Source organism: Asterias rubens, chromosome 6 (assembly GCF_902459465.1).
Source record: "Asterias rubens chromosome 6, eAstRub1.3, whole genome shotgun sequence".
Classification (NCBI taxonomy): domain Eukaryota; kingdom Metazoa; phylum Echinodermata; class Asteroidea; order Forcipulatida; family Asteriidae; genus Asterias; species Asterias rubens.
In genome coordinates this window covers 11,727,907-11,872,085 of record NC_047067.1, presented here as the reverse complement: position 1 = coordinate 11,872,085, position 144,179 = coordinate 11,727,907, and the positions used below count along the sequence as shown (strand labels likewise).

Genomic DNA, 144,179 nt, shown 5'->3' with positions numbered 1-144,179 from the left:
TTCAAACACTTTTCTGCATTTTAGGTCTTTACTAGCCCTGGCTGGACAATAAATTTGGCGGTCTTTACTTAGTCTAAGAGTGTTGTTTTGGGGTTTTTACCCTTATACACCAATGTGTGTTAGCACTGTATACACGGTACTTTCCTGAGCTCTGTGAGTTAGTCTCAGGCATGAATACTCGGGTGGGATTCGAACCCACGACAGTTGCAATTCTAGAGCAGTGTCTTACCAACTACACCCCTGAGATTGCCCGGTAGCTAGCTCTAGGCTGTTCGAATCCAATACTGAACAAATTAAAGCTGTTGTTGTCGCTGTTGGAAAAACGACAAAATGGACGTTGCATTCCTTTGAAAATATTGTTGAATCTACACTGCACACTCTTTTATGGTTGCGAGGTTTATAGCCCTTGCTTGAGCACATTCAGCAACCTGAAACGGAGTACAGTACTGGGCTACACTGATGTAACAAAGGATGCTTGATTTTGTTGTCTTCTTTTTGTGTGGAGTAAACAGTGCTAACACACATCAGTGTATAAAGGTAGAAACACAAATTAATATTCTTTATTCATGATACAAATTTCATCTATTAAAACCTTAATTTACCTCCGCATTTCCCTTCAAGTCATTTTCAATCATGCTGACTGTTGAACCTATTCTCTCTGCATGAAAACAATGAAGAACAAGAAACAGAAAATCTTTAAGTTAATATAAACAGTATAGATATAATAATGTTGACTACAAGCTATTTTCACTTTTGAAATAAAATCTACAAACTGGGTCATTTAGGCAAAACATTTTCCCAGGCTGGTGCTTTTTTTTTTTTTTTTAACTTCACGAACGCAGTTTTCATCTCAGTGAAACAAAATTTGTTTTAGCATGCAACCGTTTTTACCATTATTGGTATTTTATACCAAAACTGGTTAATACGTGTAAATATGTACATTGTAAATATTATTTTACAAATTTTCTACAGCACCTCGGCCAGTAACATTTTAAGGGAAGCTTTCTTCTATCATTACCTTCGAACTGTGTAAATTTAAAGTAAATCTGTTGACATTGTGATTTGTGTTACATGTACAAAAAGTACCCAAACCCTTAAATGAAAGATAGCAGGGCCTTGACGGGACAGCATGGTAACAGCACATCTGAGCTCAGTAATAACAGACCTTGAAAATGTAAATATCACTGCAAGATTCTAACACTGACGGAATTCTCAAAATATGTAGACTGCATACTGTGTTACAGTTTGATTTAGTATTCATACATGTACCTAGTAACGGTTTGAGGTCTGAACTTGTTTGAACAAAAGCCAATGTTGGGATCTGCTTGTTTTTCCCGAGCTTTAGTCCGTCAAATCTGCATGAAACAGGAAGAAACAAATTTAAAGACCATTTTATAGCAATCAAATCCAATTGACATACTGGGTCAATTCTTGTTATCAAGAGAGTTGTTATAAGAGGTTCTGCTTATAACTAGTACATTCTGAAGTCCTGCCGTCGATTTCACAAAACTCTTCCTAACTTAAGACTAATCTTAGGACTTAGGACGAGTCCCAACCCTGCATTGTGGCATGCAGACCTTAAGATTAGTCCCAAGTTCGGATGAGTTACTTGTCCTAACTCGAGATAAGACAAGTCCTAACTCTTTGTGAAATCGACGGCTGAATCTTATCTGCTCTTATAACAACGTTCCTGTAATGTTTGAGTAATACAATTTTGGGGGATTTGTGCACTTTAGGACCTGTATGATTTTAAAAAATATTAATTCATCTTATCACAGCATAACATTTTCCTTTGTGCCGGTAACCACTCGAGTCGAGCTACAATGCATCCTGTAGCCTTAGATCTCAAGGGTTGCTCTCATCTTTGTTATAAAGATTATTGTAGTTTGTTATAAGGGAGTTGACAGTTTATAAAACAAATCACTCACTTACTTTGTATGTAAACACCATTTTAAAAGCGCCTGCCTCATTGTCAAGCAAACACCTGGGGCCAATTTCATAGAGCTGCTTAAGCAAATAATTTGCTCAAGCATGAAAATATCTCGCTTGTTTTACACATGTTACTTGCCAAAATTTCATGGCATATACATTGCTTGTGACTGGTATTTAGCTGTTGTTTACTGAGAATAATAATTGAGTAGAGTCTTGTTCGGTAATCTGATTTTAATAAGCAAGGATTTTGTTTGCTTAAGCACAATTTGTTGCTTAAGCAGCTCTATGAAATTTGGCCCTGGTAATGGTGGGTATTTGAAACATGAAAAAGCAACAATGCCAACTTTAAGAAAACATTGCAACCGACATTGAGCTGACTTGCTATCCACTATCTGGGTTTCGATTACAGGAAAAAGTCTCGGACTGTGTGATGGAGCAATTGAAATGCATACAACCTATTACACAGCAATTTGACCTCTGAAGTGGCAAGCAATGCATGTTTCAACAACATTGGGTGCCTTCACTTTCTATAATTGTGTGAATAACCACACTGAGCATGTTGTGAAATAGGTTGGTCCCTAATAATAACAATAATAACCCATTTTTATATAGCGCTTTTCATACCCGGAGGGCGTCCCTAAGTGCTTCACATTATTACCCCTGATCACTGGGCCTTTATTCACTCCTTAAACCATCTCAGCTCCCTGGTAGGGAGTATACAGCCTTGTGCAACATTAACATGCACTACTTGGCTAAATCAATCACAAGAACCATCTCTGCCCTCACAGGTACCCATTTACCCCTGGGTGGAGAGAAGCAATAATAGTTAAGCATCTTGCTCAGGGCCACAAGTGTCACGACCGGGATTCGAACCCACACTAAGATAAAAAACTGTATGCCTACTTTGTTTTAGATGATCTTCCTATGAGGGGAACTCAACAAACTACAAGGTTAAGGGGTATAAACACCAAGCTGGCAACAGCAAATCTCTCTCTCATCAAATAACATTTAACACCTATAGACCATGTGACCTTGTTAGTGTGACCTTGTACATTCTTTGAGTATTCTGGCAGGCAAAATATTACACTGGTCCTATGGGTAAGTTGACATTTTGAGTCGTAATTTCCACCTAAAACCAAGAGTTATGAAAGTAAAAGCTGGACAAGTTCTGAGATGTGCGCCCTTTCATCATATCAAAAGTTGATAAGAATTAAACAGTGCAATCTCCATAAATTATTATACACATAATGAATGTTTATGAGTGCAACGGTGCGAATAATGTTCATGAGTGGAAAGATGGAATGTTCTATTCAACGAGGCGGAGCCAGGTTGAATGGAACATTCCAGCTTTCAACGAATGAACATATTCGCACCATTGCACGAATGAAAAACATTCATTATTTGTTTTATATAACATCCAAGTAGATCTTTGTCATTTTGAATGAAAGATACAACTTTCAAAACAAACAAAGCGTAGGCCTACAATTTTTAATTGTAGAAGCCGAATGCTAGAAATTTTACTTATTTTTATGCCTTGCAGTAACACCTGCTGCGTTACCAAAGGCACGCGCACGCAGTGATGTTTTTACTCGGCTTTTTCGTTCCATCCGAAAAGTACCATTGCACGCTGCCAGCGTGCAATGGTACTTTTCGGATGGAACGAAAAAGCACGGTGAGTGACTCAGCGTGCAATGGTACATTTATTTGCTATCACGTGACGGAAAATCCTCCAATCAAATGGCAAGGATCTGCTTGGGTGTTATATAAAAGATTTTATGTTTTCTTCCATTGAGCTGTGTACAAATTGTGCCTGCAGGAACTCCGGGTGCTGTGGCTCTTTTTTAAACATGTGATGTCACAGGTCACATCGTCTATTTTACGTGTACATACCAAGAAATTGTGATTCAGTAACTAGGCAACAATACGTGTACTAAAGTCATTGTGAAATCAGTAGTTAGCTTGGTAGGATTTGAACCCACAACCCTGTGATTGCAAGTCTTATATTCATAACCACTGGCAAGCTGGCTACAGCCAATCTCTGTCAAACATTGGTTTAAAACGTCTATGATTACGAATTGCACAAACCTAGAAAATGGTGATTCAGTAACTAGATGACAATACTTATCATAGTCATTGTGAAATACAGGGAACCAAACCAACATGGCCACTTACGTTGAGTGGAGGCTTGTAAATAGCGTTTTGATGGGTTGTTGTTTCTGGGGTACCCTACTCCCTTGACTTTCAACTGCCACTACAGGACCCGTTTGTGGCTTATCCTTGGCATCCTTTGCTGCGTTTCCCTGAGAAGTGACGGTACTGTTTTCTTCAAGTTGCTCTTGTTGTCTTTGGGCGCTGAAGATTATTTCCGTCTCTAGATGATGTTCATAACTGGCGAAAGAAAAAGGTTAAAGAGCAAAGATCATATTTAAAAAGAAAAAAACATCTTTACGGTGCAAAGAATTTTTCTGGTTTATGACAGCATTTTAAAAAAATTCAAAAAGGTTATATTAATTTTATTTATTTTATTAGACTTTCCACAGGCATAAAAATATACAAGACGATACATAAATAAACAATGGTTAGATAGTTTTATAATTTACTTTTTCTTTGTGAATTGTTAGGGTGGCCTGTCCATTATTTTTGTGCTTTCAAGTATTTTTATACATACTTTTCACACCAGGAAAAGGAATGTCATGTACTTTTTAATATGACTAATAAATTATGGAAATGAATTCATTGCACAGAGAACATACTTAAAGGCAGTGGACACTATTGGTAATTACTCATAATAATTATTTATACAACTTTACTTGGTAACGAGTAATGGGGAGAGGTTGATAGTATAAAACATTGTGAGAAACAGCTCCCTCTGTAGTGACGTAGTTTTCGAGAAAGAGGTAATTTTCCACAAATTTCCACAGGTTTGTTATTTCATGCATATGTTGAGATACACCAAGTGAGAAGACTGGTGTATGACGATTACCAATAGTGTCCACTGTCTTTAAGCTATAATGTGCATGACCATTGCTTGAAGTAGAGACTATAATGCATGAATACATCTCTACTTTGAGCAATGGCCTTTGACCTCAACATATCTCACCTGAAAGAATGAATGCCCGCTTGTGCTTTCGAACTTTCAGGCTTTTTAAATGCCCACGTTGTACATGTGAACAGGACTATTACCACAGCAAGTATTGCCACAAACTTAATACTCTTTCCGAAACCACTGCTGTTGTTCCCGGCATCGGGCTGTTGGCCATTTTCCAATCTGCTATATTTCACATCTGATTTGAAAAGGAGAGAACCGAAAAACAAAATATCTGTCATATCAATTTTGGTTATTACACTAACATGTGTTACCACTGTAAACTCAGTACATGTACTTTATACTGAGTCCTGTGAAAACAAATCACTTGAGGCATATTACTCAGTTAAATATTTGAGAAGGAAGTTCCGGTAGCAATACATTGATAAGTGAACCTATTAGGAAATTCAACAACCTGATAATTTAAGTCATGGGCTCAAATTTTACAAAGCTTGTACGCAAACAAAATGCATATTCTGTTGACAATTACCAATAGTGTCCACTGTCTTTAAGTGAAAATGTTGAGCTACAAGTTGAGCCTTGCGATCTTGTGGGTTTTCCTCCCAAACCTTCCTCCCTTCTTGTATCAAATCGATACTTTAAAAAATAAAAATAAATTCTGACAGTAGAAATTGTGCATTCTCTCATAAAGGTGTCCTATAGGAAAAGTGCCTTGACCTCACTATCTGTCATGTATAATAACATGCCTACCCAATGTGTGCAGTGTAAAGCTGCAGCTTAATGTAAGATTAGATAATTATTACCATACCCAATAGATTAAACTGGTAATCCTAAATGGTATAGAGCTGTCCCACATCTATGCAAGAGAGATAATCCAGAAACTTAATGTAAAATAATGGGGTCAGATTTGGGTTGGAATGATTGGGCACTGATATTGCTCCATGCTCAAATTAATACACTGTCATACATTGTGTGTTGTGTCATTGGAGGGCATTTATTCAAGTCTCATATTGATACCTCGTTCTTGTAAAGCTGTACAGGCAAATTAGCACCACTAAAGTTTTCCCCAGGTTTTTTTTCTAAACTGTGAGGCATTCTGGAATTAAATTTGTTGATGTTTGGCTGTCACCCATATTTGAAACAAGGTCTTTGGAATGATTTCTCCTTGGTGTTTATGACAATGGTTTTAAAAGACCTATTGTGCAATCTGGCAAATTGTTTTGGTTTCTCTTCATGTTTTTGTGAAATTATACAAAAACATTTTTTTTTACTTTCATGTTGATAAGAAAAGACAATAGGCCATTTCTTTGTTAGACTCTTAAAGAAAAGACAATGGCTCGTTTCTTCATCGACTCTTACAGAGAAGACAATGACTCCTTTCTTTGTCTGACTCTGACAATTTAAAGGAGCTTTTTTACAGAAAAGAAAATCGGTTATTTCTTTGTCCGACTCTTACAGAGAAGACAATGGATCCTGTCTTTGTCTGACTCTGACATTTAGCTTTTTTACAGAAAAGACAACGGATCATTCATTTGTCTGACTCTGAAATTTTTAGAGGAGCTTTTTTACAAAAAAATAACAATGGATAACTTTTTTGGCTGACTTTGACATTTTAAAAGGAGCTTTTTTATAGAAAAGACAATGGTTCATTCCTTTGTTGGAGTTGGAGGTTTTTGGAAGCCAACTTGGAACCCAATAGAAGGGTCCCAAAACCAGTAAAGAGGGCCAAAACCATCTCCAACAACAAAAGGAAAATAGACTACCATTTGACCCTTTTACACATACACATCCATTTAACTTCAATAACTTAAGTTGCCCTCAATTCATCATGCAAATTGCCCAAGTTCAAAGTTTAGTTTTAAATACAACAGAAGGTCAATTGTTTCAAAATACACAAAGGACCAAGTTTGAAAAAAAAAACATCAGGAGGAAAACATTACAAGTCAAGTTTGTGGTTATCGGAGACCTTGCCTCAACCAATTGTTGCTTTCCACAGGTCAAGGTTTTTTACAATTGCCGGGTTAGAGAAACACAACTTGGTTACCAAAGCTGTATATGCATGGGAGGTACACTCAATTTCTACCTCCATGGTACATGTACGCACTTTCCCTTTGCAGTTTTTCCCACTAATGTGTTTTTCACATTGTGCAAACAGGGAAGGTACACGTTTGGTAATTATTCAAAACAAATATTAACTTAAAAACTGACTTGGTAACAAGCATTGGAGAGCTGTTGATAGTATAAAACATTGTGAGAAACGGCTCCTTCTGAAGTAGCATAGATTTTGAGAAAGAGGTAATTTCTCACTAAAATAATAAAAGACTTCTAGCCGGAAGTCTTTTATTCCTATCTGAAAGCACACAAATTCGTCCAACAAGGGTGTTTTTCTCTCATAATTTTCTCGCAACTTCGATGACCAATTTAGCTCAAATTTTCACAGGCTTGTTATTTTATGCTTATGTTGGGACACACCAAGTCAGAAGACTGTCGTTGACAATTACCAAACGTGTACCTTCCCTTAAATGCCCTTTGTCAAAAGGTACAATATCCTATTTGATAAAGGTACAATATCCTAGATATTGCATGGGTTATTTGTTATCAATTTAATTTAAACCTTGCACTGTGCTGCTCTAAGATCGAACCTAAATTATTGTGTGCAAATGACATAAGAAAAAATTCACACTTGTCTTGATACCAATTTTTTTTAAGAATGACAAGTTATTGGTAACTCGAAAAAGGGCCAATACATCATTGGCAATTCAATTATCAATTGTTAGGCTTTATTTACTGTTCAGTACACATTCACCCCCCAAAAAAACTTTGGCTAACAAATTTGCAGCCATTAGTCTAGAAATAGTAAAGCCACAGTAAAGCAGGTTTATATGACATACTAAAACTTCCTGCGAATGCGATACAATTTGACGTCACAAATTCACAACAAAACATTTTCTCGACTGCTGTGAATATTTGCAGTGGAAACAAAGTTGACGTCACAAATTCACAACAAATAATTTTCTCGACTGCTGTGAATATTTGCAGTGGAAACAAAGTTGTAACGTCATATTCACTTCGCATTTGCAGGAATTATGAACCGGGCTGAAGTAATCCTGTGATAATACAGTAAGAATAATTAGAACTTGGGCCTGAATAAAACTTATAGGCCTATTATAAAACTTTACAAATCAAGATTTAAGATACACAGTCTACATGTGCGTTTCAATTGGGTTTACAATGAACCATGGATAACAAAGGTCGAAGGCCCTCTATCTTGGTTAGGGGAGTTATTTTATAGAACTAGTTGCGATAATCGTAACCCCCATCTCACCGTCGGGAGGGTTAAGAATAGGGACTTTTCGTTTTCGGCGACGGATAGTTCTGCGACGGTTGTTCAGCTAAACGTTGTCGTTTTCAGCACAACGAAGATTCATCCCAAGTACTGTCGTAGAAATTGAGGGACGACCGTCCTCAAAGCCGACGCATGCGCAGATGATGCCAAATGTCATCTTTACAGTCGCAGAACCATCCGTCATTGAAAACGAAAAGTCCCTAATATCTTGACTTACAGAACATGAGAGCACGCAAGGTAAGATATGGTTTAGATTAACGTAATCATAGATAATGGAAATAATGAATACTGCAGGCTATGGTTAGGAGGGGTTAAAGACATGGGATCATTGAGACGGGTCATTGAGATGACCTCCAAACAAAAGAGCAAGGTTAGATATGGTTTAGATTCACATATGGATGGAAAAAATAAAATACTGCAAGCTGTATAAACATACCTCTGTGGTTGTTGTTGGCCATTTCTGCAATACAGTCCAACAGGTCATGGAATTCTCAAACAACACACTGTTCTTTGTATTTGTTGACTTGAGGTCAGCACAGGCAGTCAGTCGTCCTTTAATACTCAATGACTTTGTCTTTGGTCGGTGCAACAGGACAGGCAACGAACATGAACTTCAATTCAACTTCATCTACAACATGTACGATGATGAGCTCATTCTTCAGAAGCATTCATCATAATTTAATATGATCATATAGTCACAGGCCCTGCAGTTACTGAAGTGTCATGTTCTCTTTGAAACCGGTACCTGTCAATGCCTGTCTCTGTAGAATAGAATAGAATTGTACTCAGCTAGCTCAGCTACATTGTACCTCGTAGATTGCACCGAATCCGATTGCATTGCAAAACACCGAAGCACACACGTTTACTGGTTTAAAACCAGCATGCACTGACGATGACCTGTCTGCTGATGATAGTGAGATAGTGATTACTGGAACTTGTGATTCTGTCGCCAGGGCCTACGTGTACTTTATCATTACCCGTTGACGGTTGTGTCAATATTCCGATCTCAGTGTATGTTTAATTATTGTGATGTCGCAATCATCCGGTTATGCTGTTTAAGATTGTTGCAGTCGATCGTACACCAAGCGGCCACAACTTCCCCCTGCGAGCTGGATACACGTAAACAAAAGCACAAGGATTTCTTCTGACGGGTGGTGACCTCTTGAACGTCAGCTAGTTCTCTTGCATTGTCTACTCTTACTCTGAACTCAGCATCTCTGCGATTGTTTATTCCAGGTGTTTGACATTAAAAACTATTGATCTAGAAATGTGAAAGGTCGGCATTATATTCAGATCTGCGGTATTTCAATGCGTCAAACCTCATCAGACTTTACACGTAATCATTGATGGTTGGCAAGTTAGGTAGCGACGACTTCGAACATCCGTCCCGTGTGGTGTGTGGTGATGGTGTGGGGGAATTCAAGCGTGAACACGGCATAGATTTCTTGCTGCTGTAATGTCTGCTGCCACCCCGACACTGGAGCGCAGTGGTGGTCCTTTTTAATGCACCAATCAATATTTCTCTGATGTCATGATCATGTGTTTGCTTGTCTGACTTCAGTAACTATTATGCTAATAATTGCTCTTTTCTTACAATACATTAATTTGGCTTTAGTGTTTACTTACTAATGTGTGATTGACAACTTGGTTTTAGATGTTTTTTAGGAGGCCTCCGAAACTACCGGCTGCCTGTGCTTCCTTTGGCTATGTTTGGGTTGACGCGGGTTTGTGTCCGGTCGGTGGAGGGGGGGGGGGGGGGGGTGACATGGGTCATCAAACGAAGTCTCAACACACGGAGAATTAGAAACGGTCTGCCTGCTGAAATATTTTTGGACCACAAAATAATTATTTTTAATAGCGAAAAATAATAACATGCAAGCATGTACACAAAAGTAATCCAAACTTTTACGAAAGCGATTTCCTGAGTTTTATACATGCCTATAGAACCACTGCACTAGGGATATAGGACGGACCAAAAAAAACCCCAGTTTTACTTTGGATATAAACAAATCTCGGGCATGCACGCGATCTCGATGGGACGTCTAGGTTGGTATTAGCTGCTGTAGAACTGGTCGTGTGTTCGAATCCCACCCGAGCAGTATGCCTGTCATATTTTTTTCACGGGACTCAGGAAAGTAGTATTATGTTCCTTGCTCTATCTATGATATGATCACACGGTGTTTAACCGCAAACCTTTCCATATAATAGTATACAGTGCTAAGAACGTCCACACATCGGTGTTGGGTAAAAAAAAAACTGATAAAAGTCAAATCCAGTCTCAAGTGCCGGGAAGTATAATTTTGACCAGCAAGGGATGGTGCAATGAACCAGCCTTTAGACATGAGCAATTTCCCTCCAAAGTGACAAAGGCCGGTAAAATTTTGATGCAAGTCACGGTGGATCCCCGGAGCAGGTTTTGCCGAAAATGATCAATCGTCAGCACTCTAGCTTTCGATTGTCTCGACGATCACCACCCCCTAAGTTTTTTTTTGTTTTTTTTAAACAAACATTTATTTTGTTAACTGTCATTGTAACAAATTATTGTTTAGTTGTTAGGTTCCTTCGTTTGGGGTCGTTTGAATGGACAGACAACTATACCCTGCAGAACCATTCAAAGTTACACCAGTGTGCTCTCACGAGGAGATCAATGCCGCAAACATGCAATATCGCCCTCTTGTGGTTGAAATTGATGTAGATTCGGATGCATTCACCAAAATAAAAGGAAACTCTGATTCTCAAATTTTTTCAGCAAATCGGATAGATCATGGTTTTCATGGATTTGTTTTCAATAGGGGCGCGGTTGCCTTTTAACCTGAAGTAGTAATCAGGGGTGTCAATCTGTCTTGAGAGGTGTGTGGGGGGGGGGGGGAGTTGGGGGGGGGGTATTGTAAGTCATAACACTTTACGGCCTGGGGCCAGGGCTCGCTAGGGCGCCTAAAAAAATTGGTCCGTAGATGCACTCTTTTTTTGGGGGGGGGGTGTGCAAATCTGTCAACGATGGAGCCTTCGCGTGAGAAGCCTTAACAATGAGTTCAGGGCCCACTTTTAAAGGGGCTAGCAACATTTTTGCATTTTAGATGCTCTGTGGTAAAATCTTGTGCCAATTTTGAGGTGTGGTGGGGGGGGGGGCGGCATTTGATATAGTGTCCCCCACCCTTCAAAAAGTTGTGTCATCCTTTGCCCATGGCGGGACACAGGGTTTGGTCTTACGCAGTGCAATACTTGGTCTTCATGATAAAGGTGGTCAAAAGGATGGGACATTTGATATTTTGTCCCCCTAGCTGCCTCCAAAAAGATGGGGAGGGGGACATGTCCCCCCCTGTCCCTCCCCTGATTGACACCCATGTTTATTTCAATAAATACATACCCATATTGCGGAAAGTTGCACCGTCAAGATTGGGGTCTGCTAGCGCAGGCCATTTTTATTGGCTATTGGTATTTTTGTCAATGGATGGGCCTAGCCAGCTCTCATCATTTTATTATTAATTAGTTGATAATTAATTTGAAGCGTGCGCCAACAGCGTTTAAGACAACCAGACCTTCCCCACCCTTTTCATTATTCAACAAAAGTTTACATAAAGCATAGGCCCTTTTCGAAACCAAGCCTTTGGATTCGGCTCAGGCTAGCTTGCTCGGCCCCGCGGTGTTTTTGACAACTGTGCTTGCTTTGTGTATTGTACACGCTCAGCCTTCAGGGCTTCTCACAGCATACAAGAGAACGGAGCCTGAAGCCGAATCCAAACTTTGGACCAAAGTCATGGTTTCGAAAATGGCCATAGCCTGAACATCTGACGTCACACAAACTTTACGTCCTAGCTAGAAAGGGACAGAGAGGGCGCTCTATTACTTAGCCGTTATTTTTTGTTCCTACTACATGTACACAAGTCTCGTTTCTTCGAGAACTACTCAGCCTTTTGCTGGCAGAATTTCAAAATTGTTGTCCAAGAAAAGGTGAGCTATCAATAATTATATAACATGTGAAGAGCAAATAATATGTAGCAAGATAATAATCTCCAAGTTGTATCCTTCGTTTTTCATGAAAGAAGTCCTGAATTCAATAAGTTGTGAAAAGCTGACCCCGGTGACACTGACTCTGCCACATGGTCAGCTACACGCGCAGTCAGTTTCATTGATATTGCACGGGCGAGGCAGTTTCTCTTTTTCTTTGGTAGACCAGACCAGACCTATAATTCACATTGCAAGGGCACCAAGGCAGTGACAGGGGTCATGGTGGCAATTTCATCCAATCCCATCAATCCATCATGGCATTTAAATGCATCTGGCTATTTGAATGTTATTGTTTTAATGTTAGTGCACACAATCTAATCTAATGACATCACGACATAAGGTTAATCGCGATTCAGAAACGCAATGCATTGTGGGAAGGAATATGGGGCGGTTTCTATGCAGTTTCTACGAATCGAGCACGCAACGTCTATACCTTTGTGTGGGTTCAACAGCGCCCTCTCTTGATATTTTGCTATTTGCGATAAACCTTATGGAAAACAATTTCACCTTTTACTTGTTTAAAATTAATTCAATTAATTTAAAGCATTCAAAATAATAATTAGCATTTGATTAAACCTTACTTGGTAACGTGTAATGAGGAGAGGTTGATAGTATTAAACAATGTGAGAAACGGCTCCCTCTGAAGTAACGTAGTTTTTGAGAAAGAAGGCTAACGTTACTTTTCACAAAAATTTTCCACTAATTTGATTTTGAGACCTCATAATTAGATTTTGACGCCTCGAACTCAAGCATCTGCTGAAAGCACACAACTTGGTGTGACAACTTGGGTGTTTTTTCTTTCATTTATATCTCGCAACTTCAAAGACCAATTGAGCTTGAATTTTCACAGGTTTGTTTTTTTATGCATGTTGAGATACCCCAAGCCAAGTGAGAAGACTAGTCTTTGACAATTACCAAATAGTTTCCAGTGTCTTTAACTGTGATGAGAATAAATAAATTGAATTGAATTGAATCAGGCTCGACATGCTCGATGGGGGGTCAAATCCAAGCTAAGCCTTCGTGAATTTGAACGGTGATTTTGCCAGACTGAACAAACAGAAAGCATGGAATGGAGGTAGTCTAATTCTACTCCAAACAAGCTGTGTGTTAGTTTTACTTTAATTGTAGCGACATTAAAATTAATTTTGGTTGGGTTTGAATTTAGTTGTTTGTTGAAATTTCTTAAAGTCACCCGGAAGTGGTATTTTGTCAAAGCTGTTGTCATTAAAATATGTGTTTTGATGAGTGGAATATGAATAAACAAGGTTTGAAAAAAACTAGTTTCCATGTTACCCGAGAGGGCGCTGTTTGTGGCGTCAATCGAGGAGCGATGAATCACATGCAGTGCCAACACAAGATAGTGACACTTGGCACAAGCTAAAAACATGCCCTCAAAGTTGAAACATTACCTGATTTTTTTCCTGTTGGGCAAGTGCTCCTTTAGGTTCATTACGTCTTTCAGGACCTTCTTCGACTTCCCCACTAGCTGGAAAAAATTGCTGGGATGGCGTAATGTTTTAGAAAAGAACTTTTCTCTTAATTTCAAAATGTGTAGTGTATTCAGGATTCTCGAAGCATGACGGCTCGAAGTTTTAGCTGCACAGCACTTGAAAAGATGTCGGACCGGACCACTTTGCAAACTGACCCCATCTTTAGTTGTTTTGCTGCATCCAGCTGCAATACACCTGGTCAAAATTGCCGGGAAAATGCAAGAAAAAAACTTTTTCGAAATGAAAAACTCACAACTAGGACTTGAATGTACTTGCATGTACATGTGTTCGATGCTCGATCGAGGCAAAGTCTGCCTCAATTGACGTCACAAAAGGGGTAGGCGGAGTCACCCCCACACAATTTTATTTATTTTTTTAAACATTGTTATATCTTTAAAAACAATTACTCAAAAATTATTTTATTGTTCAGAAACATAGACTCTACTGTTTGAAGAAAAATAAATCTATTTCTAGGTGACTTTAAACTTGTTATTTTTATCAACTGTTGTCACAACTTTTAAGTTCTACTCCAATTTTTAGTTCAAACAACATACCCAGGTCCAGTAGGTTTGTTTCTGGAACTGATTTGAGTTGACCCTTTGTAAAATATGTAATACAAAAATCTTTGGTGAAGGTAGCTTGGTCTAAAAACCTACACTGTTGTCCAGCAGACTGTAACAATTTGAAAACTATTTTTGTATCCAAAGCCAAAAGTTATAAAGTTCAGCCAGGTATGAATTGAACTGTAGCAACAATAGATCCATTATTCATTAAGCCGACAACAATTGACAGGACCCTAATAGAATTGGGGCCGACATGTATGGACAATTGGACATCTCTTTTTTTAAAAAGAATTTGTTTGTGTGTGATTGATTCATCACATTTTCTAATGCATGAGAGCAGTTGTCTATTTCACAAAGAGTTAGGACTCGTCTTATCTCGAGTTAGGGCGAGCTTGTCCTAACTTAGGATTAGTCTTAAGGTCTGCATGCTACTGTGTGGGGTTGGGACTTGTCCGAAGTCCTAAGATTAGTCTTAAGTTAGGAAGAGTTTTGTGAAATCGACCCCCTCCCCCTCCCCTATCAATTATACTTCTAGTGTCAAGAAGATACAGGGCTTGAAATAAATACTAGGTTGCAGGACTGAGCTGAGACCAATGATTTTATTTAGCATTGGGCCAGTTGACTTGCGATTGTAAAAGTCCGGTAGTCTTGTGTTTTTGAATTTATAACAACACCTCACTAGTCACTGCATTTTTTATTAAACTTGATCTATAACATTAAGTAGTGAATTTCGTTGAGTGACAAATTATGAGATAAATCTTCTCCTTGTGCTTATTCCAAACACAGCTCATTTTTTTAAATGTGAAATTGTTATTTTATTTTGGTCATGCAACCAATTCTATGGTTCAGTTGAAGTTTTGAGCTATACAAGCCCTGCAGTCCTAGTTTTTGTTTCCCCAAATTCGAGCCATGTGATACTTTGGGGAAAAAACAAAGATTGCTGCTGGTTTATGAAAAACTTATAATGTGGAAAGAAAAGCTGTGACGTTCGTGTTACAATACATGTTTTGGCATTATACATGTTTTGGCATTATACATGTTTTGGCATAATTTACTCTCACCTACATTTTGTACATTATGAGGCGGTAATGTCTCCACTGTACAACACAACCTCACTGGGCATTAGTCTTTTGACCAAAACTAGTCTGAGGGTTTTGTTTTCCAAGCTACTGAACGGCGTGATATTTTGACCCTATCGGAGTCTTTCTCAAAGGCTAGAATGTCAACACAACACAACATCAGGGGATGAGATGGAATCACTCTGTGGTTTCTTTCTCTGCCTTTCACCTATGTGTACCTAGTGCGAATCCTACCTTATGGTTGATTTTTTTTTTACCAAAAATCCAACCTCACAAAACAAGGGAATCAATGTGTGGTGAAGAGGTTTTCAACTAGTGGTTTAATCCCAACGAGGCCTGGTTCTTGATAATTTTACCGAGACGAATAAAATGTCTTCAGTAGTCCGTTCTGTATCATTTGGAACCATAAAATCATCGGAAATTGTGTGACCCCAAATCTGAAAATGTTTACCATACCGGTATGGTCGCTTTTTTTCATTTCTGACCAAAAATCCAAACTCTCAAAATTCTCTATAAATCTAATAATTTTGTCTATTTACCTAGTCTCAACTGATAACATGTTTTCAATAGTTCGTTCTGTATCAATTGGAATCATAAAATTATCGGAAATGTTTTGACCCCAAATCTGAAGTTTTTGACCTTACCTGTATGATCAATTATTTTTTCATTTCAGACCAAAAATCCAAACTCACAAAATTCTCTATAAATCCTATAATTTTGTCTGTTTACCTAGTCTCAACTGATTAAACGTCTTTAGTAGTCCGTTCTGTACCAATTGGAACCATAAAATCATCAGAAATGTTTTGACCCCAAATCTGAAGATTTTGACCTTACCGGTATGATCGATTTTTTTTCATTTGGGACCCAAAAATCCAAACTCACAAAATTCTATATAAATCTTAAATTTGTTGTTGTTTACCCAGTCTCAACTGATAAAATGTCTTCAGTAGTCCGTTCTGTATCATTTAGAACCACAAAATCATCGGAAATGTTTTGACCCCAAATCTGAAAATTTTGACCATACCGGTATGGTCGCTTGTTTTCATTTCTGACCAAAAATCCAAACTCTCAAATTTCTCCATAAACCTGAATTTTGTTGTTGTTAACCCAGTCTCAACTGATAAAATGTCTTCAGTAGTCCTTTCTGAATCATTTGGAACCACAAAATTATCGGAAATGTTTTGACCCCAGATCTGAAAAGTTTGACCATATGAAGCCTTGCATTTGGATTGGGTTTTCAGGCCCTACCTAATTGAATGGGTTTTTACCGAGTGCGGTTTTCCTTTTAATCTGAGCATTTCTTCTCATTTCCTATCCGGTTATTGGTGCAATTAATTGTACTGTTGGATGTGTAATCAAATAAATAAATCCATTAAATAAACCTGCACTAAGTGTACTGGTGTTTATCAGTGAACAGAAGTGAAAAGAGAGACAATGTAGTCAGGAGAAAGAAGGGATGAACACACTCTCTTAACTTGTTCTTCTATAGATGATGTGACCTGTGACATCACATGTTTGCAAAAGAGCCACAGAGCCTGGACTTCCTGCTGGCGTGATTTGTACACAGCTCAGTGGAAGAAAACATAAAATCTTATAATTTATGGAGATTGCACTGTTTAATTCTTATCAACTTTTGATATAATGAAAGGGGCACATCTCAAAACTTGACCAGCTTTTATTTCATAACTCTTGGTTTTATGTGGAAATTATGACGCAAAATGTCAATTTTTCTCTTAGGACTAGGGTAGTATATTTGCCTGCCAGAATACTGAAAGAATGTACAAGGGCACACTAATTGTAAGCAAGGTTCACATCACATGGTCTATACCATACAGTGTTTTAGATCCATCAACTAGACTAAGTCAGGGTCTGAAACTGTACCAACAGTGTTTTGTTCAAAACTTATACATTCCATATTAGAGGTTAAATTCTAAAAGTACCCTTTGTGACATTTTCCCCCTCACTATTTCCCTAGGATTTGAATAGAATTTCTAGTCTAAGAGATCCATTTGAAAAGGTCAACTTTGACCCCATATTAGTAGCTTCACTATCCTTCCAAATTTACACAAATCATATTTCGTTTGGCGCACATGTTCTATCAATCACTGTCTGAGAGCAACTTTTTGAACTCTATTCAGCAGCTTTAAGCTCTTTGTTGCTTAGTGTAAATCCGCAACTATTGTCCACACATTTTGATAAAAGCCTACACTATTCAATGGCACGCAAGCATTGTCACCAAACGAGACAAAAAGGGGATGCTGTTATTGGTCCACTGAGTTTGCTCGCTCTCAACCAATCATAATGAACCACTGATGAGGTGTGGCCTATCACTATCAGTTAAAGCTTGGGGACAAAAACTGAACACCAAGTCTGACTTCAGCCCAGGTGTCTGGAGGTGTGAGAGACCTCTTTTTATTCGGCTAGCTATCAAGGTGTCACATTTCACATGCAAAGATGCCAGTTTCCATGGTGAGTTTTTGTCTTCTATACACATGCAAATTTACTTACTACCTCCATGGTTTGGCTGTACTCTGTACATTTTAACATTGAGTAGGAGGAGTCTTTGATCATACTATCACTGGGCCTTTATGCTTCGTTTTTGCAAGGGAAAGGCGAATCTCCTGTTAAGGGCACCCTATGAGGAAATTGTTAATTTCTGCTGGAGCATTTCAAGGGCACCAAGGCAATGGCCAGGGGGCAAGGAGGCAATTGCCTTTGTTGCCTCCGTGAAGTATAGCAAGCCTGCTGTACATCTGTGTAAAAGAATTTATCTTGTTAGCAGAGATGTAGACTACCGTGTAATACATTAAGCTTATGACTTCTCAGGATTTTTTCTGATTTCAGAATTTTCTGAAAAAAAAACTTGTTGAGTCTTCATGTTTTCTTGAAAGAGGTGAAGAAGTGTCCAAAGTTGGAAAGAAATAGCCCACATTGTCTCTAAACCTGTATTTTTGTGTATTCCTTGGGATGCATGGAGTCTGTAAACCTCCAAAATGTTCTGGATTTAGAATAAGGGGGCGGACACAAGTCGTAGTGTTTGGGAGCGTAGTGTTTTGAACTGACTATAAAATATCGTAATGTAATGCATTGGTTTGTTCAGAGTGCTTTGCTGGCAAAACTACTTATTTCATTTTTATGAAGTTTTAGGCTTGCTTAAGAGTTATTTACAAAATTGCAGAATGTAACATATTGACAGTTGTATACAGTTGTATATTTATGTAGAGGTGGGCTTTATTTAAAAATAGATTACAGACTCTGAAACAGCAGTTTGAAAAATATTGACAATTCAATAAGTGATTTTCTCCAAATAAGATATTTAATAATAATAATAATAATAGTGTCAATTTATAATGCGCCATGTCTGTCTAAAAGACACTCCTGGCGCAGGAGAGATGCCGAAGCCAGAATGCAAAGAGTTATAGTTCAGCACACAAATAAGTTTTCAAATGGGTTTTGAAGCTGGAATATTGTCAGAGTTTAGGGGGGAGTTCGTTCCATAGTGATGGGCCAGAGTGTGAGAAGGAGCGGGCTCCCCAGTGGACCATCCCTCTGAGGGCCCAGTGTATGTTACAGACCTTAGTCAATTATTGTACAGTTAGCTGAAAACAAAATTGATTAGTTTGGCTTTAGATTAAATTACAAAACATTGTTACAATTACTGCAACAAGTAATACATGTAATTCATTCTTGCACACTGCCTTGTAAAAGCCAATGGGACATTGATAGACAAGAAAGAAAAAAAAAGTAAAGGGGAAGTCAAACAAAATACAGTAACTAAAGTTAAGTGTTCACAATAAACTGTAGGAAATATTTGGGGTAAAACTTTAAAATTAAACCAACCATTATTCACGAGTTGGCAAGAAATGCAAACTTGTACTGTAGGCATATGATTGAAAGTAACCTCTTTTATTGCATTTCTACCCCAAAATTTATGTCATAACATCATACACAAAGTACAATGAAGACCCCCTTAGTTATTGTACAAAAGTAGTTTATAACATGTATTAAAGCCAGTGGACACTTTCGGTAAACAGTATTGCCCAAGGCCCACACTGCGTGTATCACAATTTATAATTATAAAATAACAAACCTGTGAAAATTTAGGCTCAATCGGTCATCGGAGTCGGGAGAAAATAACGAGAAAACCCACCCTTGTTTCCGCACGTTTCGCCAGGTCATGACATGTGTTACTATAAATCCGTAATTATCGATGTCGAGAATTGATAATTTTTTAAATGTTTTCTCAAAAAGTAAAGCATTTCATGGAATAATATTTCAAGAGAAGTCTTTTACCATTACCTTCTGTAAACCCTGTAAGTTATTTGTAAATCTGTGAACTTTTTTTTGTCTGTTCCGAAAGTGTATAATGGCTTTAATATGTGTGAAAGCCAACCCTCATTAAAAAAAAAAATTCATGAGGATAAGAAATATACGTGTCACAAGCTCGATGGTCTAGTGGTAAGACAAAGGTCTTGGGTTCCAATCCCACCCAAGTGAATTGCCTGTGGACTTTTTATACATAGAACTAAACAAAAAAATACTGAAATCTTGATACACATTGGTGTATCTATAATAGGTAAAAAATCTTAAACCAGACAACAAAAATAACAATAAAGACACAGGTGTTCAGTTGCATTGTCACATCAGGTGACATACTTTCACAACTAATTACAATGCCTGTCTGACCCCCTTCTATATATCCCACTTTCCCCTTTCACCAGCTCACTTTTTCACCCCTTTTGTGCGTTTTTATATTGTATAGCTTTGGGCACAAGTGACAGTGACAGATTGATGAATTGCAATGTAGTTTGTATTTTTTGGGACATTTAAGGAGGAGTTTGAACAGTTTTCTGTTGGTTGAACCAGGTTTGTCTGGGCATTTTAACTTTTGTTTGCAGTCAACTTAAGCCATGTCTAGGAAAGCCCAAGGTTACATACCTTGACCTGGTTTTATAGAGCTGCTTAAAAGCACAACAAGCTGTTAAGCAGAACAAAACTAAGCGTATAACAGAATTATAAGGTTACCATCAAAAATACAATGTTACATCTGTAACTGTTATTCTGCTAAATTTTGCTGAGCAGAATTTTATTTAAAAGCAATATCCTCTGTTAAAGCAGCTCCCTACAAGGCCTATAACACAACTTTAATTTTAATTGGGCAATAAAAGCACCAAGGCACTGATCAGAGGCTTTCCAACAATTGAAATGCAGCTCCTTAATATTTCTTTAACCTCTGTGGAACCTGGTTCGATTCCCGGTCAGGAGCCTTGCATCCTTGTGTATTGGGTTTCAGTCCCTTTTTTCTTGAGATTTCTTCTTCGCAACAAAAAGTTGGTGTGATGTTTCCATAACTTGGATGGTTTCATGCCAACTATAATTCAGTTTCAGATTATGCTTAAGATTTTCTGCAAATCAAAAATAGCAGGATACCAGTCACATTTTGCACATGTCAATTGGTGTTACAGCTAGTAACCTTATTCCAGTAACCATAATTTTGTTGTGCTTCGCAATTTTGTATACTTTAAAAGCAGGTCTATGAAATCGGACCCAGGTCAGAACATGATTCTGGGTGATCATAATTTTTTTTTTAATGCATGGACGCGCCTAAGGGCCTTGTCTAACAGTCTTGTAACCATAGAGCCGTGGAGGCCATTGTCAATGAAGTTCACGTCCCCAACACACCCACAGAGAACTTTGTGAACTTTTCAACTCTTTTCTAGACTGACACACTTCGCGTTTGTTTTTTTTACTACAAGCGACAGTTTTATGAAAAAGAAAGAAATTGACTCGGAGCAGATTTTGAATTAAGCACAAACCTTGAGAATAAACTAAAAAACACAGTTGAATAAAGGGGGAGGAAAACAAAACATACTAACAGTGCAAAATGCCACTCATAAATTGTTTAGGATTTTAGGTTTAACTCTGGGGTTTTTTCTGTCGTAGTCCTTGAGATAATAAATTTGTTTGGAGTCAGCTGTGACAGTTTCATAAAAGGTCTTTTGAACTTTTGCATCAAAAAGGAGTCTGAAATTAAAATTATATTTGGAAGCTGAGGTGATTGGTTGGGAAAAGTCTCAACAGCTGATGGGTAAACAGGCCTGTATTTGTTTTTTGAAAGGGCACCAAGGCATTGAGGACATTGCATATTTCTAATAGAGGGCATGGGTCCGAGGCAATCGCCTTTGTTGCCTATGTGAAGGGTAAAGAGCAGCCTATGATGAACTTGTAAATTTCTACTGGAGCATTTCAAGGGCACCAAGGCAATGACCAGGGGGGCGGGGCATGGAGGCAATTGCCTTCATTGCCTCCTTAAAGTATCAGGCCCTGGTAAATATCCTGCTAGAAAATTTAACCATTATAAAAGTTAACATTCAAAATGGAAACCTATTATTGGGCCTAATGATTATGTGGGCATCCTGTCAGGAGAGTCACTTTTTTGAACAGTTTTGTCCGCAAAATCAAGCCACATCCATGCAATCGGAGGTATTGAAAATTCCTTGAAAGTAACTTTGGAAAATTACTTGAAGTGCAAACCTGATACATCACAGAGGCATAGCCACTGGTCATTGCCTTGTGCCTCTTGAAATGTACCAATAGAGATTCACAATTTCCTCAAAGACGTGCTCTTTAAGGAGAAAATGCCTAGGTGCCATTGCCCTTTCAAAACAAAGCATTAGGCTAGGAAGTGGGAAACAATTTTTTTTTTTGAGAAAGGAATAATATGCAGAGAGCAAAGAGGATCCCAACAGTTTAGGATTGAATTATTGCCTGATGTTGCACTCCTCCATCGTCGGTTGGGCACTCTACCCTGAGCAACCTTGTTGCCCCAACTCCTGGTACTTGCATTTCAACCCACTTCCCAAAGGAAACAAATAATTATTGGTGTAATACGTAACTGTCACTTCCAGTCACTTGTGACCTACCACTTGATACCATAAATACCATAAATTCATAGTTCATCCAAGCCACATAAGTTCATAATTTAAGACTTCCAATATCAGCAGATTTGAAACTTAAACCTTCCCCAACAAGTGGTTAGGGAGCCTTGAAAATAATATGTTCTGTTTCCCCAAGAAGGAAATCTTGAAGTTGTGAATTTTGTTTTTGTGAGCTAAAATGAAGCAAATGGTACATGGGGTTATTTAAGTTAAACATTAATAAATCTCCTTTTAACTTAATTTTGATAGCATTCCGCACTTATGCTAAAAAACAGAAGCTGAGTACCTGGACCACACGGGTATACGTGTCTTGATGCCTACTTGTATGCACTGACTGAACAACTAGTAGGGTTTGGCGCGCCAATGATGCGTTGAGTGCACGACTGTTACAATGTTTTTCACCAACAGCAAGGCTTTTTTTTTTTGCAAAAAGGATGTCATTAGTGAAGGTGAATTTTCAGTTATATTTTGACAAATCGATTCAGAGAAACTTCTTTTAATTTCTTATTCCCCATGATGTCAAGTTTTGGCTGTAGTCTAGACACAACTTAGGACAATAATCTGCTCTTTTCACTTTGGAAGCTAAGTTGAGATCTGGCAGTCTGTAATGGTGTATCTATGTATCACAGCAATCTGCAAGTTAAGTAATTTATGCATTTATTATGTTGAGGGTATTAGTCTAGAGCTTAGTTGCAACCTTTTGCTTTTTCCTAGCTTAATTTGATAACTTCATATTAAGTTTGTGTTGGAGGCTGCACAGCATGCTGCAAGTTTGCTTGAATGGGCTAGTTTTTGTGTTGGAAGTTTGAGCTAGTCTTTGCAGCAAATTGTGTGTAATAAGGCTAGTTGTGTCACTGAGCAGTTCTTGATTATGTGTTTGAGATGGCTGGGTGGAGTTGCTTGTTTGACAGACTTACTTGAAGTCATCTTTGCTCTTCTGCGCCTACTTGCGTCTTTGCTATAAAGGCACTGGACACTATTGGTAATTACTCAAACTAATTGTTAGCATAAAAACTTACTTGGTAGCAATCAAAGGAGAGCTGTTGATAGTATACAGAAATGTTAGTAGTTTTTGAGAAAGAGGTAGTTTTTCAGCTAAATATTGAATAAGGCTTTTTTAGGCATCTGAAATCGCACAATTTTTTTCAATAAGGGTGTTTATTCTTTCATTATTCTCTTGCAACTTCGATGACCAGTTGAGTCCAAGTTTGTACAGATTTGTTATTTTATGCAATGAATACACCAAGTGAGAATTCTGGTCTTCGACAATTACCAAACTTGTCCAATGCCTTTAAAGTCTCATTGATCCACAAATTGTCTTGTAGTTTACCGGTAATCTACCTCTGAACTGTTTTTCTTCTCAATAATTTGTTTCGATCAGAAAATAGAATCAACGTTTGCAAGCTGCTTTCCGACCAAAAGTAGCTATGGCATATAAATGCAAACAAAATAGATAATGGCATGATGTTTTTACCTGAACAGAGTCTATCTCGGAGGCTATATGAAACAGTTTTACCTGTTTATGTGTGTTGTGTTGTGTCTTGCTTTCAAAAGAATCTGCCAGGGTCGAAAACGAAATGTCAATGAATCTTATTTAATTTTTTGTGTGTGTGTGTGGGGGGGGGGCGGTTGATTGTATACTAATCATGGGTATAGATGCTTAGAAAAATTTGATTTGTGCTATGATTGTGTAAATGACGGTAACTCTTGTTTTTGCTGTGTTTTGAAATTCCTGAAGTCTTTCAATTACTAACTATCATTAAATTCCTTAAGTAATTGTAACATTACCTAATTATTAATTGGTGTTTTTAAAACTGCATTGGATTCATTCAGAAACTGCAGCTTCTTTTACAAGATTTACAAATTCCAAAGAGGTCGTCAAATTCAAACTGAGAGAAATGGTTTGACTGTAGGTTTTTGCTCCTTCTTTTTCAAATAGGATTTCAATGCCAACGCAGAGCCGGAAATTGCTGGCATGATGGAGGCCATCTCCTCGATAGGAAGCCCAGACGGGGATCGGAAGAAGAAGATCATCACAAGACGTTCTAATACGATGGACAACTTGTTGAACAACTGGAGCGATAAGGTCAAGAAAGCGGAGGAGGAATGGGAGCAGGAAGGTTTGACCAACGGTGTCGATCAAAAGAAAGTGAGTAGTAAATGTTTTTTGTTTAAATCCTTTAAAGGCAGTGGACACTGCAGTAGTTACTCAAAATAATTATTAGCATAAAACCGTATTTGGTAATGAGTAATGGGGAGACGTTGATAGTATAAAACATTGTGAGAAACGGTTACCTCTGAAGTGATGTAGTTTTCGAGAAAGAAGTAATTTTCCATGAATAATTTTTTGAGACCTCAAGTTTAGAACTTGAGGTCTTGAAATGAAACATCTGAAAGCACCACACTTCGTACGACAAGGGTGTTTTTTTCTTTCATTGTTATCTTATGCATGTTGAGATACACCAAAAGAGAAGACACGTACCGCACCCCAAACAAACACTACGGGTGGAGCCTCCGTGGTGACAACGTCTAAGCAGATTGTGTTTTATTATTGCTCTCGTGTATAAATAATAATTATTGTGGTGTAAATAGGGAGATTTGTAAATAAATGTAAATAGTTTATTCGTAAATGAATTTGTGGATATTGCGTGTGATTGACCCTCTCCTGTGTGTGTATCAAACAAAACTACCGAAGGTTATGTCTCGTTTTTCGGGATGTGACACTTTGACAATTACCAATAGTGTCCAGTGTCTTTAATTAATGAACTGTTTATGTGATGAAATGATTGCATTATGGATAGAGAATACTGTAGTAGTGTCACACTTTCCTTACTCCTCCAGTGCTTAGCAGCCATGCTGGAGTTTGGTGCTTTTAATAAAAGTTCACAGATTTACAAATAACTTAGAGGGTTTACAGAAGGTAATGGTGAAAGACTTCACTTGAAATATTATTCCATGGAATGCTTTACTTTTTGAGAAAACATTAAAACAATTATCAATTCTCGACAACGAGAATTACGGATTTATAGTAAACAACACGGCGAAACGTGCAGAAACAAGGGAGGGTTTTCCCGTTATTTTCTCCCGACTCCGATGACCGATTGAGCCTAAATTTTCACAGGTTTGTTATTTTATATATAAGTTGTGATACACGAAGTGTGGGCCTTGGACAACACTGTTTACCGAAAGCTTTAAGATGTGTTTTTACTATTGTGTCAATTAATGGAAACCCATTTTTTAGTCACATGCAGGCAAGACTGCCTACTTGCATCTTTTTTTCCCACAAATTTTGGGAAATTGTTAATTTCTGCTGGAGCATTTCAAGGGCACCAAGGCAATGGCCAGGGGGCAAGGAGGCAATTGCCTTTGTTGCCTCCGTGAAGTATAGCAAGCCTGCTGTACATCTGTGTAAAAGAATTTATCTTGTTAGCAGAGATGTAGACTACCGTGTAATACATTAAGCTTATGACTTCTCAGGATTTTTTCTGATTTCAGAATTTTCTGAAAAAAAACTTGTTGAGTCTTCATGTTTTCTTGAAAGAGGTGAAGAAGTGTCCAAAGTTGGAAAGAAATAGCCCACATTGTCTCTAAACCTGTATTTTTGTGTATTCCTTGGGATGCATGGAGTCTGTAAACCTCCAAAATGTTCTGGATTTAGAATAAGGGGGCGGACACAAGTCGTAGTGTTTGGGAGCGTAGTGTTTTGAACTGACTATAAAATATCGTAATGTAATGCATTGGTTTGTTCAGAGTGCTTTGCTGGCAAAACTACTTATTTCATTTTTATGAAGTTTTAGGCTTGCTTAAGAGTTATTTACAAAATTGCAGAATGTAACATATTGACAGTTGTATACAGTTGTATATTTATGTAGAGGTGGGCTTTATTTAAAAATAGATTACAGACTCTGAAACAGCAGTTTGAAAAATATTGACAATTCAATAAGTGATTTTCTCCAAATAAGATATTTAATAATAATAATAATAATAGTGTCAATTTATAATGCGCCATGTCTGTCTAAAAGACACTCCTGGCGCAGGAGAGATGCCGAAGCCAGAATGCAAAGAGTTATAGTTCAGCACACAAATAAGTTTTCAAATGGGTTTTGAAGCTGGAATATTGTCAGAGTTTAGGGGGGAGTTCGTTCCATAGTGATGGGCCAGAGTGTGAGAAGGAGCGGGCTCCCCAGTGGACCATCCCTCTGAGGGCCCAGTGTATGTTACAGACCTTAGTCAATTATTGTACAGTTAGCTGAAAACAAAATTGATTAGTTTGGCTTTAGATTAAATTACAAAACATTGTTACAATTACTGCAACAAGTAATACATGTAATTCATTCTTGCACACTGCCTTGTAAAAGCCAATGGGACATTGATAGACAAGAAAGAAAAAAAAAGTAAAGGGGAAGTCAAACAAAATACAGTAACTAAAGTTAAGTGTTCACAATAAACTGTAGGAAATATTTGGGGTAAAACTTTAAACTAGGAAGTGGGAAATAATTTTTTTTTTGAAAAAGGAATAATATGCAGAGAGCAAAGAGGATCCCAACAGTTTAGGATTGAATTATTGCCTGATGTTGCACTCCTCCATCGTCGGTTGGGCACTCTACCCTGAGCAACCTTGTTGCCCCAACTTCTGGTACTTGCATTTCAACCCACTTCCCAAAGGAAACAAATAATTATTGGTGTAATACGTAACTGTCACTTCCAGTCACTCGTGACCTACCACTTGATACCATAAATACCATAAATTCATAGTTCATCCAAGCCACATAAGTTCATAATTTAAGACTTCCAATATCAGCAGATTTGAAACTTAAACCTTCCCCAACAAGTGGTTAGGGAGCCTTGAAAATAATATGTTCTGTTTCCCCAAGAAGGAAATCTTGAAGTTGTGAATTTTGTTTTTGTGAGCTAAAATGAAGCAAATGGTACATGGGGTTATTTAAGTTAAACATTAATAAATCTCCTTTTAACTTAATTTTGATAGCATTCCGCACTTATGCTAAAAAACAGAAGCTGAGTACCTGGACCACACGGGTATACGTGTCTTGATGCCTACTTGTATGCACTGACTGAACAACTAGTAGGGTTTGGCGCGCCAATGATGCGTTGAGTGCACGACTGTTACAATGTTTTTCACCAACAGCAAGGCTTTTTTTTTTTGCAAAAAGGATGTCATTAGTGAAGGTGAATTTTCAGTTATATTTTGACAAATCGATTCAGAGAAACTTGTTTTTATTTCTTATTCCCCATGATGTCAAGTTTTGGCTGTAGTCTAGACACAACTTAGGACAATAATCTGCTCTTTTCACTTTGGAAGCTAAGTTGAGATCTGGCAGTCTGTAATGGTGTATCTATGTATCACAGCAATCTGCAAGTTAAGTAATTTATGCATTTATTTTGTTGAGGGTATTAGTCTAGAGCTTAGTTGCAACCTTTTGCTTTTTCCTAGCTTAATTTGATAACTTCATATTAAGTTTGTGTTGGAGGCTGCACAGCATGCTGCAAGTTTGCTTGAATCGGCTAGTTTTTGTGTTGGAAGTTTGAGCTAGTCTTTGCAGCAAATTGTGTGTAATAAGGCTAGCTTGTGTCACTGAGCAGTTCTTGATTATGTGTTTGAGATGGCTGGGTGGAGTTGCTCGTTTGACAGACTTACTTGAAGTCATCTTTGCTCTTCTGCGCCTACTTGCGTCTTTGCTATAAAGGCACTGGACACTATTGGTAATTACTCAAACTAATTGTTAGCATAAAAACTTACTTGGTAGCAATCAAAGGAGAGCTGTTGATAGTATACAGAAATGTTAGTAGTTTTTGAGAAAGAGGTAGTTTTTCAGCTAAATATTGAATAAGGCTTTTTTAGGCATCTGAAATCGCACAATTTTTTTCAATAAGGGTGTTTATTCTTTCATTATTCTCTTGCAACTTCGATGACCAGTTGAGTCCAAATTTGTGCAGATTTGTTATTTTATGCAATGAATACACCAAGTGAGAATTCTGGTCTTCGACAATTACCAAACTTGTCCAATGCCTTTAATATCTCATTGATCCACAAATTGTCTTCAAGTTTACCGGTAATCTACTTCTGAACTGTTTTTCTTCTCAATAATTTGTTTCGATCAGAAAATAGAATCAACGTTTGCAAGCTGCTTTCCGACCAAAAGTAGCTATGGCATATAAATGCAAACAAAATAGATAATGGCATGATGGAGGCTATATGAAACAGTTTTACCTGTTTATGTGTGTTGTGTTGTGTCTTGCTTCCAAAAGAATCTGCCAGGGTCGAAAACGAAATGTCAATGAATCTTATATAATTTTGTGTGTGTGTTGTGTGTGTGTGGGGGGGGGGGGGGGGCGGTTGATGGTATACTAATCATGGGTATAGATGCTTAGACAAATTAGATTTGTGCTATGATTGTGTAAATGATGGTAACTCTTGTTTTTGCTGTGTTTTGAAATTCCTGAAGTCTTTCAATTACTAACCATCATTTAATTCCTTAAGTAATTGTAACATTACCTAATTATTAATTGGTGTTTTTAAAACTGCATTGGATTCATTCAGAAACTGCGGCTTCTTTTACAAGATTTACAAATTCCAAAGAGGTCGTCAAATTCAAACTGAGAGAAATGGTTTGACTGTAGGTTTTTGCTCCTTCTTTTTCAAATAGGATTTCAATGCCAACGCAGAGCCGGAGATTGCTGGCATGATGGAGGCCATCTCCTCGATAGGAAGCCCAGACGGGGATCGGAAGAAGAAGATCATCACAAGACGTTCTAATACGATGGACAACTTGTTGAACAACTGGAGCGATAAGGTCAAGAAAGCGGAGGAGGAATGGGAGCAGGAAGGTTTGACCAACGGTGTCGATCAAAAGAAAGTGAGTAGTAAATGTTTTTTGTTTAAATCCTTTAAAGGCAGTGGACACTGCAGTAGTTACTCAAAATAATTATTAGCATAAAACCGTATTTGGTAATGAGTAATGGGGAGACGTTGATAGTATAAAACATTGTGAGAAACGGTTACCTCTGAAGTGATGTAGTTTTCGAGAAAGAAGTAATTTTCCATGAATAAGTTTTTGAGACCTCAAGTTTAGAACTTGAGGTCTTGAAATGAAACATCTGAAAGCACCACACTTCGTATGACAAGGGTGTTATTTTCTTTCATTGTTATCGTATGCATGTTGAGATACACCAAAAGAGAAGACACGTACCGCACCCCAAACAAACACTACGGGTGGAGCCTCCGTGGTGACAACGTCTAAGCAGATTGTGTTTTATTATTGCTCTCGTGTATAAATAATAATTATTGTGGTGTAAATAGGGAGATTTGTAAATAAATGTAAATAGTTTCATTCGTAAATGAATTTGTGGATATTGCGTGTGATTGACCCTCTCCTGTGTGTGTATCAAACAAAACTACCGAAGGTTATGTCTCCTTTTTGCTAAATTCCAATTCCGGGATGTGACACTTTGACAATTACCAATAGTGTCCAGTGTCTTTAATTAATGAACTGTTTATGTGATGAAATGATTGCATTATGGATAGAGAATACTGTAGTGGTGTCACACTTTCCTTACTCCTCCAGTGCTTAGCAGCCATGCTGGAGTTTGGTGCTTTTAATAAAAGTTCACAGATTTACAAATAACTTAGAGGGTTTACAGAAGGTAATGGTGAAAGACTTCACTTGAAATATTATTCCATGGAATGCTTTACTTTTTGAGAAAACATTAAAACAATTATCAATTCTCGACAACGAGAATTACGGATTTATAGTAAACAACACGGCGAAACGTGCAGAAACAAGGGAGGGTTTTCCCGTTATTTTCTCCCGACTCCGATGACCGATTGAGCCTAAATTTTCACAGGTTTGTTATTTTATATATAAGTTGTGATACACGAAGTGTGGGCCTTGGACAACACTGTTTACCGAAAGCTTTAAGATGTGTTTTTACTATTGTGTCAATTAATGGAAACCCATTTTTTAGTCACATGCAGGCAAGACTGCCTACTTGCATCTTTTTTTCCCACAAATTTTGGGGCCCTCAGAAAAATCAGTAAAAATCTTAGTAGAAGGCCTCTTTTACAAGCAAGCTCCAATAAATGTATGTAGGTCAGCTCTTGTGCTGGAAGTAAATTTTCCAACCTCGACTTTTCAGGGGCAAAATACCATGCTTTTGTCAGCTGTTTGCATTTCAGAACAATCTTTTGTCCCTTATTTGCCTCTTTTTAAATATTTTTTGATGGCGTTGTGTATTGTGTTCTTATATAAACCCCCTTTTTTATTACCATCAAACTGAAAAGAGAGCTGTTTGGATGTCTCATAAAATGAAAATGCTAATGGGCTTATTGAGGCTGTTGTAAACTCAGAAAATGCTTCAGCAGTTTGATACTATAACAATAGCCTAGTGTCGGTATTCTAATGTGGACATTTTGTTTCACGTGGCTGAAGTGTCTAAAATTTGCTTTTTTAACGACTGTTTTGGTGGGTTTTTTTCTGGCCAGCAAACACTTTAAACTTTCAGACTGTTTGAACCAGCTAGGGCTCTTGTTCCAACACCAGACTCCGCCGGTGATAAAAGCCCTTTAGTAGCGTGTTTTATTTGATTTTGGTGAACTTCCAGTTTTTAACTACGCCCCCCCCCCCCCCCCCACACACACACACTCAATGTCTATCCAAGGGCATATAGACAGATAGACAGACAGACAGACGAAAAAAGGAAAAAAAAAAAACTAGTATGTGAAATTTACTATACAGCAGCTGACTTCTTGTGATTATTGTAACGCGACACAACAATTGTTTTCCCAAGAAAGCCTTCCCTCTTGATCTCAGCGACTCTTGGATCAGCTTCAAACAATCCCTGTGTCGTCTACCTCTGAAAAATGGGTCATGCAGGAGGGAAAAAACCCAACCCAAAACCTTGTTCCAGGACCCAGGTGTGTGTCATAAACTATTCTCACACTGACACAAGTCTGTTTGTCTTTGCCAAATATTTCAACATTTCTTATCGATGAGAACAGAAAAAAGGCGAGATTCTGTCAGTGGATTCTGTCATGTCTCTGTGTCATGATGTTGTTGTTTATTAATCTCGCTATTTAACATCAAAACAATTCACACCGGTAAGAACAATCTGACAGGTTTCAAGCGGTATTTTTAGAGTGACACGCCCGTGGAATTCAGAAATTGACTTTGTGAACTCAGTAGGGACGTGGTAGGGTGTCATACTTCAAAGATTTCGTAAGCGATTTTTATTATTGTTTTGGCTGCCAAATTGGCATGAATGCATACAATACATTAGTATAATTCAAATGTCATAACACCCCTACTGGGAGAAACAGCGTGCTGTAATATAAAGTAAGAACTGGATGGAGGGCCTAGATATACTTTGTTCCTGTGAATACTTTTTTCTTGGACTTGGCTGCTAGGGATGACGAGACTAAAGTTCCAAGAAGGAGTTGTTTTCTTTCTGTAATGGGGCAGTGCTGTGGGAAATACAGAAAGATGTCTGGACGGCAGGTAAGTGTGCGGAAGTAAAAATTTAAGTTTTTTTCTCTCATGCAGAGTCAATGGTTTGTTTTACATTCAATCATGAGAAATTCCAGAGTTTAAAGAGGAAGGGAAATGTCAAATTCATTTTAATGATGTACTCCTCAATGAAAAATCCTCATGTGAATGGGGCAAGTCTCAAACATTGCATTAAATTGTGTGTCAACTGCCATTGTTTTCAATATTCCTTCTGGGACAACCTTTCTCAACTACCAATTTGACAAAGCATCTGATGACAGCATTCTGAAAATAAATGGGTGATGGGTCCCTACCCATTTGACATTTCCCTTCCTCTTTAATCTGAATTAATGTAAAAAAAAAATAGCTGTTATTTTCTTCTGATATAAAACAAGCATGCTCTTTGATCTACTTCTCTAGCACTGAGGACACTGTTCCCTATAATAAGCTCCTTGAAATGTACCCTATAGAGGTTACCAAAAGGTGGAATTGGCACTATTTCAACGCACCACTACTTGGTGAGAATGTAGCCCCGTGATGCGAATTCCTCAAACGTCTAGATGCATTCAAAGTAATTTGGCGTTCTCCCTAAACAGTGGTACGCTGGCCAAATGCCAGTTAAAACACCAGAGGACCACTCAAAACTTACTCCAGGTGTTGAGACTGGTTACTTCAGTGTTGAAAAGCATCCTTAAAATATGGACTAGTAAAACCGTTGATTGACCAGTGAAATGACAAGCTAACTGGTCCTGCTTGATAGTCACTGAAAAGTTGAGGGCCTATAAGGCCCGGTCACACAGGCCCCGATTATGAGAACGAAAACGAGAACGATAAAAATGCACGCTCGTGATTGGTTGAATTGCTCCGCGCAGCATACGCCCACGCTCATTCAACCAATCGAGGGCGTGGATTTTTATCGTTATCGTTTTCGTTCTCGTTATCGGGGGCCTGTGTGACCGGGCCTTTACCCTGTAAACTTGTTGAGATCTCGGGTACACATCGATGTACATTGGGTAAAACCAATGCACATTTCCGTGTATTAAAGCGTTGCGATATCGGTACCCACTGCTAAAATATAGGATTGAAACTGCCACTAGCTACTGGGTAGTCTTGGTAGTGTAGTTAAGTTGGTTAGCCACTGCTCTAGAATTGCAAAGGTTGTGGGTTCGAATCCCACCCGAGTAACATGCCTTGCTATTTTTTTTTCACAGAGCTCTGAAAAGTACTGAGTAAACTACAGTGCTATCACACATCAATGTACATGTAAAAGCTTGATCCCAACGCAAATTTCTATCTGTTAAATCTTGGGTATCATTAACCTCACTTGGGTGTTGTTGGTCGTTCCGTATAAGTTAAAAACATATGAGAAATTGTTTTTTTTCCCCTGACCAACAAAGTCTGGGACAAAAGGCAACCTTGTCAAATTTATCAGTTGCCTGAAGAAAAAAATAGTGTAAAACGAGCAAAGCAGTAAGAAGGGCAATGTCACCTTACACTGTCCCCTGTCCCTCTAACCCTCCCTCTACTGGTTGGGTATCGTGAAGAATATCAAAATGAAATGACAGGTGCAATATCTTTGCGGGATATTTTCTTAAAATGAAACATGAGAGTGCTCTCCAGTCTTACAATGTCATATCCATGAGCTGAATGCATCAAACCAGCTGGCTTTAAAGGGAGGGTACAAGGTTCACTGGCTGTTGGCTCATGTTATTTTAAAGGCACGTCAGCTGTCGTCTTCACCAAACTCTTCCTAACTTCGGATTAATCTTAGGATTAATCTTAGTTCCGTATCCATCTAGACATCAGGGGGCATTGAATGGATCCTAAGTTAGGACTAGTTACTCGTCCTAATTGGAGATTAGGATTAATCCTAGCGTTACGTGAAATCGGCTGCTGGACACTATTGTGATTACTCAATATAATTGTGAACATAAAAACATATTTGGTAACGAACAATGTAGAGCTGATGCTGATAGTATAAAACTTTGTGAGAAACGGCTCCCTCTACTGAAGCTTTAGTTTTTGAGAAAGAGGTAATTTCTCACCCAAATATTAAAAGACTTCAGGGCCCAATTTCATACATGTAGCACTGCTTAGTGGCCGATTTTGTGCTTAACTGTGCAATTTCTATTTCATAGCGCTGCTAACCGTAAGCACAGGAAAAGGCATGCTAACCTTTCGGTGCTTACAGCACGAAAATAAATGACGTCACACTGCAAATCCATGGTAAACACGCAATACGGCCGCCCAATTTTTCTGCTAACCTGTGAAATACGCTAAGGCTTAAGCAAATTTTTCTGCTACAGTAAGCACGCAAATTTGCTTACAGTTAAGCAGCGCTATGAAATCGGGCCCGGGCCTGAAGTTTTTTTTTCAGGCATCTGAAAGCCCACAATTGACGAGTGCAAAACTTTTACAGATTTGTTATTTTATGCAAAATGTTGGGATACAAAAAATGAGGAAAGTTGACAATTAACAAAGGTGTCCAGTGCCTTTTAAGAAACATTTCTTTTAAACCTATATATTAAGAAACATTTCTTTTAAACCTATATATTGGAGATTTTAAGAAATGTTTCTCAATGTTTTCAAAGTAGAACATATTAATTAAACAAGCTCTCGTTTGTTCGTTTAGTAATTTGCTTTTTTTAAATTATATTTTTGTAATCTTATTAAAACTATTGTATCTTGCTTGTTCTGGTACGTCCTTTGATTTACATTTTTTTTTAAAGACAGTGGACACTGTTGGTAATTGTCAAAGACCAGTCTTCTCACTTGGTGCATCTCAACATATGCATAAAATAACAAACCTGTGAACATTTTAGCTTGATTGGTCGTTGGAGTTGCGAGATAACTATGAAAGAAAAAACACCCTTGTCACACGTAGTTGTGTGCTTTCAGATGCTTGATTTCGAGACCTCAAATTGTAAATCTGAGGTCTCGAAATCAAATTCCTGGAAAATTACTTCTTTCTCGAAAACTACGTCACTTCAGAGGGAGCCGTTTCTCAGAATGTTTTATACTATCAACCTCTCCCCATTACTCGTTACCAAGTGAGGTTTTATTTATGCTAATAATTATTTGAGTAATTACCAATAGTGTCCACTGCCTTTAAAGGTGTTTGCTGGTGGGTCTCAGATGAAATGAAATGAAATTAATTATTTAACAAGCAGGGCTATATCAATCCAATAATAAGGAAGTCAATATTTGTTTAAGGAAAAATAAATTCACTTGTGGTCAGACTGATGATTGATTGATGGTTGACAGGTGAACACCTGACTGGGTAGTCATTAAGACCAAGAGGGAGTGCCTAGCCTGTAGGTACTCACCAGGAGAGAACATTTTAGTTTGATTATTTTTTGTTAATTTTTGTTTCAACACATCTTTTGGGAGTGCCTGTGTCTGGCCCCCAAGTGGTGCTCCCAGTTTGAATTCGTTCTCTCTTTCCAAACCTTCCCCTTAAAAACCACTTTTAGTATTTATTTTAGAAGGCCTAAGGCTTTGAAAAAAAGTTTACCTATACTGTTTTTTATTTTAACATCATTAACAAGACGTTTCGGTTGCAGAATGTGGGTTCAAATCCTGCTCGTGACATTTTTGCCCTTGAGCAATAATTGCTTTGTAAAAAGTTAGGAAGGTAGTGCATTCTGCCCTACCTGCTAGGCTCCTAGTGCATGATACTCATGCCTACATCCCAACCTACCCCTACAAAGGGGGGGGGGGGGGTAACCCTGTTACAGCCCAAGGAGTTGGTGGCAATTTGCCCCTGGTTACAGTTGATTCGGATCGAAAGCTCAAATCAGTTAAAGGATTTGGGTACTTTTTGTCAGACGAAACACAATGTCCACAGATTTACATTAAACCTACACCATTTGAAGATAATGATAATAGAAAGCTTATCTTAAAATATTAGATGCTGAGGTGCTGTAGTTTTTTAGAAATGAGTAAAACAATGTCATAAAAATGGTTGTGCAAAGCTTTGGTCTGTAGTTATTTTCCTCAAACAAATTCTGTGTATTTGTTTTAAGTGTTTTCTCACAAAAGTTTGTTTGGGGCAACTTTTTGCAGCCAGAAAGAGCTTGCAACATTTAAATTCAAGCCACTCGGCTAAAAGTGTGACATGTTTGTGCAAAGCTTTTCAAAATTTTGTTTGTTTTAGTAATTACCAAGGTGTCTTTCTGTGTATTTGTTTTTGATATTTCTTTCCAAACAAGTTTTTGGGGTTGAGTTTTTGCTTCCATATTGAGATTTCCAATATTCTAATACAAACCACCCAGCTCAAGGTGTGACATATCTCTGTATTACATCCAGCCTCGTTGAACCTCACTAGTAAGGTTCAAACACATGGCCATCAGAGTATTAAATGACAGCATTCTTTAGATCCCTCTCCATGTCCTCTATGATTTCAGAGACATTCACCCTAAACACGGCCATACCATGAAGGGGTCACTGCCCTTGTTGATTTCCCAGATGATTACGTGTGAAATGATCTGTCTAGACTGTTCGAAATCTAGATATTTCTTGTAAAAATTAGGTTTTTAGGTTGAGATTTTACACCATTGAACTTGTGGTACTGACATCACGCGCGGCTTCTTCGTCCAAAGTTTGCCGATCTGGGAGTCAAATCGTATGTAGGTATCGCGAGCAAGCATGCATGCGCGCGCCAACTAAAATGCGCACTTCACAGTAAAACCCACTACACAAACACAATTTGGATAAGAATGTGTATGCCACAATGGTACCATTGGCGTGATTCACGAACCACCAAGGCTCAGCTCAAGAAGAGTTGTCAGTATTAGGTCTATTGCCGTATTCGTGTTGTGATATTACACTTTAGCAACTACGATTGATTTGCAGTTAATCAATCTTAGCTCTTTGTGTAACTGGCCCCAGTTTTTCATCTTGAGGTCGCAAAATGGCCCAGATAGTGACGTAGCAACACTATCTGGGAACTTCAAATTTCAGCAGCCGTCACTTGTGACTTTGAAAGTCAGTTTACTAGAAATTGTTCAAATCTAACTTGTAATGGATTTAAACGCTTTTGTCCTCATCTCTTTGCCAGAATTTTAGGCAGAAAAATTTAACTGGCTCAATGAAAAGAATAACCTATTTTCTCAAACTGATACCCAGGTTTTCCCTTTAAGCACCAAGCATTTGTCATTATTTCTCATCGCGTTAATTGTTTGGCAACAGTTGACTCCATCCAAGGTCCTCCTCCACATACTCCGCATTGATTCCCAAAGTCAACTAGCGGTCGGCCATCAAAGTTCCCCAGATTCTATCATTTTAATCTACTTGTTGACGTACACCAACAAATCTAGGGATGATTCAATTAACTAAAAATAACTTTTCCTAAAGAGTAATGAGCTTCGGTCAAGCAGCAAACTTAAATCTGCTCACCATGTGTGCGCATTTTAAAGATAACGTATATTATCAAAAAGATTTGCCCCGTCAAGTTTCTCTTTTTTTCCACAGAGCTCAGGAAAGTACTGAGTATACAGTAACACAGATCGGTCTATAAAGGTGAAACCAAAATTAATGACCTTTATCCCTGATGCAAATTTCCATCTATTAAGTATCAGAGCTCACTGATAACAAGGTTTACTACAGGAGGCCAGACCAATCCTCCAGAGAAATATTTTAATTTCAATACTTTATTTAAATTTCAATGCTTTATTTCTTTCAAATGAAGCAGTAACACTTCAAAAGATGGCATCCCATAATGAACACAGATATTGATTGAAAAGGAAAAAAATAAGCCAGGTGTAGATACTAGGCCTATTATGAAAATTTACTTTTTGGAAATAATTATGATGAGCAACTTCAAAAACATTTTTGTTGTTGATAATCTGGGACAAATATTTCATAAGTTTAGTACCATTTGAGTTGAGATAAACAGGGTAAAAAGCAACTTGCAATAACAAATAAAAAAAAAGGAATTTACTCTTAACCTCTTTGGCGGTAACTACTACAAAAGGTCAATGACCAAGAAAAAAAATTCGATTGGAATGTCATGACCTTAAAACCTCCTTGTGCAGTCAAAAATAACCCTGAGACTTTACTTCCTGTTTGTTTACACATGTTGTCCAGCATTCCTCTGCACTTCTGCCATCCCAATGCCAATCCCAACAGGCAGTCCCTTCACATCCAGTTGAAAAAAAGTGGGTAATTAGCCTTCTAATTTGTGAGGGGCAAGTCCTTTGGAGCTTACAAAATTCAATTCAAGATGTCGGCTACTTATTCTTCAGTGACCAGGGCTCACCCAAGCATGAATTATTTTTGTACTTTTTGGTTCCATGTGAAAGTTGAGTCCATAAGCCCTCCATATATCTAAACCTTTTCCCACAGAATCGTATATTTTTTATTGGGCAGCCATTTCAAAAGTGTTAATTTTTTGTTGAGACACATAAATCTTGATAAGGCCCTTGATATCCAGTTGTTTTTGCGTTTTGTTAAGTTTGAAAAGTGTAACACTAGCTATATTGGACATACGTGCACCCACTACAACCTCTATTGGGAGATGGAGCAATTGGGACCAGCCCTCAATTTCACCCAACTCTTCCTAACTTAGGATTAAAGGAACGCGTTGCCTTGGATCGGTCGAGTTGGTCTTTGAAAAGCGTTTGTAACCGTTTGTTATAGAATGCATTGATTAGAAAGATATTTTAAAAGTAGAATATATTGAGCCACACAAGTATCACTCGAAATTGCGTGGTTTTCCTTTAACCTCGTCGACAAACACGGTCGGCCATTTATAGGAGTCCAATTTTTGACTCCCATAAATGGCCGACCGTGTTAGTTCGCAAAGTAAAAGGAAAACCACGCAATTTCGAGGCAAATGTGTGTGGATCATTGTATTCTACTATTAAAACATCTTTCTAACCATATGCATTTTATAACAAACGGTTACAAACGCTTTTCAAAGACCAACTCGACCGATCCAAGGCAACGTGTTCCTTTAATCTTAGGACTTGGGACAAGTTAATTTCCATAATTAGATGCTCTCATATTGTACTATTTTCCGACACAAGTATAGAATAAATGTCTTATTGAATTGAGCGTTAGAACGCATTGAGCCCATCCTAAGTTGAGAAAGGATTAATCCTAGCGTTTTGTGAAATTGGCTGCAACCCCCTTCCCTTACAGGGCTTCAGGCATAATATTGTTCCTATTTCGGTACATGTTTTCCCGATTTATTTCTGCCCCTGGAAATATCTGATTTTTGATTTTTTTATTAATCGGGCCTAAAAGATGTTTTAATGCATACACCATTTGTACTTGTAGGTCAGCCCTTGTAATGAAAAAATTGTACCTACTTTTTCTTTGAGTCTATTATCATGCCCACATTTCAAAACTGCCCTTTTTTCTCTTCAGCAGCCTCAAAGTGAGGGTATACCTAATGGTACAGTAATTACTCCAAAAATTAATGTTCCAATTAAAGATAGTTCTCCCTGCTTGGACAACCTTTGCCAGGTTTTTGACGGTATCACCACCGTTTAGAAAAATGAATTTTGTTGAGGTTATTGTTATATAGTTTTATAGTATACATCTGCATTAGATAGGATTAAAATGATTGAAATGTCACAAAAGTACTTTGCCTTTGTTCCCATATGATATTAATTCAGGGTATAGCTTGGCCCTTGGGCTTGACTGTTCACTTCATTTAAGAAGTCCATTCAAAGTTTGTAAAAAAATATCAAACTAGAGAAAGATGTTAGCCTACACAACAGGCTTGAGTTCAAGTCTACAGTGATTCCTCCTCTGTTAGCCTGGGTCAAGAGAAATCCTAAACCCACAGACCAGTTACAGTGTGATTGAAGGCAATTACTCTCTAGCCTGCTTGTAGCCTAACCAGCGGGGGAGCCCCTCCAACGTATCGTTACCTGTATCCACAAGAAGAAGATCAAGAGAAAACAAAATCTACCATCAGATACTCGCGGTCATGGCACTACATCTTGTTGTAACCGCTAATTTTTGTTTCTCTGAACTGCCGATGAGCATCCCGTGAGGTCAACATTCATAAAAACAAGAAGACGATAAAAAGAAACTGGTTGCGAGGCATTCGATGAGAATTGTCCATCTCACTTCAACCGTTTTTTCCCTGACTCGACTCTACAGCTTGATCATGGCTTGAAGCACTTTTTAAGAGAAAAAGAGTTGTTCGATGTCTAAAACCAACATGGGCTCCGGGTAAGATATTTTAAGCACATTTTTGATTGAATCTCTCCAGAGGTTTTTGACATGCTCTTCAGTTAGGTTGTGTTGATTTATAAACAGCCGCTGTGCTGATTATTATTACTGACTGGTCCCCGAAGAGGTGGGAAGAATTTATGTACAAGAATGGAGGGACAGACGTAATGTTTGAGAGTTCAATGCTTTGCTGCCTTTCGCAAGGTACAAATTGAACTTTTGTGTGTATCTTTCACCAACCTTTATTTTTCATTCTTTCTTTTTAATCTGTAAGTTAAAGGCAGTGGACACTATTGGTAATTACTCAAAACAATTATTAGCATAAAACCTTTCTTGGTGACGAGTAATGTGGTGAGGTTGATGGTATAAAACATTGGGAGAAACAGCTCCCTCTGAAGTGCCATAGTTTCCGAGAAAGAAGAAATTTTCCACGAATTTGATTTAGAGACCTCAGATTTAGAACTTGAGGTCTCGAAATCAACCATCTAAACGCACACAACGGTATTTTTTCCTCTCATTATTATCTCGCAAGTTCGATGACCGATTGAGCTCAAATTTTCACAGGCTTGTTATTTTATGCAAATGTTGAGACACACCAAGTGAGAAGATTGATCTTGGACAATTACACATAGTGTCCACTGTCTTTAATTTGTAAGTTATCTTAGACTGTAGGGCTTGCAATCTCAAAGTTGTGGGGTCGAACGATGATTTTTCAATGATGAGAAGTTGTTTAGTTACCGAATCACAGTTTGATAAGGTTCATTTCATAATTACTGTTTGTCAAATACATTGTATTTTTATTTTTTATTTTTTATTTTTTATTGGGTAGGAGCATATTTGCGTATTGTTGTGCTTATTTTTTTTAAGAAGAAATCAAATGCTCGTGAGACACCCAACCCCATCAGTACACTCGCTGAAGGCATGAATTATTCTCCCCCCCCCCCCCCCACCTTAGATACTGGGTGCACCTTTGTAAATATGGAAGTATTTCTGAGGACAATTTCGTAAAAGTAAGAATATTAACAAGGTGTCCTTATTTGTTAAAGAAGTGCTAATGATTACCATACACCATAAAGTTGTACAAGTATTTAAAGACTTGATGCTGGATCCTGTTAATACTTTTGTTTACTGACAGCTGTAAAGTAGATGATAATTGCGAGATGACTGTAGTAAGATTCAGTCCGGTAGAACCATCTGAAGTAGTTAGTAGTGCTGTGTTTCTGTCAGCTGATACTTAAGTGTTTGTTGCCAGGCGATGCATTCAAGCTTGACCTATCGTTAGGTCTAAGAGGGAGTAGAATTTCAGGGGCGCCAGGTTAGGTTGAATAATCCCTGGGGTTGCACCCCTTAAATAAACGTCTATAGCGTACAGTGCAAAACTGTTAAAAACATATATTTGGTTTGCGGTAACCATGTGTATATCTACTAGCCAGGTATAGTTTGTTCTTTAGAGAACTGTCTTGCTATATATTCTACTACCGCGAAGTAGATTATTCTGATTTTTCAGGAGACTTCTCAGTTCTGAAAAGAACTGTCCCATGTCCTTTTTGACTACTACCTGGGTGGAGGATATAGAAATTCAGCTGGGACTACTACTTCAGCTTAAAGGATCCTTATTAACTTCACTACCGCGGAGTCGGTTCTTACTTGGTCTCAATGTTTCGACTAGCTTGCTCTAGTCATCTTCAGGAGACTGTTAAAAAATACACGAAAAATACTTTAAAATCTCACAGCTTTTTACAGTTAAGGGAAAATTATTCATTGACTCTTGAACTACTTTCCTCTGCCCAAGTTGGCATGGGAAGCCCCAGAGCCTGTTGAGTTATTCAGCCTGCAAAAAAACCCACCCCCAACACTTGTGTTATTTTCTGAGCATCAATCTTGAAAAATTTCCCTACAACTCTTGCCAAATAGGTCATCCAGAGTACCTCTAAGTTGGAAGTCAACAACCCCCAGGTCACAATTGGGAAAAATGTGTACACCGTATCTGTATCCCTTTTCTTCGGCTCTCAAATCTGTCTTGAATAAAATATTTTGAGGGCCTACAAATGATTAATGAGGCCAATGCTCCGTTTCTCTTCCTATAGGAGCAGCTCTCATTATTAAAAGTACATTGTTTTGGGTTTTTGTTTTAGGAGTAAATCAAGTTCCACTCTCAAGTTTTTAAAAAGGGAACAGAAGAGTGGGCGACATATGTGGATTGGGTTTTCAGTCCTTACTTGACAGATTTGTTTTGCCTCAGTTAAATTCTCTGGTGTTTTCCTCCAACATCTAAAACTTAAATTTCTTCATTATCTTCTCTCATCTCGTTTGACTCATATAAGAGCATTAGAATACATATATCCAAATGCAAACAAATTCCTCTCTGGACACTTTTTTTGTTTTGGTAATTGAGAAAGGTGATGTTTCATATCAGTTGTACAAAGGTCATTGCCTTTGGCCCTGGCAAACCCTACAGGCTGAGAAGCTCAGCTAGCAGATGTATCCATCTTGCTCTCAGATGAAATGGATATGGGTTATCAAATGGAATGAAGGAATGGTGCAGTGGAGGGGGGGGGGTAGTTAGACAGCTCACTCAATAATGAAGTGTGATCGACTAGACTAGAGGCACCCCTTAGATTTCATGGCACCTGTTAATGTGTTGGAGGGCATAGTCCTTAGATATGTTGTTCCTTTTGGAGAAAGGGAGAAATGGGTGTTACTTTTTACCAACCTATAACTTATAAGCTACAGCCTAGAAAATTATTTGCAGTTTTCAGTCATTTGCTGCCTTGGGTGCCCTTTGCAGAGTTGCTGGGCACATTGAAATTTCCGTTATTGAAGTCTGAATTGGGGGCTCATGGGACGTTTCTGTAAGGGTACGGCTACAGCTATGGCTACGACTAGGATGCACTGCAGCAGCATGCATTGAAGTTTAAGATGACCTCAGTAACAACATCCTCAGCAAAAGTCACAGCCGTATGGCTGTAGGTAGCTGTAGCTGCCAATTTGGATACAGCCTTTACTAAGTAAAAACTGCCTTGCCCTTAAAAGACTCATCTAACAAGGCCCAATCCATTTTGTTCACACACAAAAATGGTTCGTCCAAACATAATCTATTTCTACTGCCTCACTAAACTGACAGCAGTCCCAGTTGCTTCTGGTCACTAGCCCAAGGTCAAACTTGACCATGTCATAAGCATGGAGGACCTCCATGTCAGAAGTATTGTAAATAAATAAATATGGCCTTGTGTACCAGTGTTCATGAGAAGTCATTGTCACAAAGGTGGCATTATCTTTCAAAGTGTGTGTGTTTGCCCATGCTGATATCGTCTGTATCAAAACAAACTACAGTAAATTTATAACTTAACGAGTACACCCCAAACCCCTAGACTCTGCTATGGTGCAGCCCCCCATAAAAAAGGGTCAAATGAGGGCTTAGTATAGAGGACTTAAGAGCTCCTCACCACAAGCTAAACCTTCTCCACTGGTCCTTGAGATTCCAAAGTAATGAGGAAGTTGACCCCAATGGTGCCCCCATCGTAGAAAACACCCCTCCATTGACAAAATGGTCAAACCCGAACAATCTCAGAGCCAATCTCATGCTGAGTTGAACTGGGCCTGATGCATTATCCAGGCAGGGTGGTTTCTGAAGTCATTGATGGTTTCTCTCAACCCTGTCATGAGTGGGCTTTGTGAGTCCAGCATTGTACCACACATGTCAAGTGGGCTTGCATGCTTTGTGTGTTTGCCACAGAGAAAGTTAAGTCGCTGTTACCACACCATGGGGCACCTTTCAAAACTTTCGCTTGTTTTCCTTTGATCGCGAAGAACGGGTTTACTCCACTGGAACGGATTATTACCTCAGAGAAAATCTCTGCCTTTCTCCTTGGGATTTATTCAGACGCTGCGGTAGTAGGAGGTGAACTGTTTTAGCACATTCCTGTGGTGGATTTACCAAACTCGGATAGTTAGTTACTCATTAAGGAATGCAGGTTTAACTGTAGTTTTCTTATCAGTGCACTGGGATTGAACCCCAATCTGGTGGAGGTTTACAATATCAAGGGATGAGCTGCTGTTGACATCATGTTGAAGTCATTTTCTAAGGTATGTTTAGCCATTTGCACATGACAAAGGCAAATTAGGGTCCTTGGTATTGTCTTTTACATGGGCACTGGACACTTTTGGTACATTTACATTACTCATAAATAGTTGTTAGTATAAAAACATACTTGGTAGTAAGCAATGGAGAGCTGTTGATGGTATAAAACATTGTGAGAAAGTCCCTCTGAAGTAACATAGTTTTTGAGTAAATTCTAACTTGAATAATAAAAGACTTTAGGGCTGAAGTATATTAGGCAACTGAAAGCACACAAACTTTGTGCAACAAGAACAGACTGGGTAAGGGTATTTTATCTTCCATTATTCTCTTGCAACTTCAATGACCAATTGAGTCCAAATTTTCACACATTTTTAATTTTAAGCGTTTGTTGGGATACACCAAGTGAGAATACTGATCTTAGACAATTACCAAAGGTGTCCAGTGCCTTTAATCTCCACATATATTTTTTTCAACTTTAAGGCAAAATTTGACCTTTTCATTGTTTTTCTTTCCTTCATTTCCTTAATTCTTTGCTTTAAAAGTTTTATAGCTGACTCTGCTGAGAGTCTGGTTTCTGTGTGATGAATTTGTTCAATTTTAAATCTAAGGAGTTTGCTGCTTTAATGGTAAAAGTTAGACTCTGTCAAAATTAGCCTGTGTCACACAATTGTTTGCTTTTACTGTTTTACAACTCTTGTTTTGTAGAACCTTTTGTTGTTGTTGCTTTTGGGGTTGTTTGGGGGGGGGGGAGGTTGTAGAAGAATGACTTTTACTTTGGTTGATTCTGTAGAAAAAATTCAGTATGGCAATCACAATGCATGCTTGAGGGAGTTTCAAATTCATGGACCATTGGATGCTCTGATTGATTTGTCTGCCTTTGAAAAGTATTAATGGTATAACTTAAAGGACAATATGCAGAGGTGGTTTTGCTAGCAAAAAAGTTGCTGGCAGTGTAAGCACGTTATGTTATCCAGAATCTACATAAACTGACAAACCTGTAGAAGTTTGGGATCGATCGGTCATCTGGGTCACGAGAGAATAGTGAAAAACTGATTACAAATTTTGTATTACATTGATGCCAAAACAAAATGAATAAAACGCTCACTGAGCGATAAACTCAAAGCCGAAATTAAATTATTTATTTCTCATCAAATATGATATTTCAGACTGAAATATTTCAAGGGATGTTTTCTACTATCATCATTAGACCGTGTAAGTTTTATGTAAATCTGTGATCTTCACGATTTTTGTTTCTTACCAATTCTGTAACGTTCCTTTAAAGTACATGACTGGTAAGGATTTGGGGGAAAGGAAACAAGAAACCAAGTCCACTTTGTGCAAATAAGGTTACCATTTTATAAACCATTAAATTGGTTCCAATTGGCCCAGTGGAAATTTCCATGAACAATAATTGTTAACCTGCACTGACTTTCCTAAAATAGGCCAAAAGGTTTTGAGCTCAAAATACAATCAGTTTTGTTTCGCATTGAGAAATATTAAGAAAAGTATACAGTGTTTGGGAGATTTGACTAAGTTATAATTAACAGTGTGAACAAATGATTTGAACATTCTGAGAAGTATTCATGTTTAATGGTCATCTTTATGCTCAATTATTTTCCTCTATCCCTGTTCCCATTTTTTCCGCGATTACCTGCAGTGGTCTGCTTTTACAACCTTGTGATTGCCAAGGTATCTGACCGTAATGCTTCTCAGATTCAAACTTTTTTGGGAGATACAGTTTAAAATTTTGTAGTGAAATGGTTATCAAATTGCTTAATACTATTGTAAGCTGCTGTACTTCTTGCCAAGTAACTTTTTGTTTCCATTAACATAACAAGTGATTACCAACTATAGGCCTATAGGCCTAAGCCTCCTTCAATTAAGTGTGAAGGACCAATTACATAAATGGAGTCAAATTTGACCAATAACACGAATTTAACCACAGCTCCCCACTCTGGTGAATTTTGAATTTTGGTTTATGCACTGACCAGAAATAACACAAACCTGTTTTATAAACAAGATTACGGCTCGAGAAAAAAAATGCAGGCTTTTACCCAATCGGATTCCTTGGAGCATACCAGGGGAGAGACGAGAGATTGTCCGTCAACTGCCAATATTGACTCAATTTCTTAAATTAAGACTGAAGTCAACTTCACCGGGAGGATAACGATATCTCACAGTGCCACCTCTGCGATAATTTATTGAAAAATTGCTATCTGTGTGTATTGAAGTACTTGTCCATGTATTTATCATTACACGTTTCACTCCATACCATTGGCACAATCTGTCAAACAGTTATAGGGATAGGCCCGCGGGGCTAAATATCTGTTAAGGATTTAGGGCTGAGTGATTTTCAATGTTGACAACATTCCAGAAATTTTGGCAGAGCTCTGGTTAGTCTACTTAGACCCAGGAGGATCTGTGTTTATAAATGCATGGATCGGAATGAAAAGTGAACCATATACACATGTATGCTGGATGTGTTTATGTGTTGGCCTCTGGCTGATAAAACCAGCCTTGGCCGAACTGGGGCCTAACTATTTGGGTCAGTTGGAGTTGTTGACCATCCGAACATTTCGAACACTTGAGGGGTGCTTGCAGTCAAGTATTTTTCTTTCCCGGTGCAGAATTGATACAAGTATTTAGCAGTAAAGATGAGTGTATTCGCAAGTATGTTTTGGAGTGCAGATAACATGACTTGAGAACTAGTATTAGTATTACAATACCATAGTAAACAAAGGGGGGCTTAGAAATAGAATGCGCCAAACAATACGATTCTGTGCAAAAGAATGTCACATTCACAGTGTAAAGAGGAGGGGGACACAACTTCATCCAGCAAAAGTAAACTCTAATCTAAACAACACACATTGAAACCTGTCCAACTAGATAGGGGAATCTGTATCCTGAAATAGAATACACTGCAAACCTGTGATCAGATTTCAAAATAAACAGAGCAATGTTTGTGAAGATTTCACTTTGGACCCAGGTTAGTCCAAACATTGTGCTCCTTCACACAAAATGGACTTTAATAACCATGCTAGAATAAAGCACAGGACCCCTGCTAAGTTACTCTTGTGAGAAAGGGGCTTTATTGTCATAGTTAAAAATGTAAACCACCAAACTGTGGTCTTGACTTGCTCTCAACATTTAGGAAGAGAAAGTTTTACTGAGCAATAAGCAACTCTTGTGTTTCAAATGAAATTGGAGTGAAAACTTCATTTAAAAGTTTTTATGACAAGTCATAATATGGAAATATTAAATATTTTGGAAATGATGGGCGAGATCCAATTTTGTGGATCTTGATTCAGTTCAGAAAAACATAAACCGCAAAACTGTGACCGCATTATTGTTATGGGGCCCAAAACGGGTTGTGATCTTGTTGTGGTGATGTTTAGTGTTTCTGACTCTGACTGGCTCTAGAAGTTTGTCAGCAGATAAATTTGCTAGACACAGGCATTGGTGTCTGACAATCAGCAGCTAGATGAGGGTTGTGTGTGAAAACTTAACCTGACAGTTTTTATGACTAGTCATGATGGATTCCATATTTTTTTAAACTGTTTGATGGGCTTGGCACATGACTTTGACAGCACAATGCACTGGGTGAAACCTGGGTCTATGTCTGTCCCGAAATCTGACGAACTTTGTGGACAGTGTAGTTTGGTTAAAATGTTATTCATAAATACCTCAGACAGTTTCGCTATTCCTATTGGTGGAGAGCGCGTCTCGTGGGTGTGTATAAACCTTTGTTTATGACCAGTAAAAAGTGTTGAAACATAGGCGTGACACGCGAGCTTGTACCTGTGCTTATAAGACAGTTTCTTCATTCCTATTGGTCGAGAGCAAGGGCTGAAACAGTTGTGCCACATCACGCGATACGCGCAACGCGCACAGTATTCCTATATAAGGAGTTGTTTACCCCAGGGTCTTACCATTTCATAGCTGCTGGAGGGTTGAACAATTATAATTTTGGCATTTATTTTTACTTTTTGACCTTTAGAAACAAGTTGATGTTTTTTTGACCAAACAGGTATTTATGAATGGGAATCAAAGGTTCTTGATAATTTACCTCCCTTCTTTTGAGGGTTGAGTTGTCCCTCCCCCCACTCCAACCTAGCCCCTATATAGGACTCTGCCTCTGTACTGTAGTATAATATGAAAGTGTAAGGCGACCAGGACTACACTCCAACCATCTCCAACCCATCTAAATGGCATGGAACATTTAGATGGGTTGGAGATGGTTGGAGTGTAGTCCAACGATTGTTTGGAAAATTGTTCACCCACAAATATTTCAGTCTCAGAGAATTGGTTTATTTATAAACCGTTTCTCAGAATGCTTTGGCCAGAGCAGAGAGGCGGTTGGATACCTGATGTCTCCCCCCCCCCCACTAAACACAGATGGATTTGATGTATTTTAGAAAATACAGTGACAAGTTTCTTGTGCACTGTTTTCTTAGCATATGTGGACATGGTATGCAATTGAAATTTTCACATGTGACTTTTATTAAATCGTTCAGTAGTACGTTGACAAAAACCAAATGATGATTACGCACATTTCAAGGGTTATGGGTACTTTTTGTATGACAGAAAATTGTCCACAGATTGGAATGTAATGATGGTAGAAAGCTTCCCTTAAAATATTACTTGCTGAGGTGCTGTAGTTTTTGGTCAAACAATGTCTCGAAAATAATTTGTTCGTCTCGGGAGACAAACATTATTTTTAGCATGTACAACGTAGTCATATCACGGCCAAAAATTTGATCTACCAAAGGTATCAAAACCCTTTAATGTACGTCAGTCCAGAGCAAAAGGTTGCATCACCTGGAGTTTAACGCGAAGCAGTTATATTGATTAGTGTACCTGTTGTAAAACCATGTTAATCTAATAACACAAAATGGAACAGGTAGAGAGAAAGTTGTCTACATACAAACAGGGCCATGTTTATTCGATACGCACAGAGCGTGCCCCAGAGAGCTAGACTGTGTAATGAGATCCATTGACTCCTCCAGCTCCAAGTTCATTAAGGCATAATACAGCTAGCTTGGTGGTGTATTTTAATCACTGATGAAGTGATAAGACTGTTAAAAGAAGACACTGACAGGGAGGAGGTTTGTCAGGGTTGGGTTTTTATCATCAGTGGATGCTTTTTTGACGGACTGGAACACTGATAATAGGAATCACTGCATGTAGGAAGCGATTTAGTTTGCAGTTTATATCACGTGCAGGGAAGATTTCATCTTGCAATTTTGAATAGCAAAAAAAATTTAGACTGAACTTTTTTCGTGCACACTGAATGCTAATATTGAGTAGCAAATGATGATTTTATTTACTAGCAACTGGTAATTTTTTTGTAGCAATTTGCTCTGCTACATGTATACAAGGGAAATCGTTCACTGTGTGTGTATCTACTTGCCAGGAATAAGATCATGCTCTTTTGAGAACTTGCTTTGTATTCTACTACCGCGGAGTAGATTTTCGGAATTCAGGAGACTTCTCAGCTGCTGAAGAATCACCTAAGGATGAAGGGCTTTGTGGTTCCGTGAATGAACTTTAAAACAAGATCTTGATGGATAGTGACAGGCGTGTTTGAGTTCTTACACCTCCTAGTGGAACTGTTTATAAGAGGATGAGTCGCCATGCTTATGCTGAGTTTGAGGTTTGGGTCGACCAGCTGATGGCTGGTGAGTTACAGGTGAGGTTTTCTTGATAGGTAAGCCTACAGTACATGAAGCTTATTAAATAGTATAGCAAGTCGGGGAAAGTTGGTGACCATTTTGGTTCCTCTGCTCTCAATTAAAACCACTGATTTTCTTGTTTGTATTGTCACTTCCTCAGCTTTACCCTGTATCATTTTACCATACATTGCTCTATGCATGTACCATGGAGCTACAGTCTCGGACAGTATTTGAAGTATAATATTTCTTGAACTAGTTTGAAGGATTCGGGTACTTTTTCAAAATGTCCACTGATTTACATTAAACTTACAGGGTTTGAAGATAATGATAGGGGAAAGCTTCCCTTCAAATTTTACTAACTGAGGTTCTGTAGTTTTTGAGAAATGAGTTAAACAAGTCACATTAAATTTTCGTCTCAGGAAGACAAAAATTCAAAGCATGTAAAATCCCATTAACCAGTTATGATATTAAACCAAAACCATAGCATAACTGGTTAATACGTTTTACATGCTAAAACTGAGATGAAAATTATTTGTTTTACTCATTTCTCAAAAACTACAGCAAAATTTCAAGGGAAGCTTTCTACTATCATAATCTTCAAACTGTGTACATAGACCCTTCAACACTTCCATGTTGATGCCTGTCTTCCATTTTATTTTTTTCTGAAATTATATTAACACCTTTTAAAGCAGGTTTAGATCAACACCCAATTGTTTAGCATATTGTTTCGATCCTGGGCGATGCTTGAAAATTGTCAATGATTTTAGTGCGTTTTCATACCATTATTTGATTGGACTGACAACACCTACCTAATTAGTACATTGATAACAGTTTTTATTTTCTAAGGTGCTTAGAAAATAGGCCTATTCAGTCTGCGCTTTTTGGAATGATAATGAAGCTTTAAAAAATCTACCTTTTCTAGAATATAATGTACAGAATGAATGTACACGTAGGTTAACTTGACAGTGGTAACTGTCACTCAACAATCAGGGCCTAGTTAGACTTGATGACAAGTCGTTAGGCGCTGCCTATTTGTCTGCTGTATGCAACAGTCACAGTGCGATTATACACTTAGTCAATAGTCGTAGCTAGCGTGTGGCACTGACTCACACACATATACTGGGATCGAGGGTGTGTGTATCGTCCCCGTAACAGCACCCGGCTCCAACTGCACTGCGCTTTTAACAATTACCTTCTTGACTTCAAGACTAGGGCCTAGTCAGCACAAACCACTGGGACCAGCCTGGTGGTGCTTGGACCAAACCAAGGGCCCCTTGACCTGCACAAGGGCCATAAAGACCCACCATGCCTGACCTACATTACACTGCACCACAGACTACCCCCCACTTAACAGTATTAAGGAAGATGGGTTAAAAGGGTAGTCTGTGTGCAACTGAAATTGGCGGATTTGTAAATTTAGAGGTCAACTTAGTATTGTTGAAAGAGGCTCCCCCTCTGCCTCAAAGGTAACCTGGTTGTGTCAGAGGCTGGCTGTAGCCATAAAGTGAAAGTTGTTGTAACAGCTTTTATAATGGAAGCGCAGTATGACATTTGTGTGGCTTATAAATCATCCAGTGGTATACATGTAGATGGCAAGTGATAAATTTGCTATTCTTTTGGAAATGGCCTTGTTTCTATCAATGTCTGGCATGCTGGGCTGAAAAGTGTTTGTTGTGAATACTAATAAGGTGTTTTTGTAGTCACACAACTTTTAATCTGGAGAATTTCTCTGTGGAAATTTTTTACAAAGAGATTCTCCTTGTTAAAGCCATTATACACTTTCGGAACAGAAAAAAAAAAAAAAGTTCACAGATTTACAAATAACTTACAGGGTTAACAGAAGGTAATGGTAAAAGACTTCTCTTGAAATGTTATTCCATGAAATGCTTTACTTTTTGAGATAATGTTAAAACAGTTATCACTTCTCGACATTGAGAATTACAGATTTATAGTAAACACATATGTCATGAAATGGCGAAACGTGCGGAAACAAGGGTGGGTTTTCCCGTTATTTTCTCCCAACTCCGATGACCGATTGAGCCTAAATTTTCACAGGTTTGTTATTTTATATATAAGTTGTGATACACGAAGTGTGGGACTTGGACAATACTGTTTACTGAAAGTGTCCATAGGCTTTAAGTGGAGTATTCACACAACACTTTTTAAATGGAGGCAATTGGTGCCCTTGAAATGCTCCAATAGAAATTTCTTCACAGGGTGCCCTTTACCAATGAGAAAATGTCTTGGTGCCTTTGCCCTTTCAAAAACAAAGCATTACGGGCCTTTGAGTTGCTCCCACAAAAAGAGGGTAAAGTCCGCATTATTCAAAAGTAAGGTTTTCCACTCAGTCTGGAGATGTTTTTCGAGCCGGCCTTGCACTTTCAATGTTTTTGTGAAGTAGCTCACTGGACTTGTAAACTATGGATTTACCTCTCGTTCTCCAGACTTTTAGTTGCCCACATTTTAAACCTGTTTCGTCAGGCGTAATACTGTCATATCTGTCTGATATGGTAGCGTTCACAACCAGTTGGTCAAATGGAATTACATTCACACTCTCAAATTACAAATATGACTGAGCATTTTAAATAAGTAGGTTGCACAGTTTTTTCAGTAGCCCACAGCACAGGCAAGTTGAAAAGTGGTGTTTACTAACCCTTAGCATTTGAAACTTTCCATGGTGAGAGTATAATCAGGTTTGTAAATACCTAAGCAGCAACCAGCAACCTTTTGAAGACGGTCTGACCATAATTGAAACATTTCAGAACCAACATTACTCAAAAGAGATATTCACATAATGGTACTACAAACCTCACCTGATTAGCCCATAGCAGTTTTTATTAGACAATGTTTATTGTGCCAAGTGTGTAAAGGACGCTCTGTAGAGATAACTCTTTTTCCGATGAGATGGATTTTTGTCTTTTTTTAGATGACCTCCTTTAAATCCCCCACCAATAAACCCAATCATCAGCTATGGAGGTCACCCCCATAATTGGTCCAATAATATCAACAAATTGCTCATCGGTTTGACTTTTTAACAGCTTCCATGCACAGTATATGGACCAGGCCCCAAGGGCAGGGGTGAATAGGGACTTAAGTTGTTCTTTCTTCACCAAGCGTGGTTTTCACACTTTGAAATTATCCCCACTTGTTTGTCTGTGGTTGGTTCATGGTTGATACTGTTTGCTCATGTTCAATTCCCTTGGTTTCTGGACTTTGCCCAGTGAAGTGAATCAGTTGATTTATTCAAGTGGATCCACAGAGGGTAATGTGAGAAATGTTCACATTGTATGGACATACGGGCTTGGAATTTCATGGAGGCCGGGCCCTGGTCTTGGCCTTTGTGCCCCTTCAAAACTTTCACATAGACTTGAAGCTTTTCCAATGGAAGTGCCCTTTGCAAAATGAAAATGGCCTTGCCCTCTCAAAGGCGAAATTCCAGGCCTGGAGGAGGGCTGATTGTTTCTTCAGAAATGGTGGCAATTTATCATTATATGTATATCGCACGCACAGATCCTTACAAGTCATTTGACTGTTGGAACAATGTTCTTTATTAAACCTGTGTCCATATCGGAAATTAATTTTCTGCTCTGAATAAAAAGAATTGTTGATTTTTTTTATTATAAATGGATCAAATTTAGATTTGAAGAGGTGTTATTTTGTTGCCCTCCTTGGACAAAGTTAAGAGATGCGGCCCTGTTAAATTACATTGGTTGCACAGAAGTCTTCCCGGACCTCTTTCAGCCTGTTAGTTTTACATACGGTCGCTGTTGATATGGAAGTCAGTTTACAATGCGTCCCCCATTGGATATTCATTTAGTTATTCTACAAAAAAAAAGTGCTGTAAAAAAAAAAGTCAAATGGGAACATGGCTTTACTCTCCTAAAAGAAATGACCGTCTGATAAAACAGTATTATGAAGCTCCTAATATTTTAAAAAGTGTCCTGAATCATGTATCCCCTAGGTTCAACAAAAAAAAGGTTATGTGACCTGCCGGGTATCGGAATTGAACTTCTGATTCATTGCCAAAGACATTTTAGCATATTTCGGAGTGATTATCTTTTAGCGAAGTCAGTGATCGAGAATGTTATCGTATCAAATGTTGTGTACCTCCCTGCACGATACTGTATTAATGCGAGACATCGAGGCCATGGTATGTCTTTACCTGTCTTGTCTGTAGTGGTGGGCATAATCAGGTTAAACGGTCACCATCATTCATTTCACTTCAATCTTGAACGATGGATGTCACTCAGGCTTCATGGATTGGGATATTGGGTGCGTTCGCTTAGTTTCCCCGGGTCGACCCCTCGGTGCTTATTCGGGTAATCCCCTGACAAGAGTTAATCAAACGATCCTGGTGACGTCATGCACCTCGGGCCAGCCCCAAGTGACCCGTTCCACAAGAAGGGCACTTGGGGCTGACCCAGGTGAGCCCCTGGAATGACATTAAAGCTATTCAAACGTACCGGGGGCAGATTGGGGGATGACCCAGGGGCAGATTGGGGGTCGACCCGGTGAAGCTAATCGAACGCACAATGTACAATGTACATGGATGTGATGCGCTCCTCGACTTGATATTCAAGTAGGCAGCCAACTCTTCTGGGAGAAGTGGGATGAAGGGAAGGGGATGGGGAGACACAGGTGAAATGTCGTCCGTCCCCCCCCCCCCCCACCCCCATTGATGCCGTGCCTCCTGTGTCCCTCTCCAACCCCCCCCCCCCCACCCCCAAATTTGAGCTGGACTTTTGAGATTGAAAAGGACATTCTCTCCCCCCCCCACCCCCAGCATTTGAACTGGACTTTTGAGATTGAAAATAATTCTACAAACCTTAAAAGTATTGGTATGATTGTGATCACTTTCTCCACCATGATATCAATGAGCCCCCCCCCCTTCCGCTCCCGTTGCCCCCCCTTCCCCCACCCCCCATTTGAAACCTGAATTTTTGAGACTAAAAGTTAACAGAGTAAAATTAAAACATCAAAGATTTGGAGACTTGTTTGGGGTCCAGAATGCCCCACAGTTAAATAGAAATATTGAGAACCCTGGTGGTACCTCTACATCTACTGTATATGACCCAGGAAAGAAGGAGCTTGAATTGTTGTTGACTACAATTTGTTCATATTATAAAGAGGTCAACACGTTTGATTGAATAACTACAGATGCCTGGAGACTAGCAGACAGATTATTTCATAGATCAGCATGTTGCGTTTAGAATTGTGCTTGCCCTGGAAATGCTCTGCATTATCACTCAGATCTATCAAAGCGTCTAGCTGGTGTCAGATGAAAAGATTTCAGTTGAACTGACCTGGATCTTGACTGGCCAATCACTTTCAGCATTTTGCTAATCTGGCCAATAACCGATTGGTATATTTGTGTTTGTTCTGAAAGTGGAGCAAACACCATAACCATGAGGGGGATAAAATCAGTTTATAAAAAGCATTTAAATGAAAAATTGTATCAAAAGGAGAGGTGGTTGGACAAAACTTTAACTTGTTTAAATGTTACACCCCATATTTTTTTGTAGCTAGTTAAAGAGCTTTTTTTTTTATGACAGACTACATGTACGTATGTTACATTTTTCCCCACAAGTTGTGTTACCCAGACTTCGCTTGTTAGTTTGCATAAGATCTACATGTATATATACATTTTTTTAACAGATTTGTTTTAACTGGAACACCTGAAAATAGTTAAAACCATACATAATTCTCAGCATGTTAAACACATTGTCCATAATAATGGTTGTAGCAACTGACGTCAGGTTTTGCGCTTTAAATTATAATTAATATTTTTTTTAAACACAGTTTTCTTTAAAGGAACATTACAGACAAAAATCGTCAAGGTCACAGATTTACATAAAACTTTAAGGATCTATAATGAGGATAGTAGAAAACATCCCTTGAAATATTGCTGTCTGAAATGTTATATTTGATGAGAAATAAATAATCTAACTTTGCCTTTGGAGTTAATCGCTCAGTGGGCGTTTTATTCATTTTTGTTTTGGCGTCGATGCCATGCAAAAGTTGTAATGGGGTTTTCACTATTCTCTCATGACCCAGATGGCCAATCGATCTCAAACTTCCACAGGTGTGTCAGTTTATGTTTGTGATGGATTACATAAAGAGCTTACACTGCCAGCAAATGTTTTGTTAGCAAAAAACAATTCTGTAATTCTGTAAATATTGACTGCTTTGAGTGCTATGGTTAAAACTAGGACTCCCAAGGTGATTCCCGGAGCGTTCGGAAAATGGAACGGTCCGGGGATCACCGAGTGAGTCGTAATTTTAACCATAGCATGAGTTAAAGCAGTCAATATTTGTTTTATAACAACCCAATATCATCTTCGTACACATAACGTTCGTACGCGCGTTTCAGATACACGGATGCACAACTGATTGGGTTTGAGGTGGGTAAAAAAGACGTCTGGGTACTGCACGCCGTGTGATAGTCGTCAGACTATCACACGGCAAATGATGAACTATCACACGGCAAACGATGCACTATCACATAGCCGCAGTCTAGTAAAACTAATAAGACATATCATGTGACACGCTCTAAACCAATGAAAAGGCAGAATATTTGTTAGGGGTGTTATAATACAACATATGAACTTCATAATCAGTATGATTTCAGTCAAAAAAATTAAACAATGATACTTATTGACCTTACCATATAAAAAAAACCTTGAGCTTGGATACACAGTTAGATCCAATTTCCTCTTTCATTTCAAACTTCTTGACTTTGTAAAAAAAATTGTTCAAAAAATTTGTTTCAGACCTTTACCTCCATTCAGCAAAACAGACAATAATCGTGGGTTGTCTAGAGGCCATACACGCGACATCACAATGCGTTTTGTTATTTGTTTTCTTCAATGAAAAATTTAAATTAAACCTTGGAATTCATTTTTTTTGAGGTCCTCTGGAGTGCCACGGTTTTACCAAAAGTTGAAGGTCTTACCTACAGGCAAGCAAAAAGTTTTGTATTGTAAAGGGAAGTATTGACTGTTTGAAAATGTGTTTGTTACGTTCGTCCTTAAACAAAAACAAATTATAACATAATAGTTTTGAAGTGTGCAGTCACAGTGATGGACTCTGTCAGCTGGAATTGTATTCTATTTTGGAAATGAATGGCTATGATAACTTGGATCATTCATAAGTGCGTTTGCAGTCATTATGATTGATGGAGGTTGGAAATGGTTGTATTCAGGTACTCTAAGAATAGTCACATGAAAGGGGCTTCGTGATTGGCTGTTCCAAAATTCTGAGGTGGGTCAGAATCAAACACCTGTAGCCAATCGCAGATATTCTCTACGAATGAACTGCTTCTAAATGATTGGTTGAAAGCTGTTGCAAACTGCTTACCAACCGAAAAGACCTATGGTGCAAATGAAACAATTGTTAGATTTGACCAAATCATAGAATGGCTTACTAGGATTGAAATGTCAGGTCATAAACAATTGTTAGGTATGGTTTACATCAACCCATTAGTCAGACAAAATCAAACACAAGTACCCTACTAGAAACCCTCCTCTGGAATTTCATCAGGATGTTGCCGAAAATCTGGAGCGGTTAGTTTTGTGCAGGAAGAATAATCCGATTCGAAATACACAATCCGAGAAAAGTTTCATGCAGAAATGTTTCTCAGATTGTAGTGTTTTTTTTTATCACTCGGCTGCAGTGCTTCTTGCCACAAAGTTTGTTTGTGTTCTAATGGAACAAATGTAGAGTGTTCATAAAAGGTAATGTGTTTCGTTCAAACTGGATTAGTAGACAGCACAATAGACTCTAAAACTAAAACCGACCAAAAGAATAACCTTAGGACCTGTAATGGCCTGGGTGCAATATCGTCCATACACTGTACTTTAAAAAAAAAAAAATTATAGTTTGAGTTTGAGTTTCCTAAAGGCCTTTACTGTGTTAATATATCCTCTTAAGGCCACTCGTTGGTTCAATTCAAATGCTATCCATAAGCTACTTATTGAAATGGGACGATATATCGATTAAAAGAGGATTTGTCAGTATTGTCACATTGCAATGGAGAAACAGACATCCATTTCCTGATTATCAGTGACAGATTTCCCTTCGCATAACGACCTCAGTAAAATGATATTAGACAGTGTGATAACTAAATAATTTGAATTCATTGGTAAGGAAGATCTATTTAAGTGTTTTATGGACCATTAAATGATGAAGCTATTGCGCTGTCAAATATATATTTTTGTCTACTGTTTTTTAAACGGAACCCAACTGCGTTTGTAGGTAGTGTAGTAAGTAGTGTCGGACCAAACAAAGAGAACACTGCAAATCGGCTATGCACAGTCACTCTTCTACTTAAATAGAACACTGCAAATCGGCTATGCACAGTCACTCTTCTACTTAAATAGAACACTGCAAATCGGCTATGCACAGTCACTCTTCTACTTAAATAGAACACTGCAAATCGGCTATGCACAGTCACTCTTCTACTTAAATAGAACACTGCAAATCGGCTATGCACAGTCACTCTTCTACTTAAATAGAACACTGCAAATCGGCTATGCACAGTCACTCTTCTACTTAAATAGAACACTGCAAATCGGCTATGCACAGTCACTCTTCTACTTAAATAGAACACTGCAAATCGGCTATGCACAGTCACTCTTCTACTTAAATAGAACACTGCAAATCGGCTATGCACAGTCACTCTTCTACTTAAATAGAACACTGCAAATCGGCTATGCACAGTCACTCTTCTACTTAAATAGAACACTGCAAATCGGCTATGCACAGTCACTCTTCTACTTAAATAGAACACTGCAAATCGGCTATGCACAGTCACTCTTCTACTCAAATAGAACACTGCAAATCGGCTATGCACAGTCACTCTTCTACTTAAATAGAACACTGCAAATCGGCTATGCACAGTCACTCTTCTACTTAAATAGAACACTGCAAATCGGCTATGCACAGTCACTCTTCTACTTAAATAGAACACTGCAAATCGGCTATGCACAGTCACTCTTCTACTTAAATAGAACACTGCAAATCGGCTATGCACAGTCACTCTTCTACTTAAATAGAACACTGCAAATCGGCTATGCACAGTCACTCTTCTACTTAAATAGAACACTGCAAATCGGCTATGCACAGTCACTCTTCTACTTAAATAGAACACTGCAAATCGGCTATGCACAGTCACTCTTCTACTTAAATAGAACACTGCAAATCGGCTATGCACAGTCACTCTTCTACTTAAATAGAACACTGCAAATCGGCTATGCACAGTCACTCTTCTACTTAAATAGAACACTGCAAATCGGCTATGCACAGTCACTCTTCTACTTAAATAGAACACTGCAAATCGGCTATGCACAGTCACTCTTCTACTTAAATAGAACACTGCAAATCGGCTATGCACAGTCACTCTTCTACTTAAATAGAACACTGCAAATCGGCTATGCACAGTCACTCTTCTACTTAAATAGAACACTGCAAATCGGCTATGCACAGTCACTCTTCTACTTAAATAGAACACTGCAAATCGGCTATGCACAGTCACTCTTCTACTTAAATAGAACACTGCAAATCGGCTATGCACAGTCACTCTTCTACTTAAATAGAACACTGCAAATCGGCTATGCACAGTCACTCTTCTACTTAAATAGAACACTGCAAATCGGCTATGCACAGTCACTCTTCTACTTAAATAGAACACTGCAAATCGGCTATGCACAGTCACTCTTCTACAGTCACTCTTCTACTTAAATAGAACACTGCAAATCGGCTATGCACAGTCACTCTTCTACTTAAATAGAACACTGCAAATCGGCTATGCACAGTCACTCTTCTACTTAAATAGAACACTGCAAATCGGCTATGCACAGTCACTCTTCTACTTAAATAGAACACTGCAAATCGGCTATGCACAGTCACTCTTCTACTTAAATAGAACACTGCAAATCGGCTATGCACAGTCACTCTTCTACTTAAATAGAACACTGCAAATCGGCTATGCACAGTCACTCTTCTACTTTTTTGTTGGGGACAATATATCAGATTTTGTTGGGGACAATATATCAGATTAGTTTTGAAGGAAACACCATGAACTATTTTTTAATAATGAACTATTTTTTAATTTTTTTGATGTAAATTATTGTGTGGTGACTTAAACACTGACTTGCCTTTGAAATGACTGGTAAATATCTTTCACCAATTCTTGTATTAAATAAGTGCTACAGGACCATTATACTACATCAGGCCTGATACTTCACGGAGGCAACGGAGGCGATTGCCTCCATCGCCCCTTGCCATTGCCTTGGTGCCCTTGAAATGCTCCAGTAGAAATTTACAATTTCCTCATAGGGTGCCCTTTGCCAAAGAGAAAATGCCTTGGTGCCCTTGCCCTTTCAAAAACGAAGCATACAGCCCTGCTACATGTAGGTGCATCACAGTTGGCCCTCAAAAGACTCCATAATTAACATTTACACAAAATGTACTGTCACTTTGGTTTTTACCTTGGTTCCAGCATCTATTGGGTTCATGGACTGGAAAGAAATATGTATCATGATTTTGTTGTTGATTTTTTTGACCAACTGACTTTGTGTTTCCATGCCTGATGTCAAGATACATTTGTAAATCTAAAATGGATTTGAAAGCTTTGTAAAGAGGAACCCCACTAGTAAGGCCCTTTTATGTTACGTTTACCTTGGTTTCAAGGAATTTTCTGTGAAAACAGAACGCAAGTGATAAAATCTACCACCTACTTTTTGACACCAACTATTTGGTCAATTGTTTAGAATGATAGATTAGGTAAACTTGAATCAAGGCTGTCGGCTAAAAGCTCTGTGCAGGCCAGTGGTCAGGATTACGGCCGTAGTGGCCTTAACTGATCACTCAACCAGTGCTGCTAGTTTTGTCAAGGACATAATTGTTGATTCAACGATATGACGTAAATATTCCATTATTGGCTTGCAGTTAAAAAGAGCAACTCGTCTGGGGTTGGAGTTAGAAACAAATTTGTCGTTAAGATTTTGAAGTCAAGACTCTTGGATAGTTTAGAAGTAAGTGCATAGTAGCTTGTTGACCTACATGCACATGTGTACCTCGTGCTGCTACATAGAATGAGAATGGTTATTACTAGTTTGTACACACGCAAAAGAGCAAAGGTAAGCTAACGATATTTGTTCTCTGCAAATGTTAGGCACCTTACATTTTGTTTTGTGACTGATGGCTTCAAAGAGTTTGGACCTCTTGAAATTTGAAGTGATGCTTTTTGTTTATTGGTGTGGATTGACTGAGGAAGAACATTTCACTTGTAAAATAATTTTAACTTTAAAAATTATTATATTTGCAAGAACTTGTAGGCCCTTTGATTTCAACAGATTCATTAGTTGATTCCAAGTATTCCTGTAATAGATCACTCGATAAGGCTCCGCCCACAGCGCACATGTCAGCAAGAACACGTGAGCCTCTCCAATGTCATTCTGCACAACTCTGCCACGCGCGCCAAGCGTACGCGGACTTATGTCGGACCTTAATTTGTCAGATTTTTGGTTGCGGAATGGGTTGTGATTGGGCAATACATAATGGGGCGGGGTTTAATGGATCGGTCTATTAGGGTTTGCTTTGCTGCAATGTTTCACTTTGTCTGTAGCTCCCCCAATGTGTTTGCTTACTCATCGTATCATGAATGGCATCAGGCAATACTGGGGAAATTATTGTTAATCTAGGGCAAAAGTACAACTAAATCAGCATTATAACCATCTGTTTTTAAAGTGAGTACATATGAGCTCTCGTATCCAATCTCAACAGGCAAGCAAAACATGGCACCCGCATTTTCATGTCACATTTACACACAATGTCTTGATGATTTTGTGTATCATGCGTCCGTAGGCTAGCAAAACCCCTCTAATAAATATTGTATAAGAATTTCTTGTACCAAGACTAGGAAAGATCCCACATTGGGATCTGCATTTCCTGTGAAATGTTTAACTAAAGATGTTTAGGGGCTTCATCCAGTGTAACATGTAAGATGGGATCTAGCCCCTTCCTAGTAGTCAATGCTTATTGTATTGAATTCTATGCTTATCACATCAAACTTTGTAGCAATAAAGAACCAAACCGTACCCTTATTTTCTTAACACCATTATTTGTCTGGGCAATGGGTTATCTCCAAAATGACAACCCATTTACAACATCCTATGACAACAATTTATTTATCTAGCTTGGGGATCCATCGCTTTCATTCTGACCCCAATGACTCCATGCTACCTCATGGGGGTAGAATCGATGGCTCTTTGGGATGTGGTTTCCTTAAGGGCAGACTGTGACCTCATCTGATGGGATCATACGACCTTTGACCTATCAAGATCTACCTACTGTTTTAGTTGACAGGAACCAGGGTTGAAGAAATAAACATTTTCAGCTGGAGCCAAGTTTTCAAAATGATATTTTTTTTTGTTCTGTGGGGGATGGATTTGAGGCTACCAAATTTTGTTCTGGGGGGATGGATTTGAGACTACCATATTTGGTTCTGTGGGGGATGGATTTGAGGCTACTGTATTTTGTTCTGTGGTGGACTGATTTGAGGCTACCATATTTTTTCTGTAGGGAATGAATTTGAGGCTACCGTGACAGATGCCTGTGGCTTTGGTCTTAAATTTGTATCCCTCATCATGAAGATGAATTAAAATTTTAACAAATTGAAATCGAAAAGGTATTTCTCAAAGGCTAAAACTAGGTAAAGAAAGTCTTTGCGAATGACTCTGCGTTGGTCGAAACATCAGGCCATTAAGTACTTTTTGCATTTACATGTATGCCATAGGTCCATTTGGTTGGTTAGCAGTTTGCAACAGCTAATTCTGTTCTCTAAAAGTTAAAAACAAATAAATAAAAAGTAGGTCCCCCAAACATAGGACAAACAGTGTGACATTATGTTCTTTTGCTAATTAACACTTTGTTTTTAAAGTTTGTTTCAGGACATCTATAACTAAACACTTGTTTGTAAATGAAAAATTTGACCAGCATAATGAAACAACATTAAAATTTCAAAATTTGAAAGCCATTTATGTAATCAATAATGTCCACCAGTATGTCCACTTTAATTTCCACTGGGAACTTTGAGTCCTAGTCCCTCGAGTCACACATTTCTGCTCATCCTTCCCATATCTACATCCCAAGACCATCAATCTGGCGTATTACTCATCAAGGAGAAATTTAAAGAAGTACACAATCATTCTGACCTCTGGTTCAACAGCACCATACACCTGTTATGATCATTATAAAGTCTATGAGAGTGCACTGGAAACCTCTGGTCTACTGGTATAAGACATTCTTTGATGTCAGTATTACTTCATATGGACTGCTGATTATCTGGCCGACAATTTGAAGCATCTACAGCTTTCGAGAGGAAAGCGTATCGATGAAGAACTTCTGCAATGTCATAAACAGTATCAATGACTGATAATTGAAGTCATAACAAGAGAGTTTATTTGAAGTGTACACAGTATTAAACAGAACACGAAAGAAGATTTAGATCATTTGTTGAGACATTGACGACGACGAGGAAATAATTTGTCTTCGGTCTTTACTGTTTCTGTTGTGACGGAAAGAGTTCCTTGAAGGGATACAAGTTTGATTGGTATGTCATTTGTAAATCATACTGATTGAAATGTATTTTAATGGCTTTAAAGACAGTGGACACTATTGGTAATTGTCAAAGACTAGCCTTTACAGTTCGTGTATCTCAACATATGCATAAAACAACAAAGCTGTGAATATTTGAGCTCAATCGGTCGTCGAATTTGTGAGATAATAATGAATGAAAAAAACACCCTTGTCACACGAAGTTGTGTGCTTTCTGATGCTTGATTTCAAGACCTCAAATTCTAAACTTGAGGTCTCGAAATCAAATTCGTGGAAAATTACTTCTTTCTCGAAAACTATGGCACTTCAGAGGGAGCCGTTTCTCACAATGTTTTATACCATCAACCTCTCCCCAATACTCGTATAAAGAAAGGTTTTATGGTGATAATTATTATGAGTAATTCCCAATAGTGTCCACTGCCTTTAACAAGATTGGTGAAAATCTTGCGTTATCTGGAAAAAGAAGGGAAAAAACCACAATTTTTCCAATATAACCTTACACTTGTCTTGTTTTTTCTCATTTCAGGGCCTGTCCAACATCTTGTCGACCTTGGACAAGAAGTCAGCCCTTAATGGCAACTCCAAGTCGGACGAGATGTCTTCACTAGACACAAGAGCCACCCACTCGGACAGTAACGAGCAGCCCCGGGCTCGCTATCAGTACCAGTATGAACAGCGCCCTCTGTACAACGACAATCCAAAGCCTAAACGCAGCCATTCTGCTGGAAGATACTCTGATCACTCCGCTGGTGATGATGACTATGTCAGAGTGGCCGATACGAGGTCCTCAGAGCAGTACCGATATGAGTCATCATATTCTGGAAGAGGAGATCAAGACAGAAGGGGAGGATCCTACCATGATGGGTCACAACCTTTCAATTCGTCTTACCACCACTATCCCAGAGAAGAAGAGGTTATGGTCATGCAGGATGCAGAGCAGTACTGGGTTCCATCGTCATACGTCTCCCCTTCGACACAATCGCCCTATCAGCCTGGGCCTCCAAAACCACCTCGCCGTCAACAGTCACTGAATCGCATCCACATCCCATCAGGCCCTGATTACGATGAGGATACAAGGTCCCCAACTGAGATGGAGCTCTCGTCGACATCTCCTGAGTCTGGAAGCCCGAAACATTGGCAGACAAGCCCTTTGGTGAACCACCAACAGGGTGTGTTCGCTATCATCGGTTCTCCTTCTAAGCCTACCGAGAAAGCATCACATGAAGTGGGTTACCCAAGCCAGCAGGCTGTCCAGACTTCCTCTGCGATGACTTACAATACTCACAGTCAGAGGGAATACTCCCAGTCGTATGCTAAACAACAGAGTTACACCATGCATGAGAGGGATGAAAGACGCTCACAACCTCAATATAAACCAACTCCAACTTCACCCCAAAGGCAGGCAAATATTACAAGACAAAGCTCTCTGCCTGTGTCTCGTAGTCCTCAAAGTATACCTCGTCAGCAAAACGTCCAAAGGGCTGCATCTTTTGACAGGAAGCCTGGGAATACAAGAAAAAGAGATGATGCGCCCAGGAAATCTCAAACAGCATCCCGCTCTCCACAAAGATATTCCAGTAAAGGCAAGCGAGAGCCAGATTTACAACCCAGACGCTCCGACCCAAAAAGCAGAGCTCCGGGTGATCGCCAAGGCAGTCGATCAGTTGGCAGGCCTGCTCAGCCAGGGAGAAACCAGCAACGACGTCCACCTGTTGATTCCAGAAGCCGTAAAATTACGTCCCCAGATCGTGGTGTTGCTTTGATTCCAACAAATACACCAAGACGTGGCTCACTCCCAGATACTGATATTGAGAGGTTCATAGTCCCTAATAAACAGGCAGGAACATTTGCGTCACCCCAGTATCAGACAACCCCGATGAAACCTGTATCAACACCTACAAGCGCCAAACAGGGTGGGATAGGGGCTTTGCTTATATCAGACAAAGATCACGAAGCGGTGAATATTGATTCTGTTTCTTGGCTTCTTGAAAACCGCAATTTCTCCAAAACCGAGTACGTCAGTGACAGCGGAGTGAGCTCTATTCGGGACGGGTCTTTGGGACCTCAAGCTCACACCTTTGTTGCCCCAGTCCAGGCTGCTTTAACTACAAGCATGGATTACAGTTATCCATCCAAAACGCAAGCACACTTTCCTGAAGAAACTGCACAGTATAGACTTTATGGTGATGGCCCGTTAGAGTATCCCTCTTACGGAAATGATAAAGAGAAAATGTTGTTCTCTAAGCCTGTGTCTTTGGAGAAGCGCCAACAGGAAGATTATTACAGTAAGCCAAGTCCTTCTTCTTACTATTCTTCCCCAGCTGATAAGCAACTGCAAGAGCCTATCAGTCGACGTGATCAGCGCAGGCCGCTCCTCCGCTCTACTTCTCAAGAAAGCTCAGAACACGACCGGAAAACTCCAAAAGACCAAGAGCAAAAAAGGCAACATTTCCCCCAAACAGACACTGTTGATCCGAGGGTTGGCAGCAGCTTGTACTATCCTCCAAGCCAACAAAAGTCCACCAGGAATAGCTCACAGCACCAGGATTCTCCATCAAACAGATCACCAAAGAAGGCTTTATTTAAGGAAGATCATCCTAACTTGGCACAGTATCGAGCTGAGGAGGTCAAGCCACTGGTAGATGCTGGACATTATGACTACCCTAAGAAGTACTATCCAGTGCAAGATTCCCCAACATCAGGATCCAGCTATGACCAACATGACCCCTACAGCAGGCAAGTGGCTAATGGTCAGCGCATCAAAGCCTCTCCGAATCGGTACAACAAAAAGATGGTGGAGGCGGATCGCATGGGCATCGAGCCAGCCATGGATGGGGGCGAGGCTTACTGGGGTATGGAATTAAGGAAGCCACCACCAAATCGGCTCAATCACTCTCAGCGGACCCCAGAGCAAGTGTCAGAACACCGTAGCACCCCAGAGGCTTCCATTGGACAAAGGAAGGAGGCCTCAGTCTATTACAGCAGAGACACTACGCAAGTCACGTCTTCTAGTTCGTCAAGGACTTTCCAAGAGAGTGAGATCAAGAGGCAGCTAGAGAGTCTTAATCCAACTTCTCCACCCGCAGAAAGACAATCACGCTATGATAGGCTGAAGCAGCGTGCAGCAGGACAACAAACCTCTCAAAAATCCAGTGCCGTCAAGAGTATGCAACCAAGGAGCAAAAGTTTGTCGAGGCTCGATACTCGAGGAAAGGTACCACAAAGCTCAGAAATATCTTTAAATAAAGATACACTGAGTAAGTCCACAGACGACCTGGATGATCTCCGAAAGCAGGGATTTTCCCGTGGAGCAGCACTCTTCATGAGAATGATGAGGCAAGCTAGCATGGAGGAAGAGGATTATGAGTTGCGTTCCATCGGCCCAGTAGCTGTGGACAGCTACGTTGGAACACCAAAATTATTTCAGCCTCAAATCACTAAGACCGGGGAACCCATTTTAGACTTGGCATCTCCTGGATCAGATTCATTTGGTGGAGGTCCACCGTCAATGGAAGAAGAGCCACTTCTTACAATGAAGGTCCAACATAAGGTGGAGTCAGCTCCCCCAAGGGGAAAGGCTTCTGAACATGGGCAGGTTCCTCCAAAGAAAAAGGCTTCTGAATTTGAGGAGGTTCCTACAACTCATTGGCGTGACCGGGTTCAGACAGAGAGGCAATATGAGCAGAACCAAACTAAAGAGCAGCGAAACGGTATCGCAGATACTAAACCAATCCAATCTCCTGATGGTCCTCCTTCTCCTGTGGTAATCACTCGTCATGGAAATCAGGAAGTTCCTGTGGAATGGTTGCTCAAACAAGAGGGACTCAGACGTACTCCGGCTGGTGGCAAGCGGTCAGCCTCCCCCAGCAAATACAGTCATCTCACTGATCGTTCCCCTTCTCCTACCAAACGCACCCCTCTTGTTGAGAAAAGTCTTAGTTTTACAGAAACAGAGGAGGTTTTTGAACGAACATCAGCTGCAAAACAGTCATCATCTCCTGCTGGTGACAAACGGTCAGCCACCCCCAGTAAATACAGTCGTCTCACTGAGCGTTCTCCGTCACCTAACAAACGCACCCCTCTGGTTGAGAGAAGCCGTAGTTTTACAAATGCAGAGGAGGTTTTCCAGCACACAGCAGTTGCAAAAGAGTCATCAACTCCTGCTGCTGGCAAACGGTCAGCCTCCCCCAGTAAATACAGTCAACTGACTGAGCGGTCTTCGTCTCCTTCCAAACGCACTCCTCTCGTTGAGAAAAGCCTTAGTTTTACAAAAGCAGAGGAGGTTTTCGAGCGCACATCAGTTGCAAAACAGTTGTCATCTCCTAAAAAACAAGAGCTCAATCAAACCTCTTCTGTGGAAAAAAGTGTTTCACGTTACACCAGACAAGATGCCGTCAATCGCACTCCTTCGCAAAAACAAGTATTTTCTCCCGTCAAACAGGGACTCAAAGGCACTTCTTCAGATGAAAAACCCATTGTGTCTGCCACAAAACAAGAGGGCACTAGCCGCACATCTTTTTCTGAAAAAAGTAATATTGCTCTGACCAGGCGATCACCCTCTCCGATCAAACTGAAGTCTCCTGATTCTGAGCCCATCCCTTTATCTCGCCGTGGCAAGCAGGATGTCCCGTCTGAGTGGTTGAAAGTTTTGGATCGTCTACATGGAAAACCGAAAGAGCGAAGCAGCGACGGCGGACTGCCAGCATCAAAGAATAAGCCAGAGAAAAGCAACCGAGTCAGTGCTGATTTTGAAGACGCACTCTCAGAGCTTGAGCACATGTACTCTATCTTAGATGAAGAGGCAGACGATCTGATGTTCCACAAGAGTCGTAGACCGTTTGACCAGAGGATATCTGAGCTTCCTCCTGCTTTACAGAAACGTCTCAAGGACCTGAAAGAATATGCCATTGCACAGCGTAACAAACGACAGGTTCGCAGAGAGAGGGCCAAATCTGACATAACGGCAAAGACTCCCGCTCTCGTCAGTCATAAACCAGCTGCTGAAGTAAAAAAGAATCAAGAATTTGTTTCCTACAGACAGTCCTTGAACAGTACCCCTAAACTCTCCAAGCCTACTACATTAGATCTGCCCAATAAAACCACTGATCTACGTCATCGAGTAGGGGCAGCTCGAACCGAACGCAGCAGCTCCGATGAAGAAACTTCACCACAGCAGCGCAACTCTGCTCAACTGTATCGTCAACCAAGATCAGCGGACAACTTAGGGTTCAGTTCAGACAGCAGTCCTAGTCCCGACCGCAATCGGAAGAATTTTGCCGCGAGGTTTGAAGCTGCCTCCAAGAAGCCTGAATCCCGCTTTGAGAAAGTAACTGGTCTTGTCCTCCCTGAATATGTACCAAGTCATACGAGACAGGTTGAAAAAACTCCAGTGAAAGCTCAATCTCCCCAGAAGAAGGTTGCCCCCAAGCAAGTACAGGAAGTCATCTCAAAGACAGCTGCGGTAGATGTCAGAGCAAGTCGGAGCATCTTTGAGAAACTTGATCCTGGCAGCCGGATGAGCATGGACTCTGTCTCCACGGTTGACAGCTATCAATTGTCCCAACCATTCGAGGAGATTTCTGCAGAGTATCAGAAGATGTCGTCAGACCACAGAATGGACATCGGCTCAGATGACGACGTCAGCCCAGGTCAGAGAAGCTCGTCCAGCGAGTCTCTCGTTCAGAGTGTCGCCAACTCTGGAAACGGTCTGAAAAGAACGTCCAAGCAGAAGGTAGAACCATCTGCTGGTGGTGAACTGAGAACTGGTGAGAAGACTAAGTCAACAGGCACTGGACCAGTACCATTGGCTTCATTTGACGAAGAGATCGGTGAGTTGAGTTTTCTCCTTTATCCAAAAATTAGTTGCTCGTAACATAGAGAAACAAACTGCTTTGTTAACGGCACGTTCCTATATATTCTAATCTATATTCCAGCCTGACTTTAACTTGCAGATTTACATGTATTCACATTTTATAGCCAAAAGCCTCCACACACCTGACAGCATTCAAACAAACGAGGGCCCAATCAAAGAAGTGAGTAAACAACGTGAGTAAAGTGTGTGGCATTTGATCCTCTGCTTCATAGCACACCAGCAGCCAATTTCACGAAGCGCTAAGATTGATCCTATCTCGAGTTAGGACGAGTAACTCAGCCTTATTAGTCCTAACGTCTATGGTTACGGAGCTTAACTCGTCCTAACTCCTAAGATTAATCCTAAGTTATGGAGAGTTTGGTGAAATCGACAGCTGGCTCCTAAAGCATTTTGGATACTTCAAAGCTCGCACTCTTTGCACTTTAGCGCTTATCTTGAACATGTCCCACACATTTCTACTGGGTTTCGCTGGCGTTAACCAAGAAATACGGCCCTCTTTACAATATCTATCTTAATACAAAGCAACTTTTTGCTAACTGCACAACACTCGCACAACACTCTTTGTATCCTAAGGCCTGGTTCATATCTCTTGCATATGCGAATGTGGAGCCAATTTTGACGTCACAAATTCGCAACAAATAATTTGCATCGGTTGAATTGTGCTCAACTCTTGCAAAACATTCGCAGAGAAATAGGGCTGTGATGTCAAAATTCGTATCACATTCGCAGGAAGTATGAACCTGGCTTTACTCTTTCAATACCACCGTAACCACATTCTGTAAAGCAGCTACAAGAAGAAAGCACACAATTGTCTGCAATATCAGAGCTTGCTTTACAGCAGGAAACTTTGTGAGACAAAAATGCGATTTGGTTTTGCTGAGCTAACCACACTGGTCACTCATTTTCCTCATGTTGTTCAGCCTTAATGTTTGACCTCCATTTTTGAAATAAATAAAAAAATCAGCTTTGATATCTCTGATTTCTTTTCAACTGAAAACACAATATCCAAGAAATGAAGGGTTCAACAATATTTGTCGCATAATATGATGGATATTAACGGTAAAATCAAACCCATTCTCTCTAAAGGACATGAGCACAGAATTTACAAATTATAACTTCCGAGTAATAAACCACATACAACTTAAAAAGCACTGTTGCATCAATTTGGTGTCACCTAAAATTGATCAGCATTTGACACTTTAACATCGAATAATTTGATCAAACCATAAACGAAAACAATAACCTGGTGACAGATTAACAAACAGATAGACCTGATTATACCTTTATGGTAGTCTTGACTATTTCACTTAGCTTGTTGATGGTGCGGGGTAAACATAGGTACACTGTTAACTACTGGGACCCATGTTCATGGAATTGCTTAACCCTTTTGAGACCATAGCTGCCGGAAACAGCCTGTACCAAAATGCCAATGGTGCCAAAGGTCATGACCTGAATTGCAATTATGTTCAGGCAGTTTCACATGAAACTAATTGTTTCAAAAAGTCATTATTGATGGTCTTTGCAGGGTTAAGCATTAAGGCTACCTAAACATTAAACAAAAAAGCGATTCATTCTTACCAAATAACTTTTCCTGTGTACTCTTTGCGGCTGGCTTCTCTGCTTATCCCTTCTGTAAAGAGCAATTAATGCGACATATGTATGTTTCTGAAGCAAGTCACTTTGTTCTAAACATAGGTCTTTACTCTTTTCTACGGAAAAATGTTTTCAGTCATTCCTGATTTTGGATTAAATTCAACCAAAAGTAGAATTGAATTTGACTGGTACAAGAGTTCCTCTTTGGAATGTACAGACTCATTTGTTGTTGATATTCGAATGATGTAATGTTAAAAATTTTGCTCTGAACGAGTACTAAAATAAAATGGCATTGGACACAATTTTAACATCTGGTTGGAGACTTGTATTTTGTCGAACACTTTCATGAGGCCTCTATCTGTTGGAAAATGAGGGCGTCATGATTTGTAGGCCAACTCTATTCAAGCAGGCACACATAACTAGATGAATGACTATATCTTTTAAATAATGAGTGCTTGGCAAAACTGACTTTGAAGCACCCCCCCTTTAAAATGTTCACAAATATTTCTAACCTTTGCTAACGGTCAAGGATAAGACCTTTCCATTTGTGTTCAACACAAGGAGGAACTTATACTAAAAAATAAATGAGGGCTTAAGATTGAAATAAAGGTAATGCACTCCAGTGATTCGTAGGCTAAAGTTGAACTTGCGTATTTAGCTTCGCTGCTACACTTGTTTTTTTGTTGTTGAGGAGTTTTTACAAAGTCACTATCGTTTGATCAAAATGATAGAGGTGGCCATCCCCTTGACATTTCAATCTCACTGCTGGATCGACTTAGGCCTCGTGTGTGAACAGCGGTTTGGAAACCTTGGTATGGATTGGTTGAGGGTTTTGTAAAAGTTCATGGCAAAAACATTGAAGATGTTGTTAAAGAGAGGCCAGGCACTCGGATGTTTTCATGTGTTTGGTTGAGGGCCTTTTTGGTGTCAGTGTTTTTTCTTTCTTTTCGACACAGTTGTAATGCTTCAGTGTATAATAGGGATGAGAAATGCCAGACTTTTGTCTGAGTTCAGACTTTTTTTAAAAAGTCTGCCTAGTGGTAAACTACAAATTATGCATTTTTCTCCAAGTGAAATAAGGCATGCTCTTTGATTAACTTCTTTAGCACCTGGGGATACGTTTTCCTTAAACTCCTTTGAATCTATAACTACACAGGGTTATGATAAGGTGGAAATGCCATCATTTCAGCATACCTCCTAAGGTCTGGGTCCCAATTTTTTTTTATCTTTTTATGTTGTCAGCGATGACTAGTGACTCTTGTTGGTGACATAATATATATTATAGGCTATATAATCAAACAAAATATCACCAAAATGATCCCAACTCATCTAAGTTACAAACATGTGTATGTACATGTACTTGCACACATGAAATGTAACTTTAAATTATGGAGCAAAAGTTCTATGATGACATCTTATATTAAATAAACAAATTGTAAGAAGGTTGGTTCTGATACCATTTTTTTTACTAAAAAGGGTGTTCTTAAATTGTTCCATGTGTAAAAAATAATTTGTGATAATGCTAGTTTTTCACCACGAAGTTGTCAACTCAAAACGCAAACAAAGGTTGTGGCTGAATTGGCCATAGTCGCTATGACTGTTGCAAAGGTTGTTGCTATGGGCTAAAATTGCTTCAACGTACATTAACAAGGCAACCAAGCTGCAGCCACTAAAGTTTGGACACGACCTTTACTCAGTCTGAAATCATGTCAAGAGTAATGCTATAGATGAGAGTTAAAAATGTGACTGTGAGTCAGTGCATTGTAATTCATAATATCATCATTGACCAATAGCATCCTGATCTTACTGTAGCCCCTCCCTCAGTCCCTCTGATTGGTCCATTGTAGTGACTAAGGCCCCACCCCCTTTCATCTGATTGGCTAGTTGTCAGATCACCTGAAATAGCCATTGACACTGGTGCTAGTGTTAGTAGTTGCCTGGTGATGATATTTGTCAGTAGGTCATTAATGTGGCTGCCTGTGGTGCAGTGAGGGCATCCACCCAGTAAACACAGGAAAGGCTAGTGACATTTAATGTTTGAGTCAATAAGTTAATTGGTCTTTTTTTTAAGTCTTTTAGTTTATTTTTTTGTAGGACATTCTAGCTCTTGAATGTGACCAACTACCAGGATGATGGAAGTAGCTAGGATTTAAATGTATGAAAGACGCCTGAAATACTGAAAATGTAAAAATAAAACGTTCACCTACAACTAATTTTTATATTTTTTATAGATTTGATTAAAAAAAAATAAAAAAATACAAACCCTAAATTCAAAATAGGGGATCAAATAACTGATTCAACTTCCACCTAATTCCTACCATCATATGCTTTCAAATTATTGTACCTTGTGATCGCTTAAAGCCAGTGGACACTTTCGGTAAACAGTATTGTCCAAGGCCCACACTTTGTGTATCACAACTTATATATAAAATAACAAACCTGTGAAAATTAAGCCTCAATCGGTCATCAGAGTCGGGAGAAAATAACGGGAAAACCCACCCTTGTTTCCGCGCGTTTCGCCCTGTCATGACATGTGTTTACTATAAATCTGTAATTCTCGATGTCGAGAATTGATAATTGTTTTTAATGTTTTCTCAAAAAGTAAAGCATTTCATGGAATAATATTTAAAGAGAAGTCTTTTACCATTACCTTCTGTAAACCCTGTAAGTTATTTGTAAATCTGTGAATTTTTTTTTTTTTTCTGTTCCGAAAGTGTATAATGGCTTTAATTTCTCATAATAAGTTTTACCCCGATGGTAGAATTTAAAGATTAATGATTTAATTCCAATAAATAGATTAAATAAACAGTTTTTAAAAATTAAACATTCAAAATCAAACTTAAAAGAAGTAAGCATCCTGCAATATTATTTCTTTGAAGTGTCCCTGTTGATAATGGTTATCAATAAGAACATTCGATTCTGAGAAATGATTCATGCATGAATCTTTTCAGGGTTGGTGTCCGTTTGCGAATGCTGCAGCCAGAGATGTGGTTGGTACCTGGGCCCAATTTCATAGAGCTGCTAAGCACAAACATTTGCTCAGCATGAAATGTTTGCCTTGATAAAAACAGGATTTCCCAACCAAATTTCTACGTGATTTTCAAGATTAGCATACAACAGCTGAATACCAGTAACTAGGAAATGCAACAAAATGGAAATTTGGTTGGTAATCCTGTTTTTATCAAGGAAGAAATTGCATGCTAAGCAAATGTTCGTGCTTAGCAGCTCTATGAAATTGGGCCCTGCTGTCACCTTGCTTAGGTGGATCATGGAGGCTTGGGTATCATGGTAAAAAAATACTGTGACAGTTTTTTGCTGTTCCCAGGAAGTAGCCTACACATTGCATTCAGCTAAAAAACAAAATCTAAGATATTTTTTTCTTCAAGCAACTAAAAGAGACCTATAAAACTTTGTGAGAATTGGCTTCCATAGTTTTTGAGAAAGAGGTTATTTTTCACTGAAATATTTAAATACCTCAGGCCTGACCCTGAAATTACTCAAATATTTGCAACCAGGGTATTTTTTTTTTTCATTATTCTCTTGCAACAATTGAGTCCCACGTTTTCACAGATTGGTTCTTTTATGCTTTATTGGGCTACACCAAGTGAGAATATTTGTCTTCGACAATTACCAAAGGTGTCCAGTGCCTTTAACTCTGATGCAGATGACGAAGAATTAACCACAGGCCTTAATCCACTCTTGAATTCTTGACATGGCAATGGCGTGGATAGATAGCGGGAAACCCCTCCCAGGGCTCTATGGGGCTGCCTTATTTGGTCAGCAGACAGGAATAGACGGGACCCCCCTGGCCGACCGGAAAATTGTCAAGCTTTGTTTTTTTTATAAGAAGACATTAATGCCGCTCGATTACAATCACATGATTTAATTAACATGTAGCGGGACTGTATTAAAGTTGTTTGCAAAAGACATACCTTTTTTTTAAGTCGTGAAGAATATTTTGATCAGCTTCTAAGATGGGTTTTTGAGGATGGGATCGGGAAAGAGTTCAAAAGTGATGCGATAAAAACCTTCTAAAGAAGTAATCAATGAAGACATTAACGCCGCTCTATTACAATCGTATGATTTGATTAAAATGTAGCAAGACTGTATTCAGTAATGTGTTTGCAGAAGACGTGTACTTTTTGTGTGAAGAAGCTGTGAATGATGTTTGATCAGCTTCTAAGATAAATACGGGGGTGGCGGATGGAAGTTCCGAAGTAGTTTTAAGTTATGCAATAACAACTCTTTAAAGAAGCAATTTATGCAGATTTAACAGATACGTCATTGAATCTTAAAGAGATATTGGAATAATAATTTTGGTATAGTGAAATAGTAGGATGGCACAACCAATTACCTAAGAATAATTTGTTTAATTAAATTTTAATTAGGTAATGTAGTTGCATGCTTCGTTGGACACCCATGTCTGCAGTCGTAACAATGTTTGCACATGTAAAATCCCCGGACTCGTGGACTCAGTGTGTTGACTCCTCAGCTGTCGCAAACCATTGTGCTATCACCTGGTTCCCCTAGTGTTTGTTAGCGCCAATAGCTTCCATGCAGAGCACCAGGGAGAGGGCACTCTGTGTGAAGTTCCAAGTAATCTTAGAGGCATTTATTACCAGGGTCAGTATACTATGCTAATGACCTGAATATCAATCGCATGATGGATATCGCTTCACGGTGCTTTAAATGTCAGGATGGGCCAGGTCTGCCCATAGCTGTTGTTCCAAGTTTTGTAATTTCGGATAAGTCTATATTTTTATGGGGGAATCTTGGCTGGTTTGTGGCACGGACTAAAATACCAAAGGTAAGTTGGTGCTTTTTTGATGTCAGTTTGCAAAGATTGCCTTGATATTTTGTGTCCGCATGTCCTGCAACCCACTCATTCGATCCTTCAGGTTGAGATGTAGTGTCTTAACTACGAAAGTTGATTGGTAAAAGAGTTTGTATTTCTTCCTATTGCCGTATCAAGTCTGTCAAGCTGAAGAGAACTACTACTTGATGAAGACAGTTTCAGTGTTGTTGTGTTCTACTAGTTCTGGCTTGGACTCGAGATGTTACTTAAATCTGTTTTCTGTGGATGTGGTTTGGGGAACAGACTGCCCACTGTTGGATTTAGTCTTAGACTTGGGCTACTATACAATCCTGTAATATTGGTGTGACATGCTTTGACCGTCTGGCCCATGGTGCGGATTTTTTAAAGTCAAATTTTGTTATAAAAATCTGCTGGAAAGTGCGTAAACGCATGCACCTTGCCTAAAATGCACACTATACTGCGTTTATAGACAAATGAAAACTGACTCCCAATTGGCAAAACCAAGATTTATTGTGGAGATGATGTAGGTGAATCGGCTCAATCAGATAAAGATTTTCTAGGCGAAACATTAACCTTCTTGGCCTGTGTTGATTTAATTCCACTGGAGCTTACCATTTTAGTTTTGTAACATGTGTACTAAAATAATACTTATTATTAAAGGGAACGTATAGCCATCCTTGTTTCATTGATGAAGTCAAATTTCCAGAAAAATCCAAAATGCTTTAATTCCTCTTGTAACAGAACCCTCCTTTAGGCAGGTGTAAACACTTGTTTGGTTATATCCGAGAGTTCCTTTCTCTATGGTGTTTTAATAAAATATATGAGAAAACTCATTGTGTTGGAAGAGTTTGGAAGGAGTAGGGGAGGACTGGGGTCTTGTGGAATCCATCCCTGCGTCCACTCTACATCCTTTGTAAATATTAAAGTTGTACAATCAGTCATATAATAATAACCCACCAAAACATACCCCAGCTTATTTGCTGGCAAAAGTTCTCGAGCCTCTTTTTCTAGCTAAATAACTCACATGCACAGAGAGATCGACTGTCGAATTATACGCAGGTTTATTTTATCATTTTTTTGCCATGTAGTAGTGCTGCTGTGCCATTGGCATAGCCAGAGGAATTGAGGGGGAGAGGGGGGTCTCTGCACATGATTTTTGTTGTGCGAAAATTGACATTTGTAATTCAAAATAAACATTTTTTTCTTTCTTGCAGTAATATTTGTGTTAACATTCTTCCTTTTACACGTCTGTCATGTGGTTTTGTTTAGTTTGCTTTGTGATGTTTTTGCTTTGTGATGTTTTTTCTTTGTGCGCAATGTAATACTCTAGCTGCTGCAGCATATTTCTGTATCAAACTTCATTCTCTAACGGTCTTTCGTTTTGAAATGGTGACGGGCATATGGTAAAGGGAAAAAAATTCAAAACTGTGTTGCAACCGATATCCTTTACAAGAAAATGCACGCCTATTTCATGTTGCAAGATGTCACATCCTCAACTTTTGCAAGATATTACACCCTCAACTATAAAACAATCCTAAATTATAATCGATTGTGGATGCACCCCAAAACCAACTAAGAAAGATTTGAAGAAAATCTAATTAGCTGATTTTGCAAACTGCTTACCAACCAAAAGGACCTATAGTAAAAATTCAACAGCAAAAAAGTGAATGGTCTGACGTTTCGACCCTAGCTGAGTCTTTCTCAAAAGCTTGAGGGTTTCGTGAAAGACTCTGGTAGGGCCGAAACATCATGCCACTTTTAAATACCTTTTGGCAGTAAGAAAGATTTTGAAATTTCACAAACTTGAAAACAACGCTAATGGGAAAAAAATAGAGTCCCAGGTTTTGGTCTTTGTTTCGCTTATCGATGTTGTTAATCCTTCATTTTTGGCACATCCTCATGGAGACTCGATGCTTGCTTGCTTGCTAGCTGTAACGTAGAGCATAAGACTTGCGCTTGCTTGGTCATGTCTTGAAATGACCATTGGTGGAGGCAACGAGGTGGTGGTTTAGGATTCACTTAACTATGTTAACAACAAATCAACGCAATAATGATTAATTAAAAAAGCACAAACGATAATGACTAAACAATGACTAAACGATGACTAAACAACACATCTGGCCGTTGCTTATTAATACAATTGCACTATTAAGGAAAGTGTAATAATTTATGGAGGAAAGGGTATATTAAACATTAATCATGAATGGCCAAAATATAGTGAAGTTTTCAAGCCCAACTTTTTATAATCCAAAATCCAAATAGATATAGATAAGAAAAAAAGAAAAAAACACTACTCAAATGTTTTATAATCTATTCCATTTGATTTTCAGGCTGCCTTCAAATCAAATGTACTGAAAACAAATTAAATAGTTCTTCATTTTTCTGAACATTTCTATTGAGTTTGCTGTTCTGAAAAGATCCTTGAAACTAAAACAAAGGGTTTCCATTGTTGTAAAAACAGATGAAAGCAGATAGGTCAATAGGAGACTTTCCAACGCTAGGCGGCAGCAGACATACCGGGTAAATTCCCATTGTTTACGTAGTTCTGAACATGCGCATAATTCTGAGAACAATGGATTTACCCGGTAAGTCTGCTGCCCTCTATCGTCCCAGAAAGTCTCCCATTGAGATTTACTTATGGTGCTACCGCAAACTTCACCTATAACTATACTCCCACCATGCAAAGTTTCAATTCCTCCTTATATGGGGAATGAATTGTTTGATTCAAATCGTCATCAAGGTTTGCTCCAAAGGTCAGATGTAACTCTTCTTAAGGTCACTCATGATCAGAAACATCTGGGGGTGATATTGACGCTACAATGTTCACACAATGATAAAGCTATTCACACGACAGCAATTTAGATGGGGTCCCTCGCTTAATTTTAGCATGGTTGTAGAATGTAGCAATGTTTGACAAGATTTTGCAAGAGAACTTGGACAGTAAAAAAAAATTGTCCTTTTCACATGAGGTACATTTTGTAAAATTTTACAACCATGCTACAATTTAGCAAGGGACCCTTGCTAAATTACTCTCGTGTGAAAGGGGCTTCAGAATAACCTTGAATAAACCCTCTGCCTTCCCCTGTGTGTTATTTCAATACAGACCAAAGACCAAGCGCCTTTGCAGATATCCTACACCTCTTATCTTGGATCGATTCGACTGACATCTAAACAACCATCTTCCCCGGTATGCGTCTAAATCTTTTCCATTCGTCGTCGATCCGCTCCCCAAAAAAATATTTGTACGGGAATTGTCCAGAAGATCACCATTGTTGGTTTTGGACTGTTGTCTTGGTTTTTCTGGTACTCGTGGCCTTTTAACGTTGTTTCCTGCTCCTAAAGTGGCATAGTAGATAGCGATCAGAAAAGGGGTCTTGGTGCCAGACTCGTCTTGAGTATGCATCTTTGTGGAGGATTTAAACGACAGTAAGCAAGTAATGTTCAGGCTCAAATCTTTTTTGGGGACAAACTTGAATCAAAGGATTGTAAAGAAATAACAGCAATTGAAAGCTATGTTTAGAATTTGAATTTTAAATTTTCTTACAGATATTTGCCATCCTTTGGGCACACATTCGCATTCAAATGTTGATGTAAACCCACACGCAAATATTTAAAACTGTTTAATGCATTTTGAAGGTAGTTGAAATAAGATACTTGGACCAAAATATTTGTCACCATTTTCACACTGTTTTGTGGTGGAGATCGTGCCCTATTCTCTTGGATTATACCGTTTTGTTTGTACTGTAGTTGAATTAATTATTGACAAACTGTTACTTGTTGTATTGACAGTGAGTTTAAAAGTTGTCCACTGTCTTTGTAAAATAGCTGTTCATTTATTAGAATCTCCTGTTTGGTAAAACTTTTTATTTTATTTTTATTATTTTTTATATTACAATTATACGAATCATTTTACAATTTCTTCAACTTTTTTAATTTTTGTTATTAATTGCATTGTAATTGCCACAACACTTGTAAGTGTCGCTCTTTTCAAAATGGTGCCAGTTTCTAATTTTTGCCAAGCCTTTATAGATTGTGATGTATCAGGTTAACCTGATCGGAACAGTCAACAGGAGAAGTGCACACCAGCCTTTTCCTGATTGGCTTAAAGTTTGTGTGTCAGTTATGACCTGTAGAGGGCGCTGTTCATAGTTCACTGCTACAGAAAAGCTGTTTCTCCCATAAGGTTATTGTGTGTACAATTTGTGTGTTTTTTTTTGTACAGAATTCAGATGTAATCAAACTTAAAATGTAATTGCCATCTAATGAGTTTATGCTTATGATTAAAGCAAATATAATAGTAATTTCACACAAATATAAAGCACTACAATTTCACATGTAGGTAGAATCTAACACTGAAATAAGTATAATTTTTTTAAATTTTGGGTGATGATATTTAATTTAACGTACAAACACCTACAGGCAAGTTTGTTTTGGTATGTGTTCATTAGAAAGTGATAGTAGTTTTACTATCAACTAATATTTTATTTTTTGAATCTTAAATTAAGTATAAATTTTTAATTTTGGGCGAATGATATTCAATTTAACATACAGAACCTACAGGCAAGTTTGTTTTGATAATAGTTTTACTATCAATTATTTGTGTTTGTTTTGATCGTAAATTTAACGTTCACGTGTGAACTGTAGCAGTTAATTAAAATACACAAACCATAACACATGAGTTGACAGTTCTAAAGATTTCTACCACCTACCACCTAGACTTTTCTATGCAAATAATATAGCCTATGCCAATTATTTAATCGTTTAATTTACAGCAAGAAGAAAGATATCAAGTTTGAATCGCAAACTTGTAAAACCTTTTGCTTGTTTGCAGAATTAATATCTGGATTTGTACAAACATGTCGGTGAAATGAATCTTATCTTTTGTTTCTAAAATTCATTTTGGTTTTTTTTGTAGGAATCTATTACAAATTACAATTACTAATTACTCATTTAGTCTATAGTAGTTATTTAGTAGTAACTTAACCACTGGGTGGGTTGGCAAAAAAAAGTCCTAATTTAGAGAAAGAGAAATCTGTTGAACGGTAGCAGAAGATACATTGTTTGGTCTGCTGATGATGCTGACAGAGGTCAGAGGGATAAAAATAGTTGGGCCTCATTTTTTGCTAAGTGAGTTGTTTTAGTTTTGCATAACAGGGGACAAGACCAGGATGGCCGCTAATGCAAAGCAAAGTTTCTCATATCTGAAGTTGACCACAGTTCAAATTCCTTTGATAAATTACTCACTGTGGAAAAAAAACTTTCATAAAAGCATGCAGTCGGCATTAAACTGATTTTTATATAATACATGGTTTGAATTTAAAAATAATACCACAAAAAAAAGTATTGTTCTAATGTTGCCGTTGTTAAAAAATTCTTTATGATGCTTTATAGTGCTAGCCATCGTTTAGATTGTAACTGTGTATAATTTTTCTCTCTTGGAATTCAATATATTCAAGTTACTGATAGGTGTCTACACCATTGTACCATTAGAGCTGTAGTCTGTAAATAGATTTTGCCTGTATCATTAATTATGAATAGTTTCCAAGAAGTCATATTCGACATAATGGTTTTTCCTGTTAAAGGTTCTATATACTTTTTGTAGGACAAAAAACACAATGTCCACAGATTTATGTGAAACTTACACAGTTTGAAGATAATGATATTAGAAAGCTTCTCTGAAAATATTACTTGCTGAGGTGCTGGTGTTTTTGAGAAATGAGTAAAACAATGTCATGAACAAAAATTTCGTCTCAGTGATCATGAGACGAAAATTATTTTAGCATGTAAAAACGTATTTTCATGACATTGTTTTAATCATCTCTCAAAAAATACAGCACCTCAACAACTAATATTTTCAAGTACGCTTTCTACTATTATTATCTTCAAACGGTGCAAGTTTAATGTAAATCTGTGGACATTGTGTTTTGTGTTACAAAAAGTGCCCAAATCCTTTAAAACAACGTTTTCCTATAGTAAGAACAATCATCAGTGTGAGGCAAGTGTCAAATAGTCTGGTGCCCAGTACGGAAGTCACAAAGACTTATTGGGTAACCAGACATCAGTTTCATTAGCCAACACATAGCCAATAGACTTTTCTATCGCAAAGTCATAGTCTGAGTTTTTGAAAACCAAGGTTGGAAAACTATGGAAGGCCATGAGTGCAAAACAACAAATGATGATCACAGTTTGTTACTTTCTCACACAACCATTCAAAACTAGTGTTGAATTTATTTGCTATAAAGCAACGAATCATGGGTGATTCTTTATTCATTGAAAGTTTGCAAAAAAAACGTTGAGTTTGGTCAGAACATCTGTTTTTACCAATAAATGTTTTGCTAGCCTTCGCTGATCCATGCCAAAAATCCCTGGCTTTTTCTACGAATTTTTTCCCCTGCAAAGTTGTTGACTTTCAACCAAGGTGTCTCAACTCTAAAAGCCAACTTGCACTTTATAACGTGGACCAATTTTGTTCTTATTTTTTATTGCTGCATATTTATACAATTGAATTCTACAGGTATCCAAACCGACAGAAAGTCAACATCATTTTTACCACATCAGCATTCCTAATACAGTAGATGACACAATATATTAATAGTAATTACCAATCTTGTATTCATTTTTTTATATTTACTCAACAACATTTGTATAGTACAGGTACTGCATGGAAATTAAACGACAGTTACAGGGAGGCTGTAATGCATGACTAAGTGTGACTTATTTTATCAAAACACCCCCCCCCCCTAAAAAAAAAAAAAAGGCGAGTTCTAAGTTAAGACGAGTAATTTGTCCTAACTCTAGATAAGACTAGTTTTAAAGATGCTATGTCAGTTTTTTGGCCCCAAACATTAAAAAATAGATTTTTTTGTGAGTGAATGGTATTTCAAAGAGTATCACCCGCTCTAACAAAAAAAAACTTTACTTTTAATGATCAGGAACCATGAACAAAATTTAAAACGTTTCTTTTAAAACACATAAGAATTGGTCATTTTTGTCGGGATCCCGAAAAAAAATAATTTTGAGCATTTTATTTCACTGCTACTAATAATTGGCAGACTTTTCTCGAGCAATGGCTCAAATGAAAGCTTGTAACTTTCTTGACCCCCATCAAAATACCTATTGAATTTTAAATAATTTTTATTGGGTCAAATCGGCCAAAAATCTGACATAGCATCTTTAACTCTTTGTGAAATCCACTCCAGGTCTGAGAAATATCACGTTTGTTAGGTGAAAGTAATTAGGAGAGGTTCGCAGTATGTGTAAATCTCTTTTGAGCATTGTCGTGGTGGGTCTGAAAAGAACTGGTGAAGTAGCGTTTATTGTCGTCAAAGTAAGATTTAAAGACGCTTTACTCTTGGAGCTACTTTTGTTTACACTGTGGACACTTTTGCCAATGGGTGTTTCTGATCAGCAGAGTGTGGATTCGAATCCCCAGCCGTGACGCTTGTGTCCTTAAGCAAGATACTTCACCATTGCTTCGTCCTTCGGTTGGGACGTTAAGCCGTTGGTCCCATGTGTTATGTAGCGCATGTAAAGAACCTAGTGCACTTATCGAAAAAGAGAAGTGTTCGCCCCGGTGTTCCTGGTCCGATCGGCAGCAAATTGCGCCACAGCACCTTGTAAAGTATTACATGGTGCTATCAGGATTAGGTCTCATACATGTGTATATCAAAAACATAGTCCCAAATCTTGCAGGATATACTTTATGTTACAGCGCAGTGAGCGTCACTGTGTGACGGACATGTGCGCTATATAAGAAGCTACAACTATTATAATAATACTTATTATTATTAGTTTAGACCCTTTGTCACCCATAAAATTACCAGAGAAAAAAGCTACATGTATCCTTGTTCCGAGGCAGATGTAACTCTATGTTAGTGTTACTAATCACTTGATCAACGATGTACATGTATAGTGCATTTGCACAGGTACTTAAAATAGGATATAGTCCACTTCATTGGACACAAAGTGCCCTCTACTGGTAGGATACAACCCCGAAGAGCAAGTCAAAAGGGTCTTGGAACGGAGACTATTCAGTAATATTTCTCCAAACGTTAACAATGTCTGTGGAGAATTGTGTGCAATGAACTCCCATAAGGAGATCCATTGGCTGCGAGCTACAGACCCCCTCCCCCAAGTACCTTAAGTCTTCAAAATATCAGGTTCCAAAGAAAGCAAAGTCTTCCACCCAGTTGGTTGGATCAACAATTGTCTGATAGTCCAAAAAAATTCCATTCACGCTGTCTGCTGGTCCCAACAGAGAAGGGATAACAAATCAATTTAGTCTGGTTCGCCACTCCTTATCCCTATTGTGCTATGTTGAACTCCCCCACCCCTATTGTTCCTTTGCTTCAGTTATTATTGAACGCAAGATTAGAAAGCACGGTAGATGCTACGTAAACATCATATTTGAAATTTGAAATCGGATCCAGAGTCGAGGCCTCCATTTTGGGAGGACACTATTTGTCTCTTTTGAAAAGAGTCTGTCAGTCATAAAGATTTGCATACAAGAAGGCCTTGAAATTCATTTTGTGCTGTTTTCTTTTTCATGGAGAATTATTAGGTTAGAGCTCGATAGACTTTGTGAATAACAACTGCTAGGACCAAACTGTTTCTGTGCTTCAATTTCCTTCAATGTGCGCTTATGTTGTCTGCAATGCAATGTTTAGCTGTGACATTTTCTCCCCATAAAGGAAGCTGTTTAACATTATTGGCGCTTGGAACAATTCAGTCTTATTGTTGTTAATACCACTGCTCAGAGCAAACTGTTTCTGTGCTTAAATTGCCTTTGATGTTCCTTTATGTTGTCTGCAATGTTTAGCTGTGACGTTTTCTCACCATGGAACAAGCTGTTGTATTTTTTCACCTAAATGACGCTTGAATTAAAAACTTATGTTGTCAATACCCCTGCAAGGACTAAACTTTTCTGTGCTCAAGTTGCCTCCAATGGGCCCTTATGTTGTCTGCAATGTTAAGCCGTGACATTTTCTCGCCATGGAGGAAGCTGTTGTACTTTTCACCTGAATGTTGCTGGGAACAAATTCATTCTGTTGCCCGCGAGGAGTAAAGAAAAAAACGTTTAGAATTAGAATTGAAAACAGGACATTGTTCCTGACAATCTGAAGGACCACTTTGGGAGAAGGATTCCTCCTGGACCCTGTGTTTAATTGGAGGATGGAAATAATAACACCAGCAAGGTGTCTCTAGAGTAGACTTCAAAATCTAAGGATAAGTTCATCATTAACAGCCATTCACGAGTACACTTCAAGAGTCTGTCGCTATCAAAAAGCAAGATCAACCATTTTTAAATGATCAAGGAAAAGTTCATCATTGTCAGCCATTCTGGAATGCACTTCATGCGTCTGTCTTTATTGAAAAAGCAAGATCAACCATTTTCAATAAGTACCCGCTTACTTTTTGTGTGGAAAAGATAAGCTTCATTAAGAGAAGTGTGCCTTTCAGGCATACACATGGAATAACTGTCGAAGGCCTGGCACAATCGAAATCAGATTGCGGGAGCCTGGTTGGCTTAAGGCACACCTTATACTTGCTGGCAATAATCCCTGATAAAAATAAGATTTTTTTCTTTTCTTTTCTGAAATACAACATGAAAAACAAAGCTATGAGGGGAAAATTGTCTGCACTGATTCATCCGTGTCTTAATACCCTTTAGGCTGTCTGGGATTGAGTCTCAATTCAATTGAATATATCTTTGTAGGGGTGTTTCTCGTTCTGATAATGTGGTACCTGCATCATGCCAAGCTGCCTGGCTAGTCCAAATCATTTGCAGAGTAGGTTGGAGTAGTAAGCAGTTCTTTTCCATTGCATTTTCTGAATACACAATTGAATACTGATATAATCCCCGTTATATTAAAGAGGGTGTTCTCTGCATCGTCAATCCGGCAATCGGAGAAGAGCTATTGCAGAATTTTACTGGCGACCTCTGGATTGATTTTCGTCGCTAATATGTGAGATATTGCTGCTTAATGAAATGAATATTTCAGTATGGAGCTGTCTACAAGACCATTGTGTTGAGTAATTTTCTGGAAGTTCTTAAGCAGGAGTACCGACTCGAACTACAGAGGGTACCAACACAGCGACAAACAAATTCCGAGATCACTCTTAAGCCTGCAATCAGAGAAGAGCTATATGGAATAATTTTATTGACGACCTATGGTTAGCAGGATTTGAAACTTTGTATGGTGGCATTACGATTTACGATGTGCAAAGGCTTGCGGTAACACCATGTAATGACTATCTCGAAATGAGTTGGGGTGGTTCTGAAAAGAAGAACCGTTGGTTTCAACTCTCTGGATTGATTTTCGCCGGTAAAATGTGAGAGATTGCTGTTTTTAATGAAATGGATAATTTCAGTATTGAGCTATTCCACCAGACCAATGTGTTGAGACTGTTCTCTGAGTTGAAAGTTTGTCTCTACAGTTAAACGTATGAGTCCATCAAGGTGTGCCCTTCAGGTTTGACAACAGCTCGAGTACCTACTAAACTACAGAGTACCAACTGAACTACGAACACATTTCTAGGATCAGTCAGCACTCTACATTTTCATGAGTTAATGAGTAGTAGATAAAGGAACCCAAATCAAGGTTTCAGTTTGCTGATGTTTGTCTGGGAGGATCTTTTGAACAAGGGTTCATCTCATCAAGCAATCAATACCGTCTGAGCTCAGGGTTTGACAGCCAGGTTATTGCTCCTTTCATTCTCGGCTAAACGTTCCTAATGCTACAGCTGCTCCACTGTACAAACAACCTCATGCCAGTTCAGCAGGCATCGGGCCTTTCCATTCATCATAGAGCAATTACACCATTTATCAAACTCATTATTTCAAGATTGTCTGTTATTGGTTGACTGTGGTCCTTTATCTACGGTTCTCCTGAGGTTTAAAAATTCAAAGTTTAAAGTTTTTCCTGGAGAGGTTTGAGAGGAACGTTCATTTTTGCTTATTTTCTTCTCAGTTGTCATTGATGCTGCAAGGTGTTGAAATTAAGAAAGACTGCTTTCATTTTTAAAAAGAAAGGCAGTGCAGATTATCTCTCTCTGCCCAGCTCACACCTGCAAATTTACTATGAGCTATTTTGTCCATCTCTCGCTGAATCAAAATTAAGTGGGGTCAGGACTCAGGACAAATAACTAAAATCATTTAAATGTATTTGGCGCCACTTCATTTTAATTGCTGAGTCTACAATGTACCTTTGACAGTTGATGAAACACTTAATAATGTTGATTTCTTTTTTTAAAGTATTTTATGTCCAGACATGGTGAGATGAATATCAATTATTCCTTACTGCTAATGGATTTAAATCAAAGTAAATTACATTTTGATGGCAGGAGATCAAATGATAATTTCATCTCGAGGCCATTCTATACGGCCATCAGTAAAAAGTATTGATGTTGATTTTTTGTCATCATCACTGGTTTGTTCTTCAGTGTGCCAGCTTTTAAATCAGCTGCTCTGCGTGATTTGTGAGCCTTTGAGGTTTCTTTTATCAGGGTTAAAAACAACTGCTCATCAAAGGACATACTTCAAGAATTTGTAGGAAATGTGCATGATTGCTATAGTTAAAGCCTTACAACTGAGAAAGTCTTTAGTTTTGGATTGGAAGGATGGCTCTATCGATTTGTTGGATCCACTGATGCTCTGAATCTTATCTTTTTTATGCTTGACTTCAAGGAACCTTTCTGAGGAATCTGTCTTTGAGACCTTTCATTGATCTTTTTCTGGAATGCAGTCTTCTTGTTATTTACTCATCGAGTTCAACTGCTGATCTTTAGATGATCAGTAATACATTCCTAATGGAGTTGGTCCAACACTCTTTAGTACAGTCATCCAGAGGTGTTCATCATCTGTCAGCCATACGTCAATATTTTCCAGATTTGTCAGGAATCCGAAAATATCTCTCCTAATGATGATCTCCACAAATGCGTAAAAAGTGATGCCGTTTATGTTCCTTTCATGTGCCATCTCAACTTAACAAATTGGATCTGACAACCTGAAAAGTTGTCATGACGACACAGTGATAACTCGTGGGAAAACTTCCAGACTGTCTCCTTGGAAGTTAAGATATCTTTTTCAAGTAAACATCAACATCACTTTCAAGAAATCTCAGCAGAGCTGGTTTATGCCTCGGGATGTTATCGGATGACACTCGTAAGCTGTAAAGAGCAAAGTGAACCGAAGTGATCTTGGCAGAAACGGATCCATTTGAAAAAGTCTTCAAGAGTTATACTTTAAAGTAACACTCTTCTGTCATATTTTCTGGACTAATACTGCAATGAGAAGACTTGTCCATGAGAAAATGTGACTGTTTCACCGGAAATCGCATAGATGTAGCATTGACACATTGAGAAAATAAAATTCTACTACCCTTTACTTGAATTTCATCAAAGTTCTCAAAGCAACTGAAGAACTTCCCATAAAAGATTGGAATGTTACGTTCATTCAACTAGATGATAAATCTCAGTCTGTTACAACTGAGTATGACGTATCAAGATTGGATCATCAAACAGTTATCCATCCTTGAGAGTCAAGAACATGACCGTTAGTTAGTACACCATTCTTGGTGCTTGAATGTCAATGGTGATAAGAACAAGGCATCTTGGTTTGATTTGCTGCGAGTTGGAGAAACTTTCAGCCAATACACACTCTTGATTCCATGATGGATAGTGAGTTTTGTGAGACACCGGTCGACAACATGGAACATATTGAGTTGTACATAGGTAGGTGAGTCTTTCCATTATAACAAATGTTGCAGTATAGTTTGATAACTCATGTGAAGTTGTGAACAACCAAATATGTTTTGGGAAATTGTAAAATTATCCTCAGATTCATTACAAAATTCATTCCAAAGTTGCACACTACTTCTTTTAAGTCATGCAAAAAAATATAACAAAAAGTTGTTCAACACGAAAGCGATTTTTATTCTGACCGTTTCTTTCTTCAAACAGTTTCAGAGAATGTGAACAAATTAATTTGATGACATAACTGTTATGAGAAGATGAGGCCTATATAGAAAAGTTTAGTCCTTTTGAAAATTTGACTTAAAATAAAAGAAACTTGGGCCTAAACCACCCCAGATTATTTAGAATTTTACCGTCAGTTTCGAAAGGGATTTATAAATTGATATCGAAAGTATAATATCTGTAACATATCTGTAGCATTATGCTTTTAACTTTGAAGGTGTTTTCGAAAAGATTGAGCTGTATTCTGTTTTCAAAGTTTCTTACATAATAGAGAAACTAGTTTTGAAATTTGAGTGGCTTATGATTTAACATGCAGCAAAACACCCCTGCCAGAAGTGCCAAATGGATTGTGTCTTGTGTAGATGTTTAATGTGATTATACCAACAGATAAAGAACTGGTATTTTAAGAATTTTGATAAAGCATTGGGCATCAGGCTAATGTTATTTATTACAAATTTTATATCTGCTACAAAAATAATTTAAAAGAATTCGTACCAGTACGGATACTCATCGGCAAATACATGTATGTGTTCTTTCATCAAAAGAAGACAAAATTTATCTCAAGAAATGTTGACCTTCCTGACAAGATTCTCACATTCATTTAAGACAAATACAAGATTTATACTTAAAAATAAAAACCGTGGGTTTGAACAAAGAAACATTACTTAAGCGAGACTTGAACCAAGGACCTGTGGCTTAACGTACTGGCATTTAACCAACTGAGCTATCTAGGCCTATGTTGGTAAATTTCCAATTTAGTCAATATCTTGTTCGGGCGTGCCAAAAGAAAGAATCCAGTTTAAAACTCCCTTCATATTTTGTATTTTATTTAACTTAAACAAAATTTCTTAAAGATGGGCAGTCCATTGGTGCTGAACATAATTCCAAACAAGCGATCCTGATTACCTCTGAGCATCTCTGAGCATTACAACTCTGGCGTCAAACCTTCCACTAAGAGATAAAAATTTCTACATCCTTGAAGGCGGCAGTACCAGTCTTAAGTTGTTCACCCATGACCGGTTGTACTAATGACCACAGACAGGTACAGGTGGCAATAATGACTGAGTGATTTAAAAAAGGAAATCTTTGGACTGAGAGGGATTGTGATCTCGCCTTGCTGTTATCCTTAATTGACCAAGGATTCCCCAGTGAGACCATGGAGTACAACCTTGACTTGATTTAAGTTAAGTTAAAAAATGTATTATTGATTTAGCCTTCAAGAAAGACTCTTCTTTTATAAAGGCACTGAACATGTTTGGTAATTGTCAAAAATGTGGGCGTGGACTACGATTTCCACGAGGGAATAACAAAAATGAGAGCGGCGTAAGATAAGAAGAAATTGGAAATTGAAATTGAAAATTTAATCCATCATGCGAGTAAGGAGAACTTAATGAATAACCCTGATTTAAACACATCCTTTATTTCCTTCCTCCATGGTTGTAACAACTGAAATCAGGTGTTGCATTTTTTTTTTAAAGGTTTTTCAGATAGTGAGTTTTCTCCAAAATGACTCAATTTCAGATGGAAATGTTGTAGAAAAAAAAAATGCTTCAAGTTGGCATTTGAACTTCACAGTCCACCGAATCATGTTATTCCTATCAATTCTGTATAAAATACATCTAACTGTTATGGCATAGGCTACCTCACTGCTCTTTTTTTTTTATAAACCCACATCTCGGTGACAATAATATTCAGCTGGTTTGGAATTTTGGGTTTACCTTTTAAAAATAATTTGAATCAGCTGTGGCGGCTGAGGCTCGTCTTGTTTAAGATGTGTTCTTAACTGGGAGTGGATGAAGCTGGTAAATGTAGTGGATGACCTTGAACTTGTTTTTACCGCTCCGAGCTCCCAGGTCAAAATTCCAGTTGAACCTAGTTAACTGGGGTCAACTGGTTCAACTGGATAGTGATCAAACTCGTCCATTTTCCATATTAACCAACTGGTTTGGACTAGGTTTAACTGTGTTCAACTAGGTTGAAATTATAAACCAGTTGGTCTCTGTCCATTTTCCATATTAAACCAACTGGTTTTAACTGTGTTTAACTAGTTTATCAACTGGTTTCAACTAGTTCCAGTTAAACCCAGTTTTTAATAACTAGGTTCAACTGGAATTTCGACCTGGGCTGTGCGTATACACACGTACAAAACAAATTGCAGTACCAATAATAGTGCCAATCTGATCATCAACTGTGGTTTTGCTCTTTAGTGATCAAAAATGAACTTTGGTACAAGTCAGAGATCATTTTGTATTTCCTGATGCTCTGCAACCAGACAGTGAGGCAACACTGCAGTGAGGGTTACCCCAAAATGTCACACGTACAACTAAATATCGACCTTTGAAGCGGTTATCACGTTTGCCATTCTGTTTCCTCTGCCCTATCGGGCTATTTAGTTTCTGCTTGTCTTCAGGGCTACAGAGTGGAGAGGTGTTTGCTATGGTTAGATCCACAAGCGACAGTAGGAAATGAATGTTTTGGTGATAATTCTGTTGTGATATCTTTCCTGTTTGACGTGGAAAACGAATCTGCGATGTTATTGTAACTTACCATTGTTACTCGTCTTCATTACTGCCAAGGTCAGATAACTTTTCATTTAATGTGGCTTGGTTCTGAGGTATCAAATACTGAAAACATTGGATATTATCCTGTGATGATGAAAAGTCACGACTATTAATCGGTGTTATTGTTCTTTTGGAAGTTGGGTTTCAATTCCTGACTTTAGAATGAAGTTAAGGGTAAGTCATTGTCTCAAATTTGGTTTCAATATAAATTCAAGTGAGTTTTATTTTGTGTGCAAGCAGTAACTCCAGCTTAAATTAATATCCACAATAAGTTTGCTACTTGAGGGTATTTTTATCTCGTTTACAAAAAAAGTGTTTTTGAAATAAACATCTTCAATTTTCTCACCCCTGTACACGTATATGCCTGTGGATTTTTTTCACAGGACTCGGGAATATCTTGAGTAGGCTGGTTTGAAGCTTTGCATGGCGTGGATAAATAGGAAGAAACTATAAATAAATAGTAAGCTTGCAGGTACAACCATGTGTAAGTTTCTTTTGTAGGAGTTCTTGCTCTGAAAAGAGCCGGTGTAGTCTAGACGTTTCCGCTCGTCTTCAGGAAAAAAAAAATTCTTTATCACTGATGGAAATTTAGCATCTGGTAAAAAAGTTCCCTTTCTCCTTGTCCTATGTGTTGAAGTTTGACGCCTCCTCTATTGTTTTTCCAATATCTGTCATCACCCACCTTTGCGCATGATCCAGTGACTCTCAACATATGACTCTCTCTTATTGCCCTACATCATTAAGATCTTATGTACTGCCCTCTTTTGGCCCACTCTTTCATCAACAACACTGTGCAGAAAAAATAAACACCACCAGAGAAACCAACCAAGCCAGTGCACAGGAAGGAAAAATGGGATGGTCCAATATTATCACCTTTGGAGCAAGGCCAATAAAAACTTATGTTTCTCATCAGCTTAAATAATCACAAACAACATTGTCAGGCAAAAGTGAAAGAATAATTTTCAAACAATGAAAACAAAAATTGTCAGGCAAAACTGAAAGTGCCAGGTCAGGTCGACATAATGATATTTAGACCAAACACAAATTTGACAGTATCTGACATAAAATACCACTTAGACTAAATATTAAAACAAATTACAATTATATTTTTTAAGAAATGGAAAAACTAATGTCGTCTTTCACTTTATAAATGTGAAATAAAACACACAAAAACCCACCCTTACTCAACTTTTTGTGTGTATACAATGCAGTTTCATTTTTTTGGGGGGATTTATTTCAAAGTGACTTGTTTGCCGAGTTTTTTTCTGTGAGGAACTCCAACACTCCTAGACATTTTTGTTGGCTCATCTGAAGTTTCATTCCTCATAATTTTTTTAATTTTAACCCATACTTGTCCAAGTTACGGAAGGGATTTGAACCCATTACCAGTGTAGCAGTGACATTTTTATTTTTTTTTTGGGGGGGGAAGGTGGTGAATGGAAGTCATTTATTTGCAGACTTCTGATACTCAACACTGTATGCAAGAAATGGGAGAATAAATTATATGCCTAATTACCAAAATAATTCTGAACAAATTTATCATCTATTAATATCGTTGTGGTACCCAACTGCTATAATATAGGATTCACACTTACTCTAGCTACTGTGCAGTCTCAGACACTGCTCTAGAAAAGCAACGGTCGTGGGTTTGTATCCCACCCAAGCCATGACAGTGCTAATCTTGAGTAGTTGGGGGGGGGGGGGGGGGGGGGCTAACTGGGTTAATGGCTGGTAGTTGCTTGGTGTGCCCCCATTTAGCCTCTTGAGAGTTTGTAATCTTTAGGGTGGTGTACTGTACCAAAGGAGAACCTCCCAGTATCCTTGAAATCTAAATTTGTGTTCACAAGTTTTTTTTATAGACATTCCTCAGATTTTGTGGACCTTTGAGCAATTTTAAACAAGTGCTTTAAAAATTATGAATTCAACTTAAAGGTTATCTCAAGGGTTTCTTGTTATTTAGGCAGAAAACAGTCATTTTATTTAGAGGAACTATTTGCAAGGATAATCCCTACACTGTAAAAATAACACACTCTTGTCAGAGCCTTGAGTGGAGCTTCATTGAGAAACAACATTTTGTTTCAGCCTGGCCCCTTATTCTCTGTGCACATTGATGAGGCAGACAATGATAAAACCTGTGGGCATTTAGCACTGGTGGTTGTATGTGTGCAGCAGCTGAGTGAAAAGATACAGGTTCTGGTCATAACACACCAATGCTATGTATACTCTATCATGCCAAATGTATTAAACATAGTGTGAGTGATAATGCTAAGCCTGGAAGACCAGCCAAGTTGGAGAAATTATACTTGATGAATTGTGGATTTAACACTACTGACAAGCTGAATTTGGAATGAAATCTGGCAACAAATCTGTAGAAACTGGAGTGTGACTGTGTGTGAGTATTTGTTTACAATGAAATTAGTAGTACTTATGGTAGCACAATGCTGGTTATTGATTTTCATGCTTATTGCATGGGATTGGTGGGGATGTTTACTACTGGGTAATGTGGGTTGTGTTAGGATAGCTAGCTAGGCTAGCTAACTGTGAACTGCTTTATTTATCTATAACAGGGACAATTTGTAAATTTTGCTTTATTATTGAACAAATATTGCTGAGAAAGAAATGCTTGGAAATACAAAATAAATATGCGGTTAACCCTTCTTGTTACATGTAGGTAAGAATAAAGTTCAGTGTAATTTGACCTTATTAAGGGTGAATATTAATTGTTGGCGTCCAGCGAAAAATTTGCCGGGCTTTAGGTTGTGGGTGGGATGGGGAGGGTGTCATTTATAAATTTTGCTTCATGAAAGAAATGCTTGGAAATACACAATAAATATCTGATGGTAGTGTATATTGGAAGGAATAATTAGAGCCGATTTGTGTTGGTGGTGGAGACTTAGACCCAGTGCAGGCCTGATACTTAACGGAGGCAACAGAGGCGATTGCCTCCGTTGCCCCTTATCATTGCCTTGGTGCCCTTGAAATGCTCCAGTAGAAATTTACAATTTCCTCATATGGTGCCCGGATAACTTTCCGTATGGCGCCACCACCTTTTCACTCATTTTTACAAAAAGGGATATCTCATTGAGGTTAATTAGATACTATATTATTTAATATCGAATGAAAAAGTGGTGGCGCCATACGGAAACTTTTCCTGGTGCCCTTTGCCAAAGAGAAAATGCCTTGGTGCCCTTGCCCTTTCAAAAACGAAGCATACAGCCCTGCCAGTAACTGGGGCGCTAGATTCCTTTTTTTGAAGTTTTGACATGACCGATAATGTCAAAATTAAAAAAAAAAGGAATCTAGCGCCCCAGCCACTGGGTCTAGTGGATACTGTGGGTTGTGAATGGGTAGGGTGTAACTATGCATTGTGGTTTATCCAAGGACAATTTGTAAATTTTGCTTTATTGAACAAGTAAGCTGAGAGAGACACATGGAAATACAAAATTGTACCATAGTTTTTTGAAGGGTGAGACATAAAGATGATGGAAAATTTGTGTGTAGGAGGGGTCGTAGGTTGTGGATCTGAAGGGGAGGGTGTATAATTTGTAAAGTTTGCTTCACCATTGAACAAATTAAGCTGAGAAAGAGTGCTTGGAAATACATGTACAAATGAAATATCGGATAATACCGTAGTATTGGAATGTCCAACAACTGGGTTAGTGGAGCTATGGTTTGTATGTAGTACTCCTACCAGAACTGAGAGGTTCGTTCTGCTATTGTCTCGTTCTTGGAGACGATAGTTTTAGGAGTGGGGAGGTTGTATTTTGGTAATTTTGTTTCATTGTACAAATGAGCTTAGAAAGAAATGCTTGGAAACGTATACAAAATATATATCTGATGGTACCGTGGTATACATGTAGGCCTTGGAAGGAATATGAGAATTTTGCTGATGTACAATTTGTTTCGGTGAGGCTGAGGATGGGATGGGGGAGGGTGTAACCGTGAAGGAAGGAAGCTAAAGGGGGTAAGCTGAAGGGCGGGGTCTTGTAAAACCAATTTCTCCTTTAGTTTATGAATGTCGGGAGGATCGAGGGTTACAATTACAATTGCCTTTAGTCATCTTTACTTGTCTTGGTGAGTACTGCACCAACATCCTGCCCCTCTCAGGGGTCACTTACGGCAAGAGTTTTTTTTTTCTGCAATGGCCAATATCAAAAGATGATGAATCATTTTATATATGCAAAGCCTAACCACGATAATTCAAAACCCGAATGTAAAAAGTTGAAGCCTCAACTCAATCTGAATGAATAAAAAAAATACCAACTCGTAACTGCAAACCAAACAAGGCATGTTTTATATGTCAGATATCTGGTGATTTCCTGTTTACATTACACCTTTTTATTCCATTGTCATCAAAAGCTCGCATTGATAAGGCACAATTTTATAGCTTAACACTTCACTGGTTTCCAATGGCATAATTTTGACGAGTGTATTTTTAATGACAGCAGGAAGGGCATGATGATCATCCCACAGCGTAATACCAGCCTCAGATAATGTGAGGAATTTAATTATTATACTTTGAGGCGACCTCCACAGGGCCGTAACCGGTGCCAGACTGTGTTCAGAGAGAAATTAAAAATGCATGATAAGCTGTAGATCAAAATAGGCCCGCTGAGATGATCACATGTTTATTTCTTCTCTTCATGAGAGGCCAAAGTGATTTGTAGTCGTGTGGTTTACTGTTGCAGGCTTGATACTTCAAGGAGGCAACTGAGGCGATTGCCTCCATGCTCCTGGTCATTGCCTTGGTGTCCTTGAAATGCTCCAGTAGAAATAAACAATTTCTTCAAAGTGTGCCTTTAGGCAAGGAGAAAATGCCTTACTTGCCCTTTCAGAAACGAAGCAATAGGCCTACCGGCCCAAATTTCATAGAGCTGCTAACCGTAAGCACAAGAAAAAGCGTGCGAACCTTCCGGTGCTTTTACACTGCAAAAAAAAAAAAAACAAGTTTTTCTGCAAACCTGTGAAATACACTTGCACCTGTGAAATACACTTGCTCTGCCCCAGTAAGCATCTAAAATTTGCTTACCGTTAAGCAGCGCTATGAAATTGGGCCCAGGCCTGCTGTTAAGTTTTGCCCAGATTGCCTGTCCTACAATGTGCATTGATTATAATCGTTGCAACCCCTTGGGTGGTAGGCCTTACTAATATTGAATAATCCCATGCTCAGGGGAATTAACCCAACTGTGAAGGTCAGACTGTGATGCTAATACAATGAACTACTAGAGCTTATGGATTGCCCTATTTTTAATGTCATACGGAGTGTGACCTTATGGAAAATACTGTAGTGTGAAAATGAGTCAATGGTTTCGGCTGTCAGGCGACACTTGGTACAAGGATGAGAGGTTTGAATTTGTGTCTGGACAATGGAAGACAGTTTTTTAAGAGGGGTGGGTGTTTCAAATGGATGGGCTATGTACAATGAGATTACATGAAGTGCTGCTTCAAACGTGTAAATAACATTACACTTAAGCAATTTGTTCTGGAGAAAGTTTAAATATTGCATGCATTTTAGGTAATGGTTTGAACTGTTCAATTTTTGTGTCTGGTCAATGGAAGATATTTTTTATAAGAGGGGTGGGTGTTTGAAATGGATGGGCTATAAAGTACATTGAGATGGATATGAAGTGCTGTGGTGCATAAGCTAACACAAGCAATTTGTTCAAGAGGAAGTTTAAACATTGCAGGCATATCAACCACAAGAGAATTTTTTTATAATTTAGGGTTGAACAAAAACAAATTGACTAGAGCAAGACTTGAACCTGCAACCGCCAGATTGACTTGTGCCGCTCTTCCAAATGAGCTATTTCGCCCTTTTTGGTGGTGTCACTATTTGTTATACGTCTTTGTTCGGGTGTGACTTGACCCTGCGACATCCGAATTAACATGCTGGCGCCTCTCAACTGATCTAGTAGTAGCCCTATGTTGGTGGTGTCCTTTGTCAATATCTTTGTTCGGGATGCTTGTCCAAAGCCATTTTAACGTGTCACCACCTAGCCATGGATCTTACTATACCGGCATGACAGAATAATAGGCCTGCAATGGTTCATTCATGTGAACTTGCCTTGGTGCACCTTAGTGCACCTTAGTGACATGTTATTTATTTATTTATTATTTATTTTAAATCTTTAGACATACACAATAGTTACAAGTTGTACAGGGGCTGTCAAGGTTAAAACAAAAGTATAAAAACTGTCATCAAAAGATGTGTAAAACCAGACCCCTGCCAACGACAAAAATATAATTATACAATATAAAAAGGTGATTGCACTGAAACATTTAAAAATCACACAAAAGAAAATTTTAAAACACAAGCAAAACCAGACTATTGAAAACAAAAAACTACACCCACAACAAAACACCGCAGCGATAAGAGGAAGGGACAACAATTTAAAATAAAAACCATAGAATGGACTAAAAACCCTCAAAAAAAACCAAAATAAAATTGGCACAGAGTGCACCCTCACAGATTTATGCCAAACCCACAGCAGAAAGCCTCCCCAAACACCACCCCAAAAAGTACAAAAACCCCTTTAGACAAATATTAAAGAAAACAACAATTAAAACCACTAGCACTATTAACATAGAGAAAAAAAAATTCCTCACCAAGATGTCCTTTAAACTGAAGAAAAGAGTGACAACTTGTACCTACACGTATTGTTTAAATTAATGTGTCTTTTAAATCAAATGATATCCTACTTTCAGTACACTATCAAAACTTCTTGACTACTTTTGCAATGACAGAAGATGTCTTTCATGTTTAAATGTTTAAACATGTGAGAAGAAAGACAATCATTCGAGTGTAAAAAGTGTCGGGCCGTAGCCTAAGTTGAAGCTGTCATGGCTGTTTTTCGCAACAAGTATTGAAACTGTACTTTCAACAGTTACTTACGAACAAAACTTTTTTAAACTACTTTAGTTAGGTATTCTTGAAGAGTCGGTTAAGTGGTATCCAGTTATAGGGCTATCTCTAGACTCTTCTTTCAGATAAAGTTTACGAACGAGCTCAACATAAATGAAGCATTTTTGCAAACATTGATAGTGTACTCTTGCTCAAGGCTCGATGGCAGAGAAAATATCCTTGGGCAGACATTCCTCAGCAGACCATCAGACTCTCTTCACACTCCAGTGTAAAAGAAAATATTAGCTGTCTATGAAATTGGGCTTTACTTACTAAAGGCTAATCCCAGTAAGGTTAATTCCCCCTTGTAGTAGAGCTGGGACTAGCTACCAGGAGAGTGGTGTTGTGATTGTGTTAAGCCTTAAAGGCACACCGCGCCTTGGATCGGGCGAGTTGGTCGATGAAAAGCGTTTGAAACCATTTGTTATAAAATGTATATTGGTTGGAAAGATGTTTTGACTGTAGAATATAATGACCAACACAAATATGCCTCAAAATTACATAGTTTTCCTTATAAATCATGAGCTAACACAGCACGCCATTTTATGGAGTCAAATTTTTGACTACACAAAATGGCCGATCGTGTTAGTTCGTAAAATAAAAGGAAAACAATGCAATTTCGAGGCGTATTTGTGTGGAGCATTATATTCTTTTTTTTAAAAACATATTTCTAACCATATCATTTTATAACATCGGTTCTCAAATGCTTTTCATAGACCATAGAGTAAATTAAGGACTCTATGCATAGACAAACTCGCCCAATTCAAGGCAACATGTCCCTTTAATGTCATTGAAGTGGCTTGCCCCTAGAGAGGAGCTAATCCTATTTTACTGGCCTGGGTTTTCACACCATAGGAAGCCATAATGGTGTCACACCAGGCTGCAAAGTTTGCTGTTATGTAACAGTTTTGTGGCTCTGGCAAAGTATGTTTCAGTTTCCTTGGTCTACAAGTCTGAAAATCTTTTTTTTGGAATGTTTTTTAATTTTAAGTTCTGCCGGTTATTTCAGATGATAACATGTTTCTTGTTACAGATATTCATTATGTGATTTTGAGTGTGAAGTTTACAATGTCTATTGGAAAGCCCCCCTGTGCACTAATGAGGTTTTTGCCTTTCCAACCTCAAGATATCAAAGAAAACAGGTCCCAGAAACAAATGAATAACTTGACTCAAATTTGGGGGGAAATCCATAACTTTGGCTGATACCAGATTTTTTTTACAATTCCAGAATCAAAATGAGAAAAACAAATCTCTACACACGTGTCACGATTAAACTGTTTTTTAAAATTTTATATCTGTACATATTACGAGCACAACTACCTCTTAAATCAAAGTCAACATTTGTACATAATTTTTATTTATTAATGAGATGGGGTGAGGTATTATTCAATCACACGAGACCAGACACCACCGGACTGGTCCAGTCATTGGTTTGCTGGCAGGATGCTACATGTAAAGACACTGTCCTTGGGCCTGGGGTTCAGTGTTAATTTAGAGCCCTGAAAAAATGTAGGCTATTGCTGGAATTGTTGGGGTGGGAGGAGGGGTGGTTTTGGGCAGGGGGTTTAGGAAATCATAGAGCAAAGGAAAAAAGGAGAACTGTTGTGTTTAGTTTTGCAATGTGAAGCCTAGATATAGCCTGTTTTCAGAGCCTAATTGGTACTTGATGGAGACCAATGAAGTACTGTCCTAACCACCTACATGTAGAAAACAAGACGTTTTTGAAGACTGAGAAGTTGAATTAGTTGAGCCATAATCTTGATTCACACGACAGCCATTTGACTGGGGCTCCTTGCTTGCTTACTTTTAGCATGGTTGTAAAATGTAGCAATGTCTGACTTTGCAAGAGAACTTGGACAGTAGAAAAAAATTGCTGTCCTTTTACCTGAGGTACATTTTGTAGAGGTGTACAACCATGCTACAATTTATCAAGGGACCTTGCTAAATTGCTATTTTGTGAAAGGGGCTTATACAGAAAGGACCCATGGTTGAGCCCAGATTTTATAGTAACAGTTTGGTAAATGTGATAATGTAGTTCCTGGACTAATAGTAATACATTACCGTTACCGGTATGTGTTGTTTGATCAAGACAATCTACCTCTCTGAAATGAAAAACCCACCTTTTTGCATTTGGGAAAACAAAGGCCTGAGCCACAAGCTCTCAGGACAAACTGAACCATTACAAGGACCCAAGGACAAACCGAACTATGTCGTTGGGGGTTGTCAGTCAGCAGTGTGAATATATATGTGCCTCGGCTGAAGATTTATGTAAATCCATTTGCAATGATTAGTATTAATACATCCCCTGGGTCTACATCATTGTGAGGATGAAATACACATACCCTGTGGTGGTTTGACTATGGCAGGAGAGAATCCTCAAATGACTGTACTATGACTCCTTCATACTCCGTATGAATTTGGAAATTAAATTTGTTAAAGGCACAGGGGTCGATTTCACAAAGAGTTAGGACTAGTCCTAAGAGATATACAAATTGCATGGATAGTCCTAAGTTAAGACGAGTAACTGGTCCTAACTCGAGATAAGACTAGTCCTAACTCTTTGTGAAACCCACCCCTGAACACCTTTGGTTAATGTCAAAGACCAGTATTCTCACTTGGTGTATCCCAACATGTGGAAATTTGGACTGAATTGGTCATTGAAGTTGCAAGAGAATAATGAAAGGAAAAAACACCCTTGTTGCAATTTTAGATGCCCAATAAAAGGCTTCAAAAGTTTTTTGAGTGAGAAATTACCCCTTGCTCAAAAACTATGTTACTTCAGAGAGAGCCATTTCTGACAATATTTTATCAACAGCTCTCCATTGCTCGTTGCCATGTAAGGTTTTATGCTAACAAACATTTATTTTGAGTAATTACTAAAAGTGTGCCTTAATTACATTAAAAAAATTACCAGTAAGGAGGGAGTAATATTTGGAACTTCTTATTTTAGTTAGAAGATTGTCCATCCAATGTAATGACTCTCAGGATGAACCATTTCAATCCAATTCTCTTATTCAAACCAGAGATCTACACGTTTCTGGAGTAGTGTATTGCAGATGGATCTCAAATCCTCTTGTACACGTAGGACCATGGAGAAACAAACTAAAAAACTAGAAGTACTGTATGTTATGGTGAAATTGTGCTGTTTGACATACATTAATAATAATACAAAGCATTTATATAGTGCTCTACGGAGAACAAAGCGCTTTACATGAGACTATGACAAAAAGAAAAACAAACGAGCTATGGGTTTGGGAACAGAAATGTCTTGAGGAGGCTTTTGAACACAGGCAACAAGATCACCTCTCTCAGACCCGCGGGGCAGCTCATACCATAGGCCAGGGGCAGCTATGGAGAATGAGCTATCCCCAACTTTCCGTCTAGTTCTAGGAACGGAGAGCCTGGTCTGATTAGCTGATGAGATTACATTACAATACATTGTAGGCCTATCACTTGTTGAGTATTGTCTGTGACTTTGTTACTATCCATCTCAAATGTAGTTGTTCTCAAAAATCAAGTCACCAGGGCCCAATTTCATGGCTCTGCTTACCGTAAGCACAGAATCAGCGCTTAGGGAAGCAGGGAATTCTGTGCTTACGGCAAGCAAGCCTATGGCAAGCCTATTTCAGGGGTTAGCGGAGAAATTCGGCGCTTGCACGTAAGCGGGGAATTGTGATCGTAAACGCAGAATTCGGCGGTCAGCAGAGCTATAAAACTGGGCCCAGGTCCTTGTGTAAAAAAAAGGAAACATTTTTTCCCTGTACTTTTCACCATGCAATTCAATCTAGGACATTGAACTTGTAAACCTCACTGTTTGGTGTATTAAACTTCACGCCCCATGCCACACAATAAGCCACCCCTCATAGATCTATTTTGAGAGGTGTAATGCATGAAGTGAGGGTATTGTTAAAGGGTGGCAATGGCCTTGATTTGTGGTGTAACATTTGTTCATTCCACAGGAAGTGCGTTTCTTTCTGTCAGGATACCGGATTTAGTGGCAGTGAACTTTTGTAGTTTGTGGTTCCCTTATGTGGGGTGTGTAATAATGTTGGGCTGACAGAAATGGTTGTGGTTGATGTACATGTAGTTGTACATATAGTGTATTCATTTTACGTGGTAATTTATCCTGATGGTCCCCCCTTTTTTTTTTTTTTTTTACTGCAAGTTTTCCCCCAAACAAGGCTAACAGGGGACACAAGAATACAAATATTTCAGATGAAAAATAACGCAGCGGAGCCAGAGATAGGAATTGATGTTCCTCTTAAAAACAGTCTAGATTGAAGGATAAGCCTACATGTACGTACATGTAGATGGAAACATGCACCAAAGCAAGGAGTTCCAAAACTACATTATAAGAATTTTAAATAACGGTGACTTGTAAGCTTTCAACCAGATTCTTGTTAGAAAACAGAGTGTACACATTTCAAGAACAAATGTATTTTACTAACATTTTCAAATGGTATTTACCTGGCAGGACATTCAGAAGAATGACAAACAAACCAAGTTGTCTAAATTGAGACACCTTGTCTCAGGCTCCTGCTTTATTACTACACTGTACTGTATATAGGCTCAATGTACGTTGCTGAGATTTGATTCTTTCAACTGTTTGAAATCAGAGAGGAGCCCAGTGCTGCACCGATATTGACTGGTGACCCATTCAACAACCCTTTACATTTACTATCAAGCTTTTCCCTTTTTAGATCCATCTAATATCCAATTTCGAGCATTGCAGAAGAAAACAAATTTCCACTTTGATACTTTTTGCGAATTTATGAATCTTATAAACTCCTCCAGTTGTGAATGATATTTAACTAAAAATATTAAACTCACTCGCAGTAGTCTGCAAAATTTTTGTCAAATTAAGACCATGCTTACTGCTTTAAAATATATCGCCCCCATTCCCTTAAAAAGCTTAATTGATTTACAGTTCAAATCTCTTAAAAAAAATATAAAAATGGAAAATTTACATACATGTACATGTATGTCTAAAATTGACAAAGAGGGACAGTAAAAATCTGATACAAAGAACTATGAAAGGAGTTAAAACAAAAACAACATTTTGGACGGTTTTACGAGAAGTGGCTCAGCTGCGTGACCTGTTCAAAGATCAGACATTAATCCAGGCGTTTAGAACTAAATTTATAAATCTTGAAAAGGTGCAGGCAGGCACCCTAATGGTTAAATTATAGGAACAGTGTGTTAAGGTCAAGTGTGTGCACAGATTGTTCATTATAAGTCGCCTCTTGTGGCAAAGCTAGAACTGTCATGTTCAGTATGTTCAACATGAACCCTTGCCCTTTCTGTTATAAATCATTGACTAGAAGGTGTTTATTTTTGATAGGTTCAATCTTGGGGCACAAACAACTTTGAGGCATTTTGGCTGGTATAGTAAAATTACACAGTTTGGTAGCGGTTAAAACAGTTAGTCCGCTAGCCAAATGCAAGTCAACATTCCCTGCAAGTGGTTCAACACACTAGCTCAGTGTCCCTGTTTTATATGGAAATATGGATTCATCGGCCTCCACTGAGCAAGCCCTAATAAAGGCGGTCCCACTAATTTTTTCAATATCTTTGCTCAGGGTGCCATCTTTGTTTGGGGGTGAAACATTTTGAAAAACAAAATGTCCTTGCTAAATGTTTTGCAAAGGAGTGAAGTTCATGATTTAAAATACTCTGTGCAAGGCAAGGCCTGCATAAACAAAATGTACAGTATTTTGTTTGAAGGCTGTACCGGGATAGATTAAGAATAAACCAGTGAGGAAAATTAATGGATTATTCCAATTATTCTACTTCCTTCATTGGTACAAACTTAAGGAAATTCAGCAAAGCCATTTTCTTAACTCTCAAATGATGCCTAGAGACCCACCAAAGGTTTTCCTGGGTTGTCTTAGCTTATGATGCCCAAGTTTATATCAGATCTGAGGGGCCAGGGACATGGTTAGTGGCTGCCTACGTTTTTGTACAACGCCCACTGCCAGTGCCAAGGCTGCGTCTTGAAGACATTTAAAGTAGACGATGACTAGTGATTCTTAGAGCAAGCTCCTTATTTCTCTGAAGGTGGGGGGGGGGGGTGGGGCTTTATCATCAGCTGCTTGATGTCATCATGCAACGGCTCATTAATGTAATTCTCCTTGGACGTCAAACAGTTTAGTGAATATTTCTCATGTTATATCATTCAATGTCATAAGCAGATTTATGATGAAATTGCTTGGAGTTTTGACATTTCATAGCTTTTTATAGAAGTTTGGGTTAAAGAGAATGGTGTATTGAAACTCTGCTTTTTTAAAATACAAAAAAAAATTGCATGACTCTTTATTTTCTAAAAATGTTTGTCATATTTTACACTGTACAAACACATGTACAGTATGTGCAACAACCTTTTTGAATTAGTTTGCTACTGACGCTAGTATTAATATCATAGACCTGTCTTCTGTCTTATACATTAGCTGCTTATTGTAATATTCCCTGTACTCCCCATAGTATTGACAACTGTAATACCTGTTCAGGCCTTGAACTTGTCTCTTGAAGGGGCGGAGCAATTTTCTTCTGAAAAAGGGGCACTTCTATGGGGCAACATTTAAGTTGGTATTGCAACACCATAGCAAAAGGGCACCACAGCAAAAGCACAGGGCACTACAGAAATTGCTGTGGGTGCCTTGGTTTATTTTTTATTTTTAGGCATGCACAATATGAAGTAAGAAACAAACTGTTTAAAAGTTTGTCCCTGTTTTGTTTTGTTTGGTTTTGAATTGGGACGAAAACAAAATGGCCACACCCTAGACCCTGTATTGAATTGTGCTTACAGAGTTCCTGCCGTCTTAATATTTTCCACATACTCCCAATAAGAGATTTACAAGTGCCTTTTTGATGACTCCCCCATCCAGTTTTCCAAAGCTCTGTGATTATTTTGTGTCTAGCCCGTTAAAAATAGACCTGGCTACATTTCCGGCAAGGCTCAGTTCAGTTACTAACAGACGGACGAGGTGAAATGGCTAGACTTTCTGATGAGCAGACACAGCCTTCAATTTGCTTTGGTACGATTGGTATGTTTTGTACGAAGTGCGTTAGCAGACGAAGAATCTTTTGGAGTCATCGGATGCAATAAATGGGATACTCTGGAAGGTTTCTCATGAGGTAGTTTTTTTCAAGAGGTCTTTTTTGCGTTCTTCTTGGTCTCTTGATTGGCTCCTGGGAGTCTCTACCATGCTCTAGGATTTTTCGTTTCATTGATACGCACCTCACGAGGGAGAAGATGTCTTTCCTTTGTGGAACGAGACACCGGCGTGGCCAGTGCTGAGGGGAGCTGTGTTCCTCAGGCTGCGGTATGGTCTTGACTTGATTTATTGACTGAGCGATTCCTGATGTCTGTTGCTGGCGAGGAGTTTCTCGTGAACCAAGATTGCAGCACATGTAATTGCTTATACATGTTACCATCATAATAATGATAATTGTAAAAAACAGTTTTTATATCCAGGGCAAAATTACGGTGTGTTTTCAAAGTGCTTTTGGAAAGTCAAGAGAGAAAAACCGGTTGAATAAAAAAATTACAGAAAATACAGAAAGAACCACAAAATGCAAACAATGAAAAATACAAGTTTGCGAATCCTCCTCATGCTCGTACATTATACAGGTACATGTACATGTAGCTTTGACATTATTTTATATGTATATTTCCTAAGCATAGACACAGCTTGTTACACCATGGATGATGTCCTTTCTTTCAACAAAGATTTATTTGTTGGAGTTTTCTATTGCGAACCATACCTCTTCCAGCAAGAGAAATACCTTTGTTAAAGACATTGGACACCGTTGGTAATTGTCAAAGACCAGTCTTCGCACTTGGTGTGTCTCAACATATTATGCTCAAAAAAAGAAAAAACCTGTGAAAATTTGAACTCAATTGTTCGTCGGAAGTTGCGAGATAATTATGGAAGAAAAAACACCGTGTTGTTTCAGATGCTTTATTTCGGGACCTCAAAATCTAATTCTGAGATCTCAAAATCAGATGGTGACTAATTACCAATAGTGCCCACTGCCTTTAATGTGTGGTTTAGAACCTTGATTTTATTCTCATGATTTGCCCATAACTTCTTTAGTGACTGGCCAATAGGATGAGTTAACTTGCTGTTTCTTAGTCCCCCATTCAATAAATTCAAATAAAATACGGACGCTTTTCATCACTAAACTAGCCAGCCGGATCTCGTGGGCTGAATTTTGGCTGGCACTGGTAGTCTTGTGTGTCTTTAGCATGTTGCCAGCTGACCACTGTAGCATCAACAGTTTTCAACTAAAACGAACTTCTGTTTTCTTATTTTTGTTTTCTAGATATAGAAATTCCAGACCCAGCGTTGTACACCAGGATATCTCGTCCTAGGTTACGTCACTCATCATCCCAAGGTTCCCTCCCAGAAAGGTAAATAATAATACTCCGTTCTTTTATAGCGCTTTATCACACCCCTAAAGGGGCGTATCAAAGCGCTCAGTAAAGGATTTGGGTTCTTTTTGTAGGATGCAAAACACCATGTTCACAGATTTGCATTAAACTTACACAGTTTAAAGATAATGATGGGAGAAAGATGGTAGAAAACATTACTTGCTGAGGTGCTTTAGTTTTTGAGAGATGAGTAAAACAAGTCACAACAATTTTATAGCATGTACAATTGATCTACGCGACTATCCTAAAATCATTACAAAAGGTATCAAAACCCTTAAAAGGCACTGGACTCTATTGGTAATTACTCAAAATAATTGTTAGCATCAAAACTTACTCGGATATGGAGAGCTGTTGATAGAATAAAATGATGTGAGAAACGACTCCCTCTTAAGTGGCATAATTTTTGAGAAAGAGGTAATTTCTCACTCAATATTAAAAGGCCTGAAGCCTTTTTAGACATCTGAAAGCACACAAATTATGTGCAATAAGGGTGTTCTTTTTCTTGCAAAATTAATGACCAATTGAGTTCTAAAAATTTCACAGATTTGTTGTTTTATGCATATGTTGGGAGTCAACGATTGTCTTTGACAGTTACCAAAGATGTCAGCAGCCGATTTCACCTGAGTAGGATTAATCCTATCTGGAGTTAGGCTCGTCCTAACTTGGGACGGGTTAAATGTGTCCTTACATCAATGGTAATGGAATTTAACTCGTTCAAGTCCTAAGAATAACATGTATCCTAAGTTAGAAAGAGTTTGCCTTTAAAGGCAGTGGACACTATTGGTAATTGCTCAAAATAATTATCATCATAAAACTTTTCTTGATTGTGAGAAATAGCTCCCTCTGAAGTGACGTAGTAAGAAGTAATTTTCCACGAATTTGATTTGAGACCTCTAGTTTAGAACTTGAGGTCTCAAAATCAACCATCTAAACGCACACAACTTCGTGTGGCAAGGGTGTTTTTTCTTTCATTATTGTCTCGCAACTTCGATGACCGGTTGAGCTAAAATTTTCACAGGTTTGTTATTTTATGCATATGTTGAAATACACGAACTGTGAAGAATAGTCTTTGACAATTACAGATAGTGTCCACTGTCTTTAATCAATGTGTCAATCAATGCCTAGGTTTAGGAAGTATCAGTGGATAGACAGAGATTTAAGTTTCATCAAAACAGGGAAATGCTATCAAACCAATCGTATTAAATTTCTGAAGGAGTGCCCTGTTGATCTATAGACTTGTGATGGTTATTGCACTGAGGATGAAAATGTGAACGATTGGCCCAAAATGTGTCACACAACTGTGCATGTTGTCATGACAGTTGATACTGTGCAATTTTTGCAATTTATTAAAGCCACTGGACACCTTTGCTAGGTGTCAAAGACCTGTCTTCTCACTTGGTGTATATCAACATTTGTGCATAAAATAACAAACGGGTTTCTTTTTGACTGCGAAGTTTGAACTCAATTGGTCGTTGAAGTTGCGAGAGAATATTGGAAGAAAAAACACCCTTGTCTCACAAATTGTGTCTGTTTCAGATGCATTGAATTCTAGTTTCGAATTCAATTCAAATATTTTAGTGAAAAATAACTCCTTTCTCAAAAACTTACGCTACTTCAGAGGAAGCCGTTTCTCACAATGTTTCATACTATCAACAGCTCTCCATTTTATGCTAACAATTATTTTGAGTAATTAAAGTATCCGGTGCCTTTAAAAACAGTAATTTCCTTGAAATTTGCTGTATAAATATTGATGGAACGTGTTTATCACTAGGAATCAGGTTGCACCTGTCTGCTCATCAGAGCTTTACTATGCAGTGCTTTTTGGGTGTTTATTTAGTGCAGTTTTGTTTTTTGTTTTTTCTTTCTTTTTATGCAAGTCGCCTGACACACAAGGCCTGAAAGCCACTTCAAGGTGTGCGCTACAATTATTTTTCCAGAGGCCATTGCCACCTACTCCTAGGGCTGAAACAGGGTTACCCCTTTCACAGTCCATATGAATGTAGGCTTGGGTATCTTCAATTCAAAGCCTAGCCGGTAGAGCAGAAAGCACTACCTCCCCAATTTTATGTAGCAAGTGTCACGACCGGGATCCGAACCCACACCCTGCTGATCAAACACCAGTGCTTGAATCCGGTGCTCTTAACCGCTCGGCCATGACACTGCCACACGCAGTATACCATTTGAAATGTTTTTCCTTTTCTTAAAAAGGAAAATAAGATGCAGTTTTGAAAATGCAGATACGGAGATAAAAACGTGGGGAGTTCAAGTTATTACAAATTTATGGCTGAAAATCAATAGTGAAACTCAAATCCGCTTGCTGTGATCGGTTGCGGATTTCCTGTATAACTCGTGAACGTGAATATTATTTTCAATTTACGTAGGTGGATTGAAATTGCAGAGGTGTTTTACAGTTTTCCTTCTCAATGGTCCTCAACTTTCCTTTTGAAATGTTATACTATAGGCTAGACATCTTTGAGAGGGCGAGGCCATTTTCATTTTTAAAGGGGCACTTGCATTGGAAAGCGTTAATTAAAGTATGTGGGGAAAGTTTTAAAGCAGCACCAAGTCCAGAGTTGCGGCCTCCGGGTTTTTATTTACATGGAGCCATATGAACAGGCCTAATATTTTCTCGCTGCGTTATTTGGATTAGCCCCAGAACGGAGCCTTAAATGGAGGGTAGGCCTATACATTTACCTTTGGTAATTACTCACAAAATAATTACCATAAAATCTTAGTTGGTAAGAAAATAAGTGTTGATAATTTACTTATTTAAGAAATGATTCCCTTGTAAAGAATGTGGTTTTAGAGAAAAGGATTCAAAATCAGTTTCAATTTCAGAAGAAACATTTCTCAGATTGTGTATTCCAAATCGGACTAGTTTTCCTACAATGTAGAGTGTCGCGGCCGAGTGGTTAAGAGCATCAAATTCAAGTTCTGGTGCTAAGTCACCGGAGTGTGGGTTCGAATCCCGGTCGTGACACTTGTGTCCTTGAGCAAGATACTTTACTATAATTGCTTCTCTTCACCCAGGGGTATAAATGGGTACCTGCGAGGGTAGAGGTTGATATTGTGAATGAAAAGCTTTCAGAGCGCCACGGCAGCTCGGGGCTGTATGCTCCCTAAAGGGAGCTGAGAAAGATTAAAATTAAAGGGATGTTATCGGCCCAATGACTGGGGGACTAATGTAAAGCGCATTGATACGGTTTATTGTGAAATGCGCTATATAAGAATTTGTTATTATTATTATTATATTTTTATGTCAAAGTCACAAAAAAACAACCTTTCGGAATGAAATGTTCACAGGTTAGTTTTATTGTATAAATAGGGTTAAAACAATTGAATGGTTCCAAAGGTATACTTTGCCTTAAAAGGACACTGACACAAATATTCAAGTATTTGTTTTTTCTTTTTTGAATACCTTCATAAAATTAGTTTATATGCCAGGGGAATTTTTCAAATATGCAACTTTTCCCCAAGCAAAAAAACATCGAAAAAAACAACTGTACCAACTCTGGAAAAGAAAGAAAACCTTGTTCAGGACCCCAAATACATATAGTTCCATTGCTACAACCTGGTAATATCATTAGCTAAGTTAATAAAGTCAATAAAAAATCAAGGAAAATAAGTGGGGACTGACAAACCTTTTGGAGTGGAGTTCCTCAATCCACTGTGTTGATACAATCATGGAGCAATTGCTCCATGGTACAACAGGCCTGACACTTCACGGAGGCAACAAAGGCGATTGCCTCCGTTGCCCCTTGCCATTGCCTTGGTGCCCTTGAAATGCTCCAGTAGAAATTTACAATTTCCTCATAGGGTGCCCTTTGCCAAAGAGAAAATACCTTGGTGCCCTTGCCCTTTCTAAAACGAAGCATACAGGCCTGATAAAATGTAGACAGAAATCTTTCAGCTGCCAATAAATATTCCATTTCATGTCCGCAAATGCCTTGCAGCTCTTCATGGAGCTTTCTTGAAACCCTACCTGACTATTTTAGACCAGTACATGGCTCAAATTAAGATGAGATTTCACCCAATCCGAATGTAACAAAATTATGGATGGTATGCTATAATTGGCTTTTGGAAGAGTACATTCATCCAACTCGGGGAATTTGTTGGAGATTTTATAAATTCTCCCTTAAAAAGTTATTTATTAAGGTGCTACAACTTGACAAACGGTATCATGTTTTGTGACTATTTTTTTGCATTTTATTTCATAAGGTACTTATGTGTTTTTATTGTCTGGTTACTTTTTGTCTGGCTAAACATTTACAAATTATGGCACTTTACAAATTAGGGCACCTTAAACCGAATCAATATTATGTCCACTCGGGTTGAATAATCCATAACTAGAATACAGAAATATTTTTCAAATTGAAATGTTTATGAATCCCTCTTTCTCTGAAACCTTTTGAAGGGCATTCTTCAACAGATGAAGTGCTTCTTACCAACTCTAATGTATGTATACACATACCTACCTTTATTTATTATTTTTCATTGTAATATTCTCATCTGATACTTGAGATAGAACAAAGTTCCATTGATAGATATAGATTTCATTTAATGTCCATCGACAGTTTAAAATATATAAAAGTTAGATTTCCGCTGGAAAATATGGGTTAAAACAATATTTATATATTATACAAAAATATGCAGGCATAGGGTTCAACAGACATTAAAAAAAAAAAACATTTTATGTAATCAAGCATAACTAGCCAGACGCTCATAGAGAAATGTAGAAGCACATGTAGGTCAATATTTAACCTGATAATCTGACAGATACAACATTTTCAAGGTTTAGTTTTGGGATAATCTGAACTTCAGAATCAAGCTTCTTTGTTTAAAAATCTCAAAAATACAATATTATGTATGGAGTCGATCAGTTACTGACTTATACAACATGACACCGAGTTAACCTTGATCATTTCTCAGACCATCCTTATCTGTTAGATAAGGCCAATGTCTCCCTTGCCATTAACCCATACCTTAAGATCTACATTATTCCGTTTTTGAAACAAAGAAGCTTGATTCTGAAGTTCAGATTATCCCAAAACTAAACCTTGAAAATGTTGTATCTGTCAGATTGTCAGGTTAAATATTGACCTACATGTGCTTCATTTCTCCATGTAATGAGCGGCTGGTTAGTTGCTTGATTACATTTTACGACAAGACGCTGTAAAATAGAGTGCCTCAAATAAATCACTCTTTCCACAAAATTGTCCCTAAAAAATTCAGCAATGTAAACAAAAGAGCATAATTCTTAAGGTAACAGTTTACAGTCTGGGTCGTAAACACTTTGGTTGCAAGATTCACACATGACCCGCATCTCTTATTTTTTTAATAAACTGGAAGAATCTCGCTGTGACAGCTTCCGAGGCAGGCATCGCCATGACGATCCTGGATGACTCATGTTGTATGTGACTCAAAGTATTGGCACTTGGCAATAGCCTTATGGAGTAGACTTGCTACCAGTCCTGCTGTTGCAGATGATGTTTCACTGCAAACAACAGAAGTCATTTACTATTTATGGGTGCATGATGTCATCGTAGGGCTTTGAGATTCCAAGGCAATACAATTCAGGGAAGATGAACAGGTATGGACGCTTGAGACTTAAATGTACAGTACTTAGTCAGTAGTCAGCCAAATGGAATTTGTTTATCGATTGGTATGCCAAGTCATTGAACAATCATATGATAACAATATGATGATTTTGAATGATATTGTGCTTTCATTTAGTATGCCATAGGCAAAGACATGTAATTCATTTTCACGACCATTTTTAAAATGCTTATAATAAAGATTTTCCTACATTTGTAATTGTTTGCATTTTTACTACAACGTATTTTAAAAGGCCAAAAAAATCTTCACTCAGAACATGTATAGGGCTCTTTTATTTTTAGAGGCCAAAACAAATGTGGAATGCATCCAATGTACATACTTCTACCATGGAATGAGGAATTTCCTTTCTCTGTGCATTATTGGTCTAATGCGGGCATGTTATGTACACTGCACATGTCTGGTATATTAAGTTCCAAAAGGAAATTAAAAACAATGACAGGAAAAGGGGAACGAACATAGGAGAAAGCTAACCTAAACCACAGAAACAACACAATGCAATAAGAAATGAGGTACACTTTTAAGTATGTCCAACTTAAAGGGATGGGGGTACTTTTACAAAAAAAACACAATGTACACAGATTTACATTAAACTTGACATGGTTTGAAGATAATGATAGTAGAAAGCTTCCCTTCAAATATTACTTGCTGAGGTGCTGTAGGTTTTGAGAAATTAGTAAACAAAAGTCACAAAAATAATTTGTTGTCTCAAGTGAGACAAACATTATTTCATCATGTACCCAACATACTTTACTAATGTAACTCTGTGGATATTGTGATTTGTGTTTGTCACTCTTTCGTTCTTATTGTCAAAAATCACAATCACACTGAATCCAATAATTTAACTATACCTCAGCAACAGATGTATGTCAACAGAAAATCTAATATAATATCTGTTTTGAAACTGAACCCAGGCTTGCAATTTTTTAATGCGGAAACGAGGGAGCAGTTTTGAAAACGTGTTCATTAGAAAAAGTACCCAAGCCCTATAACAATGGGGAGACTTAAGGCTAGTCTATACTCAATGAGCCACACGCTGTCTACTCTAGTGCTTGACGTATGCACAGTATTCTGATACATCAGTGTCATGCTGGCGAGTCTGCGTTGGGAGAGAGCCATGACATTACGACGTACACTCCCCCTCCTCGTATGATCGGGATCTACTCTCTCAACGTAAACCTCGAAGGATGTAGTTTTAGGTCGTGATCGACATCATACATTTAGTCTTCACATCTCTGTCGATAGGAGATTTCCACTCCACTGATATGTAGGTAAATACATGTACTTTTACCCTTGTTGACTGGTGACAATGATGAGGCTAAGACGTTGATGCTGGTGAGAGAAATTTTGTTGTATCCCAAACTGCTGATCAGAATACGATACTATGCATTGACCACATCACAGATGGAATGTCAGCATCTTTACATGTGAGAACGTTCATAAACCTGCACCTGTAATGCAAGTGATTGTAAGTAGGCATTCGAACAAGATATGATTTATTTGTTTACATTTGGTGTTGACTTTGGAATTATTTACTGTTCCATTGTTCTGTATGATCTCTTCCATTGTTCCGTATGATCTCTTCCATTGTTTTGTATGATCAGGAGCCACACTCGCCATGTATATAACCATAGAGCAAGGCTCTATGATATAACCCAGGAGGATGTTGTTAAGGTCGGGACCGACTTCATCGCCTTCTTCTCTCATCTCTGTCGATAGGGGATTTCCACTACTCTTATATGTAGGTAAATCGTTTTGTCCCGTTACCCTTGTTGACTGTTGGCAATGAGGTAAGACGTCACGTATTGATGCTGGTGAGAGAAATTTTTATCGTACTTGTAGTATACATGACATTATGCATTGATCGCAACGCAGATGGAATGACAGCGTCTTTAACATTCAATGACCCATTCATTGGTCTGTTGGGAACATACCTCTACCCATAATGCTGGCGATTGTAAGTAGGCATTTGAACAAAATATGATATGTTTGTTTTATGTGTGGTGTTGCCTTTGGAGTTGTTTGTTTGCTCTTCCATTGATTACTACTCGCCTCTGACCATGTGATTGAACACATTGTAAATATATAGTGGTGACTTTGGATTGTTATTGGTTGTATTTGTTTGTACTTTGTATTTATATACTGGTTAAAATCAGCTCAGCATGAAAGCTGTCTTCCACTGATGCTCAGTTGAAGAACCACTAAAAACTAATTACAATAAAACAATATCAAAGGAACACGTTGCCTTGGATCGGACGAGTTGGTCTATACAAAGCGTTTGTAACCCTTTTTTTTATAAAATGCATTTGGTTGGAAAGATGTTTTAAAAGTAGAATACAATGATCCACACAAGTTTGCCTCGAAATTGCGTGGTTTTCCTTTTACTGTGCGAACTAACACGGTCGGCCATTTATGGGAGTCAAAAATTTGACTCCCATAAATGGCCGACCGTGTTAGTCGACGAGGTAAAAGGAAAACCGTGGAATTTCGAGGCATGTTTGTGTGGATCATTGTATTCTACTTTTACAACATCTTTCTACCCATATGCATTTTATAACAAACGATTACAAACGCTTTTTAAAGACCAACTCGACCGATCCAAGGCAACGTGTTCCGTTAACAGTAATGTACAGTACAACATACACTGTGACCTTATAGTGTATAAAATGGACTCATATTGACTATCTCTCTCTAAAATGAAATGAATTGATTTTTATCTTTTAAAAAAATAAATAATTTTACCAGTATTTGTGACCCCTTTTGAAAATATTTCCCAAACTCATCTTGTACACTACACATAGTGTATATACAATTATGCATGATCAGTGAACGATTTCCCTTGAATAGTAAATACATGTAGCTAGATGACTACACAAAATGTACCAGTTGCTACTGAAAAATCATCATTTTCTACTCAATGTGAGCATTCAGTGTGTACAAAAAACAAATTTGGTCCAAACATTTTTCTATCGTTCCCTGTTGATGATGAATAAATAATTAGAGAACCAGTTTCTTGTAACCTTATTGACCTCTGAGGCATGTTCTTTCATTTTTCTATGAGGAACTTCCATAAGAATATTGATGGATTAAAGGGGCACCAAGGCCAAAACAAAGTCAGTGGAGACATTGACCAACATTGCCTCGTTGAAATTCCTAAGCTTAATTGGTTGCTCACATTAACAGGCATGTTATTTTCTCCCAACTTTAGTCTGATTTCCGATTTCTTGTTTTGCCCTTTGGAAAATTCCGCTCATGAGCAATAAGGTCAGCAATGTACTAAAAATAATTCCTACTTTTTTATTACCTAATGCCCAGTATTGTGCCATACATTAAAATGTAGAAATATTCTATCAATTATTTTCCCTTGTGCGGCTGATTTCATTTGTGTTTTTGTCCCCACATTTTGAAAGCCAGCCACAGATGTTTTTTTCTGTTCGTGTGTCAAAGATTAAAATATTAATAAATTATGACCCAACTGGAGCCATGGTATTCATGCCCTACTTGGTTTAATGAACTCATGTGTTCCTTGTCACACATCATTGATTATCCATCGAAACACATCAGATTTGTGTCCTGAAATTCCGCCTTTTTATTCTGAAATACATTAAATCCACCCTTCTTGATTTATTGATACGTGTGAGCCAAATTAGAAAAAAATCTTTAAACTTATCTTGTGAAATGACTGACCTGCCCCGAAGGCGAGTGAGTTAATATTTTACATTCGGTGAACGGGTTTACCGCTGCCAAACGTGTAGTGTGTACACACGCAAACCACTCAGCCACACGCAACAGGGATTTGTGTATGTATTCATACATGTAGCTCATAGCCATTAAAGCCTGTATTTTTGTTGCATATTTTATCACAAGGCTATTACATTATTGATTGGTCCTGCCTCAACATCATGCACATCTGCCTTCTGGTGTTATGATGCCCCATTTCTCTCCCAACACCAAAGGGCAACCCCTTCAGGTCCTGTGATTTTTTACTGATTCAGAATAGTGAATTTTCTATTCAATATTTCAATATTGTTTTGAAATTCTGAATTCATTTCAGTCAATTACAAATTCATTTCACTTTAGGTGGTATGTACGGCCATTGAGAAAAGGGCATATTTTTTATATTCAATATTTTGTTTAGAATTTTCAATCTGTTTCAGTCAATTACCAATTTGTTTCATTTTAGGTGGTATTCAAAATACAGTGTATCTCACTTTAAAAAGTCCAGGGGTCGATTTCACAAAAAGTTAGGACTAGTCCTAACTTAGGACTACCGGTAGTCGTAGGAGATATTAAAAATGTATGGCTTGTCCTAAGTTAGGACGAGTAACTCTTCCTAACTCAAGATAAGACTAGTCTTACATGTAACTCTTTGTGAAATCTACCCCAGATGTACACACAAATCCAGTACATATATGCGCCAAGATACAATTTTGCACGGAACATTTTCATGCAAGATACAACATTTTTTCCTAAACTCATATGCAATGTTGCACATTGTGTGATGATATGAAACTGATCAAAATCCCCCAAAAAACAAAGACCATACTTTCATTGTTTTCACTAGAGCATGACAATAAACATGAAATGTTAGACGTTTTTTTGAATGGTTTGAGTTTTTATCTAGAGAATGGATATCGATAGAATACATGTACCCGTGTGCACTCCGCTTAGAAACAACTTCTGTAGTTTTATGTCAAATGTAGTGGTCTCCCTTTAAAAAATGCTAAACTGTTTAGCCCTGCCGTCAATTCGGTAATAAGATGCAACTCTTACCGATGAAGTCATTCTCCATCTGAACGTCTCATCATTCACAGGCCCTTGAGGAGAATAATTTAGAAGGGGGTAACGATGAAATAGTTTAGAATCCAATGTCTGGGTATGTTATCAGCGCCTAAAGATCCTGGCTGTCAGAATCGTTCAGTAACCTTTTCTTAAACAGGAACGACTCCAGCCTCTCTTGAGCCCTTTGGCTTTTTCTTCAGTCTGATAAGCAGTCGCTGGTTTGTTACCCTGCTTGTTTTTCTTTTATCTTACAACAATTCTGTGATATTGTTTGGTTTTCTTTCTATAAGCTCCCTTCTTGAGCCCCCTCTTCTTATCTTGACATCGGCATTGCTCTTCTCTACAATCTTCCTAAGAACCAGATTTTCCGTCTTCAAAACTCTGGAGCCTGCATTGTGACACTGTCTAGAAAATCCTGACTATCCGAATCGCCCCCATTCTGAAACAATGGCTCCCTACCTCTCAACAAATCATCTTCAAGCTGATGCTCAATGTCTATAAAGTACTTTTTAGTACTTTGTGGACAATGAGCGAGAGCCTTGCCGTTACAACGGCAAGGCTCTCCACTATATTTCAGAACTACTGTAAGTTTATACTTCGTCAAGGAATCTCCTCAGAGAACCCAAGTCTCGACTCTCATGGGGCAACAGGTCTTTTTGTTTAGCTACACTCCACTGGAACTCTCTACTTATCTTAATTCTTGTCTTTGTTCCACAAAATTCAAATCTCAATTCTCGTAAGTTTTTAAGAACTAATTTTGTTTGTGTCTGTTTTCTTTTGTTTTGTTTTGTTGGTTTGACTGCGCCTTGAACACCCAGCAGGTTGGACATGTGCGCATAATACATGTACAAGTACATAACTCTTATTTTTATTCGCTTCCACTGTTACCCAACGCACCTCTCTATTTTCCCTTTTCCTTCCTATCTCCTTCCCCACCTTTCCATATGGTCTAGTATTAGCAGCAGTTGTCAATATTCAGAAATTTTTAAGTGATTTCCAATTTCAGCTACCCCACCTTCCTTTTCTCATTTCCCCTGCCCTTCCCAACCTTCCTTCCTTTGCCCTTTACATGTAGATCCTACTTCATTTTGTGTTTTTGTTATGGTCTGATGAACGCTTATAGCAGGGCCCAATTTCATGGCTCTGCTTACCGCCAAATTCTGCGCTTACAATCATCATCTCCACTTACTGTGCAAGCGTAGAATGCCTAGTACGAGGGTTACTACGCGCACAAGCAAAGATCCTGCTTACAAAAGGGCCAATTACGATAAAGCAGAGCTGAAAATGCATTCAAAAATTGAGTCGGGCACCAGCCACAACAATGCAAACTTAATCGTAATTGGGCTGGTAACCTGACTCTGCTAAGCAATCCTATTCTGTCAGTCTGTGCTTAGCAAGTTGTTGTGCTTACAGGCTTACTCTGAAATTAGGCCCTGAATGGCTTCTGTATCTGCTACTTAGTAAAGTTTTCCCTTTGGTTTCCATTTTGAGCTGCTCTCTACCTCCTCCTTTACATTTCCTCCCCCTCCCCAACCAAGTTTTTCCCTCATCTTCTTTCTTCTTGCTCTACTTTTTACGGACATCCCTCACTTCCCAAAATTGACAAATATTAGAATAAATATTATTTGAAACTCTTCATTCTCTTCTCTCCATTGTGTTTTTGGCTAGTACAGTGATGAAGTTCACTTTTCTAAAGAGTTCTTGGCTTCGCACCGATATAAATTAAATGGAAATGAAATACAATCTTAATGTCAGACTATTGTACAGGTTTGATATATATTAATTATTTTATTTGTTCTTCATTCTTGTGCAATTAATTCATTATCTCTTTGCTAAGCAGATTGTAACAAAAAAGAAGTAAGAACAGTTAATACAAGTTTTATCATTACATTTATTTTTTTTGTTTTTTGAAAGAACTTGAACTACGGAGTGACCCAATTTTGGCTTTTACTTAAAAATGACCCCAAAATATCACAAACAATCATTTCCGTCATTTTTTTCTTTTTCTTCTAGCCCCATCCATCGGAGGTCGGAAGATTTGTCATCGGATCCATCAATCAAGTCAAGTACTTCCAGCAAAGGCCACAGAGGGAAAGGAAGAACTGTCCGCCCAGGTAATATACAGAACCAAAGGTTCCTAAGTCAAGCCGTTCATGTAATATAGTTAAACAAAACACTGAAAGTCAAGGTCAATTTAATCGGAGGAAGGAAGTATAGTTAAAGCCGTTGGACCTTTCGGTAAACAGTATTTTCCAAGGCCCACACTTCGTGTATCACAACTTCTATATAAAATAACACATCTATGGAAATTTAGGCTCAATCGGTCATCAGAGTCGGGAGAAAGTAACGGGAAAACCCATCCTTGTATCGGTGAATTGATATTGTTTTACTGTTTTCTCAAAAAGTAAACCATTTCATGCACTAATATTTCAAGAGAAGTCTTTCACCACAACCTTTTTTTTGTGCCGAAAGGGTCCAATGGCTTTAAAGGGTCTGTAAATGTTTGGTAATCACTCTTGAAATAAATGCCGATAAGAATTTACTTGGTAAATTGAGACAGTCTGAAGATGTTTCAACGTTTGTGTTAAAAGTTTTGTTGATCATCAGCAGAAAAAGCTGCAGTTTTCTAGATTTAAAAAATGATTACCCAACAAGAGTGACCACATAAAATGATATTCTTGAAATGCTTTCTATTTTGAGAGTTACAATGTATTTCGAACATGTAGATTAACAAAACTTCAGCATAGGAATTTTTATAAAATTAGAAAGTAGAACTAGCTGTTACAAAGTGCTTTAAAACCCAAAGGACCTACATTATAAATAGTAAATAGTCTAGTTTCCACCCTATTACGGAGTAAGCTTCCTCGAAACCTTCAAACCATTAGGGCATTAACTAATGTTTACTGTTCTAAAATGTTAACGGGTCTTAAGGTGTGCTTATTGATGTGAGACAAATGGAATTCAGCACAAAAGTATTGCTACAGTTCCGACAAACTTGTTGAAGTTCACTGTTGTGAAAGATTTGCATGTATCCCCCAATTATTGAACAAACACAAATTCATGCGAATGAGATCACGGCTTATAGTCAAGCTTACGACACATTCCTCCATCATGGTTATGGAAAAAAATTGTTGTAGTTTACTGTTGCAAAAGATATACATGCATGTATCCCAATGATTAAACACAAACTAATGCGAATGAGATCACGGCTTAGTCAAGCTTCGACACATTCCTCCATCATGGTTATGAAAAAAAAATTGTTGTAGTTTACTGTTGCAAAAGATATACATGCATGTATCCCAATGATTAAACACAAACTAATGCGAATGAGATCACGGCTTAGTCAAGCTTCGACACATTCCTCCATCATGGTTGTGGAAAAAAATTGTTGTAGTTTACTGTTGCAAAAGATATACATGCATGTATCCCAATGATTAAACACAAACTAATGCGAATGAGATCACGGCTTAGTCAAGCTTCGACACATTCCTCCATCATGGTTATGAAAAAAAAATTGTTGTAGTTGACTGTTGCAAAAGATATACATGCATGTATCCCAATGATTAAACACAAACTAATGCGAATGAGATCACGGCTTAGTCAAGCTTCGACACATTCTTCCATCATGGTTATGGAAAAAAATTGTTGTAGTTTACTGTTGCAAAAGATATACATGCATGTATCCCAATGATTAAACATAAACTAATGCGAATGAATTCACGGCTTAGTCAAGCTTCGACACATTCCTCCATCATGGTTATGGAAAAAAATTGTTGTAGTTTACTGTTGCAAAAGATATACATGCATGTATCCCAATGATTAAACACAAACTAATGTGGCTTAAAGCTTACAACATATTAACTCATCATGGTTATGAAGAAGTGTAGCTGGAGGGGCGACGGTGTAAAACCTACTATAAAGATCCAATTCTCCCGAGGGTCTCCGGTATTGACAGAGGCTGTATTAACACACACCTCTAGGTCGGAAGGCGCCAGCACGCTTTTCATCTTGTAGAGTGATCCCAAATTGAGTTGCCTAGATAATTGTGGTGGAAGGTGTAAGGTCTCGAGTCTGGCTTGGAAGGTTCCCGGGGGATTGCTGGGGAAAAGGAAGGAAGAACTAATCCTTTAGCAGACTTGCTAATTACCTTAAACATACACAGTGTTGGAGTTAAATGTTCTCTAAGTAAAATAAAAACTGCCTCATGTACTAACGTACATGATAATATTGTACTGAAACATCAATGAACATCCCTGCATTGAGGGCCGCTGCAAACATATAATGATATATATACTTAATGACACTGGACACTATTGGTAATTGTCCGAGACCAGTCTTCTCACTTTGTGTATCTCAACATTAGGCCTATATGCATAAAATAACAAACCTGTGAACATTTGACCTCAATTGGTCGCCAAAGTTTTGAAATATTGATGAAAGGAAAAACACCCTTGTCACACAAAGTTGTGTACTTTCAGATGCTTGATTTCGAGACCTCAAATTCTAAATCTGAGGTCTCAAAATCAAATTCGTGGAAAATTACTCCTTTCTCAAAAACTACTTTACTTCAGAGGGAGCTGTTTCTCACAATGTTTTATATTATATAACTGACATACAGATCCTTGTCATTTGATTGGTGGAACTTACTTCACGTGACATTCACTATTACTCCCATCCGCACCGGCAATCAAAAAGACCTATTCGTCCATGGGGAATAGCATTTCCCATTCAACAGTTAGGTTCATCCTTGTTCCCAATGTTTTTAAGCAGTACAGAGCCGCCGCCGCAAGCGCCCGCCGCGCTGCTAAAACAAAGGAGCACCTGTGCAAAAGGTTGTGATCCAATTTGTGCATTGTTGCCGCTACGCGGCGCTATGATTTTTGGTTGACAGTAATTTGTGTGATTTTTTGATGTTATACTTTTAAAATACATCAAATGACAAGGGTCTATATGTCAGTTATATAAAACAAATGAGTGGCTTTAATTCGTGGAATGGAAGGAATATTATCGCTCAGTAAAATTTGGACTGCTCCATTTCACTCGGCTTCGCCTCGTGAAATGGAACAGTCCAAATTTTACCTTGCGATAATATTCCTCCCATTCCACTCTGAGCCACTCAATATTTGTATACTATCAACCTCTCCCCACACTGCTAAAAATGGTATTCTTGAAACAAGAAAAACATCTGATTTTGAGAAAATATTTCTTGTGACACAAGAAATATTTTCTCAAAATAAGATGTTTTTCTTATTTCAAGAATACCATTTTTAGCAGTGCATCACTCGTTACCAAGTAAAGTTGTATGCTAATAGTTACTTTGTTGAGTAATTACCAATAGTGTCCACTGCCTTTAATATACTCATATTTTCATTGTCTTTACCTCATTGTTCACACCGATCTCAATTGGAATGATATCCTAAGCTGGATCATACCGACAGATCTTAGAGGGGTCGGTGATTGTGCTAGGAGGGGAATGATAAAACACTGCATCGACCTTTGTGTTCTAAAATCGGTTTGTCAACTGTCAGTAGTGGATGAAACAAAATTATATAACTTCATTCATTACAAAAATAGACAAACTTAACATTACCCAGGCAATACCTCCTTATTTAGATTAGATAAGATTTGATTTGATTATTTTATTTTTTATTTATTCATGTTAACATGAAAAGTGTTTCCGCAGTCATAAAAAAACCACATGAAAAACAGCCACAAAATACAAACAACACACATAAATCATAGACTTAAGAAATGCTGAAAAATGCAAAAAAACTGTGCTGTGTAGATGCATTCACTATATGTACATGATACCATATTGCATCCAAAACCAAGGTGAATGATATTAAATGGTCAAACAGTTGGAGGGGTGACTGTGTACTGTATAGATGCATTTACCATCATATTGCAGGCTGTCATGGTGCAAACAATTCAAGTGGACGACTGAAACTCAAACATAAATTTTTTAATGTTTTTTATTTCTTCCCATTACAGTCGCCAAACTCAGGGAAAAATATAGCAGCAACCAGACAAGGAAGTCGGAAACCTCTGCTGAAAAGATCCGAAAATTCATTGAAAAGAAGGACTCCTTCAATAGTTCAGATTCTGAAGATCAAGGACAACCCCAAACTAAAGAAACTGGAATGTCAGGACGATCACGACTCACAAGAAATGGCACTCCTCAAGATGTGTCAAGCTCTAGGAAAACTAGCAGTTACACAGCACGCAGCACAGCGGAGACGTCAAGGCATACGCGGAGAGGTGCCGCCGACTCAGCTGGATATGGGAACGTAGAGAAAAATAAGGTAAAAGAAGGAACTGGTACGGCTGATTCTTTGTCGCCCCGGTACACCAAACCTCCAAGACACGACAAGGATAAAGTGGACAGCATCAGGGATGAATACCTCGGTCGGAAGGCATCAAATGGTGACGTTACGAGAGTACCTGTTTATACCCGCACCCGGGCGTCTACCACCCTAGGTGATACCAGAAGTGAGAATCCAGCATCGACGTCTGCGACGGAGAGCTTGTCCCGCGCTCGTAGCAACTCTGAATCATCAGAAGATCCGGAAACACGAAAGGCTCGGATCGCAAAATATAAAGAGCAGAGGAGACGAGAGCTCGCTGATAAGTACGGCCTGAAAGACAGTGGCTCGGCAGCCACGAGTAGTGATAGTGATCCGTCCGTCTCAAGACCAAGGCGAGAACGGAGAGGGAAAGACGACGATTCAGGTGTGCCATCCTACTCACCAAGAAGGCAAACAAACGACGACGTGAAGACAACTAGACGTGATGTGCAGAGGTCGTCGCTGGATTCGCCGACGCAGACGCTGAGTCCAAGGTCCCCAAGGAGAACAAGTGGAAGTCAACCAGACTACCAGGCACTGACGAAGGATGCGTTGCAAGCGGCTGAGGGTGGAATGAGATATCGGTCTGACAGCTTCAGCTCAACCTCTTCAGACACAAGGTATGGGGATTAAAGGATTGGGGTACCGTACTTTACACTAAACTTATGTGCACAGTTTGAAGAAAATGAAGGTAGAAAGCTTCCCTCAGAAAATTACTTGCTGAGGTGCTGTAGTTTTTGAGAGATGAGTTAAACAATGTCACGTAAATATATCCGTACGTATACATGCTAAAATAACTTTCGGGTAACAGACGAAAAAAATAGACCATGGCTGGCATTTGTTAGTAACTTGTTTCTGCAAATTGAATTTAGGTGAAAGAATTTCATTTTTTTCACCGAATGTTTGTTCCAAAAGATAACACCAGTTCATCAATCCATGTAGAAAACAACAGCAACTTGGGGCTGAATATCGGTTTTCTAAAATCTGTTTTAAGTTTTTCCACTGATTTATCACTGTGAAAATTCCATCACTAGGAGGGTGGGGAAAAAAAAATTCAAAAAAGGAAAATAAATAATTATCTCAAATAAGTTGATATGCACTCTGAAGCTAATATTTAATCCGTGTCATGTGGATTTTACTGTTTGTTTGGGGTTAAATAATCTACACGCACCACAGTGGCTGAAACTATAAACAGACTGGAAGTACGTGTATTAACGCACCTAGAAAATGACCAAGCCTGTACAAACACTGGGTTAAAGGAATAGTAAAATATCAGTCTTTGCCTGAGTTTAATCAAAATCATAGCTGTTATGCAACCTCTTTTTCTAATCCAACCTGCAGACTTGTCATTTAAAACTAAGAGAAAGTGTTTCTTGTGAGGCAAGAAAGATACATGTATGACACATCCAGCGCCTTAACAAGAATAACATTTACGTATTTGTGTAGTGGTAAACCATTTTTTCCATGGAGGCACTTCTTGCCAAGTTTCAGTTTGCTTTTTTTCTAACAAAAACACCTTTTTTTTTTTTTTTTTATCAATATAAACCACAAGGGAAACTGACTGGGTAAATTTGTAAATGATTTTTGGGGTTGAACAAAGAATTGACTAGAGTGGGATTCGCACCAACGGCCTCCGGATTAACGTGCCGGCGCTCTACCAACTGAGCTATCTAGCCCTATAGTGGCGGTTTCCCTATTTTGTCAATATCTTTGTTCGGGGGTGCCAGTCGGAAGGCATACAACCGTTAACTGCCGTGTAGCCAGGGATCATTAATTATAAATAGCTTAGTGACACTACTTAACATTGTAATGGAAGGGTATACAATTGGTAATATCTCTAAATATTAATGACCATCTAAACTTCTTTTGTAAGAAGCACTGCAGCTGCTGTTGACATATGACATTTTGAGAAGCCATTCCCTGTGGTTTTATATAGAAATGTGGTTTGATATAGAGAGGGATTCAAAAACATTTAACCTGAGAATGTTTCTGAATGAAATGATTTTTAGATGTTTTAATTCTTGATTCCTGCGTGTACAGAAGCGCTCCAAATTTCCCCTAAACACTACCACAACAGTTTTAAAATTCAAAGGATATGCTTTACCTTTAACATTCACGGTAAGAGCCCTGAATTAGTCAGAAAAATATGGCAAATTATTATCTACACCTTGTATGTTCTAATCTTGACACCTGCGCAAGATAAAAGACAAATAGCCCTGTCATAATGTTCATAGTTCAAATCCACAACCTATTTTGTCATGGTGGAGTGGCCGCTATCGCAAGACATCAATATCCAAATGCACCCTTCCAGCTTGTCACTCCAAAATGACAACAATAGCACTCCGTACACATGCTAAAAATAAATAAAAGCTAAGTACAGTACCCGGATCTCAGGCAAAAGTTAAAAATTTTACAAGCACGTGTGTGAAAATTGTATGTTTACTCGAAACTTACTACACACTACAAGTGCAGTTTGGCGCGTCGATGACGCAGTGATCGCGTAGGTGGTGTGGTATGTTTGTCTGTCGATCTCAGACGAAAGTGTAAAATTTTACTATTGCGCGCGTACATGTATCTCTGAATTGTCTGACTACACCCGCGACGCACTACACCACTAGTGCAGTGTGGGGGTATGTCCATGACACAGTGATCGCATAGGTGGTGTGGCAAATTGTTTGAGTGAAAGCCGATGATTTTAAGCAAAAGTGCATTGGTATTGCGGGTTGCTGTTGATCATGTGAGGTTAACGTAGTTTCCATGGAGACTGTTGCTACATTAATTGTGCATCCGCCCTTTGATACCTCCGGAATGCTTCACACTTTTTTGTGTGTGAAATAGGCTCAGGTGGCACGACCAATATGTAGCTAATTGCTAAATGCGAATGGTCTATTTTATGACTGGGGTAGCATAAAATAACAGTCTTAAAACTACAATTATTTAAATATGGCCAGCAGTCCTCATGAAACAGTTTGCAGTTAATGTATTTATGTATAAAAGAAGCCAAAAAGCTTGGAAAAACAAATCTCAACATACATGTATATTTTTAGATGCTGAATCGTTGTGGTACTCGCTGTAAAAATAAAGGATTCAAACTGCCTCTAGCTACCGGGCAGCCTCGGTAGTCTAGTTGGTAAGACACTGCTCTAGAGTTGCAAAGGTTGTGGGTTCCAATCCCACCGGAGTAATATATGCATATGATTTTTTGCACAGAGCTCGGGAAAGTACTGAGTATACAGTGCTAACACACACATCAGTGTATAAACCGTGAGCAAAACCAAAATTAACGAACTTTATCCCGATACAAATTTCCATCTGTTAAGTTTTCATGGTCAATATTTTTTGGACTAGGACAAACCTTTAATGCAAGCCTAATTATTAATTTTGCTGACATTTCAACAAAAATTACTCTCTCAACATACCTTTAAAGGAAATTGGGAACGGTTGGTGCGTGTGGGGGCTGGTCCAATTTCAGTTCACACAACCGCTTCTGTAAACCAAGTATGGTGAAAGTGCCCATACGTAGTGGGGGATCAAGCACATTTGATCCATTTTTATAAACCATCACAAAAAATGAGTGATTTGCCAAATTTGTGAGCGAGCAAAACTGAATCCATAGGGAATATCATTTTCTAAGTTGAGCGACTGTGGTGTCAAAACAAATTTAACTGTTTATTTGGTCTGCGATGCGGGATAGTTAAGTTTTATTGGTAGGGAAAATAGTTTTTTTTTAATGTAAATTCCAACATGTTCCATCTGTCACTGTTGGTTTCACTCTTCACCAAGGTTTGATATGTTTCTTGCTGCTGTTGGAAAGGAAAACATATCAAAGATTGGAATTGTTCATTTATTTATTTATTGGTAAGTGTAGAACTTTACTAAGTTAAATAAATTGATTATTACAAATGTTTTGCCTTTAAAATTCTAATTTTTCAGGCCCCTGGCATGCTAGGGGACATTCGGTCATGGAATCAGGGACAATTTTTATGGTTTTAAGGGCAGTTTTCCATGATTAGTGGGGCGGATAGAAGAAATGTTTTGGGAAATTGTGCCTTTGATGATACACGCATTGAATTAGGCGCACAGTCATGAGAAAGATATTTGGCTTTTGGGCCATCGCAGAATAGCGGTAGAAAAACAAGCGTTTTTTAAACGTTTTCAAAATGGCTGCCACTGCTTGTTATTCTACCTGTACTACTGGTAGTTCAAAGGACAAATCTGCGAATGGCCGTGTCACCAAATATCTTTCTGTGTGCTAAATCCTATGCTTGTAATCAATCAATCAATCAAAGGTCATTTTTAGAGCGCCAAAATCAAGAGTTTGTTCTAAGGCGCTGAGGCACAGTTGAATGGTTTAGTAAGCCTGCTGGAACAGGTGAGCTTTAAGGAGTGTCTTGAATAAGGTGAGTGAGATGGCATTTCTGATCTGTGTAGGAAGCGTATTCCACATTTTGAGGCCATATACAGAGAATGATCTCTCTGCAAAAGTAGAATAGCGAGTTATTGGCAGAACAAAAAGGGAACATGAGGTAGTTGAACGAAGATGTCTTTGTTGAGATATTAATTCGAGCATATCAAAGGCACCATCCAAAGACCTACCTGCCATACAGTATGAACATGCAGCCATTTTCATCTAGAAACTGATTACTTGTTTTATAAATTTGAAATTGGACTGCAATCCTATCATTTTTTTTTAATGATTTTGATCCATCTTGAAAGTATATCCCTTTAGAGACCATTTAACAAAATATTTATCATCAACATATAAAAACATACAGCTCCTTGACTTTGAGTCTTTTCCCTCCTTCCTTCTTTCTGCTCCTCCTGTATGTTACCAGAGCGCGTAAGGACTCAGTGATATCAGTTGAGACTCAGCAACTCGTGGACACGCTTGAAGCATCGCGAGCTGCTCGTAGAGAGAGGTACGTATTAGTAATTTTTTGTTTCCATCCTCTTGTGGTAAAACCAGCCCATACTCTCAAACCCTTCCCCCTGTAACCCTAACTGCAACAAGCAATAGAGAACATCAGTGTATGTTTAAAAAATTAATATTCTTTATCCCCGATGCAAATTTAACATCTCTTAAAAATTATCGTTGCGGTACCCGCTGCCAAGACATAGGATTCGAACTGCCTCTAGCTACCGGGCAACCTCGGTAGTCTAGTTGGTATGACACTGCTCTAGAATTGCAAGGGTCGTGGGTTTGAATCCCACCCGAGTAACATGCCTGTGATATTTTTTCACAGGACTCAGGAAAGTACTGAGTATACAGTGCTATCACACATCGGTGTATGGGTAAAAAAATAAATAAATTGATATTCTTTATCCCCGATGCAAATTTAACATCTCTTACAATAGAGAACTGTTGATAGTATAAAACAGTGTGAGAAATGACTCCCTCTGAAGCAACATAATTTTTGAAAGTGAGGTAATTTCTCACTAAAATATTTGAATCTCAGAAAGACTTTTGACCTGAAGCCGTTCTTAGGCATCTGAAAGCGCAAAAGCTTGGCAACGGGGGTGTTTTTTCTTTCACTATTTTCTTGAAGGCATCTGAAAGCACAGTTATTGGTGCAACAAGGGTGTTTTTTCCCCATTTTTATCTCGCAACTTCAACAACCAATTGAGCCCAAATTTTCACAGGTTTGTTATTCTATGCATATGTTGGGATACACCAAGTGAGAATACTGGTTTTTAACAGTGTTCAGTGCCTTTAAAGACAGCTTTGACAGCACTTAATGGGACGTGACATCATGAGGAAATAATCATCCAAGCGAACTACGGGGGAAGTTATCTTTGATAAAGGTGTACAATGGTGGATTTTTTTGCAAATTGTCAACAGGAGACCAGCTGGATGACAGGAAAATTAGCAGGATGGCAAATTGGAGGTCTCTTTTATTCACACTGCAAGGTCGTGCATATATAATGCAGATGTTCAAAGCTAGATTTATTGCATCTCCTGGACAGATGCCAACACTCATCAAACTATACTATATAGCATTTTACAAAAGTGCTGCACAAAATCGGCCAGGGATTTTTCAAAAACAAAAGAAGCGTACCAACTTTTGGTTTTAATCGTCTTTCAATTTGTTTTTCTGCAATCCACTCAAATAGCGTGGGTTGTTGTAAAAAGCAGTTTCAAAGTTCCTTGCAATGGAGTGAGACCTTAATCAGGGTGTAGCATCAGGTTCCCCGTACAAGATGGTCTCGTAGCGATTATAGTTCTTATTGTCTACATAAGTACCAAGTGTGACCAGCTTGCCAGGCTACCAAGAGCCAAATTTGACTAGCCTGCTAAGCTACACAAATGTACCTACACATGTTAGCACTCAGGTGGAATAGCCGTGCGGCTACACAGCACCCTAGTGTGATTCGCTTGCCAGGCTACATGTAGCTAAGAGCTAAGTCTGACTTGCCCACCAGGCTTCCTATAAGGGCCACCAAGTTTGAGCAGCCCGCCAGGCTGAGAGCCAAATTTGACCAGCCTGCCAGTCTATCAAGAGCCAAGTTTGACTAGCCTGCTGAGCTACCTAGTAGCCCTTGTGGACTTGCTCGCCGGGCTACCTACATGTAAGTGCTTAGTTTGACTAGCCTGGCGGCTATCTAAAAAGCCAAATTTGACTACTTGCCCACCTTGCTACGTGTACGTAGGAGCTAAGTGTGGTTTGCTCGTCAGGCTATCTAGAGCCATGTACCTAGCCCGCCAGGCTGTCTGTTAGACAAGTTTGACTAGCCCACAGCTTCCTGACTAGTGTTTGCACATCGGGCAGTGACTAAAATTGAGCTCAACAGAATAGTTGCTTAAAATCCCATTATAAGCATATTGTGTGTGTTATGAGGGCAAAGCTATTAAATTTTCTCCTGTCATATTATTTTGATGAGCAGTATCGCCTATGAGGCAGTGAGTCCAAGACCTGGGCTAGAGTGCTTATTTAGTTTCTTTGACAGGCTCTGTAACCTTTTTACTGTATAAGGTCAACATAGCTCTCTGTTATTCATTTTAGAATTCCTGCACGTCCGTCTTTCTAGTCAATTAGTTCTTTATTCTTATCTTATTTCGTGATGTTGCATTTGTCTGTCAATACCAAGTCATTGTTTATTATTGATGAGTGAATTTGTTTAACTTTTGGGTTGCATCCTAAAAGATAAAGCACACATCATTAAAACATTTTTTTTAAGGAACTATTGATCATTTTGAATTGTGCCATCCCCCTTATTTGCTGACATTTTCTTTCATTCGTCCATTAATTCATTCATTCAAATCACGGCGTTAGCAGAATTGGAAGTAAATTTACAATAACTTTTTTTTTTTTAAATTGAAGACTGCGTAACAGCAAAGAGTTCAAAACATTTCAAGAAATTTAGTTTATTAATAGATTTCATGACATTAATCATATTGTTGAGCATAGCAATTTGAAACACACAGCCACCATTGACTGTCTCCACAATGTCATTCATTATCATTTGTGAAGTGCATTTACCGGGATTAAGTTGCCCATTTTAAACTATCAAAACAACTTTACCGGTACTTTAAATCTACCTTCTAACAGCAGTCCCAACCCAGTCCAACTATACCATGTCCTTACTCCACATACATGTAGCTGGAATAGTTTTATTCAAAGTGCAGATTCGAAATGATAGAAATGCCTCAGTGCTATTATATGTAAAGTGCATGGGCAAATTTTTATGGAAATTTCCCGAAAAAAAGTTGCCCATTTCAACTTTTGATCAAACCTTACTTGTTAATCTACCCATTTCTCCAACCCTCTTTTCTTCCATGTACTTTCCCCACATAGTTGGAATAGTTTCCTTCAAAGTGTAGGCATAGAAATATTTCTCTGCTTGGCGGCTCTTTCAGTCAACTACACAATGCAGACGTCCAGGTTTTGATAAATTGATTCTGTTACACATCATCTGTCCTGATGCATACCAAGCTCATCTTCTTCAGTGTATAGTGCTATAAAAAAAATAGGTATTAATAGTGCAGGCCTGTATGCTTCGTTTTTGAAAGAGCAAGGGCACCAAGCATTTTCTTCTTGGTAAAGGGCACCATACGTTGAAATTGAAATGTTCTACTGGAGCATTTCAAGGGCACCAAGGCAGCACCATGCATGGGCATGGATGCAATCACCTTTGTTGCCTCTGTGAGGTATCGGGCCTGATAGTGGCCATTTATTGTGCCCAGTCCAAAAGACACTTTGGGCGCAGGAGAGATGCAGATCGCAAGTGGGCCTGCAATAAGTAGATGATACATTTATAATCATTTAACGATTTTGAGGGGTTAAGATACATGAAAAGTTGTTGTTGTTGTTGTTGTTTTTTTCCCCAAAAAGAATGAAGGAGTTGCCAGCGTTCAGGAGGCTTCAGTCAGTAGTTTTTATAATACACTATAAGATTTATCTCATTACACGTCATCTTGAAGTGCTTATAGTTTTAGCTCTGTTTGTTGCATCTGAATAAGAACTGACCTTTTGTTTTATCTTTGCATGATTGTTTGTATTTCAGAATGAGAAGAACGGTATCCGATGTGTCAATGGACGTAACAGAGAGGATCATAGCGAAGCACAAAGCGAGGAAAGGTAGCATTGATGGCATAGACAACGAGGTGTTCAACAGTATTAGCCCTTCACCCAAAAAGAGTGGTGAGTGGCTCTTGGAGTGAACTGTATGAGTTATATTCTTTGCCCTCCCTGCAGTGGTGTAAGTGGACCTTCGTGTTGAAGTATTAGACCGATTGTTTTACATGTAAAGGTTTAAAAGGTGCTGGGGCTCAATATGCAGCCAATCAAACCAGGAACATCGGGGTGAACCCCTTCAGTACTGATAAGTACACTGGGTTCTTTCATGGGCATTCACAACACACTGGGCATGTGGCTTTTATTTTGTCCCATCCGAAGGAAATGCTGTGGTTATAAGTGTCTTGCTTAAGGACACACAAGTGTCACAACTGGGACTCGAACCCATCACTCTGCTGATCAGAAACATCATAGCTCTAGTTCGATGCTATAACCTGCTCAGCCATGACACGTCGGTATGTCCACAACCTTTGTGTGATTTTGTTTCTTCTCCTAGCCTAGTTTGTTTTGATTTTGTGCCAACAGAGGGCGATGTTCAGATAGTTAAAACACTTTCAGAAATTATGAATAAGGACTTAACAAATTCTGGTCCTGTTCAGGAAACTGACTCACTAAACATTGGTTTAAACCTAGTCAAAATTGTTTATAAATAGAGAGCAAACAAACGCACATATTACTTTATACACACACACACAAACATGATCCCGTAAAGAATCCCTGTGTATACAAATGTGAGATTTTGGAGTTAGTCATTACTCGTTTCCGTCAGGGAGTTCCAGGGTATGCTTTTGGTAATCCAAGCATGTCTCTGTTGATCGTGGGAGTGGGGTCAGAACAATCAGAGCGGTAGTGGACCTCAGGTCAGTTTAATCCCAGTGGCCTTCCTGACTTTGAGGTGTCAAGTCAAGGGGAGGAACTTGGGGCGTTTTAGGAACTCATGTCTCGGTTAATTCTCCAGCGACCGGCCTCGCCCATGGGTCTCACTCTCTGCATTCGCACAGGGAGGCGTCTACCAGGTGAGATTTCAACACTCTCTTATCTTTTACTTTTTCACACCTACAGCTCCGGAGGAAACCAGAACCCCCGAGGGCGCTCCGGCGGCACGCATTAGTGATTCTGATTCTTATGGGTCGTCAACGACAACTTCCGGTGAAAGATTGCGATCTTTGAGTGAACCTATCGATCCGGCAACCGGGAAGAGTAAGCTCGAGAGATGGGGCAAACATCTTAAAATGATTTGCCTTTCCTCAAAACTTTATTTTCTTTGTATTGATGTAGAATTTAAAGACAATCAAATTACCATTGCTTGTTCCTATTAATGCAATAGAAATACACCCAATATAAAAGTGCATGAGTTCTCTCTGGCTAAAAACAATATTAACGATTGACTCTCGTTGTTTTTTCTCAAAATGCAACCACCAAAGATTTTTTGACATTTTGTGTTTATTTACAGTATGAGTGATGAAAACTAGAGAATATGTGATGGGCACTGTGAAAATGAGCCACAAGGGCAAAAATGATCTTATTGGGTTTTATACATGGCTGAAAAGAGTATACAACAAGCTTCATTTTGACATATCTTACACACTTGTGTGATGTTTGGTTCAAAAGTTAGGACCTTTTGAAAAAAACCATACTTGGGAAACAGCCCAAGGGATGAACAAAAATAGCATGTTTTATTCACCTTTATCGATCAAAGACGAAGTTTCTATTTAAGGCAATTGGAAAATATAGACCCTGAAGAAGCATAAAAACCACATTAAAAACAAAAATGTTTGTTCCCACTCTCCCATCACTCAAAAGCCCTGTACTGGAAAGTGGGTTGTGCGACAAGCGAATCATTTTTGCAGAGCCCGTCACATTTATTACAAAAACTGAATTGGTGTACTAGGGTAATGCTGTTAGCGATTGTTTTGGCAGATACTTGGATCTGAAATGCTTTTAAACTTGATAAGAAATAAACTTTTACTTTGAAACAACAAAACATGCACTGAGAGAATGAAACTACATTTTGAAAGGGAATTGCAGTGACTTACTTTGAGATGCTTTGTCCAAAAAATATCAATTGCACAACCAACCTTGAGGTTTCATCACCTTCTTGAAAACTGCTTTGCGAATCTCATTCATGCATTTCACCATGGGCAGACAGTATTTTTTGGTCAGACAAATTGTAATCGTTTAGAGTTGACTATTTCAGTTTAGTCAGAGTTGGAATAGCTCACAGGGGAATTGTGTGTCTAGCAATTCCTTTCAAAGGATGCAATTGCCACTTGGAATTAATTTTGACTGGTCCTAGGTGTTTTTAAAAAATCCTTTCAAGCACCATTACCTAAGTGATACATTGATCATAGGACATACATTTATCTACCAGTACCCGCTAATCCACCTATCAGACGCTCGAACTGCATACAAAACCTATAACCTACTTCCATTTTTTTTATTGCACACTGCGTATTGTGAGTGTCAATGAGTCACGCTCCGTATACGGACAGTGCAAAAATTACATTCTAAACTTTGTGCGCGTGTATTCCGTTTGGTGCGAAATAACGTTCTGAAATATTAAACTTTGCGCATTGCACTTGAGACTGGAAGATTAGTACCACAAGGTGTCCTTATTTTTGTTTGAATCAGGGTCAAGTTAACCTCTCAGAGCACCTGGCCATGTGTCTATGATACATTTGACATATGAACTCATCATTTGCACTAGATGAAAGCAAGACAGTGACTAACAATTGCACCAAAGAAAATCAAGTTGTATGTGTAATATGTAATATGAAGTCTTCACTTCTAAACCACAGTGAAATCTGTCACACTTCAAATTCCACCTGTCTTTGCCAGGCTTGAAAAGCTCAGCCTCAATTTCAGAAACTCATTGTTGAAGTCTAACACCTAGGAGGCATAATAACTTAAGAAATTCTGACCAGTTGTCAACTATTAAAGGCAGTGGACACTATTGGTAATTGTCAAAGACCAGTCTTCTCACTTGGTATATCTCAACATATGCATAAATTAACAAACCTGTGAAAATTTGAGCTCGATTGGTCATCGGAGTTGCGAGATAACTATGAAAGAAAAAAACACCCTTGTCACTCGAAGTTGTGTGCTTTCAGATGCTTGATTTTGAGACCTCAAATTCTTAACTTGAGGTCTCAAAATCAAATTCGTGGAAAATTACTTCTTTCTCGAAAACTATATGTCACTTCAGAGGGAGCCGTTTCTCACAATGTTTTATACCATCAACAGCTCCCCATTACTTGTTACCAAGTAAGGTTTTATGCTGATAATTATTTTGAGTCATTACCAATAGTGTCCACTGCCTTTAAATGTCGCATTACAAGACCAGTACAATTCCATCCTTGGTTAACCTTATGATCAACAAACAAAAGCTTGTATTTTGCTGTCCTTGTTTTTAAACTGTTTTTGTGAGGGACAGTATACTGGGATAAGTTTGTCTTTTTGTGTAATCCTGGGTCGTTTGCCCTTATCTTGGGGGACACAACCAAAAACATGGAAATGAAGTGAAATGAAGTGAAAAGAGGTTTAGAAGTAAGTGATAAAAATGAACAATAATTTATTTCTCAGGGAGAACTTCTTTAGAAGATTACAAGCCGCCGTCGGATAGAGGGACCAGCACAAAACAGTCACGATCTCGCAGTAGAAGGCAGAACGTCGCCATCACAGCAGCACAGATTAAAGAAGCCCACGCTATCGGTCAAAAACTTGTGGTAAGTTCTGCCTCCAATGACCTTACTATAATACTTCAAATAACAAGTTCTTATATTATTATTGACTGGCAATGAGGTAACTTGTGTTTGTCTATTCCCCTAGGACCAGGGCCGAGAGAAATAGGCCCCTCTTTTGGTCACTCACAGGCCCCAGGGGGAATAGACGTTTACACTAGTTACCGAATTATGCCAGTCAATATGTGTCTTATAAGACAGCTCGGTCACAAATGTGAAATAAGAACAGAAATCTGGAAAAGAAAGGAAGTTTTGTAGTTGCTGTTCACGGTTCAAGTCAAGAGAGGGCGTTTTAAGCGGGCACTATTTTCAAAGTCTAGTGCCCGCTCGGGAACTAGTTCCCAGAAAAACACGCACGCGCGATCACTAGACTATATTAGTTCATCCCACGTGACCGTGTTTCAGCCAACCAGAATACAGAAAAAGCAAGAGGTGTGATATAATTCGCAATAGTTCCTCTATGCGCTATAGTGGCTTTTTCATACACAAAATCAACCTCTACCCTCGCAGGTACCCATTTATACCCCTGGGTGAAGAGAAGCAATTATAGTTAAGCATCTTGCTCAAGGACACCTGGCCATGACTGGTATTCAAACTCTGATGACTTAACCACCAGAAATTAAGTTTGATGCTCTTAACCACTTGTCCATGACACCCTTCTTCACTCAATGTAACAGGGTCAACAGTAAAAAAAAAAAAAAAAATGGCTTCTGACTGGCACTTTCGAACAAAACTAGTGTTTGCATGGAAGAGATTGGCTGATCCGAGTTTGGCACTTATATCCCCTTGTACAGTTGTAAGAGTTTGCCTTGTTCCCTTAACAGGAAGATTATCCAAACAAACAAACTTTTGGTTGTTCCGAAAAGAACCTGCCCTGAATACCATAAATGACTCGGTGTGTCTCAGTTTTTTTTATGAGTATTCATTGAAAAGTGACCCCTGTTTAATTTTGTGCAGGAGAGGAAGCTTTCCATTACCGAGAGTTCTCAACCTTCGACCTCCCCATCGGCCTCTGACCTCAGCGACACAGCCAGGAAAGAACCAACTCGTGCCATGCCATCAGTGTCTTCAAAAGATGTCACACCGGTCGAGGAGATTCAACAGGTAACGGCCGCCAAGAATGAGGAAAAGACCCCGTCGTCCAGGGATTCCTCCAGGTCAAGAATCCCCACCAAGGTGGAAGTCATTCCAACGGAGCGGGACTCCAAAGTTTCCAGAAAAACAGAAACTATTCAAGTCGAGAGCACTTCAGTGAAGAAACTCCCCTTGGACAGTAATGAACAAGTTTCAACAAAAGCCGTGCCTGAGAACTTGTCGCATGTCGATTCTGGAAAGGTCAGTCCAAAGAAAATTTCAAAGAGGCCTACTCCAAGAGTTACATCTCCAACTAAGCTTGAGTCTCCAAGAGGTTTATCGAAAGAGAAGAAATTACAAGAAAAGAGGTCATCAAACAGGTCACCAGAAAAGACATCAAAGGCAAGTGTCTCAAATAGCGATTCTGACAATTCTTCTCCGAGCAAGGTTCGTCTCAAACGCCCGGAAATTCCTCAAGTTTTGAATGAGTCTCGCAAAAGGCGCAACTCTAACGAGAGTAGCTCATCTTTGAGCGATGGCACCATGTCGCCCACTCATCGCATTGCCAAGACGAAGAGTTCAGACAGTGACTCGAGGGCATCTCCAACTTTGCAAAGACATCCCCGAAAGGTCACTGAGTCACGAATTCACGAACTTGCAAAACCAAAGAGAGTTGAGATCAAGAAGGATTCGGCTCGGAATGGGGATGTGAAAAAAACAGAGAGAAAGACCCCGACATCACCTGAGAAAAAGATCAAAAGTATTACCTCTCATTCTAGAACTGAGAATGGAGGCATTGGGGACAAGAGTAGAGGAAGGGACAGTCCAAAGCTAAAAGAACCCACTGTGAGTGTGAAAGCAAAAGTAACTCAAAAACCGCCCCAAACTAAGGACAAAGCAACCCCTCCAGTCAAAGCCAAAACGAATGGAGTTACTTCTGCCAAACCTACTACAACATCTAAGACAGAAACCCCTACTGCAAAACCTACCACTACAACGAAGACAGAAACCCCTACTACAAAACCTACCACTACAACGAAGACAGAGACCTCTACTGCCAAACCTACCACCACAGCAAAGACAGAAACCCCTACTGCCAAACCGACCACCACACCGAAGACAGAAACCCCTACTGCCAAACCGACCACCCCAACAAAGACTAAAGAATCTAAGATCGGAAGTAAGATCGGAAGTAAGATTGGAAGTAAAATAGGTCAGGGGAAAACCACCAGCCGGCCGCCGTCGCCAGAGGTGAAAGACATTGTCACTAAACCTCCGCCGTGCTCTCCTAAGAGTTCCAGGCCTAAAGAGCAGATACCAGAGAAGAATGATGTGAAGAGGCTTTCCTTGGCAACGAAAGACAAGGAGCTGATCGCCATCATGAGAGCTCGGGCCTTGAGCCTTCAAAGTGACGGCAGTGAAGAGGAAGAGAGAGTGGACGAGGATGCGAACAAGAAACCAGAGGATGTCCTTAAGGTACCCGTTGCCCAGAGACTTGTGACCTTTCAGACAGGTGACAAGCTGGACAGCAAACCTCCGATGCCACCAACATCGCCGAGCTCTCCTCGATCTCCTAGGTCTCCCAGGAGGACATCTCAGATTCAAGCAGACTCGGGTTCTCCTCGGTAAGTTTGCAGTTTTGAATTTGTCATTTATTTTACGGGTTGGGGTACTTTTTGTACTTTTTGTTTTCCAACAAAAGTAGGTACAGATAATTTTTCCAGATTTGGATTGGATTCTAATATACATTCATTGGCTCTAAGAACCCGAGTCTTCTGACAAAAATCAACAAAGAAATAAAAGTCAGTTGATTTTTCATTGCTTCGTAATGTTTTATATCTATAAAGAGACCTTCAATAAACAAACAAGAAAAACTGACTTGGAAACTTTTGGAATAATTTAGGGTTTTACAAAGAAAAACTGACAAGAGTGGGTGTGAACCTTCGAATTAATGTGCGGGCAATCCACCAACTGAGCTATCTAAACCCTAACATTGAGACAATCTATTTATTTTCTTCCAAACTTGAAGCAGGACCTCAACTCTTGTGGAGAGATCTAGTGCAGGCGTCCAACCAACTAAGCTATGTAGCCCTTTTCATGTGACCATCTATTTTTGTTCTTCCTAACCTTATGCAGACCTTCAACTCCTGTGGACAAATCTAGCGAGGCTGAAGAGGAGAATGATGAGTTGGCTACTCTATCTGTCTCAGAAAAGAAGCATATGTTCACCCGAATCTCCAAGCTGAAAGATGAGGAGGCAGCCAAGGCTAAACCTCGGAGACGGTTCCACCGTATCCGCAACAGCGAGCGATCTCAGACGCAACCAGTCACTCCGGAAGAAGTCAGCTCAGCGTCGTCACTAGCCAGCATGAAATCCAGTGAGAGTACAGTGACGGAAGTAAAGGAAGTCGAAGTTGAGGAGGACGACGTGTGCCGGCTAAGCCTCGCGGAGAAAATGAAACTGTTCCATGAGAAGGCTGAAAGGGTGAGGAAACCCCTGCCGAAGATGGAAGTTCCGAAACGCAAGCGGAGAACAGACTCTCGGTTTAAGACCCAACCGATAACGGTTGAGGAAGTGAAGGAGGCCAGTGATTTCTCGCCTCTTGCTCGTAGCTTCTCCAGGCCACCAGAAGAGGTTGCCAATCTGCCAATCGCAGAACAGATTGCACTTGTCTACGGCTCAACGGAGAAATTAGAAAGAAAGGGCTCACTGCAAGAGGAGACACTAATGCCTCGAATTTCAGAAACTAGCTCTCCAGAGAAAAAAGGAATCCTCAAGGAGTCGTCTTTTGATAAAGTAGACTCTGGTCCCGAGGAGCCGCCTAAAAGTATCCTTAAATCTGACAGTGAAACAAGTCCTGAACATCCGCCAAAGGGTCGTGGTATTCTGAAATCAGAGGAGGTGCAGAGTGATCCAGAAGTGAGGAGCATTCTCAAGGAGAGGTCTGATTCTTTACTCGGTGACTCGGACGAGACCAAAGGCATCCTGCGTCGAGATTCCAGCCGTGAGAGGGACGACACCGACTCGGAACGCACCGAGAAATCTATCCTCAAGAAGGAGTCCCCATCGGAGAAGCCTCCTCTGACTGGAATCATGAGGAAATCCTCGGACACATCTCCTGTCGCTTCACCACCTCCTGTGGCCTCACCACCTCCTGTTGCTTCACCATCTTCTGACGCCTTAACACCACCCAAAGAACCTGAAACAGAACCAGAAGTTGTTAGACCAAAGGAGAGTCCGCGAAAAGCCACCCTAAGGAAAGAAGATTCTCAGGATGCTGATGTGGACAGTGGAGCAGACGACCCTATCAAGAAGAAGAGTGGTTTAGCCATCGAGCAGCTTCGCCTCAGGAAGGGAAAGGTGAGGAGAGGTTTTTTTTAATTTGTAGAGCAAAAATATTGTCAAGGAGATTATTTATTCTTGTGGATATATAAACCCTTCAACAGTGTTTGTGTAAAATCTTTGTTGTTATATATTTCTGGTAATGAAACCAAAGAACCCTCAAAAAGGCCTTCCACTTTTATCTTTAAGTCTAAAGATACACAAAAACAAGATGGTAGGGGGTGGGGGTGAGTTGGAATCCTGAGAAGTAGCGACAAAAGATAATGTGAATCGTGGCCCAATTTCACTGCTCTGCTTACCGCCAAACTCTGCGATTACGATCACCATTCTTCGCTTACTGTGCAAGGGCCTAATTTCTGTCCTAGCTGTGTAAGCGTAGAACCATTGTCCATAGAGGGAAAGTAGGAAAGAATCCACTAGGCCAATTTTAATCTCTCTTGGTCATGTTCATACAGACATATTGCATACATTTCTGCAACAGTTATTAGGAACACGCTGCCTTGGATCGGACGAGTTGGTCTATAAAAAGCGTTAATAACTGTTTGTTATAAAATGCATATGGTTGGAAAGATGTTTTAAAAGTAGAATACAATGCTCCACACAAACTTGCCTCAAAATCGCGTGGTTTTCCTTTTACTTTGCGAACTGACACGGTCGGCCATTTATGGGAGTCAAAATTTGGCCGACCGTGTTAGTCGACGAGGTAAAAGGAAAACCGTGCAATTTCCTGGCGTGATTGTGAGGATCATTGTATTATACTTTTACAACATCTTTCTACCTGTAGGCATTTTATCAAAAAACGGTTACAAACACTTTTCAAAGACCAACTCGACGGATCCAAGGCAACGTGTTCCTTTAATATTTTTTCCCCAGAATTTTCCAGTACAGCAATTTTACTGCAAAAGAATATTTCTCCGTACCCTGACCAATCACTGCATGCACTTGGTCTTTCACATCGATCCTGAATTCTGTGGAGTATGAACAGGACTTTATGGTTGTGTAGCAGGAAAATTGGGGCCACAAAGCAAAAGATCTACTCTCAGGCTCGTTATTAATTATCATATTAATTACTCTCCTCATCCTGTCTGGGTTACCCCCCCCCCCCCATCACCCCCATGGGAGGTATAAATGACTTAGATGTGACCGTACTAGACAGTCGGCTGCTTTAATTGTCAGAACAGAGACTTTGCAGATACTGATGTTTCTCTGGAGGAATTACTCAGTTTTTTCATAGAGTTTTGAACAAATTTTACTCCTGAAGATTTGTGTTTGATATAAGCATCTGAAAACAGGTTAAAAAGGGTGGTTATGCCATGCTTTCCAGCCCTGCGGTGGATTTCACAAAGGCAGTTCTTACTTAGGACTCGTCCTACGCAATGCTAAGAGATAGAACTGGTCCTAAGTTAGGACCAGTAACTCATCCTAACTTAGGACCAGTCCTATCTCTTAGCATTGCCTAGGACTAGTCCTAAGTTAGGACTACCTTTGTGAAATCCACCCCAGGTCATTGTCTTGGTGCCCTTGAAATTCTCCAGTAGAAATTCACAATGTCCTCATAGGGTGCTCTTCACCAAGAAGAAAATGCCTTGGTGTCCCTGCTCTTACAAACATGAAGCATTCAGGCCTGGTCATAAATGAGATGGGACTTTGCACTTTAATCTAAAGAATGGAAGACATTGCAGTTTGCAATCTGTGACGTTGGTCAAACCAACTGCCTTGAGCCATGTGAATCACACACACCATCCAGTGCTCAATAAAGTCTTTAGCTACGCAAAGGATACTTGTAATCTTCTCTATTGATGTCACTAGGGCCTCTTAATTAGGGTTAAAAGGATTGGGGAGATAGCGACATTGGAAGAAGAAGCGACTTAAACCACGCATGAGATTGTTTTGAGAGCAAGCAAGCTCGGGGAATTGGTCCGCCGCAGAAATCGATACACAAATAAAGAGCGATTAAGTGCTACGGGTAAATTCGGCTAAGGACACAAGTGCTACTTTTGCTTTCCTTCTACGGTCATTTTTTGTACGCAGGTGTTAAAGGCACTGGACACTAATGGTAATTATTCAAAATTGTGGTTAGCATAAAAATGTTCTTAGTAGTGAGCAATGGAGAGCTGTCCATAGTGTAAAACATTGTGAGAAACAGCTCCCTCTGAAGACGCATAGTTTTTGAGAAAGATGTAATTTTTTCACTCAAATTTGTGCAACAAGGGTGTTTTTCTACAATATCATTATTCTCTTGCAACTTTAAAGACTAATTGAGTCCAAATTTTCACAGATTTTTTATTTTATGCATTATGTAAGCATACACCAAGTGAGAATACTGGTTCTTGACAATTACCAAAGGTGTCCTGCAGTCGATTTCACGAAACGCTAGGATTAATGCTATTTTGAGTCAGGATGAGTAACCCGTTCTAACTTAAGATGTGTTCAATGCGTCCTAACGGCTTCAGATATGGAACTGAACTTGTCCTAAGTCCTAAGATTAATTCTATGTTTGGAAGAGTTTGGTAAAATCGACGGCAGTGCCTTTAAAGACAGTGGACACTATTGGTAATTGCCACAGACCAGTCTTCTCACTTGGTATATCTCAACATATGCATAAAATAACAAACCTGTGAAAATTTGAGCTCAATCGGTCGTTGAAGTTTGGAGATAATAATGACAGAAAAAACTCCCTTGTCAAACGAAGTTGTGTGCTTTCAGATGTTTAATTTCGAGACCTCAAATTCTAAATCAAATCCATTGAAAATTACTTCTTTCTCGAAAACTACGTTACTTCAGAATGTGTTTTTACTATCAACAGCTCTCCATTGCTTGTTACCAAGTAAGTTTTTATGTGAACAAATATTTTGAGTATTTACCAATAGTGTCCACTGCCTTTAAGCTGTGGACACAAGTGGTACGTTTGTTTTCCTTCTACGGTTTTTAAACATGGGAATTAAGCGTCAAGCTGTAGCAAGTTCAAGTGTGAAACATTCACTTTTCAATCATCTTATCGTCACAGGGCAATCTAAGAGCGGAGGGATACTCCAGCTCGGATTCAGAGGAGCCTGAGGGGCGGATCCGGGCGAGATCGACGCCAAACTCCCCCATTGTTGAGATCAGGACAGTAAAAAAGAAACAACTCCCAGAGTTGGACACTGCACAGAAAAGGTAAGAAAGATCATTGTTTTTTATTGAGGCCGTTGATTTGTTAAGATTTTCCTGATTGCATGATCTTCTCTTGTTGTCAAGTTTTTTTTTGAAAGAGGAGAAATTGCTATTGATACCAGGTACTGAATGATGACCAACATGCAAACTAACACGGTCATCCATCCACATAAAGGCGTGCCGATTTAGTTTGTGGCGTATAAGACAAAGCATGCAATTTCAGGGATATTTATGTGGTTCAGTATATTCTACTTTTTAACATCTTTCTATAGCGTTGGCATTTTATATTATAACAAACGGTTAAAAACGCTTCTCATAGACCAACTCGCTTGCTAAATTCAAATTGTTTGTGTAGATGCCTTATAATATACATGTACATAAAAGGAGTTGATGGTGGTATGGCATTATTCTGCTACCCAACCATGGGGATTGTATATTCGTTTACCTTTGTCAAATCAAACCACTGGTAGTAAGGTCCAGAAGTTGAAATATTTTGACAGTGTAAAGCCTGGTTCATACTTCCTGCTAATGCAAATGCGATACAAATGTTGACGTCACCGCGCTGTTTTAAAAATTTGCATTGAGTTCGCGGGAAGTATGAACCGGGCTTGAGTTTTATTGAGGACTAAGCCCTGCAGCTGTGAGCAGTCCTTGCCCTAAACACATGTGCTTGGCTAAACTGTAGGGCTATAACTTGTTTCCTTTAAGATGTGATGACAAACAAACAGCTGGCTCTCTGGTGGTAGATCTTTGCCTGCCATTTTGCAAATGCCCCCCCCCCCCCAATGATAACTCAGACCTCTTTGACACTGACCTGTGTGTGAAGTGTGAGTAATATTTGTGGTGTAAACAAAATAATAATCCCTACAAAAAAGTTCCTATGTATAGGCGAAATGCCTATAGAATTCTATAGGATTTAAATAGGATTCCTGTTGCATTCTTCTAC

General features: G+C 38.7%; 3 protein-coding genes across 5 annotated transcripts in view; 2 read left to right on the top strand and 1 right to left on the bottom strand.

Annotated features, from left to right (window-relative positions):
• LOC117291557 (pleckstrin homology domain-containing family A member 8-like) overlaps positions 1-9,901 on the bottom strand; it is a 15,160-nt gene extending 5,259 nt beyond the window's left edge. The window contains exons 1-5 of the mRNA XM_033773357.1: positions 8,761-9,901; positions 5,033-5,216; positions 4,105-4,320; positions 1,270-1,355; positions 603-658 (exon numbers count right to left, since the gene is read on the bottom strand). Of these exons, the coding sequence (XP_033629248.1) occupies positions 603-658; positions 1,270-1,355; positions 4,105-4,320; positions 5,033-5,216; positions 8,761-8,782 (564 nt within the window). The 5' untranslated portion in view covers positions 8,783-9,901. The remainder of the gene's footprint in view (positions 1-602; positions 659-1,269; positions 1,356-4,104; positions 4,321-5,032; positions 5,217-8,760) is intronic.
• Positions 9,902-43,841: 33,940 nt separating this feature from the next.
• LOC117291519 lies at positions 43,842-80,104 on the top strand. 3 transcript variants are annotated; one of them, XM_033773290.1, is made up of 4 exons: positions 43,842-44,175; positions 63,986-69,287; positions 69,436-69,491; positions 78,844-80,104. In XM_033773290.1, exons 1-4 carry the CDS (start codon positions 44,155-44,157, stop codon positions 78,937-78,939), a joined length of 5,475 nt encoding a protein of 1,824 aa, XP_033629181.1. In that variant the 5' UTR covers positions 43,842-44,154; the 3' UTR covers positions 78,940-80,104. The 3 variants fall into 3 exon arrangements, with proteins under 3 accessions (XP_033629181.1, XP_033629182.1, XP_033629183.1); XM_033773291.1 differs by having other exon boundaries at positions 69,436-69,504; XM_033773292.1 differs by lacking the exon at positions 69,436-69,491.
• A 6,822-nt stretch (positions 80,105-86,926) lies between these two features.
• LOC117291180 (serine/arginine repetitive matrix protein 2-like) lies at positions 86,927-143,446 on the top strand. The gene is made up of 11 exons (XM_033772760.1): positions 86,927-88,472; positions 106,503-106,590; positions 119,020-119,120; positions 122,998-123,970; positions 128,186-128,269; positions 131,853-131,989; positions 132,986-133,123; positions 135,506-135,648; positions 136,621-138,362; positions 138,874-140,098; positions 143,088-143,446. Exons 1-11 carry the CDS (start codon positions 88,409-88,411, stop codon positions 143,238-143,240), a joined length of 4,848 nt encoding a protein of 1,615 aa, XP_033628651.1. The 5' UTR covers positions 86,927-88,408; the 3' UTR covers positions 143,241-143,446.
• The last annotated feature ends 733 nt before the right edge of the window (positions 143,447-144,179 follow it).

Coding starts and splice junctions, on each gene's coding strand:
- LOC117291519 (XM_033773290.1), top strand. CDS start 44,155: ATGTTGAAGTCATTTTCTAAG. Junction 44,176..63,985: donor TGTTGAAGTCATTTTCTAAG/GTATGTTTAGCC, acceptor TTCTCATTTCAG/GGCCTGTCCAACATCTTGTC. Junction 69,288..69,435: donor TTCATTTGACGAAGAGATCG/GTGAGTTGAGTT, acceptor CACATTTTATAG/CCAAAAGCCTCCACACACCT.
- LOC117291180 (XM_033772760.1), top strand. CDS start 88,409: ATGATGGATAGTGAGTTTTGTGAGACACCGGTCGACAACATGGAACAT. Junction 106,591..119,019: donor CAAGGTTCCCTCCCAGAAAG/GTAAATAATAAT, acceptor TTTTTCTTCTAG/CCCCATCCATCGGAGGTCGG. Junction 123,971..128,185: donor TCAACCTCTTCAGACACAAG/GTATGGGGATTA, acceptor GTATGTTACCAG/AGCGCGTAAGGACTCAGTGA.